Below are 139,164 nucleotides of genomic sequence, written 5' to 3'. Positions count from 1 at the left end.
TTCTGAACGTCATTAGAATAGAATTTTACTAGATGAAATATGTCAGCTTTATCCCTATTGCTTTCTTCACATCCAGATCCTTTTAACATGAATGGTAGTCTTTATTTGCTGCCTAAACTTTTTGTGCCTTTATCATCTCTGGTTCCAGGCAGCCGTAACACGTAGCTTTTGCAAAAGCATTGATGTTTATGACCAAGACATCCATGTGCGCACTTTACGTACGTAAGTATAGTTTCTGCTAGTAAAATTGTTCCTTTTGATTATTTTACTTAGAAAGCCACATGGACCATGTTATATTTATGGTTAGAAAAAAATGGATTTGTAATTTTCATAGTTTAAAGAAGAGGGTGAAGGGATCTATGATTTAGGAATGGCAGACTGTGTTGGCTGGAGTTCATTTGATAGTTAAGGAATTTGTTTTCTCTCAGAAGGTAGAAGCCATCTAAATATCTTGTGATTTCTTGAACAGACCAACAAAAAGCCTTCAATCTGAAATACATCAATGTCCAGCAAAGAACATCTTACCCTTTATGATGTGTCAATCCCTTAGAATACCTGAGTTATTTTTCTACTTCTTCAAGTAACTTCTGTGTCCTGAATGTTGGGCTATCTTTAATGCATTTATACTGTTTATTTGACTATGTTGCAGACTCTGGTACCCATCCTCATTGAACTTTTTGGAGAATTCAGGCAATGGAAGTGCAGATTCTATACTAGCTGTTGCTGAGGGCTGCCAGGTATTATTGTGTGTTTTCATATTTGCCCTTTTCCCTGTTTGCTTACATGTGCTGCTCTGCTTCATCTATTGGAATTTACTGCAGCTCACACTATGGGACTTGAGAATGAAAGAAAATGGTGGTTGTCTACGACGAATTTCTGGTTCTCTTGGTGATATTTTCTATGCTGTGTGCAGTTCCTCAACCGGTAATGTTGCAGTAGGTGGGGCTGATCGTACTGTGACCATATATGATCCTCGCAGGTTGGTCGTCACTATTGGATTGTTTGGGACAATTAATGGGGATAGAGATTTCATTTACAATAGCTTGGGATTTTCATTTCTAACGAGGGAGGTCTCTTTTGTGACTTATGATTTGTTCTTCTAATCAGCATGTTATTTAGGTAGATGTTGGCTGAGTATCAATGATTGCTCATTGCATGTTTGTTCTTCTAATCAGCATGTTATTTATACTGTCCTCCAAATTTCTGGTGTTATTCAATATGAATAGGAAACGATGGGGGAAAACTACTCTTCCCTTCAACAGATTGAGACATAATTAATGTTTACATCTTGAATGTAGATGGTCGCCAATTACCAGATGGGTGCATTGCTCAAAATATGAGGTCTGTTTTTATTTGATCAATTCCTCCCCTTAAATTCTTGTTTTTTCAGGCTCTTCTCCATGTTTCGACATCCAAGGATAATTTTATTTATTGTATTAGCAATGGAAGGAAGAACAAAATCCATTGTTATCGTATTTGTTTATTGATATTTTTCATATTTAGTATTTTTATTAAAAAGTATCTGTTCATGATTTGATTGTTTCACTGGAGATTAGACAAAAGATGAAATAGTAAAGAGGGGATAGCAAAATATAAACTCTTGAAATGAGTGTCTACTGCAAGTCTACTCCTCACAGATCCTCTTCTCTCACTTTCCTGCATTTAAAGAGATCTCTCTTGTTCAAATTTGTCACTAGATTACTCACTTATGAGGTTTATTGTTTTTCTTGAACACAAGAAATTCTAATGGCTTTCAAGATTAAGAATGGGGCTTTCTGGTTACATATGCTAACCTGTACCGATTTTTTTCTTCTTCTGAAGTTCTCTGTCTTCTGGGTTTTCATGCAGCATTTTAAATCATTTTGCTTTTGCTACAATTGCAGATAACCGGACTTGCATTCTCATCACTTGACCCTGATTACATCTATATCCAAGGGGTTGATTATGAGGTTATTGCTTAGGAAGCCATGACAGCTTCTCTCTTGTTTTACTACTTTTCTTGCTTGGCATTTTTTAGTAACAGATTGACTAGACGTGCATTAAGTTTACATTTCAGTTGCCTTTACAAAGTTGTAGTTTGATCACCCTCACTTATTCTACTGGGGGTATTTTCACTTCATAAAGACGACAAAATATAATAGAACTGAAACTAAATTGCTCTTGCTTTGTTACCATGGAGAAGAAAGGTGCTTGTACACTGCTGAATGTACAGAGGATGGGAAATTCTCGTTAACACAAAAAAAAAGCAAGTTAAAATGCTGAAAACTCTGAAGCACTCCATTCTCGCTGAACATCTTCTAGAGAAACACCTTGTATGGTGGTCTGTAAATTGCTAGTATGTGAAAAGGGTAAATGTTCAACCTTCCTTGTCTATGAAATAAACTTCTTTTAAGCAGAGAGCTTTAAAGGCTTTGTCAGAAAATTTTGAGGGGTATAAAATGGTAGATAGAAAGCTTTGAATTTTAGACCAAAATATGAGACGGGATCCATGTGGCTGTCACATGCCCGCTGGAAGTGTTTGTTGTTGACACAGGAATAATTTTGCGTACAATTTGGTGCCAGTTATCTAGGCATGAAGAGTGCCTTTTAATTGTTAACCAAAGTAGTCCTTCATCCATTAGAGGGATTGTTAGAGTTTTTTTGTTTCTGTGGTGCTCTAGATTCTGCATAAAATTGGAGCATCTTTCTAAATTGTTTTCCTTTGTAAGAATTTTTCTTCTTCTTTTGCCCTCTAATCCCGTTTGATGATGAACATATCCGCAGGTCCTTTGTGGGCAGCGGAAAGAATGCGAAAAGGTCTTTTCATTTAGAGGAGATTCAAACTGGCTTGGGTTCAGTAAGGTATAATGATCTATTTTTTTCAAGATTGCACATGGTTTCAGGGTGCGCTCAGCATGCATTACTTGCATTGCGAAGAATTCTGTGCTTGTGGTAACTACTCAGTTTGGATTAATTTGGTTCAAACTTGTATGTTCTCTCTCTCCGCCATAGCTGGAATCAATTGGTTTGAGTGATAAAAACAATATCCCATTGTTTATGCTGTTGGAAGTCTCAAACAACAGTAGCAAATTTTAGAATTTGGTTCTGTAACACATGAAAATGACCCAGATAATTTTAGATGAAGGGCGGAAAGAAAATGGGAGAGTGATAACTCATTAACTTGTAACAAAAACTCATAACCCATTTGTAGCTCCACCAAAGCAGTGCGCACTAAAAGAAATATCTGGGGAGTCTTACTCTTCTAAGGTTCACATTCGCACACTTCTAATTTTATTAAATTGGTGTGAACTTAGCTGAAATGCAGTATGATAATTTATATAGAACTCATAAACAGTATAGTCTTCTGCCTGGGCCAAGTAATTCCATCTCTGTTGTTGTGAGTTGGGCTTGCATTGAATTAAGCTGCGTTTCTAGTTAGTTAACAACACCATATTGATGCTGTTCTAATATAGGATGAGCCAACCATCTCACACGTTTGCTTCCGATCATTGCTGCAGTGTTGCAATAGGGATGTAGTGGGCGGTTGGTGTGATTCTGGTAGCATCTTCATGGCTGACGTTGGAGTTAAAGAGGAGTGAAATAAACATGGTGATAAATCCTTGAAAATGGATGTTCTTTGAGGTTGTGCTTATGTGTTCTCATCTATGGGGTTGGATTCTGCTGCTTAGGCATCAGGGTTTTTTTAGCAGCAACACTTGTTACCATTTCTCCAAGCAGCCATTTGATACTCCAGTCAAGCCACCAATTAACTTCTTCAACAGGATGATTTCTCAAACACGGCATCCACCTCGGTTTTAGGTTTGACCTTCCATGTCTGGGACTGTGTATGCTAGAGGAGGAACTGGTGCATCAAATATTACCTGTAACTCATGTACTGCCTAGTTTACAGTTTGCAGTTTGATTCTGACAGAATGCAAGTGCTGCAGCCATACCTCGGCTGCAAAACTGAGGTCAGCCATGAATTGACACATCTTGTTTCTTCATAAGCGAACTGGTACGACTCTTAAGCCACATGGGTATGCAATGATCATCAGCTTATTATTAAGAATTAAGATTATGTTAGTTAAGAAAAAACTAAAGGGTGTCGGGAAAAGTACTGTTGACCCATACTCATGGTACTGTTGATTACAATGGTAACTTACCCTTTTTTTTTTTTTTGGTTTCTTGGTTTTTTGTATTTTGATATTTCAATTTAATTTTTCCAATTTGCTCTTTGAAGTTGCATTTTTTTGGATTTTGACTTGACTATCTATTTTGGATTCTCAGTTTATGATATCTCATGATGTTGGAAAAAAAAATTTGCCTGGTTGGACCAATTAAATGAGATTTTATTGATTTAAAATAATTAAAGCTATTGGAACCGAATTTGAATAATATGTAAATATTTAATTTTTTTTCTTTAAAAGTTTATTTGTTTTTGTGTTTCAAAAATGTTTTTAAAAAGATATGAAAATTTATTATTGTTTTCTTTGCTTTTAATTATTTTTGTGTTTTCGGAATGTTTTGATGTATTGATGTTAAAAATAAATTTTAAAAAATAAAAAATATTATTTTAATATATTTTCAAGCAAAAAAATATTTGAAAAACCATCTAGGATTATCCTATTACAACTCTAAATAATCAAGTGCTAAATTGCATAGAAGATCAGCACTTTTATTATTTTTTCCCGATCACTCAATTTCTTCCTTTTTTTTTTTTCTTCAAGTTAATCCTTTTAAATTTAGTTTATTTGGGGTTATACTTAACAGAGGTTTTTTGGGTTGAATAGAAAAGGGGATCCTGCTGTGGTGTTGAGGGAAAACCTTAGGAAATTCATGGCTTTCTTATAGTTGAAAGCATCTGGTATTATGTAGTAATTTAAAGTATTTTTTATTTAAAAATATATTAAATAATTTTTTTATATATTTTTTAAAAATTATTTTTTATATTGGTCTATCAAAATAATATAAAATTATATAAAAAATTTATTTTAAATAAAAAAAATCATATTTTAAAAGAATATGATTTCCACGCGTTCCAAACACTTTTAAATTCTCCATCTTTCCCAGAAGTTGTATTGTAGCTTAGGGTTATTGACAAGAGCTTTTCTCCGGAGTCCATTTGTTTTAAGACAAATGTAAATGAGCACGAAAACTAAATTCAGGTGATATAGTTGGAATGGTAACTCCAAGTCTTCATCTTTCTGGCCCATGCTTTTAAAGCATGTCAGTATAGCAATCCATGGTTATGAAATACAATTCAGAGTTGACGATTAAGAAGCTATTTCTGGGTCAACTCCAGAAAAAAAAATTATAATATCCTATAAAAAAAAATTAAAAAATAATTCATATGAATAAATATTGTATCTATAGTTATTACACATGAAAAAGTTGATAAACATTTCACAAAAATATAAGCTATGAAAAATATATATAAGGGAAAATATTCACAAATTAATTTTATATTTTTCAGATTTATTAAAAAAAAAAGTCGGGTGTCACCCGGGTTTCGGGTTGACTAACGGATTGCAAATTAGGGTTTTGATCATTTGAAACGCGGTCAACCTGTCGGGTTAGACTGGGTTTTATATAGGCTAAGCAATCCGTTAAATATATTATACATATCTTGTATTTGAATTCTAAGATTTTCTTTTGCTTTGTTTTCTTTCAATCCACAACATTTTTCCACACAAAAATAAAGAACTATCTATGACATTGAACATTCCTGGATTTGAAGCAGTTGACAGTGCATTGTGGTCCTCTTTTATCCCCTCTAGGGCTACAATCTCTTGAGTTTTTCAAAGGACGAGGTCAATATACCTAATCAAAGATCGGAGGGATCTAGACTGCAGTCCTGTTCGGGGCTTTCTAGTGGGGCTAGGAAGACCAGAAAAGAGGGCCCCATCGTTTGAGATCGATCGTCAGTTCAACCAACAGCTCAACAACTGCCATGAATGGCTGTATCTTTCTCCAATAATTAATACCCTATCTCATATGTGCACCTCTTATTTCATGGCAAGCCATGGACAGGTCATTGTTTCAGGCCATGAAAATAACAGTGTTCGAGTTTTTTCCTAACTTAAAATAATAGCATTGATCTTGGCCCTCGAGTCTCATTTTGCGATCATTGACCAGGAATCAAGAAATTCACAAAAACTAGGCAAACACCTTCTCCTATTATCAACATGTGCTCTAAGAAATCGATGCCAGCAATTTGTCAAATAAATAATAAAATTGCCAGTGGTTGGATGCTGGTTCTTGTTTCTCAGGCCAAGTGCATATCCCTTGTCTCGTTGAATAACTTATAAATAGACGTGCAGAAAGAGTCAAACTGTACATTTCACTATGCCATGCTCTTACCTCTACTAGCAGGCATAAGACATGCATGGGTGCTTCTATTTTAAGCCTTCAAGGACCACAGCTTGAGAGGCCCAGCAATAAAATATATCTGGGTCAGAACTTGAGCGCCGTTTACGTTTGTGAAATTCTTTATGCGTTGATGCTGATAGTTTTTTTTTTCTTTTTTTCTTTTGCTGGCAGCACGCAAATGGACATGATTTCATGTATATATGCAGTGTTTATTTTTACAGGAGACAATTTATTTGGTCTTTGTCTTATCCACCGAGAATTATTCATGTGTGTGAACAGAGCATAAAGAAAGCTTTGGTCTCTCTTCAAGTTCAGGTGGGGCAAATATGGCGTGGCAATGGCAATCAGGCTGGATTTCTTGGAGAAGGAAAGGCAGGTTTTCTCTTAGATTCTCTCTTTAATGGTCCGTCAAATTGATCGGTGTTCCAGTCTTGCAATTATTGAGACGCGGCTGTCCAGCAAATGCTGAGGGACGAGGATAAGCCTATCCCCTGAAATAATTAACTTGAAAGAGTACGAGTCACGAGAGGGGGAGGGTTAGCTATTTGGACACTACGAGATAGGTGGGTGGGTCTATTGACACATCTTAGCCGCGGGTTCAAAAAACAAAATGTATTTATTAGCCTATTCTATTAAAATTACTAGGAGTAGTAGGGGGGGGTGTTTGTTCTTTTTGTTGCTGGTTATAGATTGTTTTTTTATTTATATTTTTAATATGTTGATTTTAAATACAAATAAAAAAATTAATATAATTTTAATTAAAAAATAATTTTATCAAAAAACATAGTTTTTCTATATGCTTTCATCTCCCGGACAAAATGTCCGGCTTGTCAAAGAGCTGTATATTTTTGTATTTTAAAAATGGTTTAAAAAATTAATATTTTATTTTTTATTTCAAATTAATTGTTTTTGGTATTTTTATATTGTTTTAATGTCAAAAATAATTTTTAAAAAATAATAAAAAATATTATTTTAATATATTAAAAAAAACACTTTAAAATGCAATTACTAAAACCTTTTCGATCAAAAAAAAAGTTACATGGTAAAGGGTGTATTAAAAACTCTATTGAAAATGAATAACAGTGCACCTACAAAAATAACTAGAAACCTCCAAAAGAAATACGATTCAAAATACAGGCCTGCTACACTTGAGCAAATTAAAAAGTAATGCACTTATAGTGGATTTACGATAATAAGTTGAGTTGCGAGGTACGATAAGATCGAATCTGTTCATATGATAAAAATAATTTATTTCAAAAAGCTTGTTAAAAAACAAATCACTTTAACTCTTTTTTTCTTTCTTTCTAAAAATGACAAATCCCTGTTTCTCTGTTATCGAGGATTTTGTTTTTGGATTTTTTAACACAATTATACCGATCAAATTGATAGTCAAATCTAATATAGAAAAACTTACAAATTAATTAATATATGCTCCCTTCTTCGAGAAGAATTCCTAAAAACAAATAGGGAATTAAGAAGCAAATAACAATATGATCCTTTATGTTCCGTTCTTAACACTCCTTCTCTTTCATAGGAAATCACATTTTTTTGCTCACTTGGTCATGTTCGTGAAGTCAATGCTACTAGAAGATTGATGTTTGTTTGGTATTGTGGCAGTAATTATTTTATAAAGTATTTTTTATTTAAAAATATTTTTATTATTATTTAAGATTTATTTTTAATATTATCACATCAAAAAATCTAAAAATATAAAATTAAAAAATTAAATTTTATTAAAAAATATTTTTAAAACACAATACATGCATGCTAGAAGCATAAATCCACACGTGAGGCAGGCAGGGTGGTTTTGCTGTTTAGGAGAGATTCTCTTGCCATTTATAATCTAAGCGTATCTTTTGTAATAATTAAAGGCTTCGTTATCTTCATCTATGTTGTTTAAGTGGAGATAAATATGTTAATTGGCGTGCATGTGTGCACAAACAGCATACGCCCTTGTGTCTTGGGTCCGAGTTGTTAAAAAAACATCTCTCTCTCGCAGCAATTTTATTTTCAAGGGCCTGCAAGAGACAACCGAACACTTCCATTTCGCTAGAAAACATGGTCTTGTTGTTGAAAGCTTTCTTGTTTGATTCTTGAAAATTGAGGGTCGTAACTCGTAAGATATATTTCATCGATCGTTAATAATTTGTAATATAGTTTATTTTCCAAAATGGTACTATATTACTTATCCTTGCTATATTACTGGTCAGATTAAAGTATTTTTTAATGTAAATTTTTTAGGCATTACTAACTTGTTTTCTAGTAGATAAAAAATTTAAATCATGTCGGAGTTGACTCGATATAACTTGATTGGCTTGAAAGATCTAAAAACAATCTGGATGACCAATGAAAATATATTTTGACTCTAAAAGATTTCAAGACAATATGTTTTTTTAACACTAGAATGACAATAAATTGAATTGATCCGGATTAACCTAAGTCAACATACCAAATTCACAATCAAGTCATGAGACCGTAATAACCTTATAAAAAATAAATAAAAATATTATGAAATCCCAATTTCTAATCAATTCAATGTTAAAGAGTGAGATTGAAAAAAAATCAATTATAAAAAATAATTCAAGTCAACTTACGTTAAAAATATTATGAAATCCCAATTTCTAATCAATTCAATGTTAAAGAAACTTGCAACCAGGATCATAAAACAAAAAAAACCCCATAGAAAAAAAAAAAACAAAGTAAGAATCTCGATTCATTATCAACTCAATATTAAATGAATAAAAAAAATGAATCAACCTAGTTAAATTGTTAAGCTAGTGGCTTGGTTATGAGAGAACGATGACTCTATAGAAATTAATTCGAAACAAATTATAAAGTTCGATCCTGGTAAAACTAATATTGAAATATAAATCAAGTTACGAAGTTAAATAATGAATAAATTAAATATTGAATAGTAAAATTAAAAAACAAAAATTAAATTAAAAAAAGTCAAATTATTATTTCCAATGAACTGTGATATGTGAAAAGGTGTAAAGTGAATTCAATTTTTGTTTTTGTTTTTGTTAATGTCAAACGTCATGTAAATTCTTGTAATCAAGGATAATTCGTGGACTCCTATCCCGAGACATCAAAGAAGTAAAATACCGATATTATTACCATTAATCAATCTGTTCAGATATAAGCAAAATCGTAGCAAATTAACAAAAACCTAAAACTCCTTTTGAAGTTATTGTGCCATTTTTCAGTAAATACTATGGATTATAATAGTAAACATCAATAATAATTTCTTTTTTTTTCTTTATCTTTCAGTAATTTTATATTTTGATAGTTCAATTTATTTTTTATATTTTTATTTTGAGCCTTTAACATTGCAATAATACGAGTTTGGGCTTGAGAGATTATTTTTTCTACTTACAATTAGGGATGTTGTAGAAATATTTTGCTTTTTGGTTGATATTCGATTTCGCAAAGTGAAATTCAATTTTATTAGTTTAGAGTAGCTAAATGTTTGGGGACCAAGTTTCAAGCTTTGAAAAATACTAGGCCTTTTTTAATTATTTTTTAATTAGGAATTGGGTTGCATAGGCAAGAGAAAAACTCAAGTTATTTTTTTCGGTTACTAAACTTATTTTTTTAAAAATGATCCTTCCAAGTTTGGTATTTTAGAGAATTTATTTAATAGTTTATTTTAGTTGACCGGATATAAGGAACTCACACTATCGACAAAAAGCTTCAGAATTAGTTGATATTTGATTTGTCAAAATAAAACTAAAGTATGTTGATTTAGAGTAATTAGCGACTGAGGACCAATATTTACACCAGGACAAAGACAGGGGACTAGAGTTAATGAGCACCTTAGATTGGTTAGTGCTGTGCTGTAGTGCATACAATACACGCGCCACCGGGTGAAGGAGCTTGCAATGCTATGGTGACACATGTGAGTTTCTCCAGTGGAGAAACACCTTGTTCCGCTTCCGCGATGGCATTGAAAGCATCATGCCATGTGCTTTCGTTTGGAAAAACACGGGTGACATGAAGATGATGGTTTGTTGGTGATGACACTTTTTTTTTTCTTTTTTCTTTTCTCTTTCTTTCCTTGAAATTCACACTATTCTATCAATGATTTAGAGTTATCTTTTCATATTACTATCATTCCAATTTATTCTTATTTTTTTTATTGTTATTTTTTTCTTATGGATTCTTTTATAGAATTTATTCTTTTCTTTCCATTTCATTCTTCAATTCTAAATTTTAAGTTATCATCTCATTTTTTTTCTTCAAATTTGTTTCTTATTCTTTTAATTGTTATTGTTTTCCTCTTTGTATTATTTTTTTCAATTTCATCATTCAATCCAAAACTATAAATTGTCCTTTCAATTTTTTTTTTTAAATTTGGTTTTCATTTTTTTATTGTTATTCCCAATCTTAAGAACCGAGTCATGGGTTTGAAAAGCTAATCTGGGTTGACATTGATCTTTTTTTTAGGGTTGATTTTCTTATTGATTTTCTTTTTCAATTTCATCCTTCAATATTGAGTTTTTTAAGAAATTGAAAATTGTGATTTTCTTTGGTTTCCTTTCTTTAGGTTGATCCTGGTCTTAAGACCTAGCTATGGGGTTGGTGGGTTATTTTTGATTGATTTAGTTTTTTTTAAATAATGTTTTTTAGTTTTAGATTCATCCATAAATACAAGGTTGGTTTTAGAATTACGCTTCATAAATTTTCTTATTTTTCCTTCTCTTTGATTATCCTATTCGCACGGTCCAGGCAACAGGGGTTTGTGGGCTTACCTAGGTTTGCAGGGTTTTCTTTGTTTCTTTTTGTTAATTGATTTATTTCTAATTTCACAATTTTACCTTGAGTTTGTTGGGAATTGAGTTTTGTAATTTTTTTATTTGCTTTTTATTAGGCTATCCTAATCTTATGAATCGGATCACGAGTTTTACAAGCTAACTCGGGTTGACCTGAGTCGATTTTTTTTTTTTTTTTTTAATTTCTTCATTTCGTATTGGGTTGGCTAAGAATTGAGTTTTTTTTTTTTTTTTACAAGCATTTTTTTTTGTGCATATTATTATGAGCACTTCTTTTGGTTTAATGTAGTGGATTTACTATTGTTGTCTGTTTTTTCATCACTTCTTTTGTGCATTTAGTGAGAGGGTTGAGAGTTTTTTACGTGGAGAGGAAAGTAAAATGTATTGAGATGAAGAAATCGTTCGAGCCCAGAAGGAAGAAATCTAATATAACTTGCATATCAGGGACCACAATTTTATTTTATTTTTATTTTAAAGCCACGTCATGTAAAAATATGCTAAAATGTTTTGAAACATAGATCTATGGAGGAATTTTGTATCCTCGGTCGGAGTGGGTTGTGGTCTCGACCAGCATTGCTGGATCCATCGATAGTTGTTTCGAGGGAAATATAGTTTTTTCATCATAAAAAAAACAGAGAATGTCTCCTTGTATTGTCTACAAATCTCCCCCCCCCCCCCCCCCCCATAGCACACGTCTTTGCCTCTTTTTGGATCCTCTTAATTATAAGAACAATATAATTAGTATATATGATCCATAGATCTATTATCCTATTAGGCTTTAATTACTCTAAATTAAAATATCGTTTGAGACTAAGAGGCTTCATAAAAATACCATTAGAAAATTGATTTACTTATGAGTAAGTGATTTAGTTATAAAATCCTTTATGCCTTACATTGTCGTCCATTAGTGGTTTTTTTGTGTTTAAAGAACTATTTAACCCCAAGATTACCCTGACGTGAGGGTATCTCTTTATCATTGCTCACTTTTGACCATGAAAAAGCTATTTTCTTCATTACTTATGGTTTATGATGGAAATTTTCAAATTATTATTTATTTGTTATCATTATTATGGATTAAAAAATAAAAATTCATTTGATCTAGTCGTATTCATATTTTATTTTAGTCATCATGAGATACATGTCATTGCCATTATTATTTTTATTAAAAACTACATGAACTTAGTCAAATGAATTTTTTTAAAATCTCTCCTTTAATCTCATATATTGTGTCCCTCCTCTATTTATATTGTATGAGATCTCTACAAAATAAAAAAAAAACCTAAATAAAAAAATATTATGAGTCAATTATATTAATTTTTTTTTACAATGGATTCTCAATTAATTAATTGTTTTTTCTTGTTATATTATTTCCTTTTTTACCGTGGATTCTCCAATTTATTTTTATATATATATTTTTGCATAATCTCTCCTTATTATTTTTTTTAGTCCCTACTCTTTGCAATCCCTTGTTTTCTCTTTTTTTCTTTCACTCCCTAAACTCCTTTTTCTTTCTTTTGTTTTGCCAAAAATTAAATTTGATTGAAAATATAAATTTGAAAAACACAGAGAAAGATTGAGAGTAAAAAATGGATTATCACACCTCCCTCCGTCTTAATTTTTCTTAATAATATCCTATGAACTTGGTGTCTCGTGCTCTTTGTTTTCTTAAAGAAAGACCCCTGAAGATAGGGGTGAATAAAAAAAATAAAAAAATCGAGAAAATCGAAAAAAAAATAACAGAAAAAACCGAACCGTGAAAAAAACCGATTAAAATTTAAAAAAAACTGACCAGTTCGGTTTTGTTTTATAAGTTTGAAATCGAAAAAATCAAACCGAACCTAATAAAAAAAAACCGAGTCAAACTGAAAAAATCAAGTTAAATCAAAAATAATCACCCCTATATAGAAGATTTCGGTCACTATCCTTTCCGGTTTCCAAAAATCCTTCCCCTCCTCTCTGAAGAACCCATTTTATCTTCTTTTATTTTTTCTCCATTATCTCAAGCTTAAAATAATAAATCACATTTACGGAGGCATTAAAAGCCTCCCAAGAGGATATCATTACGAAACATTGAATGGAAGTACAAAACAAGGGACTCTCATTTCTGGGGGAGCCCTAAAACTAATATTTAATATACCTTCCCTTTTATCCTTCTCTTCCAAGCTGTATAATATTATTCTTTCTTTCCCTTCAAGCCTCGTACACTCCCTTTTCCAATCATCTTTCACATCCACGTATATATATATATATATATATATATATATATATATATATATATATATATATTTATATATATATATATATTTATTTATTTTAAATTCTAGACCAGTCTCCGTCATCTCACTTTATTTATTTATTTTTCCATCATGAGCTTTTTCATGATTTATACTAACTCACTGCCATACCATATGATAGGTGGATGGATCTATTAACTATATAGAATCCCTTACGAATAATTTCTATCTAAACAAAAGCAAAACTTGCTGATAATGACAGGGGTATTTTCGACAAATAGGTGCAGAAAACTGTACACGTCAGCCACTCCCTTCTAGAAAGCAGGACGGGACCTAGTCCCTCCCCCCCCCTCTCTCTCTCTCGCTCTCCTCTATTACGAGCCAACGAAGACCAAGCTGTACCGTCCACGTGTACAATCCCCTCTCTCTCTCAAATGACCCTGTCTTCTCCACTCCCTCCCCCTCACCCACCACGTGGCAGACATCACACCCTTCTTAAATCACAACCACGTTTACACAAGCAACCCTACCATATCACAAGCTAATCAAACGGCCCAAATCCCACCCGTACAAAAGAATATTCTTCCATTGCAAAATACTTACCAAGCTAACTCAAGGCGTGTTCACTGCGTGTTTGGTTCGTGTAAGAAAGTACTAACCCATACTTGGGAATTTTATGCTATTGACCCTGTAATTATGCTATAAAGAGCGAGAAAAAATAAAAAAATATTTTTGTAATAAAAAATAAGATTTTATCACTTTTTACTTTTTACCGAGATAAAATATAATTTTCTCATATTTATTTTCAATTTTATATTATTAGAAGTTTTCAGAAGTATTTGTTAGTGATTATTTTTTAAAGTGATTTTTATTTAAAAATACATTAAAATAATATATATATATATATATATATTTTTTAAAAAAATTATTTTTGACATTAACATATTAAAATGATATAAAAACTTAAAAAAATTAATTTAAAATAATTAAAATTAATTTTTTTAAAAATATTTTTAAAACACAAAAACAAAAATAATTTACCGATAGAATAATCACAGACAACCCTCGCTACTCCTTGATAAGAAACTAAAATCGTGAAAAACTCCTAAACTGTAGAGCATCTTTAATTATTGATTGTAATTAAGAAAAAAACATAATTGTTTTAATTAGACCTTTCCAATTCCAACCAACCACCACGAAACGCGGGGTCCATTTCTGCCCTAATAAAATCCCTATCCCTCTTGGGGTTTCTCTCTCACAGTCACCCACAGCCATTACCTCTCAGACCAACCTCTTCTCGCTCTAAAATCACTCTCCACCTCTCTCTCTTCTCAATCATATTTTTTTAATGCGATAATGCCTGCCACGGACTATCAAGGTTCGTCGGCATCCCTTAGACATTCTATTTTAAGTCTCCGACGCGACCCCGTCCATTCCATGGACTCTCAACAAAGCACCTCAGCTCTCGAGCTCGAGCTCGAAGCTTTTCAGAGACAAGTCACCGAGCGATTTCTTGAGTTATCATCGGCCGGACCTGATCGCTTGCTTTCGTTGGCTTGGATCCAGAAACTCCTCGATTCTTTCCTATGTTGCCAGGAGGAGTTTAGAGTCATTCTGTTCAATCACAAGTCGTTGGTCCATAGACCGCCTTTGGACCGGTTTGTTCAGGATTATTTTGAAAGGACTGTCAAGGGATTGGATGTTTGTAACGCGATTCGTGATGGGATTGAGCAGATCAGAGAGTGGAAGAAGCTTTTGGAGATTGTTTTGTGTGCTTTGCATAATCAAAGAATGTTTGGCGAGGGTCAGTTTCGCCGAGCTAAAAAAGCTTTGATTGATTTGTCGATTTCTATGCTAGATGAGAAGGATTCGAACGCATCATCGGCTTTGGCTCATAGAAACCGATCTTTTGGAAGACAACAAGCTTCGTCAAGAGACCAGCATCATAGGAATCTTGGGCATTTTAGATCGTTGTCGTGGAGCGTGTCGCGGTCGTGGTCTGCTGCTAGGCAGCTCCAGGCAATAGGGAATAATTTGGTTGCGCCGCGAGGGAATGAAGTTGTGGCTACTAATGGAATTGCGGTGGCTGTTTATACTATGAATACGATTTTGCTTCTCGTAATGTGGGCACTTGTCGCTGCGATTCCATGCCAGGATAGAGGGTTGCAGGTCCATTTTTCGATTCCTAGGCAGTTTCCGTGGGCGCAGCCGGTGGTGGTGTTGCACGAGAGGATTTTGGAGGAGTCACGGAAAAGGGATAGGAGGAATGCACCTGGGTTATTGAGAGAGCTTTATCAGATGGATAAGTGTGCGAGGGTTATGGGCGATTTGATGGATTGGGTTCAGTTTCCGTTAACAGAGGAAAAGGAAGGGGAGGTGAGGCAAAGAGTGAATGAATTGGCAAATGTTTGTGAGGTTTTAAAGGAGGGATTGGATCCCTTGGAAAGGCAAGTTAGAGAGGTGTTCCATAGGATTGTTCATAGCCGGACTGAAGGGCTTGATTCTTTGGGAAGGCCTAATCATGTGTAATGTTTTGAGTGATGGGCCATTTGTGTTTTGGGAGATGAAAATATGGAGAATGATTCTGATCTAAGTCATGGTTTGAAAATAAATGGGTAAGGAAAGGAGATTTTTCGGAAAATATATGTTGTGTAAAGAAATGTAGGATATGGAAATTGGGGGAGTGCTTGAAGTACATGGCTGCTGATCTCCAGCTTTCCTTGCTATTGTATAATCGAAATTTTCTCGAGTAAAAATTGCATCTTGCTGTTGTAGCTGATTTTGTGTTCTCGTTTTGATCTTCTTTTTGTTAATGGTATAACATATACTCTTTTGTGTATTGGAAAAGGAGAGAATTAATTGCTCAAGTTATGATCTTTGGTTATTACGTCTGATGGCTTTCGATGCTCTTACAAGCTAACAATAATTGTATTTATCTCGTGGTCATATCCTTGGAGAATGTATGTTGCTGGGTTGATAGAAACAAATATTGCACTTGTGTTTATTAGTGTTATGATATCTTCTCTTTCATATCTGAGATTTGTTGAGCTTGCAGGTAGTTTTTTTTTTTCTCCTTTCACTATCTTGCACAAAATTGGTGATCTCGTGACCTGACGTAGTAATATGGGCAGTTGGCTTCACTTGATATCTTGCCTGCTCCTCACCCGACTTTCTATCAAGGATTCAACCGGGGAATGTTGCATCTATTGATTACCTGGTTGAACATTCATCAAATATGATAGCATTTGCTCACATCTCGACTTGAAGTTATTGTCTCCGTGGACGAGGACGGGGATAGATCTTGTTTATCCTCCGTTTTCTGTATCTTTATCTTTTTCATAGTTCTTTTAGCAAATAAAGACTAGAGAATTCCTTTTTGAAATTTTCTTCTGACCTAGTTAATTTCCGACCACCAATAAATTACTGCAGGAACTCGAGTTTCCGCTTGCGTTATCACAGAGGTGGGTCTTACGTATAACAGGTCAAGATCCAAGTTTTATGTTAGTTAAAAGGTTCGCTTGACTTTGATTTGCTTCCATATGAACTTCTTCTCAGGCTATTTTTATAGTGTTCTTGCAATTTGCAAAAATAGTTTAATATCTTGGTGGCATCCGCTGTTGTAGTTGACTTTGATTCAGTCTTATTTTCGAGTCCTTGAAAGCTCTGGCATTTTGACCCATGAACATTTTGCATCTAGAATAGAATTTCAGCAATTTGTTTCTCTAGAATACAAAGCATTTTAAGATTTTCTAGAGCTCTTTTTTTTTTTTTTTTCTTTTGATGAGGACAGTATTTTCTTCGTATTTTTATTCTTTGGAGTGTCAGGAACGAAGACCACATCAGCCAAGTTTCCAAGATATGCATCTGGGTGAAATCTTTATGCTTGTTTCTGTTTCATAATCAACATTTTACTGTTTACCCTACTTGATCTAGGAAACGGAGAAATATTACATTCTTGATCTCACCATATGAACAATCAATAAGAGGGTAGCCACGGCACCTAATGGGGACTGTGATGAGATTCCATTTTTATTTAGCGTATTAATGGATATAAAATTGGACATGGAGTCGATTTTTTATGTGCAGAAACCAGCACTGAATTGCGAAGCATTGTGAGCACAGCAAATGCAATCCAATGCTTTGTTTCATAGCTGCAAGACTGTAATTCACCTCTCCTAAAAAAACAACCGTATCTATGATACAACCATTACCTTGTTGATGCTTTGCTTCATTGTTAAGAGTTCCTGAATCTTTGTACTACGAAACGAAAGCTCCCACCACACCTCTTATTCTTTCCTACCCCACCTCTTATCCCTTCCTGTCTTCTATATTCGCTCTCTGATTTGCATCCTTTTTCCCCATCCTGTCCTTCCCTTTGCATGCGAAATTGATCTTCTTTCCAGCAAATATTACAGAGCAAGAACGCAAAAGGTCACAGCTCCGTGTTCAAGGAGAAATTAACTTTATCGGATCTCTAGGATGCCATTTATACCTTGTTCTGCTCTATTTACAACCACCCCATATCTCCCTGATAAACTAGAGCAGTTGTGTACTCTATTTTACTAGCCCATGGGCTCAAATTTTAGTGTCATTCAAGACTTGCTCTCACTGCTTCAAACACTTGAATTTCTAGCCGCACGTAGCCTGTCAGGTGTTAGGTATTTGTCGGCAAAATAATTGATCCACCAATCTGGTTAGCCCATGTATAACCTTGGGGAGACCTAGCAGAATTTGGAGAGGATCAGTAATGGCTGTAAAACCTATCAATCGTCGCCTAATTCTGGGCACTGATAATTACTTGATTCAACTGTGTACATCTGATTGCCATTTCTTCTCTACTGTAAACAGCTGGGTCTAGCCCAATATAATAGATTGCTGAAGCCTTAAATCTTGTCATTCCTCTCCAATAATTTTCTTTATCGATGTTTTCTAAAAGGAAATTTCTTTAACAACCCATCACTACCTTACAATTCATACATATAGCACAGGCATGGTTGGTGAAGGTTTACATCCTGAATACAGCAGATTGGACTACCAACTAGAGAAAATAGCAGAGTGGCCACCACGATACTGGTCCTCCTTACAGGTTGGTGGCTATCATAACTCTTGAGGTTTAATTTCTAAAAGCTATTTTTGTCCTTCCTTGGTAGAGCTGAAATCCATATTTTGCAGTTGTAAAAAACTTTGGTTTCTGAATGATCAGTCTACTTCACTACTATAGTGACCTAAATTTATCGAGTTTCAAAAGGAAAATCTCCTCTCTTCTTAACCTTAATACCATTTAAAATACACAAGAAGTTCGATGATGAAAATCTGAATTGACATATCACAGTTCTCGGTACAATTTCTAGATTATGTGTTTTTTAGCGTGATAAAGATTAATTTTTAAAATATTTTTTGTTTAGAAATTTATAAAAATAATTTTTTTATTATTATTTCTTCAAATTAAATATTTGATTAAACCGCGATAACGAACACCCTGTATGTAAATGCAAACCACGCCATGGGGCTATCTTATCGGAGCTTTTTCGTTCAACCTTCCTCAGCTTTTCAACAGCTCTCTAGCTGCAAGGCTTCAAGAAAGATGGGCCCCTTTTAACAGCACAAAAGGGTGGCGATCTTTTCAAGTCATTCAACTAATAGTGGCCCCTCTTTAACTCTTATGCAGGTTAGAACATGGCACCTTGTGATGCACGTGTCTGGGCTCTACATGGATCAAATACACAGACACCACACAAGAAATTTCTAGCACCTGGCCCTTGGTGGATTGTTTCTGTTGAGTCGTATGCTTTTTCAGTATTTACTGGAAAAAGGGGGTGTCTCCTAATCAACAGGGAGATTTAGTTGAATTTTATTCCCATTTCTTTAGCTGATAAATCTGTATGTAACATGGTTGTTCATTATTTGGCCATTTATTACCATATATTGACAAATGATAGTGAAGTTCTGTTAATCAGCTGCGATGAATACAGTATCAATACACTCCAAAAAAACTCCAACACTAGAGGATGCGATGAAGAGCAGGAATTCGGGAAATAAAAACTGGAAACCACAAAAACACTGGTGAATGTGTACAAGGTTGTCAAGCTAGTGGCAAATTACGTCCTTTACTTTTCCGGTTCATATAACTGAACTTTTATTTCATGCTTGGTTGACAGCTGAAAATAAGGGTCTCTCGAAGCTATCTTATTAGGAATACATGCTTAATTGATCATTAAGTTTTAAGATTCAGCCCGCTAGCTGTATGTTCCAAGAAATCTTTTTTCCCTAAATTTGTTGCAGGAACATGACGTGATTGCTATATCTTGGACACGAAGTTAAGGAATTTACCTCTTGTAAGAATGAATCACAATCACAGCAACAACCTATGTTCTTTGCAACAAAGAATGTTTCGTAGCGGTTGGACCCTAGGTATTCTAGTCCTAACAAAATAGCACCCCTTCATTCTATTTCAGTATCAATATCTTTGAATCCAGTTTACGCTTGTGAACATCAAGTCGATCGTTCTATAGCAATTAGCTTACTTGATGCACTAGATTTTATTGTTTTCAGCAATAACAAAGCAATTAAAGCCAGTGTCTTACATATAATTCATCTTTTCTTAGCTCTAATCCAACCAATGACAAACACTACGATAGAGACGAGAATGGCCGACCCTGCAACAACAAGAGGAGGACATAGCTTAGTTCTTCTTGAAACAGGATTCTTTCTATTCGTTGCTGCTTCTTTGATATCATTTCCTATTCCATGGCTTTCTTTGCTTCCTTGGGCCTCATTGTTTCTTGACTTGTATGCAGGATGTGGAGTTTCAGCCAGCTTTTTTTCTTGATCAGGTTCGGGTATCGTTGGTTCTTGAACATTTTTTTCTGTTTCCAGCTTTTCTGATTCGTGTGATATTTCAGTCTTGACTACATGATTTGCTTCTTCTGTATGTCCTTGATCAGCTTGCGCTGATGGTTGGTTTGACACTTCTGGTGGTTTAGTCTCTTGATCCATGACAGCTTCTGTCAATTGATTGAGCTCTGGTCCATGAGGGTGTTTTTCCAACGTTTCTTCACGAGTGCTCTTGGCCTCTGGAGTTTCCTGTTTCTTCCCCTGCTCTTTCAAACCGGGAAGCTCCTCACTTCTAGTTTCTTCAGCTGGAGCGGCCTTTTTTGACTCTTGGTGTTCGATCTCTTTCTCAGGCAAAACTAGCTTAGGTTTCTTGATTACTGTTTCCTGATATGTAGCGGCGGTGGTAGTAGAAGGAGGTTCTGCCTTTTCAGGAGTGGCTTCTTCTAATTCGCTTTGATCCTTAGGCTCTAGTTTCTTTTGTAACGTTGTATCTACAACTCTTTCAGGCACTATTTCAGCTGCATCAGCCTTTTGCTCAACAACCCTTTTATTTTGCAAAGCTTGGTCACTTTGTTCCACCCTCTTCAACTCTGGCTCCCTACTCTCTCCTTCAGGTGCCTTGTCAGCTACAGCTTGTGTAGCTTCACCTCTCCCTTTATCAACCTCCTCTCCCTTAACTTCCTCTAGCTCAACATCAAGAATTCCTTTCACCAATTTCGGAAGAATAATCGTCAAAGTCGATTCTTCATCATCGAATCTTGCCTTGATTTTATCCAAAACGACCCCATCAGGAATTCGGAAGGCCTTCCGGAATGACCGTAACTCAACCTCTTTTTTGTGCATAATCCACCCTATCAACACCATCTCCTGAACTGGCTTCTTCCCACTAATTGAGATCCGATCACCATCTTCATTAATCTTGATGTCAGTATTCTCCTTTCTAAAACCTGCACTTTTTTCACAGTATCCAGCATGATCACAACAACAATATTAAGAACAACAGGAACTTGAAGTATGAACATTAATTATTACCTTTGAGATATCCAATAAGGGTGAACATGTTCTCGGTTTCTCTAGAAAAGAAAAGAGGACCGGCATGATCTTTAGCAATCCGAAGGTCGGTGAAGGAGCTGATATCATCTCTAGTGCGGATGATTTTGAGCCCCGGTTCAAGCTCCATGGCTCGGTACAATTTTCTTATATATATAAATATATAAAAATTGAGATAGATTTGTTAGTCAAGGATGAAACATGAGATGCATTTTAACGAAGCAAAAGAAGAAATGACAAGGTGGCTTTTTGATGCATGTGCATAAGAAAAGCACATATTCATTGCTTCTTAATCTTGAATTGTTATAAACAGTGTATAAACGGGTTAAAAGTCGGTTGCTTTTGATGTATGTTTTCACCTTGGCGGGAAGCTAACGGCTCTTTTTGACAATCTGACTTATATGGCGTCGGGGAAAAAGTTTCAAGCAAGTCCTCCTGCGTAGGTTTAAAAGCTTATTTTATAATTAATTCATTGAGATGTTTGACAATATATGTGTTTTCTCTATTCATTTAGCATACATATCATCAATTCTCAAATAAATAAATAAATAAAAGATTATAAAAATGTTTTTATCACAATTTGCAGACTTGGACTCCAATTTCGATCAAGGAAGAATAAGCACACATACTCAGAAAAACGTTCATATACCAATTTTGTCTTTTATCTGTATCATAAATGCATATAGGATGACAAGCACTAAAATTTCAGCTTTCTCTGAGTGTTTATTATTATTATGGTAGTTTTTGTGGATATAATTAATAAAAATAAATTTAAAAATATGTGTTTGTTTGAAGTCGTTGCATGGAAACTAATTAAAAAATAGTTTTTCATAAATAAAAAGCATGTTATTTTAATTTTCATAACATCAAGATTTGAAATGCATTTATATCTTAGGGTCAAAAATCTATATGACTGACCAAATAATTTTTTCTTTGTGATTAGATAAAAAACATAAACTATCACAATACCAAATAATCTCTGAAATAAGTACTTCAAACATTATAATTATAATTATAATTAGATAAAAAAACCAACAATTTGTTTGGAATTAAATAACATGTTGAATTGAATTCAATTTGTAAGTAAATTTGAATTCAATTGATAATTTATTATAATTTTTATGTTTGGGATAAAATACTAAATTATAGAATTGAATTCAATTATACTAATTAAAATATATGTGGAAAAAAATTGAATTGATAATCTTGATTATTTTTTCATTATTTTAGACATTATTTTTTATCATATAAATATTATTTTTTTTTGTTATAAGGACCCCATGTTTATTTAAAATAGCATAAAATATAAGCATGTTAAAATTTTCTATCATTTACTTGAATAATAAAGAGAGCTGGAAGGAATTACTAACCCGTTGGCAGCTTTTGACAGTCTTTCCAATACTTTTTCCCACATCGGGCAATTTCTAGGGCCAAAAAATCAAAACTTCTGTTGAAGAAAGCACCGGTTAAAGAAGGTGAAGGAAGAGATGTGAAATAGAAATTGATTTTCTAGAGTTTTTGAAAGGAAAGAAATGGGGTATTTTTAAAAAATTATTTTTCATTTGGAATTACCCAGCAAATTAGAGGATATTCCTCCTGATATATTTTTTATGATTTAAATTTTATTTAAAATTCAAATCTATACAATTAAAAGAATTACAGGTTCTAAATAGCCTATAAATAAGCTAGGCAATTAATTTTTTCAATTGATATGGCTCCTCCTTCAATGGCATCGTAGATACATGTAGATTCATATAGTGTAATTTTTTTTGTTTTTTGTTTTATTTTTTTTGTCATCCATATAATTTTTCTCTTCATTTTCTTTCAATTTAATTAATTATTTCATATTAATTTTATTCAAGATTTATCTTCATGGTTTGTTCCCATCAATTAAGGGGTGGGATTGAAACCCGAAAAGATATGATCTACGAATAGAGAGGTTCCCATGCGATCGCTCATTGCATTTGAAAACATCCCCATGTGGGATTCATCTTCAAGAAGATTTAAAACGTAATTATATGTGATGTTAGTGTAAAAATTAAAAATTATTTAATCAACTAAATGATTTTTTCTCGATGGTTAGACATAAAGCAGAAATTATCAAAATACCAAAATTTATTATATTACAAGAAGCATCGTAATCAAGATAAATTACAAATTACAAAACAACACTATAATAAAAAAATAATTAAAAAGAATGGATCAAGAAAAATCTTTAAAAATCACAGAAAAAAGAGATAAGTACCTAAAACTTATTCAAATGCATGAATTTTACAAATTTTACTAGAGATGGGAAGATTTCATGAATTTTAAGTACCGAATTGTTGCTGAGGATAACGTGTTCGTGAGATACGAGGGTAAATATTTATTTTTATTATTTAATATCTCGCCAATCTCCCTTTTACACTGCTCGAATTATTTTCTTCTCTTCATTCTCACAATCTCTCGTTTTCTTCATTCTCATTCACCCCCTCTTCATTTTCCATCTCCCTAACAGAGTGTGACTCTGAGATTGGCATGTACCATGAAGAATAATTTTTTTCCGGAAGTAAAAAACTCTACCCGAAAGCCTGCTGGCGTTGGAAATTCAAATTCTGTTCAAATAAACAAATTGAGGGATTGAAAGCAGAGCTAAAGAGGAAAGGAAAAGGGAGTGGCAATCGATTGCATGTCAAAAAAACAGAAGACCAAAAGTGGTAATGATTCCAAAGGAGGGTCCGAGAAGGGCATCACAATCGATGGCATACATAACCATCATCATTATCACTGCTAAAGCTACTTTAGACTCTTCAACTACAGTACATGGTGCATATTATAGCCTACTCAAAACCGATTTTTTTACACAAATTGCAGCGAATTGCTTTGTCTCTCCTCCATTTTACAGCAGCGGCAGCAGTAAAACCACACAAAATAGAGGCATGTGAAATCCAAGTAACCCCACTGCCACCTGCATTTCCACCCAAAACCAAAAAGAACACCCCACAGTCAAACACCCCTATCAAGACCAGTCCAACATAATATACAATACGCAATATTGTTTCTACATTTTTGTGATAAATCGAAAGACACTTTACTGGTTCAGTATATACACACATGGGTCATTGCTTAATTCAGAAACTGTGCTGTTTTTTTTTTTTATCTGAGAAGAAAAACTCTGAAAACCTTTCGTTTTTAACTTTTCTTTGTTCAATTCATCAAAACATAGTAACAAGTAGACATAAAAAGAGAGATGGACTGTATATACCAGTTTATGATGGCCGGAGGTGGGCAAGGGCCTAATAGTGGCAGAATCAATTTCACCAGTAGGCAGAGGAACAGCGGGGTTGCTATTAATAAAAGGAATACCACCACCTTTATCTGGCATCAATGTTGGCACTGTCGCCATTGGAGAGCTTGCAGCACTACCACCAGGTTCAGGAGCAGGGGAAAAGGCTGTTTCATCACGAGGACGGGATGGCCACTGGTATGCAGGAGATGATGACACAATGTCGCCTGGAATTTGTGCTGGAACTGGAGGTGATGCCGTTGGAGGGAGTTGTGCCGGTGGTGGTGGTGGTGCTGGAGAGACTTTTATGGAGAGTTTTTGTGAGTCTTGATTGCAGGATTTTAGGGAGCCATTGTTGAATGTGAAGTAGAAGAAACCAGGGCGTGATGGGTACCACTTTAGTTATTTGCAATTTAAACATGAAAAATTGTTAGCACATTTTATAGTCAGAGCTCGGAGGAGCAACAGAAAAATGGAAAAAAGATCCTAACTTTTTGAGTTACCCTTGGCATTGTACAAAGAAATTGATAATTATTGTCATCAGGACCCAAGAATTGTGAGCCAAGATTTTGACATTTTTGTAGCAGCCTTTAAGCATGTAAATATGGAGAGACAAGCATGGGATTTATACGTTGTTGAAATTCCAAATGAGAGAGAGGGAGAAGAGATACCGTGTAGGAGGTGGAGTTGGGCTTGGTGAGAAGTGTAGCTTGAGTGAAGTTGCAGATATTAAAAGCTCTTTGGTTCTGGAAAATGTACAAGCTGTAGTGAAACTTGTGTTTGAAAACTGAGAGAAGCCAATAAAAATACAAAGAAATGTTATCAATTAGCCCATAAAAAAGAGATTGCAAGCAAGAAACGGTGGGTTTTCAAGTACTTACTGATGGAATCTCCTATATAAACATTGGGGTCTTTCCACTCTGAAACGCCATCCACTAGTATTGTTGTGGAGCAAGAAGGTTGCGATTGTAGAGAGAGAAGAGATAACAGTAGGAGAAGCGTGGAGGGAATCTTCATTAGCTGCAACTCTTGTTTGTCCGAGAGGCAATTATCCTAAGTAGACTTCGAATTACAAGGGTTTTAAGCCTTGTCTCTGCAGCTCTTTAGCCCTCTGGTTCATCAAACAACAAAAGAGAGATTTTAGAAAAATGTGAGCGTGTCTGCCAGAGAGAGAGGGGGGAGACTGCTAAAATGTCAGATGCGTTTGGCTTTTGATGTCCCCGAGTTTTCTGAATGGACGACGGACAGATATTGGAGATTGTGTTTTTATTATTGTTATTATTATTACTCCTTTATACAGTAAAAGGTTGAATGATTTTGTTGGTGGAAAAACTTGCCTCGAAACCATGTAAAAGGAAAAGCAGAGGGAGTGAATAATATAGTATTAGGAGAGAGGAACTGATAGAAAATGATGGAGATTATTATTCTAAAATGATTAGCTCTGTGATGATAAGCCTCTGCACAGCACTGCAGGCAATAGCTATGAACCCTATAATCACTTCATCAAGGTAGTAGTATTTTCTTCTCTTGGGAGGTGAGGAATCTTTCTTGCTTTCTTCTATAAAACCCTTCACTTTTCTTGATACCAGTTCAAAATAAAATAAAATAAAATAAAAAATCTTAACTTGTACAGCCTACCGATAACTATAACTCGTGAAGAATACCGATCAAGAGAGGGGGGTTGCTAGTTGTTAATGCATTGATTCAAATTTCTATCTTCTTTTTATTTTTAGTTTAAATAAAGTTATAAATATTTTATTTTAATCAGACAAATATTACTGAAAATAGTCAAGATTTTGCTTTTACATAAATTCTTCTAAGTCCTAATTAACTTGTTGATTTTAACTAACTTGTGATACTTTCTTTATAAGAAATTATTTTTTTTGTCAAATTCACTTCTAACTTTAATCATATATGTCATAAATTATTTATACAAAGAAATAATTTTTAAATTATGATTTAAAATTAAAGATCATCTTTCATAACTTATGTTAAACCATAGAGGTACTTGCTAAACAATCCCGTTTTCCAGCAACCCTCGTCTTAAAATACTTTTGTAAAAAAAAGAATTCAAGAGATGTTCTATTGCCTCGGAGACTCTAATTTTTTAGTAAAATCACTAGATAGATAGTCATGTTTTGCCGTGGGTTAGGCCAATTTGTTTATAACTTAAAAAGTTAATGTTCATGCACAACCAAAGTACTGTTTTGAAGAAGGAAACAAATACATGACTTGAGTCATATACCTTACCGGGTCCAATTAGATGGTTGCATTTAATTATATGATAGAAAAAACAATGACAATAAATGGACCGAGTTTTAAAAGAAAAGGTTACAAGTATAACTAGAAGGAAAGGAACACTTGTTAAAAGGAAAAAAATTACATAGCTAGATTCCAAGATAATCAAATGTTAAATAACAAAATTGAAAAAAAAAACAATGACAAAATAAAGCGTCTGGAGTAAACTCGAACTAGCATGGAAAACTCGCAACCCGAGTCGTGAGGCTGGGCCAACCTCATAGAAAGCAAATTAAAAAAAATAACAACAGTCAATTCCTACCAATCCAAATGTAAAAAGGATGAAATAAAAAAAAATCAGTCAACAAAAAAAAAAACCCAAAAAAATAAAACACTTGCAAACCTAGGTAAGGCCATCAAACCTCGCAAGTTGGATCATGCAAACTCGAGTTAACTTTAAAAAGAATCCAATCTTGAAGGAAAAAACAAAAACAAAAAAGATGTAAAAAAGCAACCCCAAAAAAATACTCGAGTTAACCGACCAAACATGTTGTCCAGGTCATGACATCGAAATAACTCAATTGAAAGGAAACTAGAAAAAAATCACGAAGCTCATTTTTCAAGATAAACAACGTCGAATGATGGAATAAAAAAAAAAGTTTAAAAAAATCAATTCATGTTAACTTTTTAAACATGTGATCCAAGTCACTAAACCTGAAGCACCCTATTTGAAAAACCACGAAGCTCAATTCCTGAAAAATTAATTTTTAAAGGATAAAATTGAAAAAAAAATCAATTATACAGAAGGATCAAAAACAAAAAAACAGCAATTAAAAGAATGAGGATCGAATTTGAAACAAAAATAAATGAGAGAACAACCTAGAATTTTGAATTGAAGGTGAAAATTGAAAAGAAAAATCAAATTTACAAAAGGATCCAAAATCAAAATCAAAATCAAAAGAAAAAGGATTATATTTGAAAAAAATAACAAATCATAAGTATTAATGTAAGGATGAAATTGAAAACAAATTGAAATTTGACAAAATGGTCAAGAATTATAAATAAAAAACTAGAACTAAAGTTGAAATATCAGTAAATGAGAGGATAACTCTGAAATTTTGAATGTTTAGGGTTATAAGTTCATAAACAACATTGTCGATGCTTTGTCGCATAAACGACGACGTGCACTGCCCACACAAAAAGAGCCCCCTTAATGCTTCCAACACAATGGTATAAGTTATAGTTTGGATGTCGGGAGATTGCATGTACTGTTGGAAGACCACGAGCTCCTCGCACTCTCGCAGCACGTGCAATGCACGCACTAGTCAATTTTAATTTTTAAATTATATTATATTTACTAAAATACCAAAGCATCCATTAGTCAACTTGATAAATACTAAAAAACCATGATGGAAAAAAAAAAAACATGAACACCAGTTAAATAAGTTTTCCTTTTAAGGCTAATTTAGTTACTCTTGATTTTCTTTTAAAGAGTAGTCATTATATTGTTTTGATGAAGAGTGAACCCTTTCGAAATAAACAATGTTGTTCTCTCCCTGGTTAACTTTTGTTAATTTCGCAATGTTGTAGGATATCTCGGTTATATTAATAGTGCTAGATAGGATGAGAGATTGATTCAAGATAAGGTAGGGAAAAAAGAAACGCAAAAGATGGTTTTGGTTAAGGCACGCCTTACAAATCTGTCAAATACGTTGAATCAAAGAATGCAGGTCCCTGCTCCCTGCTCCCTGCTCCCTGCTCAGTTTAATTTTTTGGCATGCAGGCTCTGCAAGGGCCCATCTCTTTTGTTCTTCTCTAGATATGTACAGACAGCCAGGGTATGTCCAAACATGAAAGCATGGCGACAATTGAGTCTCTTGTCTGTAGCGAGAGCCTTGCATGCTTGGATCCCAAGTCCAAGGTACTTTACAAGTAAGTCAAGTGTATGCAACCCACTGTTTTCCTTTTCCTTCTTTTTCACGTATTAAGTAATTTCCACATAGGGAGTTACTGGCAGGTCAAAAAAGAGAAGAAGAATGGTTAAAGAATTGACGATAATAAAACAGTTTAGCTCTTCCTTCTTTTAAAGAAAATTGTTGTCCTGTAAATTGTACGCGCAGAACAGTTTCGTAACTCCTTCCTTCTTTTAAATTGACCCTCTCCACCTTGTTCCTAACAGGAGGTTTCAGGCTCCAGTTGTGGAGGATGAGAATGGATTTAGGGATGCGGCAGAATTACCCGTTTGGCAAACAGTAGGAGAGGAGGGAGAGAGAGAAACCGCATCTGTTTTAAGAGCTTAGATCTTGTGAATCGAGCCCTTAAAATGCAAAGCCGCTAGCGGACACTTGTTAATTATTGTAATTTTCGATGTTGCCCGAGTTCTATCATCAACAAAAAGGACTGAAACATGCAATGACAAGGGCTAAAAGACAAAAAAACAGTAGCAAAAGTACTTTCAATTCCAAAAAGCTCAGTCTCCTCGAAGACGAAAAAAAATATTAGAGGCAATTGTACACGAGGAATAGGATAGATCGCTTCGCAACTTTCTAGTTCCTGATCTTGGACGAGACGAGGACCAATTACTCTAATGCCAAGCCCGATTGAAACAAATCAACGATCATGCAGGTGGTGAATTTTCCCCACGCACCCTCTCTTACTGGCTTGTGCTTATGAAATCGACATCACATCTGCGTTTGATTCTTCGTACTTCCAAAATTAACTTGTAATTATGTTGTTGTGCAGCACAATTATATGGAATCAATGGAAAGGCCACGGACTAGCGTCCAGAAATTATTGATATAAAAAGTAATTCATCATTTCCCCTGAAAAAGAACAGAGTGAATTCACCATTGATAAAATGTTCCAACACTACACTAACTGGCTAACACCTTATATTTATCCATCATTTTCTTTCCTTGCTAGCATCGTTTGATGTTCTATGTCCATTTAACATCCAAAGACCAAAGTTGCCGAGAGTCATAACTGGCCCTCGTATTTCTAAAATGAATTGAGTTTTACGTTTTCATTCCTCGGAGGCCATGCATCAGAAATGCCAGAACTAGAAAGAAAACAAGACTTCCGAATGCCCTCAAGGACCTGCATCATTATATGGTCAGTGCTCCAAGCTGTGAATTTTAAACACGACTGCAAATATTTTGCAGCAAAATAATCACAAAAGGTCTGCTGCTACAAATAGATACCACCACCACTCTATATTCTGCCAACCAACATAACTTTCCAACACATAAATACAGTATACTAATCCAGCACTTCTGCCCCCCCATACCACAACTGGGGGTAACAAAGCACCGCATTGCATAGCAACACCCCCGAACTACATAAATAGCTAAAACCTTTTACCATCTATCTACCCTGGATTGAAGCCTCCTAATTCATTTTTAAGGAAATTACTTTATGATTCAGGTTGTCATTCCTTCTCTCTTCTTTTTTCATCTCTCAATGACATAAAAACCACGATTGCTCTAAATGATGATCGGGTTCAAAATCTAATCCACTAGAAAATGAATTTTCGAAAGGATGCTGCTTTTCTTTTTCCTCTATGTAAGAGAACCGCATGAATTATCAAATCACGCACAGACAATCTACCACTGCAAGGAGTTGACTCTCCGAAGTGCACGTCGTGGCCTTCGCTTCTCAACCACAGGAACTACTTTTTCCATAAGCTGTAGAAGCAAAAGGAAATAAATAAGTCAACAATTCAATTATTGCTAGACTGTACTTGTCCAGTATCTCCCTAACATCCTCAGCATCTCAACTGATTTCAAATGGTCTTCGTTAGTGAATGCTCACTGTAAGGCTCCAAACAAGAACCAACGGCTATAATATATATAGTTAATGAAGCCCTGAGTACTCAAAACTAGAATTATATAAGAATAAATGCCTCTACTAGCAATGTTTGTGCTACTATATAGAGTAGTCTACTTAGCTATTATATAGAGTGTAGACTATATTGAATGCTCAAATAAAATTTCACAATTGGTGTCTCACAGACAATTGATATAACAGTATTCTAAAACCTGAAAACCCTCGATCACATATCTTCATTTTGCCCTCTATCTCAAATGGTTAGTTTAAACAATTATGAATAAGTGGAATGCATACTAGTTGTAACCGATTTCATCGTTGTCTTTCAAAAACACTTAAAAAAAGGCTGTTTACAGCAATTCCAAAATGGATGTGTAAGAATAATTAAAGTATTGAGACCTCTAATACAAAAATTTCCTTTCATGTCCATGAATTACTTTATCTTCTCCATTACACGCATTTACAAAGTATCTTGTAATGCAGCCAACATTTTAGTTTTGTAGTCCATAGGGTAATTTGGCTCCGCAACAATTTGGAAAGCAGTTCTCAACAATTTTCAGTTTTCCCCGTTTAAAATTTTGGATGCTGTCGTTTTCCACTTTCCTCAATTGTAAAAGTCCCAGGCCTTTTAGGCTTCAGGAGTTCTTGAAGCCAATAATGCTACAAAACCTCTGAACATAGGCTTGCTTTCAAACCCAGTATCCATTTATATAATAAATTCCCTCTAAGAACCTATTCAGTGGAATGAGACATCACTCAGAATGATAATGAGGATTGCTGTGTCAACCAGATCTAGTTCTTCCTTTCAGCTCAAGTATAGCTCATTAAAATACCAATTATATGGATGTATTCATACTGCAAGAATACATGCACAAACATACACCCACACCACTGAAGTCCTAAGCAAAGGCACACAAGTTCCACTCTGTTCCATACCATCGCAAGGGGATAGTTTTCATCTCAAAACCATGGTTTGCAAAACTCAAAAGTGTCTGGTAGCTGCCTTTTTAACATTAATCTCAGAACCAAACACACCTGAAACCAAGTACTTGTTTTTCTGCTCTGGACAGTTTTCAAAACCAAAGACAAGTACACCTTTAAAAGAACATGCATCTAAAGCACCTATCACCACAGACAGGAAATCCAAGTGAAAACAGCGTCTTTTAGCAGTTACATTTCATAGTGTCTCTTCCTCTATTGGCTCGCTTCAATTTTTATATGCTTAATTCATTTCACTTGCAAACATCATAGAGTGTTATACCAGGGTTTAATGTTTTCAGTGTGTCAGAAGAAAAATAGTCAAGGAATAGAATCAGTACCTGCTTAAACCTTTCCTTAGTCCTCTCTTCCTGCACAAAGAACAGCTTTTGTTAGACCAGAGAAAACACATCGATAAATTTTGGCATTTAGCACAAGTAAATCATCAACATGTCTGAGAAAAACATTGAGATATTTTATAATAAAAGAGAAAAAAAATCTACTACATACATACATACTGGCATATTAGACATACAAACCTGAGGAAAAACTAAAAATGCAAAGCAATTTATACTTGCTGCATGTAACTTCAAAGCATAACAATGATTGTTATAGTTAAAATTAATGCTAACCATTAATTGCATGCAAACAAAGATGATAAACTCTAAATGTGCCATCGTGTGCCCATTTTATAGGGGGGAAAATGCATAATTCAACAGCACTGCGCTAGGTAGGAAGAAAGTAGCATTTTTTGTAAATAGAGCCTGGGAAAATGCATTATGAGATGTTCATGTGTTTGAGACTAAGTAGAAGAAATGAAAAGGTCACAGTAAGGAATAATCAAAACAACTACAGACTAAGCAGTGAGCACAGATAGACATGTAAATAGAATATTAAGATCATAAAAAAAATGAAAGAAAAAAAAGGAGCAAAGATCTTCCATTGTATCAAGCTTGTGAAAAAAACAGAAGCAAGCCAATGCAATCATACTGTGGAACTAGGCTGCATATTGTCGAACTTGTTTTATACTATCTAAATCTACAAGTCTGAATTCACATATGTTTAGTTGCTGCAGAGCCATCCAGCATACTAAAGGGCAACAGATCTGACATGTAAAATGATGCCTAAGGATTTTTATTTCTATCCTTTTCATTTGTCTTAAGCCATTCTGAAAGGTTTTGAGAACATTAATGGATTTCAAACACTCTCAAAATGTGGATCCATCAGACATGGCAACAAATAATCAGGACATGAGAAGCAATATACCTACATTACAAGCGTAACACTAATTTGTTTAGGAGGTAAAGAATGAATTGTCGATCACTGCAGCCAGACCTATGCCACCGGGTTTAAATAACTATTTGGTTTTTGCATTGTTGATACCATTTTTCTTCCCATTGCTACTGAGATTTGGACAGTCCAAATTCAATTCATTTCTTGGCTAGATAAATAAAAAATAGATCACCACCATAAGTTTCTGTGTTGCTATTTGTAACTCACACAGCATAGTAAGACCAGGAATAGGATGAAGATAATAATGGAACAGCAAGGAGAAAGTGTAGTAAATACTAACTACTATTTCCATGACCACAAAGCTAAAAACACAGACTAATAGATTGTACAAAGAGTCCCGAATAGCAAGGCAGAGGTTTAATAAGGTTATACTCGCAAGGGAAGATATATAAAGAAACCAAATACCAAATTCATAATTCCAAAATTACGCTGAAAATAACATAAAATGAATTACCTTCTCTTTAAGCAGCTGCTCATTCTCCTCCTCTAACCTCACTGCCAAAGACTCCAATTCCACTTGATAAGCCTAAAACCCAAATAAAACAGCCACATTTTAAATCAAACAAACAAACACTCACAATTCTTGAATCCAATATCATCAATCAATCAAAACAACGTGAAAAAAAAAAAAAAAATAAATCTAACCTGCTTCCTCTCTCTGGAGCGAGCAGCAGACTCCCGATTCTTAATCATCCTCCTCTGCCTCTGCTGTGCCGCCTTATCCAAGGGTTCCATTGCCACACCCCTTCCTCTCTTCCCTCTTCCTCCACCACTGCCACCACCACCACTACCAGCAACAAGCTCCACCTCCACTCCATTCCCAAAGCCAACAATCGACCCTTCCTCCTTATCCAGCACCTGAAATGAACTCGGTGGCAAAGAATCAAACGCATACAATCCTCCACTCAACCTCTCAGGCGGCGGCATCTTGACCTCATCCCCATCCTCTCCAACCACATCCACCGCCCCTGCCTTCGCTAAAAAATCCTCCAAAGTCATCATCTCGTCCGGCTCATCCTTCATTTCCTTTCTCCCCACAACAATTTCTCTCCAAATATCATCCGCAGTCTTGTTCTCTTGTGGAATTATATCACTCATATCTTGATCGTCGGTATCATCTGTTTCGATTTGTGGATGAGGGAGATGGTCAGGGGATTCCATTAGGGTTATTTGTGCGTCGAGAAGAGTCGATTCGGTTGATGGAGACGCGTACACGCTACGTAGGATGCCGTCAACTGTCATTGTTGATTCCTTTTGAAATAATCGGTCAGTAGATTGATAAGCTGGTTTTGCTGTAGTATTAGTGGCAGAAGAAGAAGAAGTGGCGCGTCGCGATCGAGATGAAGTTGTTGAAGATGGATCCGAATTTCTAGGTTTCGACGACGCCATCACCTTCGACGACGCCATTTCAGGTGAGACTTGTATGTTTTTCTCCTTCCGATTTTTCAGCTTCGCTTTAGTTTTTTATTTATATTTTGAATTTGGGGATTTGTTTTGGTTTGGTTTTGTTTCTGGTAGGTTTTGGGGTCTTGGGTTTGTAATTCTGTTGGGAACAGGGAGACTCACTCAAAGGAGAGAATGAAGGCGTGTGCAAGCGCGTGATACTTTGACGGCACAGGTGGGGTTGCCGATTAGCGTTGGTGGGGTTGTTGGATTCTTTTGACTGGGTTTTTTATTACTTTTTTTTTCCTGCAGTGAAAGACGGCCGTGATGGTTGTCAAGGACTCTGGAATCTGGATATCGTTTGCTCTGATGATGATTTTTAGTGATTGGCCCGGTGACGCTAGAAATCACTGTCTCTTATCCGACACCATGGATTGTTGAGCTGGATCAATTTGGGCTTCTTGTTCTTTGCATTGATGCCTGGTCTAGTCCACGTCTTCGACGCTGCGCTCTCGTCACGGGCTTGGAATTTAACAACTTGAGCCCATTGTCTTAGACAATACTGATTACTCAAAAACATCATAAAGCATCTCAATTTTTTTTTACTTTTTTTTTTAATCTTCTACGTTTATTTTTAATTTTTATCATTTAATATTTTATTAATTTTAATTTTTTTATCATAATTTATTTCATTTTTTTTATAAAATTATTATAATCTCAAATAAACATTTCAAAAATTAGTTTGTACATTCATCTATTTTTATTATTGTATTATTAAATAAAAAGTAATTTAAAAAATAAATATTTAAAACTTAGTAGAGTCTATAACCTGAGTCACGAGTTTTGTGATTTAAGCCGTAAAGCTCAGGTCAATCTAATAAGTTGCTTTTTTAATATTCAAAAGAAAAAAAAAACCGGTGTCTTTTTTTATTTTTTGAAGTCAAACCAAGTTTTTACAAGTCATCCGAGTCATCTTTAGATCCGTTCAACTCATGTACGAGTTAATTTTAAACTCGAACTATGTAAATAGTTGGGTCGAAAGGTTTCATAGTTGATTCGTTAAGTCTAGTTTAATAACAATATCTTTTTAAATTCCATCTTCCATTTTTTTCTTATAGTTGAATACCTTTTGGTTTTTTAAAAATCAATTTTATCTTTCAATATTTAATTAATTTTGAATTAGTTTTCATAATTTATTTTACCTTGTTTTCTACCAAGTTATCGCAATCTCAAACAAATATCCCGGTGTTTAATTTTGAAAATGTTTATTTTTGTCATCATATCATTAAGTAAAAAATAGTTTAAGAAAATAAAGTAATTAAACCAAGCGGATTCCATGATCTAGATTGCAAGTTTAACGGGTTAAGTCAGAAACCGGATCAATCTAATATGTCATCATCTTAATATCAGGAAGAAAAAAAAGATATCATCCTGATTTTTCTTAAAGCCAAATCATGTTTTTTACTAGTCATTCAGGTTGTCAAGTCAATTAGATTATATCAGAGTAACTCTCACATGATTAATTTTAAATCAAAGCTAAACAGGAAATGAGGTTAGGAGAATTCAAGTCGGACTTATTGAGTTGGATTTAATAATAATTTGAAGTAGTTTTTCAGGAATTGAACATTATTTATAAACAAATAATTTTTTTAATCCAAACTATAACATGATGAAGGTCAAAACTAGTGACATCCAATAAATCTGACATTGTGTTTTTTTTTCAATGATATTTTATTCACATTCCAATTTTTATTATTCTCATGTAAAGATTTTAAAAAAACTTACTTAATAAGTTTCTTTTATTTTAGTAAAATATTTTTAATGGGCATTATATATATATATTAAATGAATATCCCCCCAGGTAGCATGGAATGCTCCATCGTCGTACCACAATCATAGTTTAGGATCAAGCTCTGGATAGTGTAGGATTTCAGAGGTGGCTTCTACAAGTTCAAGAGGTGGCTCCTACCCTTTCCAAAGACAGCATTTTGTTTCACATGATAATTTATAGCATGTTTATTTTTGTGTTTTAGTTTTTGTTATGAAAAAAATTAATTTTTTAGTTTAAATTAATATTTTTTTGGTGTTTTTATATTATTTTAATATATTGATGTTAAAAATATTTTTTAATAAATAAAAAATATTATTTTAATACATTTTTAAATAAAAAATACTTAAAAAAAACATTAATAGTCGCGCTTTTAAATATCTTTTTAAAAATAACCATGCCCTTTGAAACGGAGCCATCTTTTGAAACTAGAATCCTACACCACCTGCCTGGGACTCTATCCTGGTTTATAATTATGCTGTGACAAGGACGCTACACGCTCGAGAGGGAAAGAATTTGACCACATCTAAAAATCATGGCAAGATAAAATGAAAAGTTAATGAACCTTTATGGAACAAAGAATATTCTTTCCGAACAACGAGGCTAAATGGATCAACTTAATGTTGCACTTGCAGGCCTAGAAGTTGTTCAGCTATGTACCAAGTCCCGAGTTAATAACTTTGAAGGGTTGTTCAGTCGGTAAAACCTTAGATTTACTCTTCAAAATCCCGAGTCCGAATTTTACATAATTATTAATTTTACAGTTTATAAAATTATTCAAGAAATATATATATATAAACTGACCTGAATATTTATATTAATAAAATAATAATAATAATAATATTTTTTTAAAAAAAATCACCATCAACCGATAGTAGTGATGGTAAATGTGATAAAAATGTTGAGAGCTGAAACAAATACTATTTATGATGGGTAGCTGACAGTCACATTAATTGGTAGCTAGGTGATGTTAGGTGGCAGCTAGGTGATGTTCGTTGGCAGCCAAAAGATTATTGAATGATAGCTGAAGTTGCCCACAAATAAAGCAATATTAATATTATATTTGTAAATGTATTTGTAATTGTTTTTTAAAGTATTTTTTATTTGAAAATATATTAAAATAATATATTTTTATTTTTTTAAAAATTATTTTTGATATTAACGTATTAAAATGATATAAAAATATCAAAAAATTATTAATTTAAAATAAAAAAATAAAAAAATTTAAATTTTTTCAAAAATACTTTTAAAATATAAAAGCAAACATGTACATGAATAGCTAAGATAAGCTAAAATAAAAGGAGAGAAACACAAGAATAAACGAGAGTAATTCTACATAGTAATTATAATTCTCATATTATTTAATAAAATCTTTTTATATTTACTTGTAAACATAGTCAAATTGAAGTGAACAAAGTAGATTCCCATATGCCTATAATTTCTTATTTTTCATGCTCTCCGTCGTCGGGAGGCTATCGAAAGAAAAAAGTTGATATACAATGAGTAAAAAAATATATTATTATTAAAAAAATCATTATAAATATTCTGCCAAGGGAAAGAAGCCATGCTTGATTTTTATTCTCACTTCCACTCTCCATTCTTATCCTCGTTTCATTTATTTCAACCGCGTAATAAGAATAAAACTTTCACTCTCATTCCTATCATTTTATTTTTATTTTTGCTTGTGCACATATTGAATTTGGTTAAAAAATATGGTTATGGTTATTTTTTAAAATGTTTTTAATTTACTTGAAAATATATTAAAATAATATATTTTTATTTTTAAAAAATTATTTTTAATATGAACGTATAAAAATGATTTAAAAATACTAAAAAAAAATTAATTTAAAGTAAAACAATAAAAAAAATTAATTATTTTTAAAAATACTTTTTAAATAAAAAAACAAACAAAATATCGTAGAATAAATAATTATCTGATCTCGTGACATTAAATTCCAATCTTTCAGTGAATCTAACGACTTGGGCTTGACGAACGTGGTTGATGCTGCTAGAAACATGAAATTAAGAAGCCGATTCCGATAATTAATTCTAAATTAAATAAAGCTTAAGATCAACTAATGTTAAATACTTAACCATAAATCATTCAAATTCATGAAATTTTCAATTCGAGACCCATATGTTGATGCGATGCATGTGTACGCTTTTACATGAAGATCAACGTGGTCCAGAAATCGGATAAACCCAGAAAGAGCAGCCAATTCGTAACAGGAATTTGGGATGAATGTGTAAGAAGATTCTTAGACGTTACGACGATAAACATGAAACCTGTAACCATAGCATATTAACAACTGATCAACTTTGGTTTTTTTTAGCATCACAACCCACCTTGTTTTTTTTCTTTTTGTTTAAGGTTTCCTGTAATAATATAAAGCTATTAAAAGGCTGTATCGTCTCCGACAATTTACCAGTGACGCATTCTAACCTACTTCCTGCATGAGTTACTTGATCCTGTTCACGTTTCTTTTCACCTCTAATTAAGTCCTGAGATGATGGAAATTTCAAAAATAATGCGATTGTGATCATATATTATACGCTAGCTAGCTAGAGACAGCAAATTAATGCTATATGTATGCTCATGACACTTTGTTGTAGTGATGGTGCTTGCAATTCTTCTCTTTATACAAATTAATTATATGACGATATTTTTTTAATCTTTTTATAGAAAACTTCTTTTTATATATATAAGCCGTATATATTCGTGAAGGCTGATGGCCTCCTTTTAGAACATACAGAGTAGATTTCTTCACACAGCAAGATTTTTTTTTCCTTCTTTCAATCAATTTATACCAAGATACTCTTAGTTAATTAAATTAATGATATTTCGAGTGACTTTCGTCTTTTCTTTAAAAAGGGACAGTGGTTGGGTTAGACATGAATTTGATTACGCACGAGAGAATATTTGATGCAGTCCATTTCTTATCTGTATGATATTTATCAAATATTTTCCTGTTACATGTAATTAGTTGCCACCCTAACACACAATTATACCTAAGACGCGGTAATCGATACCACTAGCTAGCTAGTTAGAGAGGATGGGAGCATTTCGTGGGGGAAAACAAGCAAAGCGATGGATTAGCTTCACATTAAACATGTGAAAAGGGACGGCAATGAGATATATACATGATCCATCCTCATCAGAAACTGAACTTTCCACGCGTACATAATCTTTATCTCTCTCTAACGGGTTGGGTTGGGTTGAGTATCTTGTGTATATGGATTTGAAAATGAAGAGTGATCTTAACATCATGAATCAACATGCTTCTGCGTGGATGAATCAATATCAGACCTTTGGTTTATGGACAGTGCACTGCTTCTGTAACATCTCAGAATGCAGAAAGTGGATAAATCTATTTGGAATCGAGGGAGTTCGTTGTACCATTTTAACTTGCTTTCGGTGTGTGTGTCTGTCTTGTTTAGTGGGTGGGGTTGCGCTGCGGGTTGGGAATTAGGTTGCCTGACATAAACAGAGCCAGAAAAAATGTTCGGCATTTTATTGCTTGAATCATCATTCATCATTCCCTTGACTAGTGACATTACTAGTCATCAATCCTGGGAAATCATGCACGCCTATCGAACTACTTCATCAATATCACGTAAGATAATATGGTATTTAATTTGGATATGAAATTAAGGGAAATCATGCAGGCCTCTAGGACTGCTTTGATTTTTGAGGTTAACTTGAAGATAAGTTAAATGATTGGAAAAGATGCGTCGACTAATAAATAGCAAGTTACTTAGGCGCGCGAGCGGTTCAAGATCTTACCGTATCGATCCGTCAAATAATTCAAGGCAAGAAATACTTGTGATGCTTACAGCTACCTACAAGCCTACCACAATTTGAAGATGAAGTTCAATTATTGGGTGATAATCAAGGCTTATTGCTTTTGTTTTATCAGCAAAGTTCAATTATTATTACATAGGTGCTAAATATTAGTAGCTAGCCGCATTTAAGTTCACAGCATAATTGTATAAGAAGATTATTTCAAGAGCATCCATTGTACTCGTCCATGATATTTGTATATAATCTTAGGCAAAGTGACAAACCATATATGACAACATCAGGACAAGATTACAGACGTGTAAAGAAGTGTAAAGACAAGAAATGCTGCTAAGGCAAACAGAGGGAAAGGAGCCTATACCTGCAATAAAGTTTCCTGGAGAGGGGAGGACTCTTCAGCAAATTTAGCCTTAAAGCTTGCAAACGAGTTGGAGAAGTAGATGATCTCTCTCTTAGATAAGATTGTTGTCAAAAATAGATGACGTGAAACACAACACTTTCAAATGTCTTTTAGAGGCTTTATAAGGCAAAGATGCATACATATATAGTCGGTATGCCCAACCCAGGAATCTGCTGGATAGCTCATTAAAACCCTTCATTATTCAAAGGAGTACAAGATTTTCTAGAGAAGCCCAAATTGGGTGTGCAAAAGATTTTATTCAGGTCTCCTTCTTGAAAGTGTTCGAAAGCTACCCCTTCTACGTACTGATCAGACTAAGATATATAAGCATATGATGTGGGCCAAATTTAGAGCTTCAAAGAACAGAAAAGGTATGCTACATTAATGTCTTCATACTTCAATTTCTATTAAGATTCACTAACTCATAGACAAAGATAACTGGCTAGCTAAATCAATAGTGCTCTTATAGCTGCTTCTGTCCATTGTTTTCTCCGTCATCAAGTTGCCTCTTTTGTCAAACTTTGGTGTTCTAATTGTAATTCTGTTATTGGCTTATCAAATAAAAATTAGTGCTCGATCTTATAGCTTTCCACGACCTGAAATTTAGTGCCTTTTAATTAAATAAAAAGAAATAAATAATTAAATGTTTGAATTGATCGATCTACAAGCTGAAAATTTGAGATTACCTTTTAAATCAAAGAAATTAACACGTGCATGCCTCCTTAATTAACACTGAATTGGGTGCTCCGTTTTTTCAGACGGGAAGGAATTCAGCGATGCCTGTAAAAGCTTGAATGTCAACGAAGAGTACCTTAGCGCTTTGCGAACCCAATCCTTTGCTGATTTTTTCACCAAGGCTCAATCACTTGTAAACGGGCCATCTTTTCCAACTCACTGCCATCGCAAATTTTCTGAAATTCTCCTGGAACCAGGTCAAGAATCTATACCTGTAATTCTCGAATCAGCTCTTCTTTCAAAAGTGCCTGAACTCAAAGGGCTTATGCTCAATTACTTTGACGTCAGTGCTGAGGCTTCAAATATATGCAGCCACCTGCTAAAAAACATAAACCAAATCCAATCTAGTTACGTGTTCATTCAAAGAGTGCTAAATAGTATCGACGATTGCTCGCCTGAGAAAGTGAAATTGATTGTCTCGGAGCTGAACTCATTCATTATCCAAAGCAATCCGTTTTCAACCCCTAACAAGCATGACTTCAAGTTAATTAACGACAGGTACTTACTGGTTTTAAACCGCCTAAAATCCAAAAGAAACAAGGTGGCTAGGAAGATGAAGCTCATTGCATGTATCCATAAGGCTACAGGAATTTGCATAGCTGCAGCTTGTAGCTTAATTGCAATCACAACTATTGTTCTAGCAGCACATACTCTTACTGCACTGGTTATGGGCCCAGCCATTTTCAGCCTCCCAATAAAGCACTTCAAGAAACAGCTCACGAGTTTCAAGTTTCTGAGAAGTGGATTCCTGAGGAAAGTTGGGCAACAGCTTGATGTGGCAGCCAAGGGAACTTACATATTGAATAGGGATTTTGACACAATAAGCAGCCTTGTATCTAGGCTTCACGATGAAGTTGAGCACGACAAGGCAATGATACAGTTCTGTTTGGAGAGAATAGAGGATAAGTTTTCTTTACAAGTGATAAAGGAGCTTAAGAAGAGTGATATTGGGTTTAGGAAGCAGGTAGAGGAGCTTGAAGAGCATTTGTATCTCTGCCTGCTAACGATTAATCGAGCAAGAGCATTAGTGATCGAGGAAATCACAGCATCTAGCAGTGAACATTTGAAGTAGAAGCTACAACAATACTTAATTTGTACAGGGTAACACGATTTTTTTTACATCAGTACTTATATGTGATGTTCTTCCTAATATGTGTGAAGACCTCTACGGTTGTATATACTATACAGTTGATTTTCTGGAGAGAGATTCGACCATTTTTTCTGTAAATTGAGGCTGTTATTAATTGACTGAACGAATACTAAGCAACCAAGTTACTTGGTCACACGTCGAGAAAGGGGCAAGGCCAATCTTTTTTAAAATGAGCTGCTTTTTTCAGTCATCTAATAGTTTAATTGTTTAAGATTGATGATATGTGACAAATTTATTTATACAAAGAGATTGATTTGATAGTAATTGTTTACTTAATTCCTATTAGTATATCAGACTCTCAAAAGGTTTTCTTTTTCGAGGGAGGGCTTGTTTAAATTTTTCAGACTGATAATTTTGCTCAGAGAAACTCATGGATAGTGCTATTAGAATCCAACCGGAGCTTGAATCGTTGAATGTGTCGGTTCATTGGTTCACCGGTCCAGTCAGTTCCAATTCAATGCCTAGAATGAACTTTCTTTTAAGATTTTTGTCATGTGACACATGACGGGTTGGACTAGAACTTATATAACCTAGTTCTTAATTGGATCAATTTTGTTCAAACCAGTTCCTAGCCAAGTTCATTCTAGTTCTAACTGGTTATTATCATATCAATTACACAAATGATCCATACTCTTTAAGTTGAATTGGGACTCTACCGATCTGAAACAATTTAAACTGGTTCAAGCAAAGAAAAAATAGAAGTAGAAAAAAACTCAATTAATCCAGTTAAAAATCTAAGTTCACCCGTTGCCTTAATCAACTTGAGTCTCACCGATCAAAACTCCATCTTAAAACATTTGATTTTCTTTTATATTTTTATATTTTATTTTATTTTTAAAAATAATGGTTTATCTAGATCAATTTTCCTTGCACGTGACCTAATTTTTACACTGGATCAATCTCACGTCAAGTTCACTGGCGGCTTACAGCTATGACAGATGGAATCAACTGGTTTCGTCTGGTTTTGAATCTTTTGATAATTATACTCATAGGCTCTAGCACATACAATTTTTTTTTCATTATAATTCTTGGGACAGCAATGTGCGGGTAGATGGAAGTGGGGACCATTATAACCCATATTACGATTTTGAAGTGTACTAGCCAGCCTGGCGCCATCAATGCCTTTGAACGGAAATGAAAATCATAACGGACCGGTTCAATCGTTTCCAATTCAATGCCTAGAATGAGAATTCATTTAAGATTTTTATCATATGACACATGACGGGTTGAACTACAACTGATGCAACTATAAAATCAATATTAAAAAAAAAAAAAAAATAACCCGTGTTAACTTGGATTAACATTTCAATCCTCGTACTAGGTCATGAGACTAGAAAGCAAGTCAAGATAAATTATGAAGTTTAATTTTTAATAAACTCAATGGTAAATAATAAAATTGAAAAAAAATTGATTAAAAAAATAACCTGATATAACCCGGCTTAACCTGTCAAATCCACAATCCGGATCAACCTACCAAACCCGTGACTTGTACCATGAGATCGAAATAAGCAAACAGAAAAAAAATTAAAACAAATTATGAAGTTCAATTTCTAATCAATCTAATGATGAAATATGAAATTGAAAAAAAAAATTTGTTAAAAAAGGAATATAAAAAATTACTCGAGTCAACCTGAGTTAACTCATCAAATCCGTAATTGAGAGTTATGAAATGAGAATAACCTCATTGAAATCTAACTGAAATAAATAACGAAATCTAATTCTCAATCAATTTAATGTTAAAAGATAAAATTGAAAAAAAATATCAATTTGAAAAGGAAAAAAAAACTCGAATCAATCGAGTTAACTCGTAAAACCTGTAATTTGGATCATGAAGGTAAAATAACCTAATAAAAAGTAAATTAAAAAAAATTATGAAGTGTAATCTCAAATAAAACTAATATTAAATAATAAATTTAAAATTTAAAATAAAAAAATAAATTAAAAAAATATTATAATAAATAATATTTTATGAGGAGCAGGAAAATAAATTTTTCTCATCTTTTAATTTTTTTCTTTTAAGTTTTTTGTTTTTTTTTTTGGATGTTAGCATGACAAATGAACAAGATGTGTGGCCTGTAAAACGTGCGCAACATGGCTCACGGGCCCACCTCATAATATGTGTGCAGGGGGTGAGACATTTGTTAGCCCAATGCTAAGCCCATACCTAGATCTAGGTTTGATGAGGTGGGCTTGAGGCTGTTATGCCTGGATTAATCACCATCCGGCATCCATGCACAATTCCAGCACAACATGTTGTCAAGGGTGCACGTCGTGAATGAAATGAAATTAGGTTGGTTGAAATATAGATGGCGAATATTATGCACAATGAGCATGCTTATTTCTGTGTTTAAAAAATGTTTTCGAGAATTTTTTTTTATAATTTTAAATTATTTTTGATTTGCTGATATTAAAAATAAATTTTAAAAAATAAAAAAATATTATTTTAATACATTTATAAATAATAATATTTTAAAAAACAATCAACACTAACCTAATAAACTGCTTTATATTATATAAAAAAACGAGAAATTAAAGAAAAAAAAACTATCTGATTGCTTAAAAATTCGGTCGTTGGCTCCGATGTCATTGAGTTGGATAATGACCTGATTTGGAGAGATGAGGTCATCAAATTTTTGGAAATTATGAACAGCAAGTATTGGGAATAATTTAATGTTAGAATCAAGAGAGTAAGAATTAAGAAACTTATAACAGCTAGTTCGATGGTTCACATGTCATGTACACAAATACGTGGAACAATGATTTTAATTATTTCGAGACGCTGGAGTAGTAGTTGATCATCCTTCCTGTCTTTCGAAGTTGCGAGACTTTTTCCCATGCATTCATAATTTATTTTTCTCTTGACAGAACACATCCATCATAATTTCTGTATAATCTTCACTTTGAATCATCATGCCAATTCTTTCTGTATGCGTTTCTGCACGTTTTCAAGAAACTAATTATTGATATGATTTATGAATTTTAATTAATGGATCGATGGCTAATTATCTAAAACAGTAGCAGATTATTTAAAATTAAATCTTAATTATTTAGTGTCGAAGAATTATCTCAACCTAATAACTTAAACTTTTAGGTGAGATTTCAAGACATGATTTATATAATTCTCTAACATATCCCCTCAAATGAAAGCCTTTTAACTTGAAATTTGTACAGATCCATACTATTTTGTGCTTGATTTTAATAAATAAAGATAATGAAATTCGAACTTGTGACTGCTTGGTCATCAAGATTTTGATATCATATTAAAAAATCATCTCAATCCAATAACTTAAGTTTTTAAATGAGGTTTCAGGATATAATTTATATAAATCTCTAACATACCTCTTCAAGTGAAAGTCTTTTAGTTTGAAACTTGTACATATCCATATTAAATTGTGTTTAATTTTAATAAATGAGGATGATAAAATTCAAACTCATGACTGTTTGATCATTAAGATTCTAATACTATGTCAAATAATCATCTGAACCTAATAACTTAAGTTTTTAGAAGAGATTCAAATATGATTTATTACAAATGATGAAGATTTAGGAAATAAAATACAGGAACAAGTAGTATAACCAGAGACTGGTCATCGGAGAATCGAAGTTAACAGGCTATGTAAATTTATTTGCACGACTCTGTAGTCTATGGTGATAATATTTATTTGCACGCCTCTGTAGTCTATGGTGATAATTCTTAAGTCTTGACAGAGTATCAGCCAGAGAAACTGAGATTCTTTTCCTGCATTTCACGTTGGAAGATTATCGCTTTTCCCAAGTCAACGAGACGAAGAAGGGAGATTTATCAATTCATGGAAACTCGCAAAGCATGAGCCGGTGCAGCAATAACCAAGTGATTTAATGTAAGTTTTATATAAACATGATGCGATTTCTGTTAATGGTGAAGTGAAGAAGACGATATCTAATCACTTATAATTTTGTAAGAGCACAGGAAACTACTGATAAGTCACATGCTCTCTGCTTTAGAGGTATCCCTGGAGAGAAAAAAGGAAAAAATCATTCATTTTTGTCGAACAATGCAGCGTGTTCTTCTCTTGTTCGAGAATTGAATTGGTGCTTCCCGAGACAGAGAGAATGGAAGATTGGCTTTTGGCTAGAGATTAAGGTTACGATTATTGTTTGGGATAAGTTTGGCAAAGTTAATGGGAGTACGTTCTTCCCTGTTTGTCAATTTCTTACCGGATATTTGCTTTCACGGTGGTAATAGCTCAACTAATTAACTCGGTGTTTTCCTCCTCCTGAAGGGTTTTCAGTTCAGACTTCTCATTCGTATTGTTATGATTACTGCGTTGAAATATATAGATAGTAATTTGGTTTGATCTCTTAGAATAGTTTTATTATTCTTTTATTTTATTTTTTCATCTATATATTTTTGGCATTTTGTATAGAAAAAAGGCAATTCTATTATGATACGAAATAGAGACGAAAAAAAAAAAAATAGCCTGTCAGAATTACAAAGTGATGGTAGTCCACACCGTGAAAAATAAAATGAGAAGGGAGTTTTCGTTCATTGCCTTTTTCTTCGACTTTGAGGGCATTCTTTCTTCATTTTGGTCAGTGCACGCCATTCCCTTTCTTTTTCTTTTAAAAAAAAGGAAAAGAAAAAGAAAACTTTAAAAAGCTTTGTATGTTTGTTAACGTTGTTTAACATATTTATTAAAAGTAATTTTTAATTGAAAATATATTAGAATAATATTTTTATATTAGAATATTAAAATCATAAAAAAACACTAAAAATATATTAATTTAATATTTTTTAAACAAAAACATTTTAAAAAACATTTCGAAAAGTAAATTAGACTATAATATTAAACACATACTAAATAGAACTCGATAAAAAAATTAAGAGAAAAAAACCAAGATCCTAATGATTATACTTGACACTAAGTTCAGATTAATTTTATAATTAAAATCTCAAGCTGCAAACCACACAAGAAGCATCTAATAAATTTTTTTGAAGGGAACAAATCTAGGTTCTCTTTATGAACGTGGAGTTTTATGTAGGCCCCGTTTGTTTGCTGGAAAGTAATTTTTTTTTGGAAAGTGAATTTCAGGAAAGTATTTTCCGATGTTTGGTAGTGTAATGAAAAATAAGTTGGAAAACACTTTCCAGTGTTTGGTTATGTCATGGAAAATGAGCTGGAAAATAACTTATTAATGTCTTATTTTTCTCAAGTTTATTAAAATAATGAGGAACAAATTTTACAAATTAAAAAGTTGAATGAGAATGAAAGTGAACAAAAATATAATTTCATAAATTATCTCAAATAAAATAAATAATAATCAAAATAATAGAGATCAAATCTAAAAAATTAAAAAAAATGAAAGATGAATAAATTAAAATAATAATAATTAACATTTCATAAATTATTTCAAATAAAATAAGTAACAATAAAAAAAATGAGGACCAAATTTGATAGATAAAAAATTTCAATAAAAAAATAATAAGAAAAAAGCAAATAGCAATTATAAAAATAAGAACTAAAATTAATATAAAAATTAAATTTTAAGAGATGGAATTGAAAAATAAATATTCAAAACAAATTATATATAGCAATCAAAAGTTTGAGGATCAAATTTGATATAATTAGCAAATAATGACATTTCTAAATTTTTCACAACTTCCGGAAAGTGTTTTTCGCCCAAATTTTCCAGGAAAACACTTTCCTGAAAATCAAGCCAAATTTTCCTTTGACTGGAAAGTGTTTTCCGTTGACCAACTTTTCTAATGGCAAACAAACACAGGAAAGTTTGGAAAGTGGTTTCCCGGAAACCACTTTCCGGAAAACAAACACAACAAAAAGAGAAAACATTTTCCTGGAAACCAAACCAAATTTTTCTTTGACCGGAAAGTGTTTTCCGTTGACCAACTTTTCTAATGGCAAACAAACACAGGAAAGTTTGGAAAGTGATTTTCCGGAAAATGAATTCCGAGAAACAAACATGGCCGTAGCAACACCGGGGATTGATTCAATACCCACGAAACCCTATAACATTGTTAATAGGATTGGGACATCTATCTCAACATTGCATGAAAAAATCTCTTTAAGTGATAAGGTTTCTGGGATCAGATCACCACCTCCAACGAGAGACAAAGTGAATCTAACAAAGAACAAATTGGTGTGAATTGAGCATGATAATGGGAATAGATTGCAGCCAAATTTTTTTATTGATGATGGAGTTTTTAACAATCTTTGCATTCTTTGACACAACTCTCTGATCATTAAACTTCTCGGTAAAAGCATTGGTTTCTTCTAGATAAAGTCAAGACTGAGGGGGATTTGGAAACTAACTGGTGACTTTGAGCTTATAGATGTCGACAATACTGGTTTCTTCATAGTGAAGTTCTATGTTGAAGATGATATGGAAAAGGTTATTAACGAAGGACCATGGATGATCTTCGACCATTATTTGGCAGTGCGTAACTGGTCTTTTGATTTCATTTCAACCACTACCAAAATAAATCGAATGATGGTGTAGACACTAAGTTCAGTTTAATTTTATAACTAAAATCTCAAGCTGCAAACCACATAATAAGCATCCAATAAATTTTTTCAAAGGGAGCAAATCTAGGTTCTCTCTATAAATATGGAGTTTTTTGTAGCGACACTAGGCATTGATTCAATACTTAGTGAAGTTTGCTAGTAACTTGGGTAAGTATCTTGGTTTCCCATTGATGCATGGAAAAGCTAAGAAATCCGATTTCAACTTCATCTTGGAGAGGATTCAATCGAAGTTGGCAACTTGGAAGGGTCGATTGTTGAATAGGGCAAAGAGGGTCACTATTGCTAGATCAGTGATTAATGTTATCCTCATATCCTATATACAAACATTGTGGCTTCCTCAGGCCATTTGCAATGGCATTGACAAAATCATTAAAAACTTCATTTGGAGCAGGTCTGCTACAAGGCGCAGTATCAATCTTGTAAATTGGGATACTATTTCACGCCCAAGAAAATCTAGGGGGTTGGAAATTAGAGAATCAAGACTAGCTAATGTTGTTTTGCTAGGCAAGCTAGTATGACAGATTTGTAGTCATGGGGAGAAACCATAGGTTAGCATTCTGAAGTACAAATACTTGAGGCACACTCATTTATTACAAAGATCAACACCCTATTTTAATGCACTTATCATGTGGAGAGCTATTCATGAAGCTTTCATTCTATTACGTGACGGGTTCTCATATAAGATTGGTACAGGGAGCTCTCCTTTTGGTTTGACAAATGGCTAGATAATGGCCCTATTGATGGGAAAATTGATATGGTACACAACAGTGACTCAAACTTAAGAATCAAAGATTTGTGGCTTGCTAGTACTTGGAATTTCAGCAACTTGGTGACAGTGCTGCCTGACTTTGTGAAACACCTTATTATGGCAGTCATTATTCCCTCTATTCCTCGTCCAACTGACATGGTGATTTGGGGAATGAATGAAACATGTGTCTATACCTCTAAATCATCATTTCTTTTGCTACTAAACAAATCGAATACGCTGCTTGTTAATTCTATTTGGCCTCGGGTTTGGAAACTAAAGGCTTCTGATAAAATACGCATGATACTTTGACAAATTGTCCATGATAGTCTTCCCACGAACCTGCTTAGATATAAAAGGAACATTGCTAACTCTCCTATTTATGGTTGATGCAACCAGGAGGAGGAGACTACTTTGTATTGCTTGTGGGACTGTTTCTTTGCCAGGGATAGGTAGACAAAGTTGGGTCTTGTTAATACTCATGATTTTTGGAACTTTGATATGGTGAAATGATGTAGAGATATGAGTTTTTCTAATGATTCTTTCATTTTGCCTTCGGGTATATGATGGATCTGAAGGCGCAAAAACATTATTGCATATGGTGATAATTATACAGGTGAGAGTTGGATTCTGGGGCAAGAAGGATAATCATTGTAATGCTTTCGCCATGCCTATTATCAACCATAAACATGAAATTACTATTTCTTGGTGTGGACACGATAAGGGGTTTGTGAAATTAGATGTTGATGGGAGCTCGCAAGGTAATTCTAAGAAGATTGGCTTTGGAGGCTTCATTAATTAGAAATAATAAAGGGAAGTAACTAGTAGGTTTTACCAGGTTTGGTGGTATTGCACACTAACCTGCTTCCATAACTTCTGGCTATTAAACATGGATAAGCTCTTGCTTGAAATCAAGGCTTTATGAGGATCATCAACAGTTCTAAATCCCTGAATGCCTTGAGATTTGTTCATGAGAGAAACTTCACTTTTCATAGGCTTGGGGCTGTTACTACGAATATCAAGGAGCTTCTCTCAAGGGATTAGGAGGTCCATCCTGCTCATACGTTGAGGGAAACCAACTCATGTACTGACTTCTTTCAGCAATTTGATGACAATGCTGCTGACTTTGTGAAACACCTCCTGTTTTCAAGACTAAGCGCACTCTTGCTTGCAGATTCCATAAGTACTTGTTATTGTAAAAGAATTTAATTTTTTATTTATTTTTCCACCGTAAAAAAAAGGATTAATTTTACAATTACATGTATATAATTAAATTAGAAGTCCCATCAGTTTAGCCAACGAATCAAAGACCTGTTTCCTTGTTTATTTACAAACGCCAAAAAAAAACTCCTTTTCTTGCTTCGTGAGATGTGAGTTTCCTTTCCCTTTCATTTTTCCTTTTCTCACCCCCTGTAACCTCGACTTGCTTCAAGAAGTTTCCTTCTTGTTGATGGGTTCGAATCTTTAAATAATATTTAAAATATTTTTTTCATATAATTTTAAGAGTATGTTTTTAGTTTTATTTGCCAAGTAAATTAATTCGAGGTTACCATTAATTCTTGAAAAAAAAATGTTTACATTTCAAACATTGTATTAATAAAGAATTATTTTATTTCCACTTCCCAGTATTTTTATAATAAAAATGACTTTTTTTTCTTCAAATGGACAATATTTTCTTCCCAAACTTGCCACTTTTTTCAAAGCTGGATAAATAAATAAATCATGTAGGTGAAGACTATGTAATTAAACATTAGGAACTCATTTTTTTTTTTCTGTTTTTAAAGCTGATAATATTACAAGCTCTAAAAATAAGCAAAACATGAATTTGAGCACCCATCTCTTTAATCAAAAGAAAACCCCCCAGTAAGTTCTAGGCTTATTATAGATGAGAAGATTTGTAGTTGGTTTTGCGTTTTGAAAGTGTTTTTAAAAAAATTTAAATTTTATTTTATTTTTTTCTTTGCTTTAAATTAATATTTTTTTTTATATTTTTCAAATTATTTTGATGTGCTGATGTCAAAAATAATTTTTTAAAAATAAAAAATATTATTTTAATACATTTTCAAATTAAAAATACTTTAAAAAGCAATTTTAACCACACTTCCAAACATGAAAAAAAAAATATTATTTTTCTTATAAAAAAATAACCTTGCTATTTCTTATTTTAATTCTCAGCACATATACTCTTTTTATATCAAAATTAAATTCCATCTTCAATTTTAATTTAGGTTTAAGTAAATCAATGCACATCCATAATTAATTTGCCTAATTTAATGTCTATATTTTAATTTCATCTCTTTCTTTTTTCCTTTTGTTTTAAAATCCAAATTTAACCTTTTTTTCTCGTTCGTCAAAATCGATCCATCTAAAAAAAATCGATCCATTTTGTTACCACTGGTCACGACATTTTCAACGGTCCACCTTCGAAAGGAGTACTTCCTCACTCGGTGTCCTTGTCCTCACTCTCGGACACAGTGAATTAAAGTAGACTTGCTCCCATATAATCAACCGACCGTCCTGATGTCCATCTCTTAACTTGCCGCTTAGTCTAAAAAATCTCGAGCTCTCCATCTTTCAGAAAAAAACCCAATATTTTAATCTGTGTTTTTTTTGCCCTTTAATCAAGTGATCGTCGTGATTGGTGATGTATGTGATCGTTGAACTATCAATGAGTAGAAAAACAGCCCTCATCTTCTCTGCGTAGATGGAAAAGTTATAGTCTTGGATATGTATAATTCATGTTTCTGTAGGGTTGTGTCTTTCAGGTTTTTTTTTCTCTTACATATTTTAATCTCCATATCTTGTGTTAAAGGTGAATTCTATTGAGCTTAATTCTTGCCTTTTATGACGGTTTAAAGTTTTAAACCCCCCCGCAACCGCCTTACTTAACGTTCTTTGTTTTTCCAATTGACTGGTTGTTGTGGTAGTCTGTTTGTTTGCTTGCTTTAGTGTATTTCTTATAATAGCATTTAAAAAGCCTAAATACTAGCCTGTCTTTGGACTCTTGGCACATACCCACCTTGTCTTTCTTCCTTGTTCACATTTAGTTTCTGTTTGTAGTTAGAATTTAAAAATTGTGTCATGTGCTTGAAGGCTATTGGACTTCTGGTTATTGTTGACTGTGCTTCCTGGTAGGGTGGTTAGCTGTAGTTTCGGAGTGGTTTACGTGGTTGGGTGACTTGGAGTTGTTGTTGAAGGGTTTAGATTTCATTATTTGTGGGTGTTTTAAGCTCAAATTCTTGAGTAGAAGCGAGGGTTTGCTTAGTGGGAACTGCTGGTGAAGGGTTTAAGATTTGGGGGCATTGTAAGATCGACTTGATGAGTTTGGTTTTATAGCGGGTTTTAGAGTTGGAAACCCGAAAAATTGCTTTGAGGTTTTTACTGTTTTGGAGTTGGGTCGAGTGAAGATTTACTTGCTGGTTCTCTTCTTTCGCATTTTGAGACTGCGTGGCTGGTTGGAAACTGAAATAAGAGATTGTTGGAGTTGCTGATCAAGTGAGGTTCAGTGGTTGAGGCTGCTAATTAGATGAAATGGGTAGTAATGCATTTGATCATCCATTAAAAAAATCAGAAGAGGAAGGACTTGAAAGCAGCTATAAGCTGAAAAGGAGTATTGATCAGATCAGTGGTGGTGATGAATCCGTAACAGTTGATTATGCGTCCTCAGAGGAACAGTCTGAAGCAGGTCCTCTTCAGGAAGCAGAGAAGCAGAGGACAAAGTCAGGGAAGCAGTCATCAACTCTAGAGATTTTCAAATCAAAAGAATTGAATTTTTCTCCTTCACCTCGAAAAGGTTAGTATCTAGTTACTTGGCAGCCTAATAAGTCATCATTTCTTTTGCTTTATACAACATATCTGAATGAAACTTCACTACACGTGCTGAATTTATTCCTAAGAGTCTTCATCTTGATTATTTTTCTATACTTGAGAAAGCAATAATCCTAATCCGGTTCTGGTTTTGAAAAACTCGTTGCACGAAGTATTTATGTGCTGTTCTTTCATAATTTGCACATTGGAAACTGAATACCGATTTTATGTTCTAAAATTTATCTTACATTTAATACTACATGGTTAGGATTGTTTTCCTGTTTGTATTGTTATAGAGTTTATTTGAAATGTTTTCTGATGTCAAAGCATCTGATCTTGAAGGCATGAATCGCTGCATCACCACACCTGTTGAAACTCATAGACACGCGCTGTTCAATGATGATGATAATATTACATTCCATAGATCCATGACGGAGAACAGGGCTTCAAGGCATGAGCTAAAATTGAACAGACTGTCAGAGCGTGAAAAGGTAATTAGCATGATCTAATACATGGGTCTAACTGCAAGTTTCTTCATGCGTGATCATATGTGTTGTTTGGAACCTATGCAAAAAGGCCAGAAATGCTTTCTGTGCATTATACATGTACTCTTGTCTGATTGTATATGATTTCCACCTCATGCTGCATCTCCACCTAGAATATGCTCCCCTCCGATTTCTTATCTCTTTCGAGAATTTCCCTGTTTTATTTTAACTCAAATGACATATTATTTGTGTTACGATACTCATAAACCAACATCTATGACTGCTGGAGTATCTGATAGCCTGCCTCGCTTTCCCCATTAACAAGGTTTCTGATATGACAGTTTTATTCACTGTATGACATTTATTGCTAGTTTATTGTGGCAATCTGATGATCAGTTATCAAGCGAGATGTTTATCTCATTCACCTTGCTTTCAACCACTAACTTTTCATGATTGAGTATTATTTCTTTCTATTGTTTATGAATCTTTTTATACTTCTCAGAAGAAACTAATCATAGAGCTAGTCAAGATCCAAAACGATGGAACAGTTGAAGTTGATATAGATGAAAATGCTCCTGTTGCTTCGGAGTTGTTAGAGCTTCACTCAGTTGAAGGGGCATCCTTTTATGTCAATGAAAGCATTTCTGGTTGCAATAAACCAATCCCAAGATTGAAAGTTGCCATGCTTGTGGTTGGAACAAGAGGAGATGTACAGCCCTTTCTAGCCATTGCAAAAAGACTTCAGGCATGTTCATAGTAATTTACTGCTTACTTGCTGTGCTGTTTTTGCATTGACATTTATGCTCTATATTCCGGTTCCAACCTCTTGTATGTCCTGCATATGCATTCCATTTATTATATTATTCATGTTTTTTTTTCTTTTTTCTTTATTAGTTAAGAACAGTCATGTATTTTGTATTGTGTCCTTGTTATTTGCAAAAATCAATGGCAATTTTGCCTATGGTTCACCGGTAAAACCCCAGTGTCAAGTGTTCCCTAATCTCTATTCTATCATTACGTGTTTTATAACCTGATTTGCAGCAAAAATAATGATCCAATTTTTTTTCTAGCAGGAATTCGGTCATCGTGTTAGGCTAGCCACTCATGCTAACTTCCGCGACTTTGTAAGATCGGCTGGTGTAGATTTCTATCCTTTGGGCGGTGATCCTCGGGTGTTGGCAGGATGTAAGAACTCCCTATTTTTTTGAAGCTATTAAAACCATACAATTTTCTATTTGCTGCAACTTAAGATATGGTGTCCTTAAAACTCCCCTTAGATACTTGGCCTGTTTTTACTGTCCTACATGGTCAAAAAATTTTATTTCAATTTTGCTGTTTTCCTCGATTTGTTTGTGTTATGCTAAATGTGAGGACTTAATTTCAGATATGGCCAGAAACAAAGGTTTCATCCCATCCGCGCCTGGAGAAATATCCATACAGAGGAAACAACTGAAGGCCATTATTGAGTCTCTTCTTGCAGCGTGCACAGAACCAGATATGGAAACTGGTGTGCCTTTCAAAGCCCAGGCAATTATTGCCAACCCTCCAGCATATGGTGAACAAACAGAATTTGAAATTTCCACATCAGAGTCACTGTCTTAAGGATATAATAAAGACATAATGGCATGCATCAAACTCTAACTTGCCCCTATGTTGCAGGACATGCACATGTTGCTGAAGCTCTCGGTGTACCGATTCACATTTTCTTCACAATGCCTTGGACGTGAGTGTCAAGTGATCACTTGCTTGTAAATCTGACACTAACATTACTAGCAACACTTGAATCATCAATTTGAATAACATTTGTTTTGATGTAAATCCTCTGTTACTTGCTATGGAAAATTATGGTTTTTCTTATGTTTCCTAGAAAACAAAAGCATTGAGGACAGCAGTTTTTTTTAGTTGTTTTCAAATTTAATGGACATGCTTTTTTAACACTAGTTTAACCCAAAGTAGTTCACATGAGTGCTTGAGTTTTGTGCTAGTTATTTTGATGCACACATATGTGACCTGGAAATTTTTCATGCATTCTTCATAAGTGAACATGGATTTCTGAGTTAAGAAGAATTAGATGGATCCTGCAAATCAATGGTGTCTGCAAGGGGATACTGAAAGTTTCAAGCTTATACAAGTCCTAGTATTTTGGTCATGATTAATAAAACAGGAAAAAGAAGGTTTAGAGACTGGTATTAATTGAAATGGAAATTAGAGGAGAAGGTTATTGAATTTTAAACCATGTTATATTTAGTGAATGATACTTTATTTTTTGTTTGTTTGTTTGTTTATCTGTTAGTTTTTTACTCGAGGCTCTGCCTTCTCACTTCCATCTTCAATAGGCAGGCCAACATATGAATTTCCTCATCCTTTAGCACGTGTACCTCAAAGTGCTGGTTATTGGGTATGTTCTTTCTTGGTGCCACATCTCACTATGATTTCTTTTTACCTGTGAATCGTTGGACTAATTTCACCACAAACTGTTTGCGTGGATCCAGCTTTCATACATAGTTGTGGATTTACTGATATGGTGGGGAATAAGAGGATATATTAATGAATTCAGGAAAAGAAAGTTGAAGCTTCCACCGATCGCCTACTTAAGTATGTACCATGGATCAATATCTCATCTGCCAACAGGTTATATGTGGAGCCCCCATCTTGTGCCAAAGCCAAGTGGTAAGATTTCCATTAGTTATACTGTTGTTAATCATTCTCAAGCTTGGATGTCTATGTTGCTGTCTTCCTTATAGTACCTTTAATCGGTAACTCTTTGTTACAGTGCTCTAAGATGCTACTTTCTCCAAATTATATTCCTCTATTTCTCAAACAAAATCCATTTTTTTGTCCCCCCCCCCCCCCCTCCCCCTGTTTTTTTTTGGAAGAGGCAACTGTTGAATATGGTAAAAAGAAATTATTGGATGTCAAAAACTTATTCAGCAGCAAGGTTCATAGAAAAATGTTTCTGTTTTTAATTACTGGCATTCACCTAGGATTGGTTTTTTACTTACCGAACTATGGTGAAAATACTTTTGAGGTTATTCCTTCTCTAAACACTTTTCATGTTTCTGTTGCCAAAGAACAGCTTAGCTATTTACATGTTAAAAGAGCCACAAACTCATCATTTATTCTAGGTTGAGTACTAAAAAGCTGGAAATCTGCAGAGAGCGAGTTTAATCAGATAATCACTATTTTGTTCATTACGTTTTCTTGTACTTATCAATGCTACCGTTTTTTTCCTCTAGGAGGGAGAGCTAGCCAGACCAATCTTTTTATTTGCTCTCAACCACTAATGCTATTTGGAACTCTTTATCAACTTTGATCCCCCCCCTGGTGGTTCCTTTAGTGACATTTAGGGTGTTTTCTTGTTTTTTTGTACAATCCTTGTTATAATCTTTTTAAAATTTAAATAGTTGAGTTCAAATGTTTGTGCTTCATATGTATAATCAACTTTGTTAACTAATCTGCAGACTGGGGACCCTTAGTAGATGTTGTTGGTTATTCTTTCTTGAACCTTGGATCAAAATATGAACCTATAGAAGAGTTCATGCAATGGATTCAGAAAGGAAAGGAACCCATATATATTGGATTTGGGAGCATGGTACGGTGATTTCCCTCGAGCTGTTATAGTTGCATTTTCATGGATTTTTTGTTTGTTTGTTCTGTTTGTTGGTTGATGCACCTCGCATTGCCACATTTTTTCTCTAGGTTTTATATAGTAGTTGTCCTTTTGATACGTGCATACTGTGATTTTTACTGTGTATCTCGTTGGTGTATGCTAGATTGTGAACCAGAACAGCCTTTACTATTGATGAATGAATGAGGGCAGGAAGATTTGGGGATTGTATATGTTGGAGCTTGGTTGTAATTTAAATTATTTTCCTATGATTTCTTAGTGTTAGTGACAAAATAACCGATGATATATGGACATAGTAACTCGTGGGATCACAAAGTTCACTTTTAAAATTGCGCTTCTCTGGAAAGGCCTCTTCGAAAAAAAAATCTCTGTACTTACTGATTTTGTAGATTGGTCTATTATATGTTTGAAGCAATGAAGGATGAATTAATTAACTTGAGTAAAAGTAGCTCTTTGATATTTGAGACCAAATCTTCTCAATTACAGCTGAGTCCTCTGCTAAATTCCTATTCTCTTATGACATATTGTTAGTACTTTAGGTATATTGTTCTCTGTACTTTTATTGGAATATTGCATTTTTGCATGGTCTAAACTCCAATGAAGATTTATGTCTATAAATAAATTTTGCAATAGTTGTAAGTATGCATCAATGGGCTTGTGCTGTTATGGCATATTATTTTTCTCTCTTTTTTTTCGTATACCTGAAAATTAAATGTCTATCAACCCTTCTGTCTTCTTTCCATTTTATTTTAAATTCATATAGTTGGCCAATATAATCTTGTCTTCTTCATTTATTTATTTTTAGAGGCTATAATTGAAACAATTATTTGCTGCTTGTGAAGCCTCTTGAAGATCCCAAGAATACGATGGACATAATATTGGAGGCTTTGAAAGATACTGGACAAAGAGGAATAGTTGATCGAGGTTGGGGAGATCTTGGAAATTGTAAGCATTTTCCTTTCTTTTCCTATGCCTGTTTACAGATTTCGATCACTTGTTCAGAAAGTCACATCATAGTAGAGTTCTGAGTTGCGTCAGTGTGGAAATTAATATCTGTTTACATAGGGCTTTGTTGACTGGTGAATCTCTATCATTCTTTTCTGTCATTTGACCTGGTTCTGGTGAGCGATTTTGCAATTTCTTCAATAATAGTTGAAAGAAATGCTTCGCAGTGGCATAACTGAAGCTTCTAAATGAATATGCTTTATTTAGCTGTACAGATATCTACTCAACTAGAGTGTGGCACTTTCCTAGATACCAAATAAATGTACTAATGTCCATATGTTATTACTTCCCTGGCTGATATTTAGCAGGATCGGACTGCCTTCTGAGCTTGAATTTTGCTTTCCCGTTCCCTTTTTTCTTTTGTTAATACATTTTTCTTCTATCCCATCCATAAACCGCCATAACGTGTTTGATGATGCATTGTTGAATTCCTCATGTATTGTTGCTGATTTGTCATCAGTCATTATAATAGTTTGAAATTTCTTTCCATTGTATGGCTTTTGATTTTTAAATGAAACCACATATACTAAATTGAGAAATATGTATGGTTTCTCTTCTGATGGAAACTGTTCTTGCAGTCATGGAAGTACCTGACAGTGTCTTCCTTTTGAAGGATTGCCCTCATGATTGGTTGTTTCCTCAATGTGCTGCCGTGGTGAGTGATATTATAAGATTGTGATTATGTTGCAAATTAAACCTTTGCGCAGTTGGCCAGTATGGCCTTTGCCTTTTCCTTCTCCTTCTCCTTTTACCCACCCTATTAGACAATCATAAACAATACTGGGATCTCAGCTGTTGCCTAGATTTATTGATATGGATGAATGACAGAAATGGCTTGCTATTAGCAATACACACCTCCAGTAGAATGTTGTGCTACTCGAGTATGTTGGTTACTTTTGTAACTGGATGATTGATTGGAAGCTTTTTACAACAATATGCAGGTTCATCACGGTGGTGCTGGAACCACGGCTACTGGGCTAAGAGCTGGGGTAAATGCTCCTTTTTGATAGCTTAATATTCTCTTGAATTCATTTGAGAATGTCTCATCTAAATAAATCAGTTTCATTAAGATTATTCTGTCCTGAAGATTATCATGTGAATGAATCCAAATTCATGCTTGGAAATGGCATTAAGAGAGTTTGTAACCTATTCAAGTTATGCAACTCAATTGTTTATTAGAACCAAGTTCACTTTTTACATGCTGACCTTGTCTCCTTCAAAAATGTTAATTACAGTGCCCGACAACTATAGTGCCATTCTTTGGCGACCAGTTCTTCTGGGGTGATCGAGTGCATCAAAAAGGGCTGGGGCCTGTACCAATACCGATAGCTAAGCTCAGTGCTGAGAACCTTTCAGATGCAATAAGGTTCATGCTAGAGCCTGAGGTAAGCAATATGTTGTGCATGGCCTCACAATTCATAGAAGAGTCATTTCATAGAATTTCACAAATATGTTAGATTTCACTGATATGATTTTATCGTCTCATTAGTGTTTGTTTGTGGTTGCAATAGTAAATTTTTTAGATCAGAAAATCTTGCTAGTTCCTTTCTTGGATAGATTTCTTATAAGCTGATCATTTCAGTCATCTTTTAAGATATAGGACTCTATCAGTTAAGCTGCAATAGTGTTTCTGCTGCGTAAACTTCCTCGCACCTGTCTGGAGTTTGCAAGGAACTTCAGATTTTCTCTTTATTCTTTGAGAGAGTTAAATACAGATCAAAACAAATACAAGTGAAATTTTGATGTTTTATTGAACATAAGTATGAAAGATGCACTTATATTTTCTGGAAAAAATCATGAACTGGCAAAGAAGAATTATAAACAGAGAAGTCATTGACCCATCCACTCTATTTTCATAATAATTCTCAAATTATGTTTTCAAGAAAGAAAATAGATTCTTAATGATGCAAAATATATTTGGAAACTACGATTTTTTTGTTATGGCTTACTCCCATCTAGTTTTCTCTGAATCGGGTGGCGCCTGCTGGCTGTTATAAAAATCCACATCAAAGGTGTTTTCAAGTTACAGAATGATTTAATGCGCTCAAGAAGACAAAATATTTATGGAAACTTTGCTGAATTTAGGTTTTAATTTGAGCATAATTTTACATGATTAACCATTTTTGAATTCTTCTTCTACTATGTTTCCATATCAACCATCATGTTAGCTTAACACCAAAATGCAACTTGAAATGGGAAGTTCCACGGTCAATCTTCCTATGCACTACTTTTATAAGGATGCCTTTTCAATTCCTAATGGGACTTTTAACATGGCCAGGTTAAATCTCGAGCTATGGAATTGGCTAAGTTGATAGAAAATGAAGATGGCGTTGCAGCTGCAGTTGATGCATTTCACCGGCATTTACCCCCCGAGCTACCCTTGCCTACTTCGTCATCAGAGGACAATGACCAGCCAAACCCCCTGCAATGGTTCTTTATTCAAATTGAAAAGTGGTGCTGCCTACCTTGTTCGTAAGCTTCTCCTGGTGTCTTTTTGTGTTGTGCAGATATGCTTTTTTTTTGTTTTCATTTTCTTTTGATCATAGATATCTTATGATTTGTTTTGACATTTCATTCATTCCATTCTTAGCTGGTATAGTATTGAGGGATAGTAAAAGGCAGTATCAGGTTATATTTTTTTTTCCCCATTGTGTAACAGCATTAGCTTTTTGTTACATTTATTTTGATCGTCGTCTCTTTACATTTGTAATACTAATATGAAAATCAGGGAGTGACACACAACTCAAACCAGTTTACTGTTTGTTTTCCTGTGTTTGAAAGCAAAGGCAAGGCCTTACGTTAATAAGGGTATTGAACTGGATATTTCGCCTGGCCCTTGATCATGGGTTGAATATTTTTCTTCATCATCAATGAACAGAGTCACCCTTCATCCATATCATGGGTTATATTCCGCCTGAACCACCTGTCATAAAGATCAGTAGCCACTAAGTCTCCACTATTGTACCTCATGTTGCCATGCCATCGTTTATCCTTCCCATCAAAGTGGTTGATCCATGAGATGCACCATGTACCCGTGCTACTGTCGCACCTGATGCTCCATTTGTCTCAAAACCATAGCCTTAAAATTGCCAAACTCCTGATGAATTGTCAAGACCCAACATAATAACAAAGCAAAAACAGTTGGACAATGAACCATGTCTCAGTAGTATTATATAATGCTAATTATCTTATAACCATTTTAATTCAAGAATAATTTTATAATATATTTTTTTAAAAAAAAAAATTTTGAGTTTGAAACTTGAATTTATGTTTAATTCTATTAATTAAATGAAATGATAAGATTTAAATTTATAATTATTTAATAAGATTCCGAGATATAATTTATATTGTTCAGAAATACTCTTAAAATTAATATTTCAATGGCTAAAAGGAGAAGCAGGAGAGGATAAGATTGATTTTTTTTTTAATAAAATACTTATTTGTGAAATAATTATATGAGATTTTAACTCATAATTATTTACTCATTAAATATTTTATATTTAATTTTATTAATGAAAATATAGGTAATGAGATTTGTTCACCTATAATAATATATAAAATTTAAGTTATTAGATATAAAATATATTATTCTTTTACCACTCATGACACAAATATTTAAAAGTCATGAAACAAGCAAGAGCATTGTTATTTTGTAATAAATTTGGGAACTAAGAATTGGACGTCGTACTTGGGTGAATGTCTTTTCTTGCAATTGAATAGTTTTTTGAAACTAAAGCCGAAAATGAAAAAACTTTCTCCTCGAAGAGGAGCTGCCCAGCAAATAATCAGTGAGGCAGGTGCATCATTTTATTGAAGGGAAAATATTATTATTATTATTTTAAATTATCATTACCTCCACAGGCACGTTCAGTGGCATTTTTTGGTTGGTTACTTTATATCTATGATTTCTGTATAATGTCACGTCTCCTTAATTTCACCTTAGCATCATTACTCATGCAGTCAGTCAGTCAGTCAGGTTGGAAGCAGCTGTCTCTCTTCTGGGCTCCCCCTTTCATTTCGTACGGTGCACGAGGAGCCATATTTCAACTTTGATTCCTCCGTTACCGCATCGATCTTACCTCGTTTTCCTTGTAAATGATGACGCGACTCTTGTAACTAATCTAGTTCTCAACCCAGACAAAATAGAAATCTACTATTGATTTGATGGTTTCCAAGAGTTTTATATATATATATATATATATATATATATATAAAACACAGAACCTGATCTGAGCTATACCGCGTTAAGAGTTACAGTTTCAATTTGACGTCGAGTTGCCTGTAATTAATCTCTTATGCTGATAATGGATTGATATAATAATGGTTAAAACGGCTTGTAGCTACCTGTATGTCTAGATTTTAAACCTGCTTGATAATCATAGTATGTGGCTCATGCTAAGCCTATACCTTGATCCTAATAACAAGTTTTTTTTGCCCTTCACTTTGACCCAGCTGTGGTGAAGAGTACTCTTGGAGGCATCAGTATTCATTGATCATATCAGCTACTCAGAAACTATTTTTATAGCTGGTTCTAACAGAGAACAGAGCTAGCAGGAACAGAGATGTGAATAAATTTTCTTCTTGATTATAATATTTTTCTTGCCATAGTAAGCTTAATTCAGCTGCACGTATTTAAGTAATAATCATATATATGATACACTATCACTTCTTATATATTTTGATGTCTCTCCACCTTGATTCCATGTAATAGGTAATGTTACGAGGAGCAGCATAAACTCCACATTTGAAATAGAAGTCGCCTGGCCCTCGACCCTTGGTGGAATACTTTTGCTCGCCATCAACGTATACAGTCACCCAATCTCCATCCACATCGTGGATTATGTTTAGCCTGAACCACCTGTCATAAAGACCAGTAGCCACTAAATCCCCGCTGTAATATCTCAAATTGCCATCGTATATCCTCAGAATCAAAGTGCTTGCGTCCTCAGCTGCACCGTGTATCTGTGCTACTGTCACGCCCGATGTTCCATTTGGCACGAAACCGTAGCCTTCAAATTGCCATACTCCTGATGTATAGTCAAGACCCTGCAAAAACAAGATAAATTAACCAACGAGACACTTGGTAATATAATCGTGTCTATCTATTTTGCGTAGATAAAAAGGGTAAGATGAAGGGGGCCTGGTTACTTTCATGCGAACTTCAGTTCTTGGTTGGGTGCGACTATTGGGGTCATGAGGCTTGTCAGTAGCATAGACCCACATATGGCGTATTCCATCTTCATAGCTGTATCGCTCATTTAGCGGTATATTATATGGTTTCTGCAACTCAAAATTTGCTTCTGTTAATGGCACCGGAGTGAAACCATCTGTAGGGTCAGCAGCACTGCATCCGAGATTGAGGTTTTCCAGCGAGCCCACGAGGGCCAAAATGAGAAGCAGAGAGCAATGGAATCCTTTCATTTTTTTTCTTCTCCTTTTCACTTCTCCTTAATGTGTATAACTCTCTCTCTGTAAGATGGTGTGTGAGCTTTATGATTCTCAAGGCAGGTATTTATATCATGAAACTTATGGCAAGCTGGAACTACAACTAATTTGAAATAAACTTGGGAAGATTTTAGAATCTTACCTTGGAATTGCATGGCTTGTCTTTTCTTGCAATCGAATGGAAGAGTTCATATGTCTCCTATGATCCATTATAAAAAAATGACAACTTTCTAGAATAAAACTGCCCAGTTGCATTTTATTAAGATATATCACCACAGAAAGCATCTTACCCAAGATGAATTTAATTCCATCTCAACTCTTGGCTTGAAGCCAAGAAATTGTTCACGCCATTGATGCTTCGATTTTACATAATTTCCCTTATTACGTTCAAACCATTGCCCAGAAATAGAAATCTAGTTCATTTCACCCAGAACAAAATAGAAATCTACAAGCAAGAAGATTTTAACGAGCAGTGGGTGCCATCTAATTGTTCGATATCTTAGCTTTGTTGTCTCTTTGCTCTTTACTCCGTTATTTAACCTCTTGGATTTTACACGGACCCTAATATGGCATAAAGTATTAATGACACCAATATTTTCACATTAATGCCCAAAGGTAAAATATTAATCACTTTAACATGCACAGATTAGGTATATGAAAAAAAAAATACAAATCGAGCTAATGTTCGGTAAATGTAATAGAAAAGGAAAAAAAAAAGCATATAGCAATTGTTTCCTTGTAGTATTATTTTTTTATTTTCCCAATAAAAAGAGAGAAGATAGATTAACCCTTCACTTATTTATTATCCCATAAATTTTTTTAAAAATATATTATTTTAATATATTTATAATTAGAAAAATATTTTAAAAAATAATTAATATAGCTTTTAAAAAACCGATAGTTACCTTAATTTTACAAGGACTGTTAGTGTAAGCAGCTCGCAGTAAAAAAGCCTATCCCTGAGAAGACCTCGAATCTCCGACTTTTCTTACACCATACTCGCTATTTCTCTACAATTGTCACCACCATCACCACTGCCACCATGAGGTGGGGGTTCTCACCGCCTAAAATCACCTGCGGTTTAGGACTGGCGGCAATTTCTTATGTGGCGGTGGACTATTTGCGCCACCTGTCCCCAGCGTGGCACGAGCGTCTCCAGCCAGCACTATGGTCAATACTCGCCCTAATCGCCATCTCTCGTGTCCCTTTCTACAAGCACTGGTCATCTGAGTTTAGAGCTGCCATTCCCTTTGTTGCTTCTATGCTGTTTATGCTCGCTTGTTTTCTCTTAGAGGCTCTCTCTGTGCGCTTGGTCACTGCTGTTCTTGGCCTTGATTGGCACAGGTAATTGCATCGTTGCTTTTCTGTTTTTATGCTGTGTTTTTTTATTTTCAGTAGTAATGATCTTTGAAACTATCTTGGATTTTGTTTCTCTTCTTTTTTTGGTATGGTTTCTTCTGCATTATGTTAACTGTTAAGTTACTGATTTGGAAAGATATTGAATTAGCACTGGATCTGATCTGGGTTTGACTTTGAATATCAAATGATCTAATTAATGAAGTTACTGAACTGAAACTATATTAACGAAGGTTGCTACTTTAGTAGATTCTGATTGGTGAGAGGATCTAAATTTTGATTCAGGTGTTCTGGGTTGGGATGTTTTTTATATTTCTTTCTAATCTGATCAGCCAACGGCCCGGGTGAATGGTAATTGCTTTAGTGTAGGAACCAGAATGAACTCTGGCGATTTTGTCCAGTTTTTTGCTCGAAATGATAGCTGCCTGTTTTTGAGCTTTTGCAAAATGATTGACACCCACTCTGCATTTAGGTCTTTAGGTATTGCAATTGCAAAGATTGCCGCATTTACCATTAAATGTTAGCGTATTGCATTCTCAATGAAGAGCAAAATCTAAATTTAAACTGCTGGATGTAAATGTTTGAGGCCTCTACTTCAATATTAAGATCCATTACAACCTCAATTTAACCTTGCTGACTCAATACTTGAGAGTATGGTTAGATTTATTATTCCCTGAGGAAAAATTCTGTAGACCCTGAAGAATTAGAATGTTGGACTTCTTACAATGTGGACGTTATTTAATAGTTTACTAATTTCAAAATGAAGTTCCTGGTCCATTAAATGATGATTTAATTTGGCATGACTTGTATTTGTTGAAGTTGTGATTTATCCTGCCAATTTCCTGCCAAAACTATAGCTTTCATCTCCTCAGCTATTTAGTTTTTAAAAGATAGCCATAAATGTATTGGATTCATGATTGGCTTGGTAATGTTGAGCAGTGAAACACCTCCTCTACCTGACACTGGCCAGTGGTTACTCCTTTCACTGAATGAAAAGCTTCCTGGACCATTAGTTGAGATTCTAAGAGCTCGTATTATCGGACTTCACCATTTCCTGATGTTGTTTATGATGCTGGCTTTTTCCGTGTTATTTGACTCCGTAGAAGCTCCCGGTCTCGGTCTTGGTGCAAGATACATGTTCACTATGGCAATTGGCCGTCTTCTTCGGGCTATAACTTTTGTATCTACAATTCTACCTTCAGCCCGGCCTTGGTGTGCTGCAGCTCGGTTTAGAGTCCCTGCATACCCTCACCACTGGGCTCAAAAATATTATGTTCCTTATGCTTCAGATGCTGATGCTATTCGTCAGATAATAAATCGGGATATAGCTTATGGTATGTTCTGTGTTGAACTTGAATTGCAATATTTGTTTGCTGTCATTAATATTGTGTTTTGATTTTTTTATCAGAGCCGCAGTCTCTAGAAAGCATTTCCGTAGTGCTTTTTGCATTGCCCACATGAAGCTTGTAAGCTTTTATGGATCTAGTTGGAAAAAATACACTCTATGTTACACTTTTATTTGAACCTACTACTTGGTTCACTGGGTAGGTGAATCACATTGTTCATATTCTTCAATTCACTTTAGCTCATAACCATCAAATATTTTCTTTCAAATGTCCAAAGGGATTCATTTCTATCTACTTTTAACAGAATGAGATCAATTGTTTTTGTGTCTTCCACTGGCAGTAAACAAATGGGTTACAGTAGTTCCCTAATAAGAAGAATTGGAAGTTTTGATGGTCAATGTGATTAATTTTATCTCTTTAGATGGTCTTCCTTATTTTTAGTGTAGACAAATGTAGGCCTGTTCTCTACCAGATGGATTTCATAACTGAGAAATATGATGAAGCTCAGTGTGGTTGCTGTATGATCTGTGCTGTTTCCGTCATTGCGAATCTATCTTAAATTATGGCAGATGTAAACTTTTGAATGGAAATTTATGTTCACGTTTTCTTTTCTTTTCATTTTCCAGCTGATACTGGGGAATACCATGGTGATTACCATCCAGATTGGGGTTCCATGAACTTCCTTGTAAATTTCTTACGACCCACTCCTGCAGAAGGAGCTTCATGGTTTAGTCTTCTGAAGAGAGCTGGAGGTGGCTGCAATGACCTCCTATACAGTGGCCACATGCTTGTAGCTGTGCTGACAGCTATGGCTTGGACGGTAATCTTGTACTAATAAACTTTGAAACTGTGTTGTCTCATCCTCTAATGGCCATTGCTGTGAAGTTTAAACTCAATTTTTTTGGCATATGGTGGTAGGAAGCATATGGAGGCTTTAGCTCCGCCTTCATATGGCTGCTTGTAATGCACAGTGCCCAGAGAGAAATTCGGGAACGCCACCATTACACTGTAGACTGCATTGTGGCCATTTATGTCGGCATCCTTCTCTGGAAGATGACTGGTTTTATCTGGCCAGCCAAGGATTCAATGAGAAGTAGAAGACTCGCAAAACTTGAGAGAATTCAAGGTAGATTAATCCAAGCTGCAAAAGATTCAGACATGGACGAAGTGAGGGAGCTTCTCAAGGAGGTTGAGTTGCGCAGTCAAGAGAGCCAGCACAAAGGCCACAGCAGGTATTTGTGGTTGTTTTCTTGTGCGACCATTTTCTTAGCACTAACAATTGTCCTTCTAGCTTTCACTTGGACAAGCGACGGTTGATTTTTCTGACACATTTTACTCTCATGGTTATGAAGGCTTCAACAGTGTAATTCCACGTCTGTATCAAATTTTATTTTTGTTGTTTTTGTCTCAGAACTGACTATTTAACAGGGATAGTTTTTGGGAATTCATGTAATTGTGTCGAGAAAACAATCCCCAGAAGAGATGATGAAAGCAGCAGGTTCTTACACGTCCATACAAGAATGAAGGTGGTAGGCTGTTGAAATTTAGATAGAACATTGTATTAGGCTTCATAGATCTTTCTCATGACTCAGAACTGTGTTCCATTTCCCATCGGATGCTTGCTTTTTATGATGATGAGATTTCAAGAGTTGAGCATTTCTTGTTACACCATAGCAAGTGTAATTGTTCCGGGAGAAATTCCAATACTTCAAACATCGCTAGTCCATGCATTTGATAAACGGATTAAGTGATATGTAATATTAAATCCATATGATTTTTATTTTTATGATATTTTATTTTCCTAAATTAGTAAATTAATTCATGTATGATTCAATTAAAGTAGCCGTGGGCTGTCTGGATTACCAGAACTTTTCCCTAGCCGGTCAACATTCAATCAATCAAAAACAAAAAAAAGTGTTTCCTGCTAGTAGATTATAAGATAGTCCATGTGGTTTTAGAAAAATGAATTAATTAATTTCATTAGTTTGAAAAACTATATAAATATTCATTATATTTTTAAATTTGTTAATAACTTAGTTCTTCCATCAATTCAATTTTTTTATACCTAAGCACCTCTCTTTTCCTTTCAAATTTCACTATCAACATTGAAGCACTAATAAGCACTTTCTCCTTTCAACTTTTAAGCGATTTAACATTGAACCCGTTTATATTTAAGAAATTTCTTGCACCGATAAGAAAATTGGTCACTAACAAATGTGGTACGGGGTGTTTGTTTTTATGATAGAAATAATGTTTTATAAAATTTTAAATTTTTAAATTTTAAGTTATTTTTTGTATATTTTTTAAATTGTTTTGATATATTATATTAAAAATAAATTAAAAAAATATTATTTTTATATTTTTTCTAAATAAAAAACAAACACAGTTATGCCCCAAACACCGCTGGAACAGGAGTAAAGGACAGTTCTCCCGTGCTCTCACTTCTCCATTTTCTGCAAACAGTCTTGTAAAATCAGGTGGCTTCTCCCCAAAAGATGGGACCCATTACCCAATAAACCATTCTAACCAAACATCCCCACCATCCAACGAATCAGAATCCACTGAACCTTGAAACTATCCTGTATCAGGAATACGATATAATTCCCTTTCGAAAGCATGTATAGATGATTCTGTAAGCCTCTGATCTCCGTCTCTCAGCAAAGGCAGGCCGGACAAAATTAGAACGTCTGCCTTTTACCGAGCAGATATTTTTCCCCTCGGATTATTATATCCAAAAAAATGGCGATTTCTTCTCTCTCGGCTTCAACGATTCCTTCATTGAATACTCCCAACTCCACTTCTAATTACTCCTCCAAAATATCTTCATTTTCTTCTCTCCAGTTTCCAGTACAGCCTCATCGACTCCAGTTTCGAAAGAGATGGATTACCTCTCCTTCCCGACCCCCAATTTTGCCACTGGTAACTATTTTTCACTCAACTCTGCAATTTTTTTAACGTATTTTCTTGGAATTGGTGAGATTTAGTGTTCTATATTTGGGACTGCTATACTGACTGGACTGTTTTATTTGCTATTAAAAAAAAAAACTATTAATGTTGGTTGAAACTTGGAAGTTGTTAGGTCTGAGTGGCTAAATAGTTAGAAATGAAATGCTGTTATCATAATAGCTAAAATTGTGTAGAGTGTGTGATGAAGTTCTCTTCAGTGTCACATTCACAGATAAATAGAGGCAGAGCTCACTAACAAGCTATTATTGAATGAGCAGGAAAAAAGGATAGAAAAAGCCAAAAATGAGTGGGTTGAACTCCTTGACAATATTTTATAGGCCTACAGAACCACTCAAAAGACCTCCATAGGCGAGACACCTTTTTTGTTAAACTATGGTACTGAGGCTATAATTCATGCAGAAATAGGATGCCTATTTATAGAGTGTTATACTTCCCTGCTGATACAAATGCTTGGGAATTTAGACTTGGTGTAAGAAGTCAACTCAATACAATAGTAAAAAATGAGGCTTTTAGACGAGCTATTCAATACTATAACACTAGAGTGAGGAAAACTTTTCAAAGTAGGAGATAGCGCATTGAGGAAACTAAGGGCAACAAGAAGTGCTGAAGGAAAAGAAAAGTTGGGTCTCAAATAAGATGTTCCATGGTCTTCCATGGCCTTCCTTTTAATAGATGCAAGTTCTTCTCAAACCCCTATCATTTCTTCACACATTGCCATTACTTGAGGGAAATTAGTATCTCTATCATTTACTGTCGCGTGGTATGATAATTCCAATTCACGAAGCCGGCTTTGCAGTTCTACACAAACCTTTCTAGACTCCTCAAGTTCCTTGTTCCTTCTTTGTAAGGGATATATGCATATGTATGTTCTCTTTCTCAACTCCCCGCCTATTTACAGACGTGGCATGCATTTGGAAGGCCTGAAAAAAAAATATACATATATGAGAAATGAAGAAGACAGATAAAATAACAAAGTGGAAGAAATAGACGCTTACATGAAAAGGCACCATTGAGCTTCACTCAAATGATCAGTGAGAAGAGCATGTATGTTCCCTTTCAAATTTCAATTGCAACGCCCTCCACAATTCAAAAATCAAGATTTAAATGTAGTTCATCATCAATAGGCATGCAAATTATTCTAGCCACACACGTCCAAGCAAACTCAAAATCATTTTAGCCATAGCATTCTCACATGTTCAGGAAACTCAAGTTTTTCCAGAAGATTTTTCTCCATAAAAAATTTATTCCAACCGTAGCTTCTTTTTCCTTTCCTTTCTCCACCTCTTTTATTAAAAAATTCCCAACCATTCTTCTTGTATGTTTGGAGGGCAAGTCATCATCTTTGTTCTCCACTTAGGTGAGTGTTTATCTTGCTTTACTTTCCTTTCCATTTGTACAATGTTTCCTGTTGCTGCTTGGTAACCTGATTTCCCACAAAAGTACTTATTCTAACATAACACCATCAAATTTCCCCTATAATACAAAGATTTTTGTTTGCCTAAATGTAATCTCACAAGGAATGACAGATGGAATAAATACAAATGTATTAGAAGTACGTTATGAGGCAAGAGCGCCTCATTCTGAGGAGAGGATAAGCAAAATTACTGATGATAGGAGATGCGGTGAGTCAGAAATTACAGTTCCATGTCCATGTTCAGATGTGATTAAACGTTACTCTTGACTGGTTTTGTGAATAACATATTCACATGGTACGGAATATGTTTGAACTAGCTACATCCAAATGGCTGGGTGATAGTAGCATCCTTCTTGTCATTTTTTTGAGAAAATCCCTCTCTTCAAGTTTGCTTGTTGGGTTAGGTCGATTTGAAGAGATAGAAATTGGCCCTTTGATTTCTTGTAAGTTTAGAAATTATCCTTATATATTTAGCTTCTGTGAAAAAACAGAATGAATGAGATTTGGATGATGTTGCTATGGTGGCTGAAATTGTGTCCCATTTAGTTTATTTCCCTGATGTGGAACTGAATTAATTCTGAGAAGAAATGACTTGACATTTATTCTACCTTTGACATCTTTGTTCTCAGTTTCTATTGTTACTGATAGTTTTGGTAGTCATTGTTATGAAATTCTCTAATGGTTAGTTATCTCCTGATGATTGCAACAATGATAACTATCTCTGTTTTAGTTGCTATCTCCAATGGTTTAACTGTCATTCCCATTATCCTTTAACCATGATTTTTTAAACAGAGACTAACGTGGGTCATTTTGAGTTAAACATATTGTGGGTGATAGAGTAGTTCATATGCAAATTTTTTAGAGCTCGGATGTTTGAGAGAAACTGGTAAGATATTTGATGCATGTTCATTATGGGGTAACTGTCATTGCTCAGATGCATGTGATTATGCTATGGCTGTAGGTTTCATTAACAACCACGAGATTCAATCCTTTTTTATATTTTGGTTCTCCCCAATATTAGTCTGTATTTTTTACTATTTAATTGTGTTTGTTATAAAGTAAGCAATGGACAAGAACAGTCATTCTGACTTTGATTGAATTGTTGACACTGGCTTTATGTGATGCTTTTGTTGTGTGGCTGAGCTATCAAGTGGAAACTGCTATTTATTCCTAATGTAATGATTTTTTTTTTTCAAATGATAATTGCAGGTTGCAGCAAAGAAGCAAACTTTTTCCACCTTAGATGAGTTGCTAGAAAAGTCTGACAAACCTGTTTTGGTTGACTTTTATGCAACCTGGTAATTTACTTTATTTTCTCTTCTTTTTAGATTTCTCGTTGTATTATCCCCTTACATTATGATGTCATAAGTGGAGGTTCTGTGTAGTTATCTAAACTCCAAAACTGATACTTTGCGGATCCACTATTTTATTTATGCATATAGAATCATATAAGTGGAGTTAATAAGGTAGTCTTAGGAGAAATTTTCTTGCATGTATTTTTAGCTGGGATTAACCTTCTGATTGATAAGGTTATGAATTTTAGGCTACTGAGTAGCTTGGTGATAGATAAGGATCTTTTAAGATTAGCAGATGTTTACCGTTTTGGAATGATTTGGAATCTCAGTTGATAGAAGTGAAGCTAACTTGTGGTGTGCAGGTGTGGTCCCTGTCAATTTATGGCTCCAATTCTAAATGAAGTCAGTGCTGTCCTGGAAGACACGATCCAGGTGGTGAAAATCGACACCGAGAAATATCCTAGCATTGCTGATAAATACAGAATAGAGGCCTTGCCTACTTTTATCATATTCAAGGATGGAAAGCCTTATGATCGTTTTGTAAGTTGAAGTAGTTTTTGTTTGTTCTCAAGTTAAAGTAGCTTTATGTCCCGAGACCTATTCAGTTGTTGAATTAGGGCCACTGAATATTTGCCGCAGAGGGGACAAATGGATTTTATTTTTATTTTATTTTTGAACTAGTGAAAATGGATTTTATGTTCAAGCGTGGTGTTTTCCAAATAGAAAACTGCAGTGAACGTTTTCAAATTGTTTAGGTTTATCCTAGATTTCAGAAACAATTTTTTCTGCATGGATGCTACTGAAATGCATAAATCTTGTTTGTCAGACAATCAAGGAAGTCAGGCCCTTTACTCTCCTGTGCCTAGGAACACGCGTCTGTTTCATAACTTGGTTTTGAATTATTAAGTCAACTGTGATCTTTAGGTCATTCCTTACAAGTTAACTGCACAACAAGAACCAAAGAGAGGATAAAGATTTGCATGTTGACCACAAGGCCTGCGTCCATTAGAGGAGAGGGATTCACCTCCCTCAACTTTATAATGTACAATGTTTTCAGTTTTCCTAGTTCTAATGCTTCTTGTTCTATGGCCACTTACTGTTAACCGTTTGCTGGTTTGAGTTTTATAGCGATCTTGGTTCTGATTTTTGCAGGAGGGTGCTTTGACTAAAGATCAGCTCATCCAACGCATTGAAAATTCACTGAATGTCGAGCAATAGCAACGCCCGGCTTGTTTGTATCCATTTTATTTTATTTCCATAATATATATACAGATCATGAAATTGCAGTCGAATTGTTCTCACTCTCGTGCTCATTTATGTTATTTGGCTCGCAGTTCCAGATCGTTACACTATGAAGCTAGTATGTTTGGATTCTTTACGGCTGATCACCTTCCCCATCCCATCGCCCCCTTCTTTTCTTTTTTGCCTTTTTAATCTCCCCATGTTTGAAATTCGTGAACGTAGAAATAGTGACAGAAATTGTTTAGGTTAGGTTCCTGAATGTGGTGATCATGTCAAATTGTGATGGCATATTGTTTTAACTTCGGAAATTTTGCTAATGATTTGCATCTGTTTTGTAATTTTGATGGGAGAATCTGTTCTATGATGATTACTCTACTTGTTGCGATAAAAACGAATACCAAGCCGTGAACTAATAGATGCTCACAGGTTTTAAATTGTAATTCATTATCCATCTTTTTTTATTAAAATGTTTCATTAATCCAATAAATCAAGCAGGAAAATCCCACAAATATTGTACATTGGAACAAGAAAGCTCGGGGAGGAAAATAGCATAAAATAAAGAGAAATCTCTTTACGGGCATTAAAATATTGAGGATGCGAAATCGCATTAAACAGGAGCTGACAGGTCTGCTGCTTGCTTCTAATATATCTGAAAAATTCTGCAACAGGTGGCAGAAGTTTTGACCTAACAATTGGGCCCAGACTTGAGCCGGGCTAGACAGAGTGAAGTCTTGAATATTCAAGACAGTGTGTAGTTGGCCCACTTATTCAAGACAATGTCCTGATAATGCGCCGCCGTTTAGGGATGAGTCCAGGCTACAAATTCTCCCAGCTGGCACCAAAGTAATGTCACAGTGATTTCCATCTTAAAATAAAAAGGTTCACTGGACTGAAATGGCGGTTGCATTTCTTTTGTTTGCTATAACATATATGTTTGTTTTTGTGAATATTGGTCTGCGGGGAGAAAATGGTGCGCGCATAGCAACATTGGATTCCCAAATGGTGCGCGCATAGCATGATATTTGGTTATTTTACTTACGGAGGATTCGTTTTTATTAAGAATTGGTTTGTAGTGGAAGTGGACCAAGAGTGATTGGTAGGAGTGTGAGGATGATTTAAGAATGGTGAGGAGATGGCTGTGGGTTGGCATACACAGACTTTGCTGCAGCCTGTGATACTGCATTTCTTTTTCACTTCATGTCAGTTCTTTTCTCTGATCCTAACTCTTGGGTGACCAAGTCCACAGGGTCGACCTGATCTCGTGGATCGTTCGACCTTTCTTCTTCTTTTTTTCAAAAAAAAAAGCTATATAACACACATTTCTATGTATTATTTTGTGAATTATAATTTTATGTATAGCAAACATTTTTTTTTTATCTTGCACACACAAGATTTGTAGAAAAAGCATTGTATTCTCATGAGCTATGAAAAGGCTTATTTCTCATCATGAGCTATGTGGTAACTTATGAATTTGAATTCTTCTGTCTAACCTCTGAAAGTTCAAATCATATGATTGGGACGGTGACGGTGAACATATTTCTCCTTGTTTGAGAAATTGGTGGATGACTGATTCTACATATTGTTACGAACATGCATTAACCCTTAATTCTCACGTCTAGGAAATTTCTGCTTCAAAACTGCCCTCCTCGAGCTTAAGTTCCAGAGACTTGCTGTTAGTGATCCTGAATCTTGCTGCAAGAAGCTTGGGGACCTGCTAATCACCGGCCTCCTCGATGAGCATTCAGAGGCCAGAGAAGGAAAATCACCGTTGAAATTTAGGTTGCATTCTGTGCACCATCTTGCTCCGAACACATATACAACTCTGGCTTTTGCTTATACAGTACGTGCAAGTGATTTATTTGCTCTACATTCTGAAGTGAGTGGACATCCATTGGAAGTTTTAAGCATGTCCAGGTCATGGCAGCGTATTCATTGTTGCTTGTAGCTGCAACTTACCATCTGTTTTGCTTTGAATCTTTCTTGATTGCATCTATTGCAAATTCTGGACAAGTGCGTGAGAGTACTTGTTAGCTCTTGTTTGAAGCTCAGCAAGGGATTCCTTGGAAAATGCGGGTCGCCTGTCTCGTTAGATAAGCAAAAATTCTGAAGTGCCTGTAGCTGGAAAGATTTTGAAGCCAATTTATCTCTAGGTCACATCTCCTTCTCTAGATAAGCATGCATTTTCTCCTTCGCGATTACGATCCAACCACAACACCAAATAAGTGCTGCCGCGAGCTTCTTGCTTAAATGCCTCCAAAGACGAGCCTGCAACCTTGAGTTTGAGGAGGAAGAAAGTGGTTGTGAAGGAGGAGGAACCGAGGAAGAAGAGTTGTCAAGGAAGAAGGGATTACGATTTTCAATTCAGGAATTAGGAATTTTGATTCACGGGATTGAAGGAAAGGAATTGTGGATTGGTTCAGTCATTCAAAAAACGAAGCGTTGCCGTTCTCGAAGTTTTTTTTATGAAATCTCATAGTTGACTTCTTGGTAGAGTTCAGACGGGTTTAAATCAAGTCAACTAGGTCGATATAAAACTGTTTGGATCAGCCGGATTTAGTCAAATTAACTTCTTGGTCTTGCTGAGTTTGGACCGGATTAGATCATGTAACTAGGTTAATACACATCTAGCTAGGTCAATTAGGTATTTCTAGGCTAATTTCTTGGCTTAGTTCAATTGTTAACGCGGCGTTTTGGGTCGCTCATGGATCCATCTAGCATGCCAAGATGATTTTGATAACTATATGATACAATAATGATCACCTAAAATCTTTAAAAGAATTGGGGGGTTTATATTTATTTATTATTCATATGAATAGTGGATTAAGTTAAAATATTTGTTTAATCATTTTGCTAATATTTTTTTGTTGTAGCTCAAATGGTTGGCACGAGTATATAAATTTAGGTATCGCAGGTTTAAAAGCCGATAAGTGATAAAATAAAATAAACAAACGCAAACAATATGATATTTGTATTTTATTCTTTTTCAAAAAAAAAAACCGATGATATATCATCCACTTCTTAATAAAAACAAACAAACAAATAAAACAGGGTTAAGTGTGCAGATCTGGCCTAAACTGCTACTGGTGGGCTAAATGCAGGCCTGATCATTTTTTATATTTTTCTTTTACACTTTGAATAAAAAAAAAAGATTTGCAATTTTAATATTTTTAAAAAATATTATTGAAAATTTTTATTTGAATTTTAATAATTTATTATCAATTACTATGCATGAGACATGAAAAAAAATATTAATAATAAATTATTCAAGAAAATTCAATTCAAATTGGTTTTTTATTCTTAGAATTTCTAGATATATTTTGAACATGATTTTATGATATTTTTAATTTGTTTTTAGCTTTCAATCATCTACCTATGAACATATTGTTTTCATATTTTTAGTTAATTTATTGAAACAATTATAAAATATATTTTTTTAACATAAACATTAATTTTAGTTAAAAATCTTGTATTCGTTAAGATAAATAAAATATAAATTAATAAAAAATTATCTTAATAAAAAAATAAACAAAAACAATTATATTTTCAAGTTTAACAACAATTTGAGAAAATTTCCTTATACCTATTTCTTTTGTTTAAAACATTTTTGGTCTTTGTACCATAGCGTGGAAATTCAAACGAGCAACTTTCAAATTAATAGACATTTTATATTTAAAAATTTGTGCAATTATCATATATTGGTGTTGTAGAATGAATATTTAATAAAAATAAATAGCAATGTCGAAAGAATCATCACTTTTAAGCTTTAGCTATGGCTCGCTTCTTGTTTGAATTGGCATGATTTATAAAACGTGATTTTTTATTTATTTTGAGTTATAATTATAATTAAATATATAAATTAAAATGATTTCAAGTAAAAATATATTTGATAAAAGTTCTACATGATTTTTTTTTAGAATGAACGTAATAGAAGTTAGAATTTTAGTTTTTAATTAAATGAAGATCTTGATTTCATTTTGTAATAAACTTTTAATCTGAGTAAAAAATTATTTCTAACTACTTTTATAGATTAAAAGTTAAAAAATAATTGAAATCAGTATATAAAAACCAACTACACAGAGCCTAAATCACACTACCAGGTAGAAAGTAATTGGTATTGTGTATCAATGACTGAATTGATTGGTTAAACTGTAATTTTATCAGGACAAAACCTGGAGAGTCTCCCATCACCAATTTGATAAAATACCAAAAAAAATAAAAATGGCAAATTTACCCGCTTCATTCTCCCGCCATTTGTAAGGGTAAAACTAAATCCTGCCGACCAAACAGGAGAACTACACATTGCTTTCCTAAATCGCAACTCCCCGTAAAAGAAAACGGTCATCTTTAATGACGTGAGACCACCGCGCTTTTATGAAGGGTCCAAGCTGGCTGGCTGGCATTGGGTTGCGGCTCAAGGCTGATGTGTTTCTTTGTTTTTACACGTGGCAGAATCCCGGCGCTTTAGTATGAGGGCACCAATCACCATGATGATAAAGTGTCGGTAAAGGGTCCATCAAGTTTCACTCGGTTCATGATTCGGGATGAGCTGAGGCTGAGATAGGCACAGGCCTGTCTGCTAATCAGGCGCGTTTTATTAACCTCTGGTGCTTGAAATTGCTAGGTGGTTTGAACAGTTAACATTAAAATTTCGGGGACAATTGTTTCTTTTTCTATTTTTCCTGAACTAGTTGAAATTTTGAGCGAATAGCCCTCACAGGAATGAAGAAAGGTTGAGTATGGTGGCCTAGCTACAGGAAAGATGGTGCCTACCATCCAGGCTAATCCACTTTACTCTAACAACACCATGTCAGCCGTGAAAACAATGAATTGTGATCATTGACGGGCATATCTATGGTGAAAAAAATAAATGGTCACTTGGGTATTACAAAATCCTAAACTCATGAATTACAAGATACTAAACCCATGGGTTCAGCGATGTTCTAAACCCAATTACATTTGACAAGTTTACATCCTATTACTTTTAAATTTAGAATCTTATTAGATCCAAATATATTTTTAAATTAATCAATTTTTTAAGTCATGTGTTGGATCACGATAATTTATCTATTTATTTCTATATTTTTTAACATGAAATGTTAAAAAACAATAATGATTATCTCTTTACATACATAGTTGTATAAAAATCTTTTAAAGACCTACCATATTTTCACCAACACTTAATATTATGTAAGGGGTACAAACCTCTCATTAATATTGTGTAATAAATATATATCGCTCATTAATATTATGTAAAATATATTTATCTTTCATTAACGCTATTAAAATAAGAGGGCATTCTAACCCCTCCATTCAAGTAATATGACAAAGTTCATAAGCTATATATATCTCTAAACTATTCAGATAAAAAGTTCATATTATTTTCTATTCTTTGTTCATATTTTTATTCTTGCAGAGTATTTATCAGGTATAACTAAAAACAAACATTTTTTTCCATAAGATTTTAAAGTTCGTTCCCTTATTTATTACAATTATTTATTAAAAGTTATTATTTTTATCATGGAATAGTTCTTAAATTTCATCAAAAGAAAGTATTTTACAAGTGCTGAATGTTCTATCACCAAATTATCAAACTTCTTAAACTCTGAAAAATATAATATTAATATGAAAACGTTATTATTCGCTATAAAAGAAACCCTTATTTAGTATTTTAGATTTTAAAACATCATCGTTATTAATACAAATCTCTACTAAATACATAAAACTGCGTGGAGAGACTTTCATACAAAACAAAATAAGACAAGCCAGATAAATAGTTTGTGTAATGTTCTTTAATTTATTGAGAATTGTGCCAAGTGATGGTGGTTACTTGATGGACAATAGAGTTTTTAACATATTTGTTGTACTCAATTCAAGGTATCCGATAAAAAAAATAATAGTTAATCGAGTCATTGGATTAATTTATGAGTTATTAAATTAATACAAAATAGTTATTTTTTATTAAAGTAAAGTTGTTCTATTTTTTAATTCTTGATTTTAACTAAATGAAATTTAATCTGGTCATTTTATTAAATTATTTAAGTTCAGCCAAATTAATATTAAATTTAGTTTAAATCAAAACTTAGCATAAATTATATTTTGATTAATGAGTTTACCATGTTAACTTATCATGCCAGACAAGGTTTAATAGGACTGATAGTGAATCATATATAATAGCACCATAAATTATATTTTATCTGGACATTTGTCTTGACAAGCGACTTTGCATTGCTCTTTTACATGATTGTCGACCGACAGATAATAGGACTGATAGTGAATCACATATAATAGCACCATGAAATGATTTCCACGTGTGCATTTCTACCATGAATTGGAATATTTTAGAATTCTGGCATAGTTCGTTAAAAAATTCGAGATAGTAATACAAGTTAAAAAGATATTAGTAAAATAATATAGTTGTTTTAAAAATTATGTCTATTTCCATTTAATTAATATGTATAAAAAATAAATTCAAAATTTTATAAATATCGAATGATCAAGAAATAATAAGTCATCAATAACACATCGAAACTCTGTTTTTTAATTACACGCTCTGTATCTTTAGAAAGATCTTGAAAAGATAATTCTAATCACATGTTGAACTATCACCAAACATGGTCATAATTTGTTAGAGTTTTATTCGAGATTAATTTAAAGTTAATTACAATTTTATTTGGTGTTCTTTCAATGTGTACTTAAAATTGTCTTGTCGAGATTTTTCTAACAGTACTGGACATAGTTATTAAACCCGGCCCGGGGGTTGACCCGGCCAAGGGGCCGGGTCCCGGGTTTCATGGGTCAACCCGGGTCAACTCGGGTCAACCCGGATTAACCCGGAAAAATTAAAAAAATTAAAGTTTTAATATTTCATATGAAAAAATCTATGTAAATATAGATTATACATATTATGAAGTTTAAAATAATATTTTAAAAAGTTTTTTATCCCACATTGAAAAAACATAACTTTTTTCTTGGAAACATAGAGTATATATACTAATGAGTTTCAAATCCCACATTGAAAAGATAATATATTATCCTTTTAAGTTGAAGTATTTAAACCAAAAGATTTTTTATCCCACATTGAAAAAACATGATTTTTTTCTTGGGAATATAGAGTATATATATTAATGGGTTTCAAATCCCACATTGAAAAAACATGGTTTTTTTCATGGGAACATAGTGTATATATATGAAAGGGCTTCAAATCCCACATTGGAAAGATACTATGTTATCCTTTTAAGTTGAAATATTTAAATCAAAAGATTTTTATCCCACATTGAAAAAACATGGTTTTTTTCATGGAAACATAGAGTATATATACTAATGGGTTTCAAATCCCACATTTGAAAAAAAAAAAAAAACCGGGTCTCGTCCGGGTTCGCCCGGGTCACCCGGGTTCCGGGTCGACCGGGTTTGGCCGGGCTGTTGCCACAGCCGGTCTTTTATTAAACCCGGCCCGGTCCAGCCACCGGGTCGACCGGGTCCCGGGTCGACCCGCCGGGCCGGGCCGGGTTTAATAACTATGGTACTGGATGTGTTAAAAACAAGACTCTAATATGTCCGTGAAGACCCATTATTTCTTTCATCTTTTTTCTTTCTCCATTTCTCTCTCCTGCAACATTATCTTATTTCATCCTTTTTTCTTAATCATGGAATTCTGAATTTCATTTCGTGACCATCGGATGATAATAAAATTTTATGTTAATTTTTGTTAAGTTAATTAATTTATGAAATAAATATATTTTAAAATATAACTAAATAACCGCTATTTAAAATAGCAAAAACATATTCTTTTTGCAAAAATAATATTCTAAAATGCAATCTTCTAGTGAACTAAGTTATTTTTCAAAAAAAATCTCATTGGTTGCCACTTTCAAATTGGCTCATGATTAGAGAGAGAGAGAATATTTAAAACAGTTCAAAAGAATTTTAGCATCCAAAGCAGACGGAAAAAAGTCATGAAGTCTATTTCCAAATGGAAGACTAAAATATGTGATTCTTGGTTTCAGCAGCCAGCATAAATCATGTGGATTATTCACTATCTACTAGCTGCAAGCTCATTGATTTTAGTGTTATTTCTATAGAAAGGCATGGTTGTTTCATTATCTACCTCGCAGCTTCTTCTTCTTTTCCCCCCTTTTCTCAGTCATATTCCAGTACCCGTGATTCTAATTTGGACAAACCCCACATAAGCTCTCATCTTTTGAGGGTACTCTTCTAACCTATCTTATCCCAATTGGGTCCCTAAATGCATATTCTCAATTAGATTCCACCCTTATTTTTAGTCAACAAGACTGTTCATCGAAAGAATTCTTTTTTTAATTAATATGGATGTTCGGGTCAGTTTGTGTGCACTTCGACTAATCCTACAGACCCTAAAGTTAATAACTATGTAAGTTTGAACTCATAATCATTAAGAAGCAAACTCAAAATTAACCAGTTGAGCTACCTCTCAGAGTTAAAGAATTCTTATAATACTGGAATTGTGACTAACCATTTCCCTGTTATGACTATGATATATTCTCTCTAAATATATGTTTAGCTCTAGTTTTTTGTTTTAATGATCTTCAATGCTCCAATGAGTTATTGTGTGTTATGAGGATTTAATGTTTTTGGAATTCGAGTTTAAATTGTTTTCAAACTCAAGGAGCTTGCCTTGCCTCCTGTGCCTCGAAGGCTTATCTTGGAATTTATCATCTTTTTGCTACCATTTTTATACATCTTTTCAACTGAACCTTGTTGTTCAAGGTTCAACTCGCAAAACCAGTCAGAATATAATTTCTATAAATTTCTTAATTTTAATGTGAATTACTTGATTTTGAATAAATTAAACAAAACAATTTCTTAATTTCGCGTAGAATAACTTGTTTTGAAAAATAATTTACATAAGATTCTTAATATTATTAATTGACCATGTGAACATAAAAACTACTTGAAAATAATTGTTCGGTGTTGTGTATGTATAAAAAAATAGATGTTAAGATATTTTTATCTCTTTGAAATAAATTTGAATGGAAAGGTTAATTTTACCAGCTATGTGAAAAATACTTCCTTGTTTTCCAACACTTTTTTTTTTTAAAGAAATTAAACTCCCTGGTGACCAGACACGAGATTTAACAGAGACCAGACATTATAATCGGCATTTGTTATGTACTATAGTCTATCACATCTAATTGGTTCAGTTCATCATTGCTCGTGCTGATTGCAATGAATTACATATTTCCCAGAAGGGAATTCTTAGAAAATCAAATTTATACGTGCAATCACCTGATGATTAATGGTGACAAGAGAAGAAATAAATTGCGTCGCCATTATTTTCACCATCAAAAGCACGTACGCTCTTGCCATGCTTAGGGAATATTGTTCCCTTGAAGTAGAAACTACCCAATAGAGCACTGATCTGTTCATCTCCATCAAAAGTTTCAGAAAAGAAGAGTGGGGCAACTGGACAAGTAGGGATCGGCTTGAGTTGCACAGAAGAAACCTAAAAAGCCAATCCACGTACGGTCCCAGTGTCCCGTTGAACATTCCACATTCTTCACAATTATTGATTCCTTCTTGCTTTTCCATCACCTTTTCTTTTTTCCAAAGTGTGGCATTGCAAAAACTCACAGCCATGAAAAGGAAACTTGGAGTCCTTGCTGCTCATCCATGTACAATACGAATTTCCAGTGCTGATATTGACACGACGGGTCAGGATCGGCCACATGAATCCAAAAGAAAATCTGATTCCATTTTGTTTGTCCAGGAGTCCAAATTAATTGCTTGGTATATAAAAGCATATATATGCGTATGAATATGCTTTCCTTTTGGTGCCCATTATTTGTGATTCTTGACAACGCATTCAAGTTTCCCTGTTATTAGTTGCATAGCAATTAAACCTCACAATTATTTATTTATTTATTGATTGATTGATCATAAGCAAGCAATCCTCGAGATTACGCCTCACAATGATAACAGTTCTCGATCAGGATTTTTAATTAATCATCACAAGGGTATTTTCGAACCAGGATTTTTTTAATCTTAGATGGGTCTTTTACTCTTGAATTGTGGCATTTCAAAAAAAAAAAAAAAACCGTAAGATTTGCTCTGTGCGTGATAAAAAGCAAATAGTTTATCTAAATTGTCCCTACGAGAAACTTTGAGGTTCCTTACTTTAGCTCTCCTTTTTTTTTTTCCTCTCCGAATTGAAAACACGTTCACAAAACACATGTTAATAATTCCCCTGTGATGTTTTTTTTACCGTGTCGGCATGCCTGAATAAGACATGCATGTCACGGTGTCCTTGGGGAATTCGTTGAAATTTGCTGTCAATTACTTTAACTGTGATATTGGAAAAAGAAAAAGAAAAAGAAAATTGTTAATTAACATTACTCGGGACCCAAAATACAGAGGAACTTGTCTGTGCAACATGGACAAACAGTAGTGTGAGCTGGGGCTCACTCCTGTTTGCACTTGGACATATATGAGAATATTTGAGATTACAAATTTTGTTCATATTAATTTCCGAAGGTTTCTTTCACAGCCCATGTCACTGCCAAAGCCAATTGACATCCTGATAACGAAATCTCATCTGCATCGAGGACCATATATATTTATACATATTGCCCGTATAATTAATTTTTATATATATAAAAAATGACAGGCCAAATCATAAAAATATAGGGTAGAATAATCTGTCAGGAAATAATTGTGTAATAAATGTTAGTGATTGATTAAATATATAATTTATTAATGAGCTCTCCTACCCAATATTTATTTTCATGGTTGAAAAGTTTTTTTTTAAAAAAATAATTTTTTTATTTAAATTATATTTTAGTGTTTTTAAATTATTTTGATGTGTTGATGTCAAAAATAAATTAAGAAAAAAAACAACTACTACAACCACAATACTACAATACTATATCTGAACCAATAAAAATAAAAAAAATAAATCTATTTAGACTAAAAAATATTTATATATTTTTCAATTTTCTTTCTCATGTTTCTCTCTCATTCTTATATTTATTTCTCTTTTATGGAATAAATATTAGTAATTCATCATGCACCACTCTAAAATTTATCTCCGATGAGTGAGTATACCTGCTGCTAATAAGAAGTACAATCACAGACAGTCAGACACTTCACCGGTCACAAATATTCCTTGCCATGAGATTTTTTTTGGTGATTAAGTAAGCATTTGAGCCTAATTTGTGTTCTCAGTTGATGTTTATGCATTCTCCGAAGCTCCTGAAAATATTGATATATACTCTTGAAAATGAACATTTTCAGGAGTATATGAGCTATAATTAAACCACCAACTAGCCTCTCTTTTTTTTTTTAAAAAAAAAAACAAAATTATTAACCAGTTTGATGTGGATTTCATGACAAGTTGGCCCATATGATATGCTAATGAATTAGGATTTTGTTGTGAAGCAATTCATGGCCTTTAAATAATTTTGATCCGTGCAACTGCAAAAAGAAGCAGGAGATTCTGCAGAACTGTTTATTTCCAACAGTGATGGTCTCAGGTATGTTTGGTCCACACAATCAACACAGCATACGAAATTGAAAGGATGCCTGATGAAGAAGCATCCACGCTACATGACCCACCTGCAGAGCTTTGCCGGAAATCTCTTAAAAAACATTTCACGATCTCCTCGAGAGAAAAACTATACGCATGTGATGCATCAGTACCCATCAATTATAAATATCCTTAAAATCCCTCTCGGAAACGTACTCCATATTTTGAAAAATGGATTTGATTTTCTAGTCTTGAATATCTTTAGCACAATCCTTTTGCGCTGCATGGACGAAATTAAGATGCTTGGTTAATTTTTTTCTGAGCAACAGTTGCTCGGTCACTTTCTGATAGTTGAGAAAAAAAAAGGGAATTGTATGGCGTGTTCTACTTGATTAGTTAGGATGGACTATGTATCATGACCGGCACTAAGTTCACAGAGGAAGAAAAGGCCAAGAATCTATTTTGGTCCGAAAAGAAAATTACATTTGTTATTTTGTGTTCTGTTGGGATGTCGATTTTGGCATCTCAATTCGCGTGCTGAAGATTAGGTAATTAAGAGAAACAGTTTGTGAAATAATACCTACCGAAACACACTTAATTTATGCAAATATTTTGAAAGAAGAAATGATAATCGGGAGATGATGAAAGAGATAACTTAGCTACCGAACCTAACCAATTTTAAAGCTCACTAAAATAATACATTTAGAGACTACAATTATCGATCTTCAACCGATTCATATCAATCCGAATCATCATGATCAACAGACTAAAACATCGATCGAACAACTAAGCCTGTAATTTGCCTTTGAAAAAAATCGTAATTTTTTAATTATCTAGTAAACGTTTTCCTCGAACATGGTCATTGCCGCGCGCACGATTGTGTATTGAAGAACTGGCTGGAGATAAGTGGCCAGATCATGGATTTTAAACCATTTTGAATGGACGTGTGCGTACAGCGTTCTTCATCTAACATTTGATAGCATGCGAAGCAACTCCGAGCTATAATTATTGTAGTTTTTTCGGATTATAACATGCCGAAGGCAGGCTATTCGATATCACACAGCTCAAGATCCTTTTATCATTTAACATAGAGCATGGTTGATTTCATAATGGGATGAAAGGCATGTATTGTGTATACCAACACACAAAAGCCACGTCCACTTTACTTCACTGCCAAGGTAACACATGTAAGACCCAGGAAGATAAAGCCGTGATTGAAATTGTGTGAGGTTATGTTTTAAAAATGTATTTGGTTTGAGAAAATATTAAATTAATAATTTTTTAGTATTTTTTTAATGATTTTGGTACAATAATATAAAAAAACTGGAAGAAAAACTATTTTAATATTATTTTAAATAAAATATATTTTTAAAAAATATATTACACGGCTATACAAAACATACTATAAGAAGTTAGAGGGGTGGACAAGTAATGGGACTTTTTTATCCATCGTCATTGTTATTTAATTAAAGGCGCCAGTTAGGTCAACAAGATGGAGTTTGTTTTTTCTTATAAAAAAATCACTGGCAATGAAAGACTATACTTTTTCCGTTTTAAAGAAAAATTAAAAACGTACACGTTGGAGGAAAATTGTAAGGGTATTTTGGTCATAAACCATGAGTGGTGAGAACTGAGAACTCAGAACACCATCTTTTTTTACATCTTCAACTCATTAGCCACACGTGACGCTTTCGCACTGTCAGTCAATCCGAAACAGACCACGTGCTAATGGTTTTTTTTTTTTTTAAATTAACATGATAAAATAATATTTTTTTTATTAACGTGGTTGTCCGGACCAACTTTTGTACACATCGACTAATTTCACGGGCTCTAAAATTAACGACCATGTAAGCCTCCAATGACCATCATATTAGTAACCATATGACCCGAATTTAAAATCACATGGAAAGCGAACTTCTTCATCTCAAATTCTTATCACTTTACCACCTACTAAATGATTAATTTTATTTCTTCTTATTTACTTAAGTGCGGAGGTAATTGGTATTGAAAAAAATAGAAATTCATAGGAAAATAAATAATCAGCAATCAGTAGCTCAATTTTTTTAAAACAGTAGAGGATCGACAAGTGTGAGATTTTAATTCTAAAATATATAATTATAATTGAGTTACAAATTGTTTGGTTATTTTTTAGTTGAAAATCTATAAATCTGAATTAGATTGTTTTCAAAATTTGGAGAACGCACTCGATTTTAGTGGAATCATTTTCTTTTAGTTTAACAGAAAAGTGTGTTTGACTTCTATGTCAAAACTAAATATTTTTTTATTAATATTTAAACTGAATTATCCACACTCAGATTAATATATTTACCAAAACATAATCTTTTTACAATTCCTTTTGAATTGTACCCAGTATAAATTTTAGCTAAATATGGTTGGATTTCAAACTTGTAACAAAAGCAAGTTTATTAATTATTTTTGAGGTCACATGTACGTCTTTGTTCTTGTTCTGGGTAAATATTTTTTAAATAATATTTTCATGTATGAGAACTCAGAACACCATCTTTTTTTACATCTTCAACTCATTAGCCACACGTGACGCTTTCGCACTGTCAGTCAATCCGAAACAGACCACGTGCTAATGGTTTTTTTTTTTCAAATTAACATGATAAAATAATATTTTTTATTAACGTGGTTGTCCGGACCAACTTGTGTACACATCGACTAATTTCACGGGCTCTAAGCCTCCAATGACCATCATATTAGTAACCATATGACCCGAATTTAAAATCACATGGAAAGCGAACTTCTTCATCTCAATTCTTATCACTTTACCACCTACTAATTGATTATTTATTTCTCTTATTTACTTAAGTGCGGAGGTAATTGGTATTGAAAAAAATAGAATTCATAGGAAAATAAATAATCAGCAATCAGTAGCTCAATTTTTTTAAAACAGTAGAGGATCGACAAGTGTGAGATTTTAATTCTAAAATATATAATTATAATTGAGTTACAAATTGTTTGGTATTTTTAGTTGAAATCTATACATCTGAATTAGATTGTTTTCAAAATTTGGAGAACGCACTCGATTTTAGTGGAATCATTTTCTTTTAGTTTAACAGAAAAGTGTGTTTGACTTCTATGTCAAAACTAAATATTTTTTTATTAATATTTAACTGAATTATCCACACTCAGATTAATATATTTACCAAAACATAATCTTTTTACAATTCCTTTTGAATTGTACCCAGTATAAATTTTAGCTAAATATGGTTGGATTTTCAAACTTGTAACAAAAGCAAGTTTATTAATTTATTTTTGAGGTCAACATGTACGTCTTTGTTCTTGTTCTGGGTAAAATATTTTTTAAATAATATTTTCATGTATTTGTTTTTTATAAAATATTTTATAGAAAAATTGGTGAATAAAAAATATTTTATAATTAATTTTAAAAATTAGTTTATTACTGTAAAATATTTACTAGCTTGTGCAGTTTTTAAAAATATCATAGGAATAATTTACTTACAATATTATTATTTTAACAATCAAAGTCATTTTCTCTCTCCGCTTTATTATCCTTACCAATAATATGATGATTATCTAATAATTATTTTTTTAACCATTATTGTTGTCTTACCATCATTATAAATAATAAATATTTTACAAGAAAATATATTTTAAGTTAAGTATTAAAAACTATTTTATATATAAAATATTTTACACAAAATAAACTAATCGTGGTAGTAATTGAATTGGTGTATTTTCAATAAATAAAAATAGGTGTATAATTTAATGGTCGAGACATTATGAGAGAGTATTATCCCTTCATACGGGAATGAATCGCTGTCCCTCTTTTTTTTTTTTTTTTTTTTTTTAGCAACTGAACTAATTTATTGGGAGTTCTAGATTAATAATTCCAATACATTTATTCGCTCATCTCTCAAAAAGGGCAAAAAATATAAAATAAAAAGTTTCTCTCTCATTTGACACAACACCCACTGACAACAATAACACAAACTGTGAGAGAGAATCGAGGAAGGACACATCACATCACGATCATCAGTGCTTCGCAAATCAGCACAAGCCAAGAGGAATGCGAAATTACTGATAACACCCTTTTAACCACTCTACAGCTCCGGTGGGGCACCTCCCTTGGCCCCACCACCAACTACCACTCTCTGCCACCACCCCACCATCAAAATTACGGCCCCCCTTTAACGCCTTCTATTCAATACATAAAACCCAGATATGCAAAAACGTAAAGCAAACAACACACATATACGTATACAGTAGAGGTAGACAAACCGACCGACACACACATGTAGATAATACGGCAAGCTGAACCTTTCAATTGTCTTTATCCCTGTCTCGTCTCTTAGTGTATTACGCGTTGAATTTTTTTTCCTTTTTCTTTTTCTATCAATCAATAAAATATTTTATCTCTCTCTAAAATAAATTACGTTTTGTGTATATAATTATTTTTGGCAAGCAAAGTGGCGTCACAGATCAAGGCCAACCAGATTCACAGAGAGAACCCAGCTGGGAGGTCCGTGAAGAAAAGAATCAACCAGCATATAACGAAACAAAAAAAGAAAAAAAAATCAAATCTTTTTTTAATGCATGTAATTTCTCTTTGTAGTATTTTATTGTAATCGCAAAACTCTCGCTTTCTATATGTATTTACTCTCTCTAACAGCAGTACGTGTTTTCTTTCTTGTATTTGAGGCTGAGTGTGTGCGCATCAGAGAGTGAGCTGAAAGCACGGAGAGAGGAAGTGAGAGAGATAAAGTTTTGAGTTTTGTGCGTTTTTGAGTGATGAGAGACAGGGAGAGGGAGAGAGAGTGATATTGCGAACTGCGAGTTGAGATTTAAGGGGTTTTTTTCTTTGTTGTTTGTGTGGTGGACTGTAAATGGAGACCAAAGGGAGACTCATTGCAGGTTCTCACAATAGAAATGAGTTTGTTCTTATCAATGCTGATGAAATTGCAAGAGTAAGTGTTACTTGGATTTCTTCTTCTTCTTCTTCTTCTGCTGCTGCCTTTTTTTTTAATTGTTTTGCGGATTTAAACACTTTGAGTATGGAAAACTCTGTTTCTTTTGGTATTTCAAGTGGTTGTATGACTCCATTTCTGCATTTCGAACACACCATTTGCCCATCTTTACTACGTTTTGACTGTGATTACCGATTTCGTGCAAAGTTCAACGATCCCAGGTGGTCTTTAAGCTGTGATAGTGATTCTAATGGTTTTTCTTCATTATTTCCCCCCCTTGTCTAGTGAATATTTGGAAGATTTTTAAGCATACTGGTCATGCTTAATTTATTGTTTTTCTTTAAGTAGATAGACTATGATAGTATTGAAAATATGTGTTTTGTCTTAAATTTCTTTTCTTGTGCACTGCGGTAATGTATTTTATAAACAGTTTTCATTAATTAGTTCCTGTTTTTTTCCCTTTGACCTCTAGATTTCTGAGCCAGTCAATGAAACCGTTGCATGAAAGTTTGCAACTTTGTTTCCCCATCAGTGCATTTCACTGATTTTTTTAGTGAAATGAATAGTAAAATTTCATAAACTTCTGCAGTCTTCACTTCATCTGATTATAGATTTGATTTTATGGCTGTTATCAATTCCAGGTCACCTCTGTTAAAGAATTAAGTGGGCAGATTTGCAAGATCTGTGGGGATGAGATAGAGGTTACAGTGGACGGGGAGCCATTTGTTGCTTGCAATGAATGTGCGTTCCCTGTGTGTAGACCTTGCTATGAGTATGAAAGAAGAGAAGGCAATCAAGCCTGCCCTCAATGCCGAACCAGATACAAGCGTATCAAAGGTCAGCCTCTCACTGTCTTTGTTATATTGAGAATTTTATGCTTTATTCATCGAAAACCCTTCGTGACATTTTGATATTAATTCAAGAACAACTGAAAAATGCGACCTATTGCAGGGAGTCCTAGAGTTGACGGGGATGAGGAAGAGGAAGATACGGATGATTTGGAGAATGAATTTGATATTGGTGTCAATGACAGGAGAGACCCTCGCCATGTTGCTGAAGCCTTGCTCTCTGCTCGCCTCAACACTGGTCGTGGTTCACAAGCCCATGTTTCTGGGTTCGCTACACCATCTGAGTTTGACTCTGCTTCCGTTGCTCCTGAAATTCCTCTCCTGACCTATGGTGAAGAGGTGGATTTGATTGTTCAGATTTTACTATTCAATATACATCTTTTTATTACAGCTATAATTTTTACTACTACCTTTTGTTACAGCTATAAGTTTTACTAATTTTGAGTTCATATGATGAGACTGGGTTTTCTGGTGCAGGATGTCGGAATCTCTTCTGATAAGCATGCCCTTATCGTACCCCCATTTCATGGAAAACGGATACACCCAATGCCGTTTTCTGATTCTTCAATTCCTTGTAAGTTCCTTAAATTGTCGCGTGTAGCTTTCTGAAAACCACCATCACTTTTACAGCTGTTTAGATTTTTGCCTCAACTTAGCTTAGCGTGTGTTTACTTCTGTTGCTGCTACAGTGCCACCAAGGCCTATGGATCCTAAGAAAGACTTGGCGGTGTATGGGTATGGAACGGTTGCGTGGAAGGAAAGAATGGAGGAGTGGAAGAAAAAGCAGAGTGATAAACTTCAGGTGGTCAAGCACCAAGGAGGAAAGGGTGGTGAAAACAATGGTGGAGATGAATTGGATGATCCTGATTTGCCTATGTAAGTGCTTTTACTGACAAATTATTGCTCTGCAGAGTGTTACCTTATTGTTTACTCTCAAGAGCTTGACTACTTAATATTTAGCCTTTCAAATCCCCTTTGCTTTTATCTTTGAGTAAGGATACTGTTCCTTTATTTGCTCTCGAACTTTGCTGCTTCTGATAGTCTGACCCAGCAGCAATCTCAGTCATGAAGATTTTTATTAGACCTTTTCTGATAATTTTTTTCATTCATCATTAGCCTGATGTCGGAAAACAGCTGGACAAGAAAGTTAGTATGAAAATTGGTCATTTTAATATAGTAGCAGTTATGCCAAGCACTCACAGCTATACTAGCAACTTCATTATTATTTTTTTCTGAAACAAATAAGAATACAAGCAACTGTTTAATTGCTATAAATTTTGCAGTTGGTGTCAAAATAAGAACAGTTGTCGTTATGTACAATTACATTGCATTTTCCAGCTAAGAGAAGAACTAGGTTTGTGTATATAATTGCATTGTTGTTGTGATCTTATATTAAATGTGAACAGAAGTTATTGATTGGAATTTCTATTGCCTTAAGGAAACATTTAGTTTAATTACATTCTAAAAGTGGCCGTTGTTAATGATAACAAATCCAAGAAGCGCTTTTAACATCTACTATATTGAAACAATGATGTGGTCATAATGTCTGAATGTAGTTCTCATTACTTGATTTATCGTTTTCGAGAATTGAGATAAGTTTATTTGACCACTGATATGTCCTTGCAAAAATTTGTTGCTGCAAGACATTGCTGTTTTATGATTTTGAATTATTCATATATATAATTTTTACACCATGTGCTAGCATGGATGCCCTTGTGCAATTGCCAAGCTTATTATGAAAATAGATACTGTATGTTTCTAAAAACCATATAAACAGGCGCATTTCATTATTTCAGGTTTTTATGTACTGTATTTTATGTGTTGTTGTTCAAGTATAGTACTTAGAGACTTTAGCTTTTAAACAAATTTAGTAAGCGAAGGTCCATTCATTCCTTTTTATTCTGTCAGTTGCTGTTTCTAAAGATTTGATTAGAAAAACTAATTGTCTACCATGATTTGGTAGGATGGATGAAGGAAGGCAGCCTCTTTCAAGGAAATTACCAATTTCTTCAAGCAAGATTAGTCCATACAGATTGATCATTATACTCAGGCTTGTGATTCTCGGCCTCTTTTTTCACTATAGAATTCTTCATCCAGTCAACGATGCCTATGGATTGTGGCTTACATCAGTAATTTGTGAAATATGGTTTGCCGTATCTTGGATATTAGATCAGTTTCCAAAGTGGTATCCAATTGAGCGAGAAACATATCTAGATAGATTATCATTGAGGTATCTCTCTCTCTCTCCCTCACACACAAACACATTGTGGTTATTATTGTCAGGAATTTCAGCTTCAGCTTTTAATTTTCCTGTAGGTATGAGAAAGAGGGGAAGCCATCTGAGTTGGCGAGTGTGGACGTATTTGTTAGCACAGTTGATCCTATGAAAGAACCTCCACTTATCACTGCAAACACAGTCTTGTCCATCCTTGCTGTAGATTATCCAGTCGATAAAGTTGCATGCTATGTCTCAGATGATGGTGCGGCCATGCTTACTTTTGAAGCTATCTCTGAGACATCTGAATTTGCAAGAAAGTGGGTCCCTTTCTGCAAGAGGTTCAGCATTGAACCTCGAGCTCCAGAATGGTATTTTGCTCAGAAGGTTGACTATTTGAAAGACAGAGTAGATCCAGCATTTATCAGGGAACGTCGTGCAATGAAGGTTTGTGGCTCATCCTTTTTATTTGTTTATGCTGTTATTTCATCCTTGTCCCATTCTTGTACATGACAGAAATGGTGGCACTGAAAATTCATAAACTGTGACTGGAGAAGAAGCTTGCCTTTGCATTCAATTAATAAAATGAAAGCTGAACTTTTTCTCTTGAAATTATTTTTATGACAACAATGATATTCACATCGTAAATAAATAAATAAGTTTGGTTTCATTTTAACAATTGACATTATGGATTTTTGTTGTGATTTGTTGATTTCAGAGAGAGTATGAAGAGTTCAAAGTTCGAATAAATGGGTTAGTTGCCACGGCACAGAAGGTTCCTGAGGATGGTTGGACAATGCAGGATGGCACTCCATGGCCAGGGAATAATGTCAGAGATCATCCTGGAATGATTCAGGTGAAATATTTTGTTTGAAAACCTTTATGAGAGTGGTTTCAGGGGGTAGACATCCTCCTTGCCTTATAGTTAGCGAGATTTCAAGTAAATCTAATGCTTGCTATCCTCCTTCAGGTTTTCCTTGGTCATAATGGAGTTCATGATGTTGAGGGAAATGAATTGCCTCGTCTAGTTTACGTGTCTCGTGAGAAGAGACCGGGATTTGATCACCACAAGAAAGCTGGGGCTATGAATTCTTTGGTAAAACTCTCTCACAAACAAACTTTTCTGGCATTTTATCATTCTCTTCCCACTCTGACATTTTGTGTTTGCCTGTTAATGAAGGTGAGGGTCTCTGCAATCATAACAAATGCTCCTTACATGCTGAATGTTGATTGTGATCATTATATAAACAACAGTAAGGCACTTCGAGAAGCCATGTGCTTCATGATGGACCCGACATCTGGAAAGAAAATCTGTTATGTGCAATTTCCACAAAGATTTGATGGGATTGATCGTCATGATAGATACTCAAATCGTAATGTCGTATTCTTTGATGTAAGTGAGAGTCGTCTTAATGATGTTGGTTTGATACACACATGGGCTTTCTTTTTCTCGATAAGCTCATCCATTTTTCTCAATGCAGATCAATATGAAAGGATTGGATGGCATACAAGGACCTATATATGTTGGTACTGGATGTGTCTTCAGGAGGCAAGCACTTTATGGGTACGATGCCCCTATCAAGAAGAAGCCCCCAGGGAGGACATGCAATTGCTTGCCAAAATGGTGCTGCTGCTGTTGCCGATCTAAAAAGAAGAATAAGAAATCAAAATCAAATGAAAAAAAGAAGAGCAAGGATGCTTCTAAGCAGATACATGCATTAGAAAATATCGAGGAGGGAATTGAAGGTATGAATAACACTTAGTAGTTTCGCAGAGTTGAAAATATCAATAGTTTCATATAAGGATTAAATAATCTCCACTCTGGTACGTGTCTTAAAATGGAAATTAATCTTTCTTGACTTCTCATAGCCAATCAAATTAGTCCCTCGTCTTATGTTGCTCTTTGCTTGCATTAGACTGTACAAAATCCTGACCATTGCTATGATTATCGAACTTTGATTACAGGAATAGATAATGAAAAATCAGCCTTGATGCCTCAAATAAAATTTGAGAAAAAATTTGGACAGTCATCGGTTTTCATAGCGTCTACACTTATGGAAGATGGTGGGGTGCCAAAAGGAGCAAGTTCTGCGTCACTTTTGAAAGAAGCCATTCACGTCATCAGTTGTGGTTATGAAGATAAAACTGAATGGGGGAAAGAGGTATTCATGCCATGAATATTCCATATTTTATGATTTAGCTAATAAGGCTTCATTTCAAAGAGAATTGACATTTGACTTTCCTGTTGTCTTATTGTCATGATGTTCCAGATTGGGTGGATTTATGGCTCTGTCACTGAGGATATATTAACTGGCTTCAAGATGCATTGTCATGGCTGGCGATCAGTGTATTGCATGCCAAAAAGACCTGCATTTAAAGGCTCAGCTCCAATAAACCTTTCAGATCGTCTACACCAGGTTCTCCGATGGGCGCTGGGATCTGTTGAGATTTTATTGAGTAGACATTGTCCAATATGGTATGGATATGGATGTGGATTGAAATGGTTGGAGCGCTTCTCTTACATAAACTCTGTTGTTTATCCCTTGACATCGATCCCCTTGATTGCCTACTGTACCTTACCTGCTGTCTGTCTACTTACTGGGAAATTCATTGTTCCCGAGGTAATTTCTTTACCCATATCTTTCTCAAATAAATTGAATAATATTGTGAGTTTTCAGGCTTTCTTATAAATCTTGTTTTCATGTGGTATACAGATTAGTAACTATGCCAGTATCATTTTCATGGCTCTCTTCATATCCATAGCTGCAACTGGTATCCTCGAAATGCAGTGGGGAGGTGTTGGCATACATGACTGGTGGAGAAATGAGCAGTTCTGGGTCATTGGCGGTGCCTCGGCGCATCTATTTGCTCTTTTCCAGGGTCTTCTGAAGGTTCTGGCTGGAGTTAACACCAATTTCACTGTCACCTCCAAAGCAGCAGATGATGGAGAATTTTCAGATCTCTACCTATTTAAATGGACATCTTTGTTGATCCCTCCTATGACTTTGCTTATCATAAACATTATCGGAGTCGTAGTTGGAATTTCCGATGCCATCAACAATGGTTACGAGACTTGGGGTCCACTCTTTGGTAAGCTATTCTTTGCGTTGTGGGTTATAGTTCACCTTTACCCATTCCTCAAGGGGTGGTTAGGGAAACAAGACAGGCTTCCCACCATTATTGTCGTTTGGTCGATTCTTCTAGCTTCTGTTTTAACACTTCTATGGGTTCGAATCAACCCATTTGTGTCAAAAGGTGGCATTGTTTTAGAAGTTTGTGGGTTGGATTGCAATTAAGACTCATGACGTAGAAGGTTAAATGGTTCGAGTTAAATGTAGAAAGGTCATTTTAGGAGTGCGTAAGCGAGCTATGATTTTTATGGAAAGACAAAAGACACCCCCTGACCAAGCATGATTCCTCGCAATAAGTTTGGAATGAAAATTGTGGCGGGGGTGTGTGTAGATACACAGGACTGACTTTGCCATTTGTTTTGTGTAGTTTTCATTAATTCATTTGATAAATGTGTATTTTTTGTTGTTGATTATAAGATCTTGTGTGTAATATGAGAGAACATGAATTGTTTTGATATAATTTATGTACCCTTCCAGTGTTGGAAAGAACTTTACCTGAATTTTCCCTTTAGAATTGGATTGAGATGTGTTGCTCCAGCTTGTATTCTGCTGCGTCTTCAATTAAAGTTGTTGCTAAGAGCATCACTGTTCAGAATGCCTCCGACACAAGTTCTTGCAAGCTTTCCGTCCAGGCTTTTTACTTTTTTGACGGGTCTTGACTGACTAAATTGAAGTCACACGACACTTTGTTCATGAAATTTGTACTGGAAAACCTCGCAAAAATTGAGATTGTTGGTGCCTGATGATTTGCGCGACATCTGAGTTTTATATTATAGCTCGAAGGAATAAATAAATAAATGGTAAACCACCATTGCAGTATGCAGAGGTATCTCTTGAAGCAGGGGACTGGTTATTCATCTGTTCCTGTTCGGTTGAAGTGCTAAGCCTGAGGCCATAATTATCTAAACCCTGCCAGAGGCTAACTTTATGCGAAAGAGATTCTGCACATAATTCTACATCAACTTCATCAGCCAGTCGTGCAATAATATGATGAAACAATATAGCGTTATGGTACAGTGAATATACAAATATAAGCAAGTATTTCGTTGCTCAAGAAATCGGGGGCGTTCAAGCATAAGATTACACAAACAAATCTAAATTCTGCTGAACAACCAAAACATATAGTATTCATATGCCAGTAAAAGATGCATGAGATATGCTCATATCTAAACGCGAAAACCTAAAACCACCAACCGAAAACCAGAAGGGCCCATTTTAAATCTAATTGTTCCTGAGATTCCCCAGAGCCCGCCTCTTTGATAATGGGTTCGGAGCTGTCATGTTACCCCGTTTCTCCATCTTGATACTTGCCAGGTTTTCTTTCATGCCGGTGTAAGTGACCATCTTCTGAGGAGTTGCTTGAACAAAACCAGTTTTCCTGGCCTCCCTTCGAACCAATGACGTAGTCAACTGTTTAGCGTCCGAACTATGGGTTTCTTCCTCTTTGTCACATGAAACCCCTTTTTGAGATGAAGGCAACTTCAGTTGATGCGTTTGATCATTCCTGACAGCAATGTCTGCAAAACAATTCACGCAAAGATCTTAGTCCAGTGTTTGGACGTCATCTTGTGAGATCAGGTCTAAAACACTGTCCAAACAAAGAATACATGAAATCGCAAGATTTTGTTTTTATTCATATACCTTGACTGCTAGTTGAATTGATAATTTCAGTGGATTGATCCAATGTGGATATATTTGGTTTGGATGAAACATTCACACTTAAGTTCTCTATTACTCCGATATCTTCAACACTGAGGCTTTCATTATTATATTGTTTTAAGTAGCTGGAATTGCGTTCCCCCATTTGCTCCGATGAAACATCATCATGATAACCATTTACCTCATTAACATCTATCAAGATTTCCTTTTCTTTGGAATCGTAAGAATGCTCAGTATTCACAGATTTATTCTGATGATTCTCACAGTTAATGCGTTCTTGAATGCTATCAATCTCGAGAAGAGCACAATCTTTCTTCTTTGAACCTTCGACATCTTCAAAGCTGGGCTCATCTGAAACAGAAAAGTATGTGTGTTTTTCCTCTTCAATTTGCTCATCCATTACTTGCCATAGTTCACCATGTTGCTCTTCATCAACTTGAATAGCGGCTTGCTCAGTAACAGCTATATTTTCATACACCTTCCCAGCACCCTCGTTTCTCAAATTGGTGTGCAAGAACCGTGCAACTGACGTTTGATTCTCATCCTGTTCGTTCTCTTCAAAAAATAAATTCAACACCCAGGCATCATTTTCTGTTATACGATGCTGAAATGCACTGACTGAAGTACCAGCGGAAGAATCGACATCTCGCTGACGTTTGAATGGAGAAGTAACAAAGCCATTTCCAAAGTCTACAATCTCCTCGGAGAAAACACCTACATCAAGCTGATGCAAGCAATTTGTTGCCTCGGTCTCAATGGAGTGGCTCTCTCTCTCTTTTAATGCGTGTTTACAATCTCCTCGGAGAGAACACCCACATGACTGCTGATTTTGAGTCGGATAATCAAGGCCAACCATGAGAAGTGATTCATTTAATGCGTCTGGGTGCTCATTAGCTTGCTCTATAGCAACTTCCTGAGGATCACTGGGATTAGATTCTAGGTTGGTATTATCTGTGGCTAAAGCTTCTCTAACTTCCTCAGCCCCGACCTTTTGTGCTATTAAAACTTTGAAGTCCCCTTGATGGAATTCACCCTGCTCTGTGGGAATGCTCCCTACAAAACAATCACGATAAATCAAGGTGCCAATTACATTAGATACTAAGTTCAATAAGGACATAATCAACAATCATACCTCTGTAATCGCAAGTTGTTTCTTCTCCTCCGTGACTTCTCATATCCTTACAGTATAATTGTGGTACAAATTCACCTTCTGTCCCACAACAACGTACAAAAAATTAAAAACCAATAAGTAATCTCATGTCGCTTTACTTGGAGAATAATACGACACTAGCAATGCAAACCGTAATGCCCAAGAGCTAGACGGGTGTGAAGCTAATTCTATAGACCAATCCAAGATGGGCAAAAAACTATGGTTTGAATCGAAGAACATGTCATGAAGTAATCAAAAGTCAGCGGATCTCATATCAGATCTCTTGCCTATCAATATAGAAAGACGTTTGGTATACATCAAAAATCAACATAAGATTTCAGGATTGTAAGGTGGAAACACTCACTATAAGACTCTGGACCATTTCGCTGTACCACAGAAGCACCTGAGGTGATTTCAGGTAAGCGACAAGGGGTATCTGGAGACAGGCTTTCTTCCGATTTGCTGCAGCTTAAAAATCTTTCTTGTAGCGGAATTTCTGCCATTTCCTGTGATGCCTCAGTTGGAATAACTGTTTGTGGAATCCCTCCAATAACCACTTCCTCTAGCATGTCCATCTTTGCAGCGGCTCCTGAGCTAACTTTGTCTATTGCACCCGATCCTATTTCACAAGTATCTTGGATGTCAGAATAATAGATATTGTCTACTTTTAAGTCAAGAGGAGCATCATCTAAAGTTTCGTTGCTTATGCTTGTCTTTGCTACATGCTCATCTAAAGGATCATTGCTTATCAAATTGTCTTCCGAGGCTACTCCAGATTTTTCAACTTGATCTTGTTCTCCATTCCCTAGGATTAAATTCACTTCCCGGTTGGTGAACAAGACTTCTTCAACATTTTTGTTCATCCATGCAGTATGCTCAGAATCGTTGCTTATCAAATTGTCCTTCGAGGCTTCGCCATCAGATTCTTCAACTAGATCTTCTTCTCCACTCCCTTGGATCAAATTCACTTCCCAGTTGGTGAACAAGGCAGATGCATCAGATCCAGTGAGAAGCTCTAGGGGTACTTGTTCTGTTAATAAGAGAGACAGATTGTTAAATATAAGAAATAATGCTCTTAGAAAATGACTGTAAAGAAGAGTCTTAAATGTACTAATTTAATCGACAATTATATCATTTGAGATCAGGGAAAAAAATTCCTTTGGAACTCTACGATGAATCCTTAATAGATCTTATCCCTTTGTGTCAAAAAAGCGTACCTTTTGGAACTTGTAACCCAGGACAAGAGTAGTGATGGAGAGATACAATCAATCAGATTATTATTATTTTATATATATATATATATATACACTTGGCTGAACTACTGTCGGATAAGCGTAAAAGAAAGAAAACAACATTTCATTCTGAACGATTTTTCACAAACGCCTACAATCAATAATTATTTCATACTCTGTAAAAGTTTACGACTCTGATTTGATTCTAAAGAATTGTTACTAATACTTGAGATGATATGAAAAATTAATTTATAGACACACCTCTGTCGTTAGAAGCCATAACCTTTAGTCCTGCCTCATTGCCGATTGACTTGCTACCTGGATGAGATTTATATTTTTCTCCTGCAACTAACAAAACGAAAATTAACTCCAACCTGCCACACTACAAACAAACAGACGCGAAGATCAATTGGATATGTCATTTTCAAATATTCAATCTTCCACAGGAAGGATTTTATCTGATAAGTTTCAGTATTAAGTAACACATTCAGGCTTCAGATACTTAAGTGAAAAAAAAAGAGAAGAGCCGAAGCTGGCAGAGGATAAGATGTCGTGACCTGACCTTCCCGCCCCTACTTACCATGAGATAATAAAACATTCAGCTCTGAAACAGCATCAGTACTTGAACCCATTCCGCATATTCCAGAAGACTCAGCAAATAATTTTTGTTCTAATGAAGATTGCTGAGCCTTTTTCCCGCTACTTATAGGTATCTGTGGAGAAATCGGTGTTCTTTCAGTCCACTTGGTGCAGCCTTCAGTTTTCTCAAAACAAATCTTTCCAATTACGGCCACTGACCCAGCTCTATCTGCTTTAATGTTCTTGCTGGCATCATTTAATGCAGCACTACAATCATCTTTACTCGCATGAAGAAGTCCCTCCTCAACTGAGTGCTCTGCAATGCCCTTCGGGGTAACCTGTGGAAGAGAAACAATGCTGCATTCGTTCTCATCATCAATGTTGCTCTGGTACAACTTCGAATCATCCTCCATCTTTTCAACGTTAAATGCAGCTATGACATCCATAGAGATACGGTTTTCTAAAGAAACGGAAGCACTTCTTTCTAGCTCTAAAGCATTCACCTCTTTGAGATCGTCAAATTTACCAGCCTTGACTCCAAGTTCAAGCTCAGAGCCCATAAATCCATTTGATGTTTCATCAATACCCTCACAATCTGCAGAAGCAATGTCAGGGGAAGCATTGCGGCCAGCATCATTAATTTTCAAAAACTCACCACCATAATCTGAAAATAGGTTACCAAGCCCCACGGGACAATTTCGTTGTGCAGTTCCTTCATTTTGTGTGTCCGACATGTCCAATTTTTCGGTTGTCATAATCAGTGATTCTTTGTCAGCTGCTTCACCATATTTACTGATATGATCATAAAGATCACCATCGCTCACTTCTGCAGTTTTTTCTTCATCAAAGCCATCATTCATACCTTGTGTAAAAGTGCCAGCGTTGGAATCGCTGCCTATAGATATGATCTGTTGGTCTGTCCACATATTAATTCCTTCTATGCTCTTAGAAGTGTTTCCCCGTGATCCAACTTTCTTTCCCCCAAAACTTTCGAGTTCTTTATAAATGGTTGGAGTCAAAGTTGCATCAGCTTTGCCAGCCACCTCATCACTGATGCTGTGGTCACAAAGCTCAAACAAGAGAGCACCTGTTACAGATTCCTTCCTGACAACCTGATCACACTGGTATCTAGCCGTATTTTTACCACTGGCCAACTCTTTGCTTGATATAAGGAAGTCACTATGACGGCCCATCATCATATCAAATGTTTTCCCTTCAAAACCTTCCATTTCTTTGGAAATTAACCAAGTTAAACTGGAAGCATTTGCCTCTGCAGACACCTTCTGGCAAACATTGTCGTCACCATGTACAGTTTCTACAGCGCATCCTGATTTTTCTTCCTTAAATTCACTTTGTTCAGCATCTGACTCCCCATCCATGTTTCGGCCGCTCTCCATGACCATAACAGCTTCATGGGACTTGCTAACAGGGACATCAATGGAAGCATCAATGCTGCAGTTTCTCATTGCATTCATCTCATTATAACCACCAAGCTTCTCAAAAAGAATTGGTGAACTATTCACTCCAGTTGATGCTTTACCACTGTCACTGTGAGTAGTAACTTCACTTTCTCCTGTTGTCTCGACAGCGCAAATATCAGTTTTCATTGCAAAAGTAACCTCCTTTTTTTCTTGCAACGAAGATTGTGGCAAAGCATCTGCAGCAGCTTCGTTTTCCTCCAGAACGTGCTTTTCATCCGTACAACTTGAATTAATCTTTTCTGTTGATTTCTCATCTGAAGCATCAACAATATATGAAAGGTAGTTTTCAGGTTCATTAAACTAAGCATCAGTACTTTCAGTCACATGAATGTTGATAATATTTGTTGATCTCCAATATAATTTTGTTTTAGATAGAAAAGCAGTGGCTTATGCATATACTAGAGTATATTCCCCAAATGTTGTCGCATAAAAAAAAACTCACCATGATGCTGCATTTTCCTGTCCTCGGAGGAATCACCTGCATAAAAGGACAATCTTTGCTTGCCAATACCAGTGACTGCCAAGAGAAACAGATTGCGTTAAAATTAATTCAAGATGACAGCATAAAAGGGAAAATGTTGTTAGGAGGAAGAAATCAAAAAATTGCAAGAGCTGGTAAGGCGCCCTTACATTGTAAAGGAACAAGGGTCACAGAACCATTTTCACCTTCGTCGGTGCCCTTTTCTGGGGCACTCAGACAGGTTCCTTCTCCATGTAGAAGTTCATGTGTGCATGTTCTTCTAGAGACCAGCAAAACATTGCTAGAGTTTTCCTCTGAAATGAAATTTTGGTTCTCCTCGGCAGCTTGGATAAGGAGGACATCACCATCCTCCTGTAGGTTTATTTCAGTGATAAAACTAACCATCTTTTCACCAGCAGCTGGTGATGGTCTATCATCACAAGATGCCTCTTCATGCTCATTTTTATTTGTTCTAATTTTCTGTCCAGTATTTTCTAGATCACAGAAACCACCCTCCACAGCAGATGTTCTGTCCACAAGTTCAGTTGAACAATCATTGACATCACCACTTTCTAAGTGTACGTCTTCTCTCAGTTCTTTCCTTTCAAGTCCATTCTCCAACCCTGAGAAGTTGGAAGGTTGGTCAACATAATATTTAGAACATCCTAAGTAAATACTGAAAAGAAAATAGCATATTTTCATTCTAGATCACTCAATTACCTGAAAAATCTGATTGCTTTGCAAATGAGAAACGATTAGCTAGGGGAAACGTATCAGAAGCATTAGTCTGAAGTTCTGTTTGTCCGTGTTCATCTAAATTATCATTACCCAAATCTGCACCACCTTCTTCCTTAGATCTGCTAGACGGATCATCCACAGCAACCTCAATGATAGCATCTACAGCAAGTTTCTCCATGTCACCTGCGACAGTATTAGCCTCCTCATTAAGGACTATGGGCTGACTTGCATTCTCTGGTATTTCTTGGTTTGCAAAACATAACATCACTGATGTTGATGTTGGAGACGGAGTTTCCTGCAAATTTGTTTTAGTGTCTACACCTTCCTGAATGTTAGAGCATCCAGCAGCGACTTCTGAGAAATTGGTTCTCATTTCACTTGTTTTACTCTCAGATCCCTTCTTGTCAGAAGTTTCAAAGACTTCCTTGGAGCAGCTCAAACTGAAATTAGGTTTGTCCCCTGTAGCTTCTGGCATGGTCAATCCAGTGTCCTCAATTTGTGTTTCTTCAGTAAATAGAGCTTCCTCTACCATAACTGGAACTGCAGATATGCCATGTTGCTTCTTTTCAACAATTTTTCCAGGGACGGTAGATCCAACCAAGTTACCTCTAGAGGCGTGCTGTGCCAATTCTCTTGAAGGTTTACCAGCCAAACATTCACCCACTGTAGAAGAATCTGTCTCCAGTGTTGGGCCACGCTTTCGTTTCAGACACCCAACCATACCAACAGCTTCACCAATTCCTAGTTCACCAGTGGCAAAAGCAGGGCTTAATACAACAGTGTTGCTTCTGGACCCCCTCACATGGCCAATCGATATCGGAGCCTTTTCAATCTCACTGCTAAATTGTCCAGAAGCTTCAACCTTGTTAGCAAACTTCAAATCTGCATTCCTAGATTGTTTTATGGTTTCAATTTTCGCATCTGGTCCTTCACTTTCAACCTGGCCCTTTTGAGCTGTAAAAGACTTCTGTCTTGAAGCATTTCTATCTTGAGCGTTCAAAAATTCCTCAAGCTGAACAGCCTTGTTATGCTCTTTGTTAACCTCGGTAATTTCGTCTGCACTTTCAACCGTAGCCTGAGCTCCAAACCTTGTCCTCCTCCTAGTAACGACTTGCACAATAGGTTTGGAATCTGTAGCCTTTGCCATGTTTCTTTTTGATCGCCTGGCATCCTTTGCAGATTCAAGATCTTTTTTGGACACGGTTTCTACTGCGACTCCCTTCTGAGGCACAATAGATTTACGTCTCAAAGCATATCTACCGAAATCCTTCAACGGTTCTTCAAGATGAAGAACCTTTTGACTTTCATCCTGAATCTCGATGGTTTCAGCTTTGTTTGCAGTCACAGATGATGTATTCTCCTCCAACTTAGAGCGTGACCGAGAAGTCCAACCAACAATTTCAGTTTTACAAAAACACCCACTCGTTAATGAAGTACCTTCCTTCTTGCTAGTATTTCTTCTTGATCGCCTGCCACCCTTCACTGATTCAACACCTTCTTCAGATAGGATTTCTACCACCAACCGCTTTCGAGGCACAAAAGACTTTCTTCCCAAAGCATTTCTACCTGCACCCTTCAAAATTTCTTCAGTCTGGAGAACCTTTTCATATTCATCCTGAACCTCGACGGTTTCAGCTTTATCTGCAGTTATAGAAGAAGTATTCTCCCTTAACTTAGCCCGTGACCGAGTAGTCTTTCCAAAACTTTCAGTTTTTCCGAAATCCACACTCAATAATGAAGTGCTTTCATTCTTCCTAGCATTTCTTCTTGATCCTGATGGCGCATTTGCAGGTTTAGCATCGTCTTTTGCACTTACATTCTCTTCAGAAACTTCATCCGAGAAACGAATCCCATCACGATTCCCCCTTTTTCTAGACCCTCCCCGTTTTGAATTCTTCCTAGAAACAACCAACTCCCCTTCACCCCCTTCAACGTTCTCCTCGATCACCACCTCTCTACTTCTCAGTCGCCTCCTACCCGATTTGTCTTCACCCTTCACAAGTTGAACATCTCCCTCTTTAGTGATTACAGGAGGTCGTGAGTTATCACTAACATCAACATTTTCCACCCCAACGCTCCCTTTCTTTTCTCGTCCTCTCCCTCTCTTCTTCCCAACAACCTCATCTACATTTCTTCCAACTGTTCTCTGCTCTCTATTCCTACTTCCAGGCGGAGAACCAATAACTTTCCCATAATTAACCATGCTCCTCCTCCTCTTCCTTCCTTTATACACCGAAGGCTCGTATTCACGTATTTCAACATCAGGCTTGAATTTAACATTCTTCAATATTTTAGTCACTTTCATAGAATCACTTACGTTTTGTACTTCTCCTTGACCTTGCCCTTTTGGATTTTCAATTCTCTGTTTATAGTTCACAAAAATAAAAAAAATTATAATTCTTTCAATGTTTAAACCATAATGATCACAAAACAAACACAATAAATTAAGCCTAATCAATTTTTTCCGTATTTAAATCAAATTATTATTAAATTTACACAATAATTAACAAATTCGTCATATCGATTGGAGATTCCAATTTCAAACAAAAAAAAAGAAGTTACCAGAAACCCTTCAAGCCTGTAATTAAACAAAGATATATTATCAGTATCTAACAGAAAACACACCTTGAGAGTCAAAGTCAACAAATCAGCCATTTCGGCATTGGATTTATTAGCAGGAATTCCATGCTTTTTACAAAGCGCTTGCAGTTGTTTCCTCTTCATGCCATGAAAATCCCTTTCTACTTCTTCCATTTTTCTTCCTTCAGAAACCACTCATCAAATACTCTCTACTTGCCAACAGTCCCTTTCCTTTTTCTTTTTTTTATCAGTGATGGGAAACAAGAAGGCTTCAATTGTAAGTTTTTGTGCGAGGCAGTTTAAATTCAAAACGGCTGGTTTTTCATTTCTCCCGCTCTTTGAAACGGCTTTATTTTTCTATTATTACCCCCACTCGCGACTCTGATCGATGATCAAAACTCGCCTCCATGTGACAAGTGATGAGGGCGAAATAGTAATTGAGGTTAGATTGAAAGGGCAGGCATAGCGAGTATGATTTGTTTTTGCTGATATTGAATTAACGCGTCTAGTATGGATATCTGTAGAGTGGATAAGACGCTTTAGCTACTGCCACGTGCAGGAGTGTCTTTATTCCAAGTCAAATTCTTGGGAATTGTATTTGATGATCGTCTGATTATTTGAGGCCACAATCGAACGGCTCTCGCGTTCATGCTGAGGACATATTCAAAATGGATAAATATCGTTCTGGCCCTTCTGGGGATCTGGTCTTGTCTAATATGGACCTCGGCCCTCAGCAGTCAGCTTCCCCTTCCTTGTGATTTGGGCTCTGGCCCATGTTTGATGATTATGTTATGAAATGAAGGGGTTGATTTAAATTTATTCAACCAATATTTTGTTCCTGCCAAATTTTTAAAAAAATATAAACTGCGAATATCAAAATTAATATGATATAAGATATATACAAGGGGTAAATCATGTCAAATTAGGTTTACCCTCACAACCTATGACCCGAGTTTTATCTTGGGTCGTCCCCATATCAAGTTTTAAAACTATAATAATAATTATTTTTATCCATACGTTGACTTGGATCAACTCAAGTTGATCTTTCTATTGTAGTATGTGACTCATGGGCAGATGCTGGAGTGAAGTGAAGCGGAGCGGAGTAAGGGAAGCAAAGCTTACCGATTAAAAATTACTAATATCTTTTGTACGACTAGGATGTAAATACATATTATATAACTCTAATTTTGACAGATAGTGAAATAAAACTCATTGCTCTTGTGAATGTAGATACATTGTCGAACCATGCTGGATCTGTGTGTTTTTCTTGTTTTCTCTATTGCGCAATATTCATCATTATTGTTGTAAGTTTCACAACTCCTCTCGATTCATGACCTAGGCCTTATCTGAGTCGACCCTTAAATTAGATTTTAAAACTATGATAATAATTATTTTATTATTATGTTAACTTATATCAACCTAAATTAACCCCCCCAACCATGATCCAAATCTTGTCCGGGTCAACCTTAGAGTTGGGTTTTTTAAAATTATCATAATAACTATTTTTTTCTGATATTGCCTTGAGTCTACCTGGGCTGACCATCCCGACTCTTGACATGGTCTTTGCCCTCAGGTCAACCTCCTAGTTGAGTTTTAAAACTGTGATAATAATTATTTTTATCCTTACATTAACCTGGGGTAATAGTTAACCTGACTCATGTCTGGCTCCAAGTCGATCCCCAATTCATGTTTTAAAACTATGATAATAACTATTTTTATCCTTACATTAACTCAGGTCAATAGTCAACCCTTGATTAATTTTAAAACTATAATAATCACTTTTATTCTTATGTTGACATAAGTCAATGGTCAACCTGACTCATGACTTGGGTCTTGCCCCGGATCGACCTCTAAGTCAAGTTTTAAAACTATAATAATAACTTTTTTATCATCATGTTGACTTGAGTCAATGGTTCACCCGGGCTGTGACCTAGGGTTGACCCTGGGTCAACTCCTGGTCAGGTTTTAAAATAATAATAATAATTATTTTTATCCTTACATTGATCAGGTCAATGGTCAACTTCACTCGTGACTCAAGCCTTGCCCGAGGTTGACCTTCGAGTCAAGTTTTAAAACTATGATAATAAATATTTTTATTATTATGTTGATCCATGTCAAGGATCAACCCGACCCATAACCCGAACCCTGTCCTAGGTCAATCCCTAGTCACGTTTTAAAAATATAGTAATAATAATTTTTATCTCTGTATTGACTTAGGTCAATGATCAACGCAACCTGTGACCCGAGTCTTGCCTCGAGTCAAGTTTTAAAATTATGATTAAAACCATTTTTATTTTCATGTTGACTCGGATTAATGATCAACTCGATATGTGACTCAAGCCTTGCCCCGGATCGATTCTCTAGTTGAGTTTCAAAAATATAATAATAATCATTTTTATTTTTAAATTAACCTGATCAACAGAGGCTAACTCCTATGTAAATATTTGGATAAGTTTGTCTTATCTCTTTTAATGGGACAAAAAAATATTTACCATAACAACATTAACACATGATAAAAATCAAGTTTTATATTGTTTAAAGATGCCCCAAATAATTTTACAAAAAAAAGAAAATCATGCTCATTCTGCATCTTTATCCAACATATTAAACACTACCCTAATCAACAAGTTACATTAACCTTTTATGCCCCTAATTCTTAACTTTGAATCCTATAATTATCAATTGTCTGTATCTATAGAATCACTCTTGTTTTTGTTTTGTATAGATAATTTTTAATTAAACATATATTTTTTTATATTTATTTTTTAAAATTATAACTAAAAATATTTATTTAAACCATAACCATAAATATACCACAATACATTTTTTAATTTTCAATTCCCTGTTTATAGTTAAGAAAAAAAAACAAAAAACAAAAAAATTATAATTCTTTCAATGTTTAGAAGGAAACGTATGCATGTCTCCTTCCAAATGAATTTAGATTAAACTCAAAAATACAAAAACATATTAAAGGAATTTAGATTAGAAAAAAAAACTCAAAAATACAAAAACATAATATTAAATGCTCATGCTTCATATACGAGATTACAAGAAAGCCCACTTATGCTTCGGCATGCGTCAAGGAAACTTTCTTCGATATCCTTGATTATTAACCTTGAGTCCTCGTCTGTGTGAAGCCGTTGCCTATGTGATATAATTCAAGACGGGTTATGAGAAATTCTGAGATTTCAACAAACATGCGCGTGTAGTGGTTTCTGTTTGTAAGCTGCAGAATATGAGTCTGGTTCTTTGTCAATTCAAGTTCACATATCTTGACAAGGTCCAAAACCCCCGCGATGTCGAAGTGGGAAGATTGCAGACCTGCACTTAGCCCCGAGAGTGCATTTTCGAAATGGCCAGTGATATTCACGTACGAGGACAGACAATTCTGAAGGGGCTCTCTTGAAGGAGTTGTATTCCCGAGAAGGTTTTCTATCAAAGCCTTGGCATTTTTCGCACCGGAAATCGCCAACTGGACACTAATTTCGGCAAGAGTGGAGATGTTTGCTGTGGCAGTTCTAGGATCCATTTGAAGAGCATTGACGCATTCATCATATTTTGCGACATACCCTGATCTTTCACCGTAAGCCATCATCAATTTCTCAATCTCAGTGCAGACATCTTCTACTAGCTCGGATGGGGCAACTGTTGCCATTGACTGGGAAACGAGGAGCATCAAAATGGCTGATAATATGAAGACGTGACTTGAGGAATCCATTGCTTACTTTGTTGGTGGAGGCAACTAGGCCTGATATGATTGGGATATTGTGAAGACTAATTGCCCCAAGAGTTGGTGTAATTTATAGCCACAACAAATCTCATGCGGCAAGAAAGAAGTCGACATGATTAGTAAATCCTCGCTGGACAAAAACGCAACCAGATCAGTTTAGTTTTTTCTATTTACCTAAAATTGGGTTATACGCTTCCTTAATCTGCAGAACCCAAAAAAAGGGCTGAAGTTACGCCTTCTTATTTTCCCACGGCAAAGCCTTTGTATCATTTGACCTGCCAGCTTAGCTCTTTAGGTCTTTGTTCTAATTAACCATAGTACTGACAGCCTTCAGAAGAAACAATCAATCATTAGATTGTTTCATAGTCGCCAATTCTTCGCAGAACATATCGCTTACCCAATAACCTCAAAGCTAGCACAAAATACTAAAGCTTTCATACCGATTAACTTTAGGCAATGATATTTTTAACCCACAAGCATTTTGGCTCGCCATGTTTAAGAACGTTTAGTGAGAACCAGAAAAACAAAGGAAAAATGTCGAAATAGCATCTGATATCATTTTCTCCGACTCCTAATTTTAAGAAGACAACGTCCGAACTATTTTGGTCAAAACCAATCAAATAAAAACCAATCAAATATTATTATAATTATTATAAGAAATTCTAAACGTTATGGGAGTAGAAAAAACCATTGTTCATGCTAAGCGAGAAATAAAAATGATAAACTCTAATTTAAGGGTTAAAAAAGACCTTATAAAACCGTACCTCACTTGAGCTTAGACAAGAAAAAAATTCATCGGACATAACTACATTTTAGATTTTATTTTTTATATGTGTATAAAATTCTTTCAAGAACTAACCATATTTCTATCAATATTAATATTATATAAGAGATGGTGTATAAAAATCTTTTAAGAGCGTATCATATTTCTATCTACATTAACACATATGTTAGAGATATTTTTCCTCATTAATACATGTGTTAGAGGTATTTCTTATTAACATTAATAGATATGTTAGAGATATTTTTTCTATTTAATATTATTAAGGCAATATTACACTTCAACCCCTCATTTTCATAAAAAGTTTTATAAGCTATAAATAGACTATAAATCCCTTAAATAAAAGGTTTGGAATCTTCATTTTCTACTGTATATTTTTTTTAACGTATCTGTAATATTATTGTATTTTCTCTTAAAAAATTACTGACTTAATTATCGAATAATCCCTAAATTCATAAAAAAAAACTTTTGTAGGTATCAAACAACCATCTCTAGCTACATTAACTACAAAGAATTAATTAGATTATCGAAATCAAGATACTAACCCAAGACATAAGTCTTGGAAACAAGTTTCTTGGATTTTTAACCAATTATTCAAGATATAAATCTTATCTTTAAATTAATTTGATTTTTTAAGATATCATCATTGACATCTTTTAAAGAAATTTAATCAAAACACCATCAATTTCTTTCCAATGACATTTCCAAAATCATTAAAAGGCACGCAACTATGACACACCTTAACTAGAATGCTTAATGGATTTACCCGTTACCATGAGCACTTCTGCTAATTCAGACTTCCGACAACTCATCAACGCTGGATCATTGTGGGTAGCTTGGGCAAACACTTACAAGCTCAAGGGTACAAACTTTTGGAATGTGAAGAAAAAAGGGAAGTTGCACATGGTACTGGAGGAAGCTTCTTAAAATCAGAGAGCTGGTTTGGGATCAATTCTATTATATCTCGGGAAAATGGCAAACAAACAAATCAGTTTATGGTGGGACAATCGGCATCAAGACTGTTCTTGTTGAAGTTTTATGGGCAGAGACTTGTACAAGAATCCAGGAGATCACCTGATGCCAGGTTAAAGGAAGAAATTAATGATGGGAACTGGGGTTGACTAGTGCTAGATCTGATGCTATGGCAGAGGTGCAAATGGCTGTGTGGTGTTTTATTTCCTGATCCTGCCAGAGAGGATAAGGTGGATTGGAAAGCTAATGCTAATGGTGAATTTCAAGTTAGGGGTGGTCAAGAATTACATAGATGCATGAATCCTTTAATTACATAAATCAATCTGGGCCTCTTTCAACTTTCCTAGACATTTTTGTTGCTTAGTTGACTGTTCATAACAGGCTGTCCACCACAAGAAGGCAAATTGCTTTGGGAAGGCAGGTTGATGATATTTGTGCGCCGTGTGGAAATACAGACAAGGATCGTGACCATCTTTTCTTTGAGAGACCTTAAATTAAAGGCTCTTTAGAGTCCAGTTGTGCTGAAATCTGGAAATAACAAAAGTCCTGGAAGCTAGTCTTTTACATTTTGCAGTGGGCTGTGGCAAATTTGCATAAAGGGACTATTCAAGCTATTATCGGGAAAGCGGGATGGAACACCACCATCTTCGGTATTTGGAAGCAAGACAAGTTCTACATATGATTCGTTGCGGACAGCATAAGTCTGAGCTGCTTGAGGTTGTGGTCTCTGGTTCAGTTTGCTTTGAAAGAAATGTTTTTAAGATCCAAAACAGACCCTACTGCCAGCAACTTCACGAGCTTGACTTTTGAGCGTTAAAAAAAAATTGACAGAAGATTTTCTTCCCCTCTAATTCTCTGGGCAACGGAGAACAAGATTAGAGATAAAGAATACTAGTTACACATTAACAGATACAAAAAAAGAGGCTACATCAGCAACTAAATTAAACCAGGGAGAGAACTTGAATTTGAGCTTTGGCAAAAAAGGTAAAAGATTTTCTTCAATTCAATTTTCTGGACACTTAGACGTCAAAGGATAATAATTTCAGAGCTAACAAAAAGAGAAAGAAACGGAAGGAAGAGTCAGAAATCTCGTGTGGAAAGTGCCGCCCATGGCAACCAATCAGATAAAACAGACTGGTGCTGCGTTTGCACAGATAATTTCATCACTCTCTTTCTTCAACAATAACAAAACCTAGAAACTACAAAAGCAAAAACCCATTTTGAAATACTGCTTCCCTTATCCCTATGCTTTGCGACCATTTGAAGAAAGCCAGGAATGGAGGTTTATTTATAGTGGTAGCGATGGTTGCCCTAATTACAAATGGAACGGGAATGTCTAAACTACACGTCGTTTCTTTCCAAGCTGTAATTAATATTGGGCCTGCAAGCAAGGATAAGAATGACCTTTTTATGGGCCAAACTGATGAGCACGCTCTCATATTGGTATTTGGGCCATGACGGCCGAATAAAAATTTAGGGTATGCTTTTCAATTTATGGGACGTTTTTAAAAAAGTAGGGTTGTTCTATATTGTTATTAAACATGGCTTAGTTTATCAAAAAAAAAATGATTCAATAAATTACATTCGAAGTTTAATTGAGTTTTATTTTAAATTAATTTAAAAGTTAAATTAGTAAAATTTAATTGAGTTACTTAAATTAAACATGATTTAGTTAATTTCAAGTAAGTTTTTTAAAAAATATTTATTAAAAAATAATATTATTTTAGTTTTTTTTAATTTATCTAAAATTACATTTTATTTAAAAAAAACTCGAATATAATGATATAAATTTAAGACCCGAGTCTTTCATCAGGTCATATTGTTAGATGCAATTTTTATATAAATTTTTTAAAATTTGTTTTGAAAAGCTATAAAATTCTAAAATTAAAATAAATAAATTATTCACCTTTAAATTAAAAATCATTCCATTATTAGCAAATTGTTAAACCGATTATCTAAACTTTGCAATTATTTTTTAACATAATTTAAATCAGTAACTTTAAACCATTACAATAAGTTTAATTTATAAATGATAATTAGATATTATATCGAATTTATTATTTCAATGACATAAAAAAAACCCGAAAAAATGAGGTGGTTTTATGCGAGAAGAAGTACTATATAAAGACCAACTAGGGTTTATTGACGCCCTCTGTCAGCTCTAGAGCTAGCTATTGTGTGTGTCGCCGCAGCAGTAGGTTTGTATCTCATCTCTCCGTCTCTCAGATTTCTCCTCTCTTTTCCTGTTTGGTTGCCAAGAAAATCTTGCAAAACTTTTCGACTGTCTTGAAAAACATAATAAAACAGGTTTTCCAATCTCATTGTTATGTAGTTACAACTTTCAACTATCTTTGCCTCTGTGGAAATGATCGAAACTAAGAGTTGTCTTGCTCTTTTTTCTTTTCTTTCTTATTTCAATCTATGATTCATTGTTTGTTTTGATTTGATTTGTTTTGTTTTGTTTTTCTAGTAATCAGCAGATCATAGTGTAAGAGCATGAAAATCGTTTCGCTTTTTGTATCATGGATGTATTTTGTTGTTTTTCGACATTGAGTTTCCTGCCTTTTATTCTGCAACAATTGTTACGTTTTCTGTTGCTTGAATACTATTTAGAGATAGAAGATTTTCTTAGGTGTATTTCTTCGGTTGAAAGATCCAGTATTTATATGTAGTTCGCTGTCATGCTTATTCACGTTTGGTTACAACTAACTAAATAAATAAAATAAAATACAGAGAAAAGAAAAGAACTTGTTATTCTATGCACTAATATTGATGCTTAAGGGTCAATTTTAAATATTTATATCTTTATATATGTTTTTAATTAGATTTCTAGTTTGTTAATCAATATGTGTTTGATTTTGTGGTGAAGAATAAGAAGGATGTCTCACAGGAAGTTCGAGCACCCAAGACATGGCTCCCTTGGATTTCTTCCAAGGAAGAGAGCTGCCCGTCACAGAGGAAAAGGTTATTAGTTGTATCTTTATCCTTAAGCGATGTGTTTCTTGGGTTTTAATATCATTGCGCACTCATTGTGTTCTGACAATTGAACTTTTGATTCTTGTTTTGACTCTGCTCAGTGAAGTCTTTCCCCAAGGATGACCCTAATAAGCCTTGCAAGCTTACTGCCTTTTTGGGTTACAAGGCTGGCATGACCCACATTGTCAGAGAGGTCGAAAAACCTGGATCCAGTAAGCGAGATATTCATTAACCCATTTTAAGTTTGTGAACGTTGTGAATTGAAGTTTTAAGTCTTATAAATGTTTTCCTTTTTGAAGATATAATCTTTGAGAAGTAAACATTATGCAACCCTGAAAATTTGTTCATTTTATTTTGATGTATGTTTTCAATTTTAAGTCATAGTCATATGGTGTTATGATCTTCAATATTTGGTTTCGCGAAACCTTTTTGTTTGTTCATCTCATCTTAACGTGATAAATTCCAGTGTTCTTTAAATTTCTTTTGTTTATCACTTTTTAAAAACCAGCATGGACAAGGTATTTTTCATTTAACTTGTGTATTTTGCTTCTTGTTTTGTAGAGCTCCACAAGAAGGAGACATGTGAGGCTGTAACCATCATTGAGACACCTCCAATGGTGATTGTTGGAGTTGTGGGTTACTTGAAGACACCATCTGGCCTCCGGACTCTGAACACTGTTTGGGCTCAGCATTTGAGTGAAGAGGTCAAGCGAAGGTTCTACAAGAACTGGTGCAAGTCAAAGAAGAGGGCTTTCAACAAATACTCAAAGCAGTATGAGACAGATGAAGGGAAGAAGAGCATCCAATCACAGCTTGAGAAGTTGAAGAAATATGCAACTGTTATTCGTGTTTTGGCTCACACTCAGGTATTATCTCTGAAGTTAACAATTCACTTGTTTTTTATGTTCAAATTTGTATGCAAGTCATTTTTTGAGACCTGTGTGTTCCAGCTTCTCTTTTTTTAATTTGTTCTGGTGTAAAAATTGCTTCTTACCGTTTTAACATGTTACAGATCAGAAAGATGAAAGGATTGAAGCAGAAGAAAGCTCACTTGATGGAGATCCAGGTTAATGGTGGCACAATTGCTCAGAAGGTGGATTTTGCTTATGGTTTCTTTGAGAAGCAAGTCCCAATTGATGCTGTCTTCCAGAAGGATGAGATGATTGATATTATTGGTGTCACGAAGGGTAAGGGTTATGAAGGTGTTGTCACTCGTTGGGGTGTCACTCGCCTGCCTCGGAAGACCCACAGGGGTCTCCGAAAGGTGGCTTGTATCGGTGCCTGGCACCCTGCAAGAGTCTCATTCACTGTTGCCAGGGCTGGTCAGAATGGATACCACCACCGTACTGAATTGAACAAGAAGATCTACAAGCTTGGCAAGACCGGTCAGGAGTGTCACACTGCCATAACGGAGTATGACAGGTAATTAACATGCTCCTTGAACTTCACGACATTCTTTATGAAATGCGAGCAATGCTGTATCTATCCCGAAGATGGTGTCTCACTCATGATACTTGGCCATTTTATTTTTTGCTTGATATATCTGCTATCATATGCTTACTTAAGTTCATTGATGAGTTGAACTTGGTTGCTTCTAGAATTTTTGCTTGGCAACGTATTTGATATTTTCTGGAACAGGACTGAAAAGGACATCACTCCAATCGGTGGTTTCCCTCACTATGGTGTGGTGAAGGATGACTATTTGATGATCAAGGGATGCTGCGTTGGACCTAAGAAGAGGGTGGTTACACTCCGTCAAACACTGCTTAAACAGACATCTCGATTGGCTCATGAGGAAATCAAACTCAAGTTTGTGGACACATCCTCGAAGTTCGGACATGGTCGTTTCCAGACAACACAGGAGAAGCAGAAGTTCTATGGACGCCTGAAGGCATAATTATGCGATCTGGAATTTTTAGTTATTCTAGTAAATTTAGTCGATTTTGGTTTCTTTCTGTTCCTTCGGCTCGAGACAATTGTGTTGTTTTTTTTATGTTTGCGCAAAGTCTGAACAATTTTTTTTCCAGATGGATTTAATTTGCATTTTGAACTAGCATGCTGTTTCAGAATATTGTTGTGGCCTGTCATTCTGTATTTTTGCTTTTGCTTAACCGAGCTCCTTGTTCAACGCCAACTGAGTCTGTATTTGGTTCCTGCGATTTTTCAGCAAATTCTAGAATTCTCTTTACCGTGGATCAAAAAAGAAAAAACTAAGCGCTTCAGGTTTGGATCCTCAGAATCGCAATGGAATGAAAATGCAGGAATCAGGACCGGAGACTTGGATTGGGAACCAATAAATTTAGACATCGACATCCAATCTGTCCTCCCACAAAGCGAGAGGGAGTTCTGGTTGAATCGGCAATGCTCTTCGGTCATTAAATTTTTAGCGTAATATTCAATTTAGTCCTTATAGTTTTTGAATTATAACAACCGGTCTCTTTAATTTTCAAAATAAATTATAATTTTGATCCAAAACTTTAATTTTTTTTATTTTTCAATCTTTAATTTAAGAGATGAGAAATCGAATTCCACGACAGAGAGAGAATCATTATTGATACCAGTTTTAGTGACTAAAATGCTTGATTTTGGTGTTAATAAATTTTATTTGATGAAAAGAGTTAATGTTATTGATGGTAATTATGATGGTTAGAATATTTTATTTCAAATTAACATTATTCAGATATAAAAAATACTTGTAATCTGTTTAAAAAAATACTTTAAATCAATTTACTTTTCAGTATTTATTTTGCACTGAAAAAATATATAGAAGATATCAACAAAACAGAATCTTAAAACCAGATATTAAATGCACGGGCTAAATCATAGTAAACATATTATTGATATGGTCAAATTGCTGGTTACTTGCTTCGTGATCGTAGCAATCCATACATCTGGCGGACATTTGACCAGGCAGTGAAGAAAAAAATCAACCTTTCATTAGAATCCATCCGAAGAGGTATAAAGATCTAAAAGTTTGGACCACCGCCTGACTTGATAACCTCAGAGCGGCGTTGGATCATAACATATTGTGCAGCCCAAAGGCCAGGGCAGAAGGCAAAGCTGGCCTTAACTTGTTCGGCCCAGAGAAACCACATGGCTTATTTTCAGCTTTAGGGTCTGCCTGTTTTGATGCCATTGTGACTCGGAAGCAACCACATCACGATTCTTCATTTTTGGGTTCCATTAACCTTTTGTCATTCAAGAACTCAAATCCTCGAAACGCAATTTTTTAATTCAGTTGCCTGACCACGCGAAGCGAGGGACCATGCCGAACCTGAGAATCGAGGGAGATGAAGTAAGTTAACAATGAAGTGCTTCCGTTGAGAAGCAAGTGGTTCGGGCTATGCAAGCTCAAAAGTATCAAGGATTTCTTGTGAGCTAATTGAACCTGCGCGGCAGTGTTAACAATGAAGTGCTTCTTAAATCATTTGTAAATTTTTTATTTTTTATTTTATTTTAAATTAATATGTTTTTGATATTTTTATATTATTTTAATATGTTTTGAAATTAAAAACACTTTAAAAAAAAACCTCTACCAAACACTTAAACACTCTTAAATATTTTTTAACTAAGACGAACTAAGGCCTAAGCGATTCATTTTTTAACTAAGGCCTAAATAATAAATTTTAGTCTGCTTCTAATATTTAAATCAAATATAGATATATAAAATAAAAACTAGCTCAAAACAAGAGGCAGTATAGATTAGAAGTTTTTTATAAAAAAATAACATTCAATTAGATTAGATTAGAAGTTAATTTTGATTTAATTTTATAATAATTTTTTTTCAAATAAAAGAATTGTTTCTAATCCAAATATATTTATGATTTTTTTCAAATAAAAATCTATATAGCTCGCAAGTTATTTACCAGAATGACTAATTACAAATACATAGAAATGAATTTCCATGGTAAAACATGGGAAAAGGCATTGCATTCATAACAAGAAAAACCATTAAAGTATACAACTTATGAAAACACAAACGCTGAAATAGAACTGGAAGAATGTTCTGCTCTATTATTCCCTACACGAGAATAAAGTATACAACTTTTCAAGTTTTTGTCAGCAGTAAACAAGAATAATCTACCTTCAAACTACAAAAACAAGGCCACCACACACAACGTGCAGGAGCTTACTATAACTAATATGCCTGGAAATTAATTAGTGAAATCCACTGTTTAATTTTTGTTTCACTTAGGATAAGGCAAAATCAACAGAGCAGGCATCCATTTCTAACCAAATTCTACAACTGAGTCTAGGGCTCACTCAGCTGGCTGGGCTGGACCGTCCAATCTGAAACCCCGGCCACGCCCACGACCCCTGCCCCTGCCTCGTCCTCGCCCTGCATTGTCAAATAGTTTTAATTTCAGATGACGATAATAACCCAGAGAGCATATATCATTTTTACACAATTTCAGCAGTTCACTGTGCACACTATTGTGCACTCCAGCATCACTTATTTGACACAATGAACTCATCACAGAGACATCCAAGAAATAACTCACTGTTCATCGTTTCCTCTCTCCTTTTCTTTTTTCAAATTCTTAAGAATGGCATTGCTGTGATGGTAAACAAGTTTTGTGATACATGATTACACTGAAATAGAACATGATTATACTATGTGCGTTATTTTAAAATGCTAAACCCAGCAAGCATTTATGAAAAGAGAGAGAAGCAAGGAACAAAACAAAAGGCAAAAGTTATAAAATGTGAACAAAAAGCTATACTGGTTTCTAGATACTTCCAAAGATGGAAGTCAAAATATTTTCAGAGATGTGGTTATAAGAAAATAAAAAATGCTTGATTTGGATTGTTAAATCAACAAACAAAAAATCATGCCAGCATATAAAATGAATTGCGCAGTACCATGCAGCAAAACTGTGGAAGAATTCCATGATTCAATGCAAATGAGAGAAAGATGTGGCAACTGTACAAGGGAGACAATTAGAAGCTTTCTTTAATGCAAAGCTCGCCAATCATCAGCAAGAAAAGAGGTTTTCTACATTATCCTGTACCTGTTTCACATTTTATTCATAACATCTCAAAAATCTATTGAGCAAGAGTTGAAGTTACAATAACATAATTAGAAATCTTACCACTGCCTTGGCCAACAAATGCTCCACCACCATAGTCATTATAACCACCTGACTGTTGTTGCATATATCCACCACCATAACCTCTTCCACGGCCACGATAACCCCGTCCTCTTCCACGACCTCTGCCCCTCCCACCATATCCATACCCGCCATCCCTCCCACCATATCCATACCCACCATCCCTCCCACCATATCCACGCCCACCATCCCTGTCACCATATCCACGCCCACCATCCCTCCCACCATATCCACGCCCACCAACCCTGTCACCATCTCCATTGTGCTCCACCACTCCATTGCTATTATTTCCTGTGTACAGAAAAGAAATAAAGTTATGGTTACTTTACCCAAAATAAAAGCAGATATAATGAAAGAGATACATAAATGGCAAGGAAAACTAGTAGTCCATGGTGGAAAAGATCCATAAGCCAACAATAGAACTTGAAGTGAAAGTTGCTATACTATTTTGTGAAAGTTATCCAGCTATTTAGACATCAGCATACCACCAAAATTTTATGTTTATCTATTATTCACATGAGCAGAAAAATATTACAGAGATCAAACAAAAACAATTTCTCTGTTCAGGGCATCTAGCAGATATATCTAATTGCTTCGCCAGAGTTGTTAATGTCCAATGTTCACTGCCAGAAATGGTGGCACCTGACAGCTTATCTGTACACTCATTTAGCGAACAAAAAGTGAAGCAGTTCAGGTGAGGTAACGGAACTGGGTACCTCAGAATCCAATTAAAAAGAAATTGCTCAGCAACAGCTCATATACAGCATGATTTGGCTGGTTTACTTTGACCCCTAAATCCCAGCCAATATTGCTTCAAAAATCCATTGCCTAATATAAAATATCTACTCGTTAAAAGCAACATGGCATGCAATATACAGACATTCACTCTAGAAGCCATAAATTTGATAATAAATAGTTAGAAACAAAAAACACTTGCCGCCACCCCCGACCAATATAAAAAGAATTAACATATTAAACAATGTTAAGGTTGCATCATATATTACCTCTACCTCTAGCAATCCCCCTACCACCACGCCCTCTCCCCTGCCTCCGAGGAGAGCCACCCTCTATATCAACAAAAACAAAGAAAAAGTCAATTGACACACCACAAAGGGATTGCAATCAGAAAGAAAAGTGAAAGATTTTGCATTACCTCCTTCATAATCATATTCAGCCAAAGGTTTCACTTGATCAGCTGGAATAGGTGATTGATAGCTAGAGGCGAAGTAATAAAATGGTATTAAAACAAGGACTAAAAGTTCAATATAATACATTCTTACACATTTATGCATGTGTGCAGATGTACATAAGTACATTAGAGGCTGCAGTGAGATGGTATTGACTAAAATTTGACTCAATGAAACCAAAGTGTGGATTTAGGCACACAGCAAGATTCAACTCACCCTGTGGAGGATGTATCCAGTTCCTTCTTGGATAGAGTAACTGTTATCACTGATACATGACGAGTGGTTTCCAGGCTGCATTACCAAGAAACAAATCAGCCATTGTCATTAATAAACACAACGCACCATAGAGGGGAATAGAGAAAGTTCATGAGAAATCTTACGGGAGAAGACCCTCCTCTAGTGGCTCCCACGTGTCAGTTATATCAGTAGAACCAATAGATGTGTTCTGATGAAGACCAGCAATCCTTCTCTGAAACAGAGAGGAAATTCTCAGTATAACAAGGTTCTGATGATAGGTTGCATCCATATTCTTGTGCCTCCATGTTTATGTGAATGAAAAGGTGTGGAAGAATTGAAAAATACAAATTAAACAGGGAAAGCAGCAAAACATTATCACATTACCTTAATCAATTCAGCAATCATCACAGTCTTGTTTATGGCTCTGCCCATGGCCTTGAGAGAGATTTCATCAGATCCTTTCTCCTGTTAAAGCCCGACAAAAAAATAAAATATCACCATCAAATCCAAAGCTATGCCGCAAGTAAATGAATAGTTTACTTATAGATACACCACCAATTCTTCGATAAGGTGGGTTTGCAAACACTGATGACTGCCAAGAAATATGCAGTTTTAAGCAGATAAGAGCAATAGCAACTGTGAATCTCATTGAGCACAGACACAACAAAGTGAAACAAAGCTTTCTAAAGCACCATCTGCTAATTTCACCCACAGTACTACACAGGTATCAAAACTTAACAAATCACTGAAGCTTTTGAGTAAGGAAAAAAACTACTGAGATTTATTACGCTATGCTATTGCAGTTTTAATTGCAAAAAAAATAACAAACAAATATATATAAAACAGCCTAAAAAGCATTTTGAAAAGGTAAGAAATAATACCAAGCACGCGCGTACTCTACTTGTGAGGTCAATTTATTAATCAACATTGTAAAATTAAAAATAATTTATCGAAACAGAGAGAGAAGAACCTGAAAGAGCGTAGTGGCATAAGTAATGTAGTTCCTCATTCTGCCTTGAGTAGTAATGCGAATCTCATTCTCATTGATCGGCGTTTCGTTTCTTGGCTTCTCTACCCTCTGGTACCGATCCATTCTCTATGACACCAAAAATACACACACTGTTTTCAGTTCTCGCTTCAGTAAATCACGCACGTAGATCTGAAATCACTAAAAACAACGACGATTTGAAGAAGCTAGGGTTTTCTTTGTTAGTTACTACGGTACCGTTTTGAGTAGCAGCGCAAGTTCCTCGTGTGTTATTTTTCAGTTGCCAGGAGATTGTGGAGATAAGAAGAGGGGGGTAGGGTTTCTTCTTTTGTTTTTTGAAAAGGAGGGCGGTCGCTTCGGCAACGAGACCGCGTTATTAAACTGATTTTCTTTATCATGACGTGGCTCCTTCGGATATGATTGTAATTGTACTTTCCTCCTATGTTTTGTTGCCATGGAAAGAAGCATATCTGCCAAGCGATGTCGTTTTGGATCTATTTGTAGGGATTTGACAACTCGGGAACACACCTGCGTTCTTCACTTTTTGTTCGCTTCATGCACTTACTAAAGTTTTCTTTTTCATTTTTAGTCATTTTTTTCCAGTTTTTCTTTCCAAGTAAAAAATTAAAAAACATTTCATTTTTTAAAGTTTTAGAATATTTTTCTAGTACGGAAAATTGAAAAATATGTTCATGTTATATAGTTTTTTATTTGGAGAAAAATAACAAAATAAAAATCGTGTTCAAATTAAATATATTTTTATGATATTCTTTATATTTTGACATGCATAATATTTTTTATCATTATTTTGAGAGAAAATTCTCATCTAATTAAATTGAATGAGATACTACAAGAATAAAAATAACAATATAATAATTCCATTGTTAGAGTGTATAAATAATAAAGTTTACCCCCATAAACAATATTAATTAAAATACAATAAGTTACTAGTGACTATTATAATGATTCCATGTTATTGTTGAATGCCTTCTTGCACCATGCCAGTACCATCCTCTTCTAGAAATTTCAATCATTCTCCATAATATTCTATAAATAATTGACCAGATAAAAATAGAAGTTTAGTAAGAAAAAAAAGGAGGGTATTTTCATCTAATTTTTATTTCTGCCTTGACGATATGGGTAGCAAAAAAACCAAAAAATCGATTAAACCGGAAAAAAAATAACCGAAAAAACCAAACCGTGAAAAAAAACCGATTAAACCGATTAAAATTTTAAAAAAACAGACCGGTTTGGTTCGGTTCGATTTCGGTTTTATAAACCTGAAACCAAAAAACCGAGCCGAACCTAAACCGGAAAAAAAACCGAGCCAAACTGGAAAAAACCAAGCCAAAACCGAGTCAAACCAGTTTAAACCGGTTTTTATCCGAACCGAACTGAAACCGGTCAGTTTGAACCAATTTTGGTTTTTTTTAAAAAAAATAATTTAATTATTTTTTTTATAAAAACTAAATCAAACCGACATAGCCGAGTGATAAGGCTGGGGACTGCAAATCCTTTTTTCCCAGTTCAAATTTGGATGTCGCCTTGTCAACAAAAAAAACACGAAATTCCTTATTTTGTTTTGCTGATATATTGTCCCAAATAGAGACAGTGGAGGAAAAAGATTCGTGATATTTCCAAGAGCTTATTTTGTTTGCGTTTTGCAGAAAATGTTACGCACACATAAATACGTCTGGCCATATGAAGTTATTCACCTACCACTTTTCAAGTAGAATATATTGAACTGGACTGACAAAGGCACATGCATAGGCATATGAAATTCATCTACACACATCCTTCAACATTGCACAGTAGAATAGCAAACCATTCCTCAAGTTATCTGTTAAAAAGTTATCCCCTCCGAAAAGAGGAGATAATTGAGGGCTCTGGGATTACTCACTGCATAAATAACATACAAGAAACCAATATTTTGCTCTCAAGGAACCATTTATGCCGCTAAAAGAGCTAGCAACCTTCTAAGCTACAAAGATTGCAGCCATTGGACATAAATATATATATCTAAAGCAAGTCAAGGTCATGAACCCTGTCATGGCCGAAATCAAAACACGTCCTTTATATCCTTTTATTTTTCTTGAAAACAGAAAAACCACCACATAATTTTGAAGCTCATAACATAGATCAGTTTTTTCACAAAGTAAAGCAAAACGAGAGATCACAGAGATGCAGCCCACAGTATATACTGGTATGTCTTGTGTTTATATTTAGTTGGGGTTGCAATGTATCCTGAAGGACATGCTTTATTGTTGATCCACTTAAACTGGGGGCGAATTAAGAACATTAACACTAAACACAAGTAACATAGGCCTAGACATCATTATAAGCTGCTCTTACAATACCTGTTCGAAAGCTAACAGTATAGCTTGTTCATCCAATTGAGCAGTCGATAAAAACCCAGCAAGAGAAAGACATCAAGCATAAAAATGCCATTATTGAGTTGGCCTAAAGAACATTATCATGTCCTAAAACCCCAATTCTCATCATTAATAAAGTTTTGAAATGCATACCCTGGATAAGCTGCCAAAATTTTTTAGGCAAACTAGAACCCAAGATTATGCAGTAGAGTGTCATCCATTTTCTCCAATTACCATTCATGCTTATCCAATGCTTTCTTCACTAATTAAGCCCTTCGAAGTAAGCCACGCCTTTCAATATTAGTTGACCCATCATTTCTTCCCAAATGAGGGCGTACTCTATAATAGCTTCACTGGTACTTAAAACCATAATCTAATGCCATCCCATCAGATTTCAACATCTAAAAAACCAACCCATTTCACTTCATAGTCCAAATAATAAAAGAAGATAAAGAATTTGATCACAATTTATCTTGAATATATATTATTTGTTTTCGTAACAGCACATGTAGAATTCATTGCATATAATTTGTTTTCGTAATACTTGCAAAAAGAAGACTAACATCTTAAAGCATATGTTTAGTATCCACGTTTAGCAACAGGTAAGAAATTATATGAAATCAAAACAAGTGTGTTCAGAATCAAATCTAATTATACTATATAATGGCTTACTGGTTGTTGTTTCTGGTGGAGTCGCTGCTACTGCTTCTGGAGGCACTGCTAGTGGTAGTGGAGTCGTTGTTGCGGTTGATTGCCTCGGTGGTGATGAATTCTGGGTGGTGAGAATAGAGGATGGAGAAGGAGAAAAACAATATATATAAAAGATAGGGCAAAAACAAGAGTAAAAATTATATACATGATTTAATTGTAATTTAATAAAAAGTGCAAGTTCATTTTTGTCAGAAAAATTTTCATTAACTTGAAAAAAAGATGAGAAGCGTGTTTTGCACTTCTTTTTTAATGGGTGGAAAATTTTGGAAAACATCTTTTTAGATGTTTTCCGACCTATAAAGCTATATCATGGAAAAATAAAAAAATCAGTTTTTTTTTCTAATTTGTAAAATTACAACATTTGAACACAAACTTCGATTTCCATGTTTCTTTTTCTTTTTTCCTGAAAAAATTAGACTAAAACTCCATTACTAAACACACCCTAGAGTTCTCATGTCCGGTTGACTTTGCTAAAGTAACAACTGCCTTTTGGTTGATTTTTAATTGTTGTCGGTAAAATTATAATTAAAAAAAAAATAAGGGTGGTCAGTAAAATATAGTGGAATTAAGACTCGTTACACATTGAATTGCTAAGGTGTAAAGCCAGGAAAGTTCAAAACATGGATTAATTGACATTATCAATTTAAATAGGGGTTAATCCATATCTTCATATATTTTTTTCCAGAGTAAAAATATCAATTTACCCTTTGATCAAGAAAAAATTAAGTGTGGGTAGGGGTGTTTTTTTTTTTTGCTTTTTTTGCACTGTACAATTACTTAAATACCCTTTAAATTTTATTTTCTTAAACTCCTATCTAGGGTTTTTCATTGGAGTTTTTGGTAATTATCAAATAGAATAAGGAGTAATTAGATCTTTTAACATGTATAAAATATATTCTAAAATAAAAAGTGGTCGGCACATACAATACGCGTGTCGACGAGTGAAAAGAGCCTGTCTTTTTATGTAGTGTGGGCAAACTCTTCCAATGGTCAAACACCCCTTTTTCACAGCGGCGTTAAGAGCAATGCACCGAGATCTTTCTGATAATATGGTGTATGTCGGTGGTAGACCAATAATATAGCTTCGATGAACTTTTTTCTTCGCCTCATTTTTTTTTTCTTCTCCTTAGTAAAATACAAAAGTTTACTTTTGTTTGTTTTTTTTTTACAATTTAGTCCTTATTTTTTACTATTACTTTGTTTTTTTATATCTTTTATAGATTAGTTGTTTTTTCAACTTCATTGCTAATAATTTGATTTTATTTAATTTTCATATCAAACTTATTCGTTATTTTTTTAATTGTTATTTATTTATCATTTTTTCTAATTGACTTGTTTTTCAATTTCTCTTTTGACATTTAATTTCAATTTATTTTTATGTCAAATCTAGTCCCTTATATTTTTTGTTTTTATTTGTTTTGTTTTTTATTTATTTTAATTTCATCTATTGTTATTTTGTGTTTGAGAATTTTGTTTCGTTATTTTTTAGAGTTTACCTTGTATAGGGTAAATTTTGGGCTCGTGACCAAGGTATTTCAGATATTTACATGAGTTGACTCGAAACATTTTTTAATTTTTTTATTAAATTAATTTTTTTTAATCTTATCCTTCAATGTTTTATTTATCAAGAATTAATATCCATGCTTTCTTTTTTCACTTTTTAATTTGACTTAACTTGTGGCATAGCATGAGACACTTGTGTGGTTAATATTAATTAACAAAACATTAAATGATGTGGCTAAGTGAGTGCTCGAGAGTGTAATAGCTTTTATTTTGGTGTGTTTTAAAAATATGTTATTAAATGACAAGTACTTTTAAAAACACACCCTGCACTAAAATATCAATTACATACTAAATTGTTGTGGCCACACCCACAAATACTATTCATTGCAGTAGTGTTTTGTGGATATTTTTTTCAATTCAACCCTTTAACAACCTAGTTTTTTTTTCAATTTTATTTTTCAATTTCATCAATCAATATTAGGTTGTTTTGGGAACTGTTCTTAGTAATTTTTTTGATTTCCTTTATGCTGGGTTATATACCGGTATTATAAATTTAGTTGTTTTCTCGATTTTAATTTTTAACATTATATATTTTGGAAGTGAGCATTTGTATTTTTTTTTCAGTTTGCTTTTTATAAATTTATCTCAATCTTGTTATCTAGGTCATGAGTTTAATAGGTTAATCCAGATAGACTCGGGTCTTTTTTTTATGTTGTTTTTTATATTTTTTATTTTATTATTCAATATTAGATTGGTTGGAAATTAAACTTTATAATTTTTTTGTTTTACTTTATATGAGTTATCTCAATCCCATCATCCAAGATGTGAGTTTGACAGGTTAATTCGGTTTGATTTTTTATCCATTTTTAATTTAATATTTTTATTTCAATTTAAATCTCCAATAACTTAATCTTCTTCTTCTTTTTTTTCTAGTGTTTTTTTTCAATCCCATATTTCAATATTAGTTTTTCTAGGAACTGAGCTTTGTAATTTATTTTTTCAATTTGCTTTGTATGAAGTTATCCCGATCATATGAATTTAGTTATTTTTTTTTATTTCAACCTTCAACATTGGATCTGTTGGAAATAGAGCTTTGTAATTTTTGAATTGTTTTATAAGGTTATATTAGTCTCATAACCTAGATCTTGAATTTAATAAGTCAATCAAGGTTAATTTAAGTTGTTTCTTTTTTTATCATTTTTTAATTGATTGTTGTTTTTCAATTTCATTTTTCGACACTAGATTGGTTGAAAATTAGAGTTCATAAAAAAAAATTGGTTTTTTTCTATAGGACCATCATAATCTCATGACATGAATTATGGATATGGTAAAGTTAACCTAAGTTGTTTTTTATATTTTTTTGTTATTTTTTAATTTATTTATTTTTAATTTTATTTTTTAATATTAAATTGATTATAAATTGATATTCATAATTTATTTTGATATACTTTCTATAAAATTATCGTTAATCCTGACTAGTTCAATTTACCCTCGTCTTATTATTTGAAAAAAATATCACTAAACATATCGTGGCATGAATGTTTACAAAAGATGACATCCAACATATGTTATATTTCAAGTTTATGATTAATTTTTTATTATTTTGGAAACATGCTAAAACATTTAATTTTTTTAAAATCTCGATTCAATCTACAACGCAATGTGAGCCAATAAACAAGTTGTAAAGTAATACAACATAAAAATGGTCGAGTTTTTTTATATGAAAAAGTAACTTGTAACTGAAAAAATCAGAATAAACTAAGTGGTTGTGCAAATAAAGTAGTCGGTGAAACAGTATGTAAAGTTATGATGAGAGTAAAACATGTTGCAAGGGAGAGAATATCCGTTGAAATTCGGGTTCACAGTTATTAACTATTAACTAATCCTTCGTCTATGATTGTTTTTAAAATATTTTTTATGTTAAAATATATTAAAATAATATTTTTTTTAATTTTTAAAAATTATTTTTGAGATCAGTATATCAAAACAATCCAAAACATACAAAAAAATAATTTTTAACAAAAAAAATTAATTTTTTTTAAAACACGAGTTGGTTCATGTTTCCAAACACGTAAAGAAAGTAGTGTAGCTTTCCCTCACATGCTTTTTTTTTGTTTTTGTTTTCCACTCCCCGCATGTTTTTTCTTTTCCTCTTTTGTTTTTTCATTTTTTTCTATTCCCCACTTGTTTTTTTTTCCAACATTATCTTTTTTTTTATTTTTTTTCAATTTTTTTTAACTTAATGGTTGAGAATTTAACTTTATAGTTTTTTATTTGAAACATTGTCGATTGCTATAGTGTTTCCTCATATAATTTTTGTTTTGCTACAGTGTTTTCCCACATATTTTTTTTCTAAAATTATCTTTGTCGAATTTATTTTTTTAATATTAAGATGATTAAGAATTTAGTTTTGTAATTTTTTTCTTTAAAACATTGTGAATTGCTATAGTGTTTCTCCACGTGGTTTTTGATGTTTTTTTTAATGATTTTTTCCAAAATTATCTTTGTTGATTTTATTTTTTTAATATTGAACTGATTCAGAATTATAATTGTGGTTTTCCTCACAAAACATTGTGGATTGCTATAGTGTTTCCATACATGAGTCTTTTTTCTTTATTTTTATGATTTTGTTTTTTTTATGATTTTTTTTCAAAATTGTCTTTGTTGTTTCTATTTTTTTAATATTAAGTTGGTTGAGAATTTAGCTTTATATTTTTTTTTAAAAAACACAGTGAATTACTTCAATTATTCCCCATATGATTTTTTTTATTATGATTTTTTCAAAATTACCCGTTAATTTTATTTTTTTAATATTTGGCTACTTGAGAATTACAAATGTATATTTCCTCACAAAACACTATAGATTGTTACAGTGTTTTCTAAATAATTTTTTTTTTATTTTTTTTTTAAATTTTTTATAGTTTTTTTCTTGAAAACATTGTTATCGTCTTTTTTTATATATATATTTTTTATGTTTTTTTATAAGTCTATGATAATACACCGGCATACCACAACCCCGCAGCACAGCGCGTGGGGACATTGCACCTGAACAGCAAATCTCGTGTTTTTTTTTTTTTTAAATCCCCGTGCTACGCATCTGCTTAAATCATCCCAGGAGCATTCTAGAAGCCTTGAAACTTCAGGTCTAATATGTCACCTACTTTCTTACACCTCGAATCATGTTTATCCATCCACGTTGATGTTTTTGACGGTTTTTTTCTTTTTCTTTTTAGATTTTTTTTATAAATATTTTTAGTTTAAAAAAATATGAAATTAATATTTTTCAATATTATTTTTGATGGTTTTAATATACTAATATTAAAAATAAAAAAATCTAAAAAAATTAATTTTAATATATATTAAAAAAAAACTAATTTAAAAAATCTTCCACTACAATGCTAAAGATCGGTTGGTAACCTACTCATGTTAGGGTTAAGAAAATTCGTGAGAATTTAATTTCTCGGGGTTTGAACGATAATAACAATCAACTCTCACTGTATTACAGTGGTACAAGGCTTGCAATTTTATCTATAAGAAAACTAAAATAAATATTATATACCTATACTCATTTTAATACTCCATTATTCTTTTGCTATCCATGTTGTCGTTGTTGTGATTTTTACGCCTTTTAGAGTATTAAAAAACAACTTTTGATCACTCTCACCTTCTCAATTCCTGGATGTAGAGAGATGAGAGGAACAAAGAGAGTTGATGATGGGCGAGAGAAAAAAAAACAAAGATAGGCTCCACTTCTACCTCAAATGTCTTACAAAGCCACCTAACTAACTGTTTTTAATTTTCCAACATTTTCTAACCACTTTTTTTATATTTCAAAAGTGTTTTTGAAAAAATTAAATTTTTATTTATTTATTTTTGTTTTAAATCAATATTTTTTAGTGTTTTAAGATAATTTTAACACGCTGATATCAAGAATGATTTTTAAAAAATAAAACAATAATATTTTGATGCATTTCCGAGTAAAAAATAATCTGAAAGACAACCACAACCATACTTTCAATCAGACTTTCAGCATTCAAAATGAAATCTTATCCGCTCTTCTACGCCTTAGTCGTGTTCATCTATCCATGCCGATGTTTTTGTGTATTTACCAACCTCATCTAAGATTGGTTTTTGTATATTATCTATACTAATTCACGTATCTAGTTTGGTAAAAAATAAATTATCCATAAGCAGTGATTGTTTTTGCATTTCGCCTATGTTTTTTTTTAAATGATTTTTTTGATTTTAAGTTATTTTTTTATCGTTTTAATGCGCTATTATCAAAAATATTTTTAAAAATAAAAAAATATATTATTTTGATATATTTTTAAGTAAAAAACACTTTGAAAAAACAACTTCTACCACAATTTCAAACACTAACATGTAAGACCTCGTTTGGCATTGCAGCGAACCGTGCTTTTAAAAATTCTTAATTTTTCTAGTTTTTAATATCTAATATAAAAATATTCACGAAGTTTTGTAAATTTATCTATATAAAAGTAAAAGAAACGTTGTAAGCCTATATTCACTTTAATATTTAACTATTAAAAATTATGTTAATATATTTTTAATTAAAAAATATTTTTTTAAAACATTTTGTTTATTTAACCATTAAAAATTATTTTTAATTTTTTTTTAATTAAAAAACATTTTGTATTAATGAACACAATCTCGAGTTGCGTTACCAACCGATCTTTATCCATATTTATTTACAATGATTTTTCTTTCAGATGTGCCCGGCCTTGACCTTGAATAGAAAACAGCAATAATTTTAAATAACATAACAAAGGATTAAAAAGGAAGATATTTTCTAAAAACAAACAACACATGAGAGTGTTGGGGAAAAGAATAAAAAGGCGAAATCATTTTCTCAGCTCCTAAAATTATAAAAAATCATGCTAAAATAAGAAATGTAAATGGACTCATCACCTGGGCCCGAATCATTTACGTCTCCGTATCTCCGCACTAATCATTAAGCTACATAAATGCATCCACTGCTTCTTAACCACATCTAATTCAGATCTTGATTTAACATCTATTTAAGTCAACTATTATAAATAATAACATTAACTTTCACAAAACATTTTCAACACTCTCTTCATTACTAAACACTTTTTTTTCAGATATATAGTACTCCACTTTTCAACCCAAACACTCATCAGTACCCCTTCAAAACGTTTATTTTAAAAAATTAATTTTTTTTTATATATTTTGAATCATTTTAATGTGTTCATCTTAAAAATAATTTTTAAAAAATAAAAAAAATTATTTTAATGTATTTAAACATAAAAAATACTTTAAAAAAAAACCGCAACCACACTCTAAAAGCTTAGAAATGATTGTTAATTACTTTTTAAAATATTTTTTTATTTAAAAATATATTAAAGTAATATTTTTTTTAAATTTATTTTTAATATAAGTACATCAAAATAATATATATATATATATATATATAAAAAAAATTAATTTAAAATAATCTTTTTACTTATTTATAAATATTTTTAAAGCGTAAAAGTTGTAGCAGAAATTCAACGAGTGTCCAAAATCTCAAAGATTTCATATAAAACAATTAAAAAAAATTACTGTATTTTTTCTTTATATCGAGGGTACCCAGACACGTTAAATAACAAAAACAGTAGAAGATAATATGGGTCCCATACGGAACTCGGGGGGTCCACCATTACTTTTACTCCAAAGTCCAAAGTACAAGCATTTTAAACAGACGGAGATAGGGCAAAATAGCCACTAACACCAAAGACGGGACAACGTGCCTGCGTTGCAGTCGATCTACATAGCACTTCTGCTCCTTCCCCCTCTCTTCTTCTTTCTCTACAGAACAATCTTTCTCTCTCCCCTTCTCTCCCAGGCAAGTTCTCTATTTCTCTTTCTTGTATTTTTCGATCGCACTCGATGAATGTGCACGGGTCTGTTTGGTAACTGAGAAAATCTGAAATAGCTGATAGCGCTCGATGAGTTTGTTTTAGCTACTGTTTTTAGATTCGACTTTTTTGCTTCATTTTTTTGTTTCGTTTCAATCTCTGTTATTTCCCAGCTTCCAAAAAGACCGGTAGTTAGGGTTTCGAATTTGACTACTTTTGCTTGCAGCCATGTTACTCCTTTAGTGACACAGGGTTTAAATGTTTTATTGCATTTGGATAATTAGGTTCTTAAATAAATACATTTATTAAGATTTGCACATGGATTGGAGAATCTGTAATCATTTAACAAGTTTTGTGCTTCTGAAGAAGCTGTTTGTAATTCATGATTTAGTGCTGCTTTGTTGGCTTCAAATGACAAAAACAGTAGAAGATAATTCATGTTGATCGATCATACTGTGAGCGTTTTGCATGTGAATGAGTTTTGTTTTTGAGTTGCTTTTATTTCATGTGAGAAACCTTGAATGAGTTTTTTTTTTTTGAGAATGGAAATCATGGATCATGGATCAACTTTGGTGATGGTTTTGCAGGGTTGTTAAAAAATGACTGAGCCTTCCAAAGTTATACATGTTCGCAACGTGGGGCATGAAATTTCTGAAGTATACTCTCTATCTCTCTCTCACGTGCTCGCACACAAATGATCAGAAGTTGTAATTTAAGGGTGTGAAGTAACTAGTGTATACACCCTAATGTCTTTATACATGTTAAAACGTATCACGGGGAATGATGCTTTTTTGGAAGTTGGTCTTTAAAGACAGATTGCACTTCTATTAATAGCTAGAGATATTAAATTTCCTTTTGCTTATGCTGAATCGGATGGCTTCCGAGTCAATGTTTTTGTAACTATGTGCTGATTAGCATTCCATTAGTAGCATAGGAAGGAAAGTTTTATATTTCCTCATGCTAATTTGGATAGAGGAGAAACACCTTGGAAAATGTGAACAAAAAAATTCAGTAATTCTTTATGGGGGGATGAGGATTTTTCGAGAAAATTGCAAAGACATGAGTTACAACCCTTTCAATTTCTGCATGTGGTAATGTTTAATGAACTCAAAAAAGATAAAAAACTTACTTCTGAAACGAATCAGGAGGTGTTATACTTCCTAAATGTGACAGATTGAGAAGGCATGTATTCTATCAAACCACAGAAAGGCAACAGAGAAATCTGCATTCTGCGTATTATGTGTTATCTCGTCTCTCTAGAATACCTGGAGTTACCCTAGTGGCATGACAAAGATGCACAGCACAAGCTTAGCTGTTAATGCTTAGGATGAGCTAAATCTGATGCTACTAATAGCAAAGTCTAACCCTAGCTTAATTTACCATACGGGATAAAGTTCAGGATGGCTTTGTTATGAACAGTGTGCTTAATTATCTTATTTGATAAAATCTTAGCATTAATAAAATTCATCCTAGATGTTCTGGTTTTCTTGGCCATTTTTCAAAAGTAACTGAAACATCGTGTAGAGTTGTCTCCTAAGTACTTGGAAGCTTTGCATGTCTCAAAACACAGTGATAACTGGAAACAGCTCACTAGCGTTACTGAATAATGGAATGGTCTTTTTGTACATGTTTACATACATGCATCATTGATGATCTTTTGTTGTTCTCTCAGAATGACTTGCTTCAGCTGTTCCAGCCATTCGGGGTTATAACGAAGCTTGTTATGCTTCGTGCTAAAAATCAGGTTTCTCTAATGCTTATTGAATGGTGGTGATTATTAACACATTAGATCTTTACAGAACCTGGAATGTGATGTGGTCTGATATGTTTGCCATGCATGCAGGCTCTCCTTCAAATGCAAGATGTTCCTTCAGCTATCAATGCTCTCCAACTCTATACAAACATTCAGCCAACCATAAGGTAACCAAAATTTTGTATTTGGTTCCCTTTCAGAACTTTCTGCTAGGATGTTTCATCATCATCATCAATTTTGTATAATGACCTCTACCAAACAGTCCAAACAGATTGCTTTAATATGTGTTTAATCTCTGCTTCTTCTTCTAGGGGAAGGAATGTTTATGTTCAATTCTCATCACATCAAGAACTTACTACAATGGATCAAAATACTCAAGGGCGAGGAGACGAGGTGGGTACTTTGTATTCTAATATACTAAAAACCAAATGTTGTTACATTGTTGATAGCAATACTTTGCAATCCATATAGGTGGAGAGCTAGAAGCTTCCGCGGTTCCATGTTGAACCTTAAGAGTGCTACAGTGGGTTATTTCAGTCTGCTCATGCTAAAATGGCTTAGTTGCTGCCAGTACAAAAGTGTATCATGCAGAAATTAATCATTACTTAGATGTTTAGATGATACACCGATCCAATAGCTATATATGGTCAGCATGATATGGCCTTGAGTTATTCAGGCTTCGTTGATTAGGTGAATGGTTCATTAATTGGGAAGCAAAGAGACACCTGGTCTTCTGATTGAGGGCATCATCATAGAGACTAGAATTATGTATGGCTCCTTTCCCTTCTTTTGAAACTGCAGGGAAAGAAAAGAGCAACCAGGGTGGTTGTGCTAATTGATGAAAAGGATTCTTTATTATCAACTAGTAGCTGACTGGAGAGTTGCACTGTTTTTTTTCCGGTGGTTAAGGGTAATAGTGGCATTAAGTTGGAGCGGTGATTGTTCTTGTAGTCGGATAGGGGTGTGGTGTTTCTGGTTAATGGAAAATGTTTATAACCAGAAAGCGCAATATAAGGGGAGAATCATCATTAGTTTCTTCAATCCCCAATAAGAAACTGACGGTGACCGTGGATTGTTTTTTTTTTCCACCTTGATTTTTCGTTTCCGTGTTTATTGTAGATCATCCACTATATCTGCTTAATTTGACGTAAAATGTAGAGATAATAGAGCCCTAGTACGTCTACCAAGTTTTATGCATTTCTTTATCAGATGATTTAATCCAGCTGCACAGGAGCATAGCAAGTTAATTATATCTCTATTATAAACTGTAACTAATTTTTCCCCTTTTGGACTTTTCATACCTCAAACTTTGCTTTGGCATCTCTCATGTTTTTCTTTAAGTGCTGTTGATTATATGCTTCCTGCATGTTGAATCATCAACTACAAATGATCTGTTTTGTTTGATCTTTCTTCTAACTATTTTTCCATATATCTCTTCTTGCTATCTGTGCTTCTCTATTTATTCTCTTCTCTCTTCTGTCTCTATGATGGTCTGCTGTCGGGCACTCTGGATGCGCAGCCAAATCGAATTCTGTTAGTTACAATACATCACATGCTTTATCCTATTACAGTGGAAGTGCTGCATCAAGTTTTTTCTCCCCATGGATTTGTGGAGAAGATTGTCACGTTTCAGAAGTCGGCTGGTCAGCTTCTTCAAGTTTTCTTTTCTCCCCCATCTCCTCTTTCTCTCCATTTTCTTTTAAGAATTTTAGATTACACATGTATTAACTATGGTATTTACTTTTGTGCATTCCAATTGAACCACCGATAGTTTTATAGTTGAGTAACATCTGTTTTTTTCTGTTTCTTAACTGTCTACTCCGAGTGCTCTGTGGATTTGTCTTATGCTTTGTATCAAACATGCACAGGAGTGTGATTTTAAAGTGTCATCCGTGAATGTTTTGCATATTTTTAGGTTTTCAAGCCCTTATCCAGTACCAGTCACGCCAGTGTGCTGTTCAGGCTAGGACTTCTCTTCAGGTACTTTTCAATATGTCATTCCAGATGTTACTTTCACCTGCAAGCTTGTTTTCAAAGTGTAGCAATTGACTTGATTTTTATTAAGAGTTTTTTGAAACTTGGCTGTTTTGGTAGGGACGCAATATCTATGATGGCTGCTGTCAGCTGGACATTCAGTTTTCAAAGTATGTAATGGACATACACTAGTGGCGGCGGTGTGTGTGTGTGGGGGGGGGGGTATTATTCTTGAGACCACTGAAACATATGATTTCTGATTCTTTTTTGTCCTTTTCCTCTGGTGTTATTATTGTACTTTCCATATTTGTCATCTAGCCTGGACGAGCTGCAAGTGAACTACAACAATGACCGCTCAAGGTGAGTGGGTCGCCCTTTGTTTGACTTCTATATTTTCAATGTTTTTCCTGTCAGTGTTGCTAAACACTGTATCTTCGTCTGCACAGGGATTTCACTAATCCTAACCTGCCTTCAGAACAGAAAGGCAGATCTTCCCAAGTATGTACCGGTCTCTTGTTATATTTTGCTTGAATTAACATGTTTGTTGGTGTTAGGTGATTTGTATTATTAAATTCTTTTCTGTTTCTTTTTGCAGCAGCCAGCATATGGCGATGTAGGTATGCATGCTCTTAAAACTACTGGAGTTAGGGGATGTGCTGACTTTGGAGGTTACAATGAGCTGTTACTCTTTGCTTTCCTTGAGAATTAACTCCTTTTTTTTTTTTTTCCTTTTTCCCATGCAGTTGGATATCCTCCTCAGGTGGGTATTGCTACGGTCACACCGTAAGGACTATTTATCATCCACTTGTAATATTCAGGATGTCTGCTGACCATAGACCACTATCATTTATTGTTCTTTATTTTTTTGTATTTATAGCAATGGCCTGCCTAATTGATTTCAACCTTTCCTAGGTTGCAGTTGGTTGTTTTGCGAACTGTTTTCCAGAAATAACAGCTAGGGTTGAAATCTGAAAACGATAAAGTAAAGTATATGTTGGAGTCACGGTGCTATTGATCAGTTTTAGGGGACTTGAACTGGGACGTCAATCTTACTTATTTGCCTTGTTGCCTTCCCCACCATTGGTATTTTTATGTTATCCTCTCAACTTGTAACTGGAAACACCTCACTGTGTATGCTGTTTTCCAATGTGACCCTTCTTCCACACCTTTTTTTCCTGGAAAATAAGAAATGATAGAACGGAAATGGCAAGGCATGAAAGACACCTTAAAGATCTCCATCTTGTAAATCTTGTTTATCTTTGCTATTTTCTGAGCTTTATTTTGTGTTTGTGGAATATAAGGTATTACTGGGTATTAAATTCACCATTTCCCCTGGTTCATATAACATAACAATTATTTGTAACCAAAATTACTTCATTTCTGTAAGAATTATCATAAAATAACATGTGATCCATGGTTTAGCCTCAATAAGACGTCAACTTCTTCAATTGCTGAAATATCTCAAACATGCATGCTTTTTTGCCTAAAATTAGTTTCATTTTGTATATGCTGAAATGTTCTAAGATGTGATATGATTTGACACATTTGATCTCTTTTGAAATTTTTTTAGATGCCCAATGCAGCTGCAATTGCTGCTGCCTTTGGTGGAGGTTTGCCTCCTGGAATTAGCGGGACAAATGATAGATGCACAGTTCTTGCCTCCAATTTAAATCCTGATGTGAGTCTATTCTGATATCTTTATTCTGTTTGAATTTATAATTTTTTAATAGTCCTGATATTCATTCAAGAAAAATGTTTGTGTGCCCAGAGTATAGATGAGGATAAGCTGTTCAACCTGTTTTCTCTCTATGGAAACATAGTGCGGATCAAGCTTCTTCGCAACAAGCCCGACCATGCACTTGTTCAGATGGGGGATGGTTTCCAAGCAGAGTTGGCAGTACATTTTTTGAAGGTTCACTCTATGAAGCTTTTGCAGAATTCATTACTTAGTTATTATTTTTTGTAGGATCTAAGTTCTCCCTCCATATCACATTTTTTTGTCTCAATGAACAGTATTTATGTTCTTTCATATGTGGAACAGGGTGCCATGCTTTTTGGAAAGCGATTGGAGGTGAATTTTTCGAAGCACCCAAACATAACTCAAGGTGCTGACACACACGAGTACATGAACTCTAATCTGAATCGCTTCAACCGTAATGCTGCGAAGAACTACCGATACTGCTGCTCACCAACAAAGATGATTCATCTTTCCACTTTACCTCAGGACATCACTGAGGAGGAGATTGGGAATCTTGTAGAGGAACACGGGACCATTGTGAACACCAAGCTCTTTGAGATGAATGGGAAGAAGCAAGCCCTTGTTCTGTTTGAAACCGAGGAGGAGGCTACTGAAGCCCTTGTGTGCAAGCATGCTACTTCGCTTGCTGGGTCAATAGTCCGGATCTCGTTCTCCCAGCTACAGTCCATTAGAGAGAACCAATAAAAGAATAGCAGTGTTAAGGATTTGCTGTGGAAATAATAATTCTTGAGGATTCATGCTTGGCCAGGATATTCACATGTTAGTGACAGCTCCTATTCTCTCCTCTTGTAATGGGTTCATTGCTTTCGTACTGGTGGATGTTCATTCTCTTTTATTTATCGTCTTTTTCGCTCACATTTTTTCCTAGGAATGTTTATTTAATATCAGGAGTAGAGTTCATGTTTGCAGATTTGGTCAGTTTTGAAGAGTAGGGAGGGAGAAATGTGTTGCCTTTCTCGTTGAGGGGATCACTTTGTATCATTGCTGTACATTCTTGTAATTCAGGCTAATTGGGCCGTTTCTGTTGTATTCTGAGTCCACACCCCCCCCCCCCCCCCAAGCGTAAAATTTATTCTTCCCTCTTTCCTGATGTTCACTACTATGGATATCTGCTAATCTACTCTCTACCTCATTGTCCACCTCCCTCCCTCTCCTCCTCCCGCTCTGCTCTCCGTCTTTTTTCAATCAAAAGATTTACTGTTCTTCTTAGGTCACCTCTTCTTCTTCTTCTTCTTCTGCCTCCATCTCTCTCTCTGTGTGCGTGTGTTAACCAATGATTGTGTGTTAACCAATGATTTCGTAATCGCTCCAGCAG

General features: G+C 34.4%; 16 protein-coding genes and 2 long non-coding RNA genes across 30 annotated transcripts in view; 11 read left to right on the top strand and 7 right to left on the bottom strand.

Annotated features, from left to right (window-relative positions):
* Positions 1 to 4,154, top strand: part of LOC7467816 (uncharacterized) — a 7,507-nt gene extending 3,353 nt beyond the window's left edge. For 3 of the 4 annotated variants that reach the window (XM_024594545.2, XM_024594544.2, XM_002302141.4), the window contains 7 exons: positions 149 to 222; positions 650 to 737; positions 822 to 979; positions 1,299 to 1,341; positions 1,884 to 1,949; positions 2,764 to 2,841; positions 3,498 to 4,154. In XM_024594545.2, coding sequence (XP_024450313.1) covers positions 149 to 222; positions 650 to 737; positions 822 to 979; positions 1,299 to 1,341; positions 1,884 to 1,949; positions 2,764 to 2,841; positions 3,498 to 3,578 — 588 coding nt within the window. In that variant the 3' untranslated portion in view covers positions 3,579 to 4,154. Of the gene's footprint in view, positions 1 to 148; positions 223 to 649; positions 738 to 821; positions 980 to 1,226; positions 1,342 to 1,883; positions 1,950 to 2,763; positions 2,842 to 3,497 lie in introns of those variants that run through there. The other variant, XM_024594546.2, reaches the window with a different exon arrangement.
* A 2,164-nt stretch (positions 4,155 to 6,318) lies between these two features.
* On the top strand, positions 6,319 to 7,130 carry LOC127905021 (uncharacterized). Its single transcript, XR_008058631.1, has 2 exons — positions 6,319 to 6,431; positions 6,520 to 7,130. It is a non-coding gene; the product is annotated as an uncharacterized LOC127905021 (long non-coding RNA).
* Positions 7,131 to 14,595: 7,465 nt separating this feature from the next.
* LOC7468776 (protein ROH1) lies at positions 14,596 to 16,241 on the top strand. Its single transcript, XM_002302140.4, has one exon. The coding sequence runs from the start codon at positions 14,711 to 14,713 to the stop codon at positions 15,881 to 15,883; it is 1,173 nt and encodes a 390-aa protein (XP_002302176.1). The 5' UTR covers positions 14,596 to 14,710; the 3' UTR covers positions 15,884 to 16,241.
* A 3,617-nt stretch (positions 16,242 to 19,858) lies between these two features.
* On the bottom strand, positions 19,859 to 21,590 carry LOC7468775 (uncharacterized). The gene is made up of 2 exons (XM_002300881.4): positions 21,221 to 21,590; positions 19,859 to 21,135 (listed from the first exon to the last, which is right to left on the bottom strand). Exons 1-2 carry the CDS (start codon positions 21,366 to 21,368, stop codon positions 19,946 to 19,948), a joined length of 1,338 nt encoding a protein of 445 aa, XP_002300917.4. The 5' UTR covers positions 21,369 to 21,590; the 3' UTR covers positions 19,859 to 19,945.
* A 2,280-nt stretch (positions 21,591 to 23,870) lies between these two features.
* Positions 23,871 to 25,822, bottom strand: LOC7467815 (uncharacterized). The gene is made up of 4 exons (XM_002300880.4): positions 25,385 to 25,822; positions 25,175 to 25,290; positions 24,483 to 24,899; positions 23,871 to 24,185 (listed from the first exon to the last, which is right to left on the bottom strand). The coding sequence occupies exons 1-4, from the start codon at positions 25,518 to 25,520 to the stop codon at positions 24,117 to 24,119; spliced, it is 738 nt and encodes a 245-aa protein (XP_002300916.2). The 5' UTR covers positions 25,521 to 25,822; the 3' UTR covers positions 23,871 to 24,116.
* A 3,995-nt stretch (positions 25,823 to 29,817) lies between these two features.
* On the bottom strand, positions 29,818 to 34,599 carry LOC7467814 (G-box-binding factor 4). Of its 2 annotated transcripts, XM_006386247.3 has the most exons (4): positions 33,483 to 34,595; positions 33,292 to 33,363; positions 31,886 to 31,915; positions 29,818 to 30,424 (listed from the first exon to the last, which is right to left on the bottom strand). In XM_006386247.3, exons 1-4 carry the CDS (start codon positions 34,242 to 34,244, stop codon positions 30,344 to 30,346), a joined length of 945 nt encoding a protein of 314 aa, XP_006386309.1. In that variant the 5' UTR covers positions 34,245 to 34,595; the 3' UTR covers positions 29,818 to 30,343. The 2 variants fall into 2 exon arrangements, with proteins under 2 accessions (XP_006386309.1, XP_002300915.1); XM_002300879.4 differs by lacking the exons at positions 29,818 to 30,424; positions 31,886 to 31,915 and adding an exon at positions 32,019 to 32,985 and having other exon boundaries at positions 33,483 to 34,599.
* Positions 34,600 to 40,142: 5,543 nt separating this feature from the next.
* LOC7467813 (UPF0496 protein At1g20180) lies at positions 40,143 to 42,210 on the top strand. Its single transcript, XM_052450347.1, has 2 exons — positions 40,143 to 40,618; positions 41,006 to 42,210. Exons 1-2 carry the CDS (start codon positions 40,579 to 40,581, stop codon positions 42,052 to 42,054), a joined length of 1,089 nt encoding a protein of 362 aa, XP_052306307.1. The 5' UTR covers positions 40,143 to 40,578; the 3' UTR covers positions 42,055 to 42,210.
* Positions 42,211 to 51,916: 9,706 nt separating this feature from the next.
* On the top strand, positions 51,917 to 61,077 carry LOC7468773 (sterol 3-beta-glucosyltransferase UGT80B1). Of its 2 annotated transcripts, XM_024595586.2 has the most exons (14): positions 51,925 to 53,194; positions 53,551 to 53,699; positions 54,196 to 54,438; positions 54,767 to 54,878; positions 55,078 to 55,248; positions 55,353 to 55,416; positions 56,034 to 56,091; positions 56,186 to 56,363; positions 57,155 to 57,285; positions 58,164 to 58,266; positions 58,905 to 58,981; positions 59,268 to 59,315; positions 59,562 to 59,711; positions 60,605 to 61,077. In XM_024595586.2, exons 1-14 carry the CDS (start codon positions 52,933 to 52,935, stop codon positions 60,800 to 60,802), a joined length of 1,944 nt encoding a protein of 647 aa, XP_024451354.2. In that variant the 5' UTR covers positions 51,925 to 52,932; the 3' UTR covers positions 60,803 to 61,077. The 2 variants fall into 2 exon arrangements, with proteins under 2 accessions (XP_052306597.1, XP_024451354.2); XM_052450637.1 differs by lacking the exons at positions 58,905 to 58,981; positions 60,605 to 61,077 and having other exon boundaries at positions 51,917 to 53,194.
* Positions 61,078 to 61,918: 841 nt separating this feature from the next.
* Positions 61,919 to 63,152, top strand: LOC112326595 (uncharacterized). Its single transcript, XR_002980328.2, has 3 exons — positions 61,919 to 62,417; positions 62,779 to 62,933; positions 63,038 to 63,152. It is a non-coding gene; the product is annotated as an uncharacterized LOC112326595 (long non-coding RNA).
* On the bottom strand, positions 62,892 to 64,280 carry LOC7467811 (citrate-binding protein). The gene is made up of 2 exons (XM_002300878.4): positions 63,475 to 64,280; positions 62,892 to 63,372 (listed from the first exon to the last, which is right to left on the bottom strand). The coding sequence occupies exons 1-2, from the start codon at positions 63,745 to 63,747 to the stop codon at positions 62,989 to 62,991; spliced, it is 657 nt and encodes a 218-aa protein (XP_002300914.2). The 5' UTR covers positions 63,748 to 64,280; the 3' UTR covers positions 62,892 to 62,988.
* Positions 64,281 to 64,683: 403 nt separating this feature from the next.
* Positions 64,684 to 68,129, top strand: LOC7467810 (protein PHLOEM UNLOADING MODULATOR). The gene is made up of 4 exons (XM_024594318.2): positions 64,684 to 65,115; positions 66,067 to 66,461; positions 67,100 to 67,293; positions 67,392 to 68,129. Exons 1-4 carry the CDS (start codon positions 64,814 to 64,816, stop codon positions 67,788 to 67,790), a joined length of 1,290 nt encoding a protein of 429 aa, XP_024450086.1. The 5' UTR covers positions 64,684 to 64,813; the 3' UTR covers positions 67,791 to 68,129.
* A 787-nt stretch (positions 68,130 to 68,916) lies between these two features.
* Positions 68,917 to 73,729, top strand: LOC7467809 (thioredoxin Y1, chloroplastic). Its single transcript, XM_024594676.2, has 4 exons — positions 68,917 to 69,392; positions 72,064 to 72,152; positions 72,512 to 72,689; positions 73,302 to 73,729. The coding sequence occupies exons 1-4, from the start codon at positions 69,213 to 69,215 to the stop codon at positions 73,365 to 73,367; spliced, it is 513 nt and encodes a 170-aa protein (XP_024450444.1). The 5' UTR covers positions 68,917 to 69,212; the 3' UTR covers positions 73,368 to 73,729.
* Positions 73,730 to 89,329: 15,600 nt separating this feature from the next.
* On the top strand, positions 89,330 to 96,537 carry LOC7468772 (cellulose synthase A catalytic subunit 2 [UDP-forming]-like). The gene is made up of 14 exons (XM_052450203.1): positions 89,330 to 89,843; positions 90,485 to 90,680; positions 90,795 to 91,030; positions 91,169 to 91,265; positions 91,381 to 91,567; positions 92,655 to 92,921; positions 93,008 to 93,353; positions 93,625 to 93,762; positions 93,877 to 94,002; positions 94,087 to 94,299; positions 94,388 to 94,652; positions 94,872 to 95,068; positions 95,177 to 95,527; positions 95,621 to 96,537. The coding sequence occupies exons 1-14, from the start codon at positions 89,763 to 89,765 to the stop codon at positions 96,200 to 96,202; spliced, it is 3,282 nt and encodes a 1,093-aa protein (XP_052306163.1). The 5' UTR covers positions 89,330 to 89,762; the 3' UTR covers positions 96,203 to 96,537.
* A 451-nt stretch (positions 96,538 to 96,988) lies between these two features.
* LOC7468771 (uncharacterized) lies at positions 96,989 to 106,371 on the bottom strand. 4 transcript variants are annotated; one of them, XM_052450200.1, is made up of 10 exons: positions 105,962 to 106,371; positions 103,319 to 105,698; positions 102,769 to 103,221; positions 102,581 to 102,655; positions 100,659 to 102,392; positions 100,340 to 100,426; positions 99,211 to 99,876; positions 98,829 to 98,903; positions 97,679 to 98,749; positions 96,989 to 97,554 (listed from the first exon to the last, which is right to left on the bottom strand). In XM_052450200.1, exons 1-10 carry the CDS (start codon positions 106,088 to 106,090, stop codon positions 97,259 to 97,261), a joined length of 6,966 nt encoding a protein of 2,321 aa, XP_052306160.1. In that variant the 5' UTR covers positions 106,091 to 106,371; the 3' UTR covers positions 96,989 to 97,258. The 4 variants fall into 4 exon arrangements, with proteins under 4 accessions (XP_052306160.1, XP_052306159.1, XP_052306161.1 ...); XM_052450199.1 differs by having other exon boundaries at positions 98,829 to 98,906; positions 105,962 to 106,370; XM_052450201.1 differs by having other exon boundaries at positions 98,829 to 98,906; positions 100,340 to 100,420; positions 105,962 to 106,370.
* Positions 106,372 to 108,871: 2,500 nt separating this feature from the next.
* On the bottom strand, positions 108,872 to 109,988 carry LOC7467808 (putative invertase inhibitor). The gene is made up of 2 exons (XM_002300876.4): positions 109,821 to 109,988; positions 108,872 to 109,690 (listed from the first exon to the last, which is right to left on the bottom strand). Exon 2 carries the CDS (start codon positions 109,632 to 109,634, stop codon positions 109,026 to 109,028), a length of 609 nt encoding a protein of 202 aa, XP_002300912.1. The 5' UTR covers positions 109,635 to 109,690; positions 109,821 to 109,988; the 3' UTR covers positions 108,872 to 109,025.
* Positions 109,989 to 113,462: 3,474 nt separating this feature from the next.
* Positions 113,463 to 116,509, top strand: LOC7468770 (60S ribosomal protein L3). Its single transcript, XM_002302132.4, has 6 exons — positions 113,463 to 113,597; positions 114,269 to 114,363; positions 114,477 to 114,587; positions 114,937 to 115,241; positions 115,388 to 115,797; positions 116,014 to 116,509. Exons 2-6 carry the CDS (start codon positions 114,279 to 114,281, stop codon positions 116,270 to 116,272), a joined length of 1,170 nt encoding a protein of 389 aa, XP_002302168.1. The 5' UTR covers positions 113,463 to 113,597; positions 114,269 to 114,278; the 3' UTR covers positions 116,273 to 116,509.
* A 1,757-nt stretch (positions 116,510 to 118,266) lies between these two features.
* Positions 118,267 to 125,160, bottom strand: LOC18096172 (glycine-rich cell wall structural protein 2). Of its 4 annotated transcripts, none has more exons than XM_024594268.2 (9): positions 124,943 to 125,160; positions 121,881 to 122,006; positions 121,295 to 121,375; positions 121,054 to 121,142; positions 120,890 to 120,964; positions 120,640 to 120,701; positions 120,491 to 120,553; positions 119,469 to 119,777; positions 118,267 to 118,714 (listed from the first exon to the last, which is right to left on the bottom strand). In XM_024594268.2, exons 2-9 carry the CDS (start codon positions 122,001 to 122,003, stop codon positions 118,635 to 118,637), a joined length of 882 nt encoding a protein of 293 aa, XP_024450036.1. In that variant the 5' UTR covers positions 122,004 to 122,006; positions 124,943 to 125,160; the 3' UTR covers positions 118,267 to 118,634. The 4 variants fall into 4 exon arrangements, with proteins under 4 accessions (XP_024450036.1, XP_024450035.1, XP_052306835.1 ...); XM_024594267.2 differs by lacking the exon at positions 124,943 to 125,160 and adding an exon at positions 122,136 to 122,416; XM_052450875.1 differs by lacking the exon at positions 124,943 to 125,160 and having other exon boundaries at positions 118,267 to 118,708; positions 121,881 to 122,416.
* Positions 125,161 to 132,190: 7,030 nt separating this feature from the next.
* Positions 132,191 to 138,878, top strand: LOC7467806 (polypyrimidine tract-binding protein homolog 3). 2 transcript variants are annotated; one of them, XM_002302131.4, is made up of 15 exons: positions 132,191 to 132,350; positions 132,951 to 133,019; positions 134,036 to 134,107; positions 134,207 to 134,283; positions 134,428 to 134,509; positions 135,636 to 135,759; positions 136,032 to 136,096; positions 136,211 to 136,260; positions 136,409 to 136,450; positions 136,537 to 136,588; positions 136,689 to 136,707; positions 136,834 to 136,850; positions 137,661 to 137,768; positions 137,859 to 138,002; positions 138,132 to 138,878. In XM_002302131.4, the coding sequence occupies exons 2-15, from the start codon at positions 132,963 to 132,965 to the stop codon at positions 138,531 to 138,533; spliced, it is 1,311 nt and encodes a 436-aa protein (XP_002302167.2). In that variant the 5' UTR covers positions 132,191 to 132,350; positions 132,951 to 132,962; the 3' UTR covers positions 138,534 to 138,878. The 2 variants fall into 2 exon arrangements, with proteins under 2 accessions (XP_002302167.2, XP_006386305.1); XM_006386243.3 differs by having other exon boundaries at positions 136,686 to 136,707.
* Positions 138,879 to 139,164: the final 286 nt, after the last annotated feature.

The sequence above is a fragment of the Populus trichocarpa genome, chromosome 2 (assembly GCF_000002775.5).
Source record: "Populus trichocarpa isolate Nisqually-1 chromosome 2, P.trichocarpa_v4.1, whole genome shotgun sequence".
Taxonomy (NCBI): Eukaryota; Viridiplantae; Streptophyta; class Magnoliopsida; order Malpighiales; family Salicaceae; genus Populus; species Populus trichocarpa.
Note: the sequence above shows the minus strand (reverse complement) of the source record. Positions and strands in the feature narration are given on the sequence as shown.

What these genes read in the sequence shown, in the direction of transcription:
- LOC7467809 (XM_024594676.2), top strand. Translation starts at nt 69,213, where the DNA reads ATGGCGATTTCTTCTCTCTCGGCTTCAACGATTCCTTCATTGAATACT. An exon ending in GACCCCCAATTTTGCCACTG is followed by an intron (nt 69,393 to 72,063) that starts GTAACTATTTTT and finishes TGATAATTGCAG; the next exon opens with GTTGCAGCAAAGAAGCAAAC. An exon ending in GTTGACTTTTATGCAACCTG is followed by an intron (nt 72,153 to 72,511) that starts GTAATTTACTTT and finishes TGTGGTGTGCAG; the next exon opens with GTGTGGTCCCTGTCAATTTA.
- LOC7467815 (XM_002300880.4), bottom strand. Translation starts at nt 25,520, where the DNA reads ATGAAGATTCCCTCCACGCTTCTCCTACTGTTATCTCTTCTCTCTCTA. An exon ending in TTATATAGGAGATTCCATCA is followed by an intron (nt 25,291 to 25,384) that starts GTAAGTACTTGA and finishes GGCTTCTCTCAG; the next exon opens with TTTTCAAACACAAGTTTCAC. An exon ending in CCAACTCCACCTCCTACACG is followed by an intron (nt 24,900 to 25,174) that starts GTATCTCTTCTC and finishes AAATAACTAAAG; the next exon opens with TGGTACCCATCACGCCCTGG.
- LOC7468770 (XM_002302132.4), top strand. Translation starts at nt 114,279, where the DNA reads ATGTCTCACAGGAAGTTCGAGCACCCAAGACATGGCTCCCTTGGATTT. An exon ending in GTGTTTTGGCTCACACTCAG is followed by an intron (nt 115,242 to 115,387) that starts GTATTATCTCTG and finishes AACATGTTACAG; the next exon opens with ATCAGAAAGATGAAAGGATT. An exon ending in GCCATAACGGAGTATGACAG is followed by an intron (nt 115,798 to 116,013) that starts GTAATTAACATG and finishes TTTCTGGAACAG; the next exon opens with GACTGAAAAGGACATCACTC.
- LOC7468771 (XM_052450199.1), bottom strand. Translation starts at nt 106,090, where the DNA reads ATGGAAGAAGTAGAAAGGGATTTTCATGGCATGAAGAGGAAACAACTG. An exon ending in AACAACTTGCGATTACAGAG is followed by an intron (nt 98,750 to 98,828) that starts GTATGATTGTTG and finishes ATTGTTTTGTAG; the next exon opens with GGAGCATTCCCACAGAGCAG. An exon ending in CAATTCAACTAGCAGTCAAG is followed by an intron (nt 97,555 to 97,678) that starts GTATATGAATAA and finishes ATTGTTTTGCAG; the next exon opens with ACATTGCTGTCAGGAATGAT.
- LOC7468776 (XM_002302140.4), top strand. Translation starts at nt 14,711, where the DNA reads ATGCCTGCCACGGACTATCAAGGTTCGTCGGCATCCCTTAGACATTCT.
- LOC7467814 (XM_006386247.3), bottom strand. Translation starts at nt 34,244, where the DNA reads ATGGCGTCGTCGAAGGTGATGGCGTCGTCGAAACCTAGAAATTCGGAT. An exon ending in AGCAGCTGCTTAAAGAGAAG is followed by an intron (nt 31,916 to 33,291) that starts GTAATTCATTTT and finishes TTCTTTGTGCAG; the next exon opens with GAAGAGAGGACTAAGGAAAG. An exon ending in CTAAGGAAAGGTTTAAGCAG is followed by an intron (nt 30,425 to 31,885) that starts GTACTGATTCTA and finishes TTGCTTCTACAG; the next exon opens with CTTATGGAAAAAGTAGTTCC.
- LOC7467811 (XM_002300878.4), bottom strand. Translation starts at nt 63,747, where the DNA reads ATGAAAGGATTCCATTGCTCTCTGCTTCTCATTTTGGCCCTCGTGGGC. An exon ending in GAACTGAAGTTCGCATGAAA is followed by an intron (nt 63,373 to 63,474) that starts GTAACCAGGCCC and finishes TTGTTTTTGCAG; the next exon opens with GGTCTTGACTATACATCAGG.
- LOC18096172 (XM_024594268.2), bottom strand. Translation starts at nt 122,003, where the DNA reads ATGGATCGGTACCAGAGGGTAGAGAAGCCAAGAAACGAAACGCCGATC. An exon ending in TGATTGCTGAATTGATTAAG is followed by an intron (nt 121,143 to 121,294) that starts GTAATGTGATAA and finishes TCTCTGTTTCAG; the next exon opens with AGAAGGATTGCTGGTCTTCA. An exon ending in CTGGATACATCCTCCACAGG is followed by an intron (nt 120,702 to 120,889) that starts GTGAGTTGAATC and finishes CTTCGCCTCTAG; the next exon opens with CTATCAATCACCTATTCCAG.
- LOC7468772 (XM_052450203.1), top strand. Translation starts at nt 89,763, where the DNA reads ATGGAGACCAAAGGGAGACTCATTGCAGGTTCTCACAATAGAAATGAG. An exon ending in ATGCTGATGAAATTGCAAGA is followed by an intron (nt 89,844 to 90,484) that starts GTAAGTGTTACT and finishes TATCAATTCCAG; the next exon opens with GTCACCTCTGTTAAAGAATT. An exon ending in GGAAATTCATTGTTCCCGAG is followed by an intron (nt 95,528 to 95,620) that starts GTAATTTCTTTA and finishes TGTGGTATACAG; the next exon opens with ATTAGTAACTATGCCAGTAT.
- LOC7468773 (XM_024595586.2), top strand. Translation starts at nt 52,933, where the DNA reads ATGGGTAGTAATGCATTTGATCATCCATTAAAAAAATCAGAAGAGGAA. An exon ending in TGCCAACCCTCCAGCATATG is followed by an intron (nt 55,249 to 55,352) that starts GTGAACAAACAG and finishes CCTATGTTGCAG; the next exon opens with GACATGCACATGTTGCTGAA. An exon ending in TTCTTCACAATGCCTTGGAC is followed by an intron (nt 55,417 to 56,033) that starts GTGAGTGTCAAG and finishes TTCAATAGGCAG; the next exon opens with GCCAACATATGAATTTCCTC.
- LOC7468775 (XM_002300881.4), bottom strand. Translation starts at nt 21,368, where the DNA reads ATGGAGCTTGAACCGGGGCTCAAAATCATCCGCACTAGAGATGATATC. An exon ending in CCTTATTGGATATCTCAAAG is followed by an intron (nt 21,136 to 21,220) that starts GTAATAATTAAT and finishes AAAAAAGTGCAG; the next exon opens with GTTTTAGAAAGGAGAATACT.
- LOC7467806 (XM_006386243.3), top strand. Translation starts at nt 132,963, where the DNA reads ATGACTGAGCCTTCCAAAGTTATACATGTTCGCAACGTGGGGCATGAA. An exon ending in TGGGGCATGAAATTTCTGAA is followed by an intron (nt 133,020 to 134,035) that starts GTATACTCTCTA and finishes TTGTTCTCTCAG; the next exon opens with AATGACTTGCTTCAGCTGTT. An exon ending in TACAACAATGACCGCTCAAG is followed by an intron (nt 136,451 to 136,536) that starts GTGAGTGGGTCG and finishes TCGTCTGCACAG; the next exon opens with GGATTTCACTAATCCTAACC.
- LOC7467808 (XM_002300876.4), bottom strand. Translation starts at nt 109,634, where the DNA reads ATGGATTCCTCAAGTCACGTCTTCATATTATCAGCCATTTTGATGCTC.
- LOC7467813 (XM_052450347.1), top strand. Translation starts at nt 40,579, where the DNA reads ATGATGTGGGCCAAATTTAGAGCTTCAAAGAACAGAAAAG. An exon ending in AGCTTCAAAGAACAGAAAAG is followed by an intron (nt 40,619 to 41,005) that starts GTATGCTACATT and finishes CCGTTTTTTCAG; the next exon opens with ACGGGAAGGAATTCAGCGAT.
- LOC7467810 (XM_024594318.2), top strand. Translation starts at nt 64,814, where the DNA reads ATGAGGTGGGGGTTCTCACCGCCTAAAATCACCTGCGGTTTAGGACTG. An exon ending in AAATCGGGATATAGCTTATG is followed by an intron (nt 66,462 to 67,099) that starts GTATGTTCTGTG and finishes TTCATTTTCCAG; the next exon opens with CTGATACTGGGGAATACCAT. An exon ending in TGACAGCTATGGCTTGGACG is followed by an intron (nt 67,294 to 67,391) that starts GTAATCTTGTAC and finishes ATATGGTGGTAG; the next exon opens with GAAGCATATGGAGGCTTTAG.